At 40.7% G+C, this 144,179-nt stretch overlaps 1 protein-coding gene across 5 annotated transcripts; it reads right to left on the bottom strand.

Moving 5' to 3' along the window:
• Positions 1–58,483: 58,483 nt before the first annotated feature.
• LOC131255410 (CRM-domain containing factor CFM2, chloroplastic) lies at positions 58,484–127,010 on the bottom strand. Of its 5 annotated transcripts, none has more exons than XM_058256117.1 (12): positions 126,264–127,007; positions 109,978–110,512; positions 109,774–109,904; positions 71,205–71,519; positions 70,705–70,861; positions 69,393–69,685; positions 69,232–69,291; positions 68,994–69,116; positions 67,138–67,272; positions 59,994–60,225; positions 59,224–59,354; positions 58,484–58,955 (listed from the first exon to the last, which is right to left on the bottom strand). In XM_058256117.1, the coding sequence occupies exons 1-12, from the start codon at positions 126,963–126,965 to the stop codon at positions 58,740–58,742; spliced, it is 3,030 nt and encodes a 1,009-aa protein (XP_058112100.1). In that variant the 5' UTR covers positions 126,966–127,007; the 3' UTR covers positions 58,484–58,739. The 5 variants fall into 5 exon arrangements, with proteins under 5 accessions (XP_058112100.1, XP_058112101.1, XP_058112103.1 ...); XM_058256118.1 differs by having other exon boundaries at positions 59,994–60,231; positions 67,153–67,272; XM_058256120.1 differs by having other exon boundaries at positions 67,153–67,272.
• Between the last annotated feature and the right edge of the window lie 17,169 nt (positions 127,011–144,179).

Here is a 144,179-nt window from a genome sequence, read left to right as displayed (position 1 = left end):
AGTTTACAATGTCATTCAATCTAGTGTAAAAGTCCATAAATATTTCATTTTCCTCCATATGAATTTCTTCAAATCTGGTTGTGAGGAGTTGGACTTTAGATTTTTTGACAATTATAGTACCCTCGTGTGTCATTTCTAATATATCCCAAGCTTGCTTTGCAGTATCACAGGAAATGATTCTTTTGAACTCATCCGGTGATAGTGCGTAAGTAATTACATTTAGTGCTTTAGCATTTGCACTACTCTCACTTTTCTGAAGAGTGGTCCATTGGTAATATGGTGTGTCTTTCATAGATTTTGAACCATCAACCCCAGTAACTTCCATGATAGGAGGTTTCCATTCAGTCACTGTGGCTTGCCATACATTTTCATCCATTGATTTGAGAAAGATCCTCATTCTGGCTTTCCAATAGGCACAGTTGGAACCATCAAAGGGTGGAGGCCTTGTGACTGAAAGGCTATCAAAATTTGACATTTTAAATAGCTTAAATCGTTAGCTCAGGAATTAAATCCAAGAATTAAAAAGAGCTATTAGGCTCTGATACCACTTGAAAAGGCCTAGCTATATGTCCTAGAGGGGGGGTGAATAGAACAATGCCAAATAAAACTTATAACAGCGGAATTAAAAAGAATATGATAGCCAAAATAAATCACAATGCAAGAAAGTAAAATAACCTCAAAATTCAGATCTTGAGAGGTTGATACAAATGTTGTTCTAAGGACAACCTTACACTAAAAACCAGAGTTTATGGTAGGACAACCTTATTTCTAGAAAGATCTTTGTATCAAATCTCAAACCGAAGAGGAATACAGAAATAAATACAAACTGAATTGAAATAAATTGTAATCACAAATGTATTGTTCTAGGGACAGCCATACACCATAAAAATGGCAGGGCAACCTTGCTGGAACAACTTTTAAAGGAAATTGAATATCAAGCTGATAAAGGAATAGCAGAAAATAAATTCTAAACTATTACAAAATTCTCACAATACTTGAATTAAATGATTACAACATTCACCACCATACATACATCCCACAAAAGAATAATTAAAGATCAGAAGTATAAATCATTCAACCACAACACAAGGGATTATAGTGGTTCGCCTATGTGTTCACCAACTATTAAACAACAGCCACACAGAATACTACTCCACTCCTAATATCCTCACACAGGGGATATTAGCGTTCACTAATAAAATAGGTTTTCCCAGGTTCACCCAAAACCTTTACAATTGTGTCTTTGTCTGTGGGCTGACACAATTAAAAAACCCCACTTCTGAGTTTTCCTGGCTTTCCTCAGATAACCAATACAACAAGATTTTTTTGGCAAATCTTGAAAAAAACCAAAACAGAAAGGAATTTATAATTAAATGTAAAATACCTGATTATCTCCTTCGTTGTAGCAACCCGGTAGAACCAAATCAAAGTAGATGATTGAATGTCCAAGTTCAATGTCCAGTACTCAATTACAATGGTTCTAATTCTAATAGATTTTAAATTAAACCAAATAGGGCTTGCCTTAATTGATTTTGATTCCAAAGAAAGGGAATAACAATTCCTCTTATCAAATTAGATTGGAATAGCAGAAACAAAATCAATTAAATAAAGCTAAGGAAAGAGAATATTAAATAAGCACACTTAGCTTAGATGGAGCACAGAATTATCTCTCAGAAGTTCGACGAAGATTGGCTTGAATGGATTAATTAATTCGATGATTTCTTCTGAGATTCGTACACTATTTATAGGTGAGCAAATCGCGTCTTCGACTGGTCTAGGGAGCTCTTCGACTAGTCGAAGCAATAACAGATATTTGAAAGATCTGGCGGGATAAGCTTTGACCGTTCTACGACTGGTCGAAGGTCTCCTTCGACTGGTCGTAGGTCACCTACGACTGGTCAAAGGTTTCCTTCGACTGGTCGAAGAACCCAAAAAAACAATGCTGGATTTTGAGTCAAAGTTTTTCTACTGGTCGAAGATGCAGTCGACACTGTTCCTTCGACTGGTCGAACAGATTCCTGGACTAGTCGAAGCCTAACAGATTTTATCCGAAAATTGTAACAAACTCACGACTGATCGAGAAATTTCTTAGACTGGTCGAAGCAACTCTAGGACTAGTCGAAGAAGGCCTAGGACTAGTCGAAGAACAGACCAAACTTATGTAAAATAAATATTCGATTTATGTATCCAAAATGACCTACTTCTAAGGTCAACCTATGGTCAGTCAAACCTCAACCATGAAGTAAGGACATTGAAACATTAGGAACTAGTGACCTTGAAGTATGAGCCTTGAAGTCTTGATGTAGTTCAATCATGAAATCTTGATGTAGCTCAATCTTGAAAGTGTCTCTTTACAAACTGCCTTGTACTCTTCTTGAAGTCTTGCAGCTTGAGTCTTGTCTTGTGAGCAGTTCTTGCATTCAAGATTGATCCTTGTACTTGTGAGCTTTGCTTGTTGTGAGCTTCACTTGTTTATGAATGTTGATCCTTGAGAGAGCTTCACTTATGCAAGTTATATATAACAGTGATTTTGGCACCACAAATTTGACAACAGACAGGGATATAAACTATAGCACTTATATAGGCTGATTCTGATTGTCAATGCTGATTGTTAAGGCCGATTGTCGATACTGATTCCAATTATCGAGGCCAATTCTAATTGTCGAGGCTGATTGTTAAGGCCAATTCTGATTCTGATTGTCGTGACCAATTGTTGAGGCCGATTCCGATTCCGATTGTCGAGGCTGATTTCGATTGTCGATACCGATTTCGATTGTCAAGGCCGATTCTGATTGTTGAGGCTAGTTGTATAGGCCGATTGTCGAGGTCAATTATCGAGGCTGATTCCGATTATCAAGGTCGGATAACAAGGCCAATTGACGAGGCTGAATATGTTGTATATGCAGCCCGTATTTGAGGCCCATTGTGATGTGCATTCAGTCCGTGTTTGAGGCCCAATGTGATGTTTATGCGGCCCGTATTTGAGGCCCGTTGTGATGTGTATTTAGCTCGTGTTTAAGGCCCAATGTAATGTGTATGAGGCCTATGTGATGAGGCCCATTGTGATGCATTTGAGGTCCAGGTGATGAAGCCTATTGTAATGTATGTTAGGCCCATGTGAAAGGCCCATCGTGATGTGTTAAGCTCTTTAGTGAGGCCCATGGTGTTATATATTTGGCCCTTGTGTGAGGCCATGGGTCCACTATATATTAAGCTCTATGTGGGCCATTCCTTGGGGGTAATGTTAGTTAAATGCCCACGTTGTCAAGGTCGATTATCGGTACCAGTTATCGATACCGATTACGAGTATATCATCCGATACCAATTATGAGTATGTGACAACATAGCATCATGATACATGCCCATACGCATCATATGCGTGTTTGTTATGAGATGTGATTAGCCATTGCATATGTTATTGGGCAGGTTGATATGAGACTCCCTGATAGGCGGAGGTTATCTCACATGAGCGTACGGTATGCGCAGGATTGATGCATGACTTGATTATATGACTCATGCATCTTGCATTGTGTGTTGTGATTACTATACGCCCTAGCGACATCAGGGTTGTAACCTCCACAGGCATATCGTGGATGGCCAAATGGGACACTGAAAATTTGTTCTAGCATCGGGCCGCCATAGATGGCCCTGGGTGAAAATCTCTAAACCCTCTTGGTACTAGAGGACGCCCCAACGTCGACACCGAGTGGATACATGAGCACCCGAGCGCCGAATACCAGGAGGCCGCATCTCCCACTATGTCATGGTTGGTTGGGAGGAGGTGTCACCTTACCCGCCCGAGGGTAAGGGCATAGCTAGGCTAAGTTTAACCAGCTCATGAATAGGTCCGCTATCGACGTGCAGGGTAGATATTGGTTGACTACTAGTTAGGTGAATAGTGAGGTCTCTTCCACTTGCATGGTCGCATGTTTGTAGGCGACGATTTTCATGTAGAGTGTACTAGACCTCGGTGATGATCCCAGAGATGAACAATACTGATATGTGGACTTATTGGGCAGGAGTTGCATACTCATTCATTCATTCATTCACTATCCACTCGAGCTGGTGGTGCGCAACTATTTGTTACATGTGCCTTTGCAATAGCCAGAATTTTGGTTAGGGCACGCGACTAACCTGAGATCAGGAGTTTACTACATTGAGTCTAACTATCTAAATTAAGCATGGGACTAGTTTAGATAGAAGTCCCTTGTGGTGGACCCCGTAGCCTGCGATACTACGTACTATCATCCCGACTTCACAGTCTAGCTTGGTAATTTCATTCGCATCGCATATTGCATTACATCCGCAGGCATATGGCATTTTGGGATTATTATGTTTCTGCACTTATATGGCCTAGACGGACTCAGCAGGATTTACATATTGCGTTGTACCCTTGCCATCTGATATTTTTCTCTCTTAAACTCCTCATTTACATATCTGATTTGTATTGCGTACTCTGATATTGTATGACTCATGGACTTGTCAGTATTTCTACTTACTCTGATATTGTATGGTTCGTGAACTTATCAGTACCTCCGTCTACTCTGATATTACATTTCGAGCACGCATATACTGCTCACACACTTACACCATCCTCTAAGCTTTCTATAAGCTTATGCACAATAAAAACGTGCAGGTGACATTATGATGCAGCAGAGCTGAGTTAGGAGCATGCGGTTGAGCTTCTAGGTTTTCTTTGATATTTCTATATTGTATTTCCCTTTCAACATTATACTTAAATGATTATATTAGTGGATATGTGATGATGATGTTGTTCTTGTGATCTGAGTATACTTGGGATTATGCTTCTTATGAGATAAATTCATGTTGAAAATCCTCCTTGTAGGATCCCAGGATCGAGATCTAACATATGAACGCTAGGAGTCGAGAATGGGGTACTACGGAGGTTGTCGGCACCGGATTCGGCGATCGGGAATTTTGTGAACCCAGTTTTCAAATTTGGGGCATGACAACATGGGTTTGTCTCATACAACGTAGTGGGTCCTACTTCCAAGTGGTACTGTAAGCAGATGGGTCTACACATAAACATTACAGTGGGTCACAACAAGTAGATAGTATAAGTAACTCACACTCATTAAGGTAGTACAAGAAAGAATAGTTCAGATGCATAAGGCACATGTCAGCGGTTCCATGATTGAACTATTTGGTTGGCAAAACAATTAAACAGTGCGGATAAAATATGTACATTGAGTGGGTCCACAAGTGTTTGAAAGTTATACATTCAATTAACACTATTTCATATCGTCTGACTTATTTAGGAATTGAGTCTAGATCATTTTGGAATCATGTTCTAGAATTAGCTAGCCTAAATGGTGAAATATACAATACTTACATCAAGGTAGGGTCCGTAATCAATCTGACACACATCCTAAGTTCACATACCTAAGAGGTTACACCATCAGCATAGTCCATGAGTCTGAGTAGTCACACAATTCTCACATGCCTACATGGTCTTATGGCCACTCCATTATCAGAAGTCCATATGGTTGAGTGGCCACACAAATGTCACTCTACTTGCCATTAATAAATGTTTTAAGGTCACATGGTTACTTATCATAACTCATACATCTATGAGCAACCACTTTATTAAGCTCCCACATGGTCAGGTTGTCGATGTCATAATTTCACTTGGTTGAGTGGACATATAATTAGTATCCTAGTCTAGTGACCGCATTTCAAAGCATCCAAGGCATAATCACAACCATACCCACCATTCCCGGTGACACTAACTCTTAAACTGTAACCGCCCAATACTTCATATGGAGAATGACTCAGATTCGGTATCACATGATCAAGAGGCCAAGAACTAGCTTCCATCACATCAGATATAGTTTAGTAGTCCCCGCATCTGCCTCACCTATGAGCATAATGTAAGGGCTGTATTTATGTCGCATGACACTGAATTAAGGGCCACTCCATTATCAAGTTGTATAATCCAACCCATATCATAATTCTCATGACTAAGAAAATCTGCACGTACAACCCAACTGTTCATGGTTTAGGTGACTATGGCTATACCCATAAGCACGTGGTCATATCATTGGGTGGTCACCAATGCCGCCTGACTTCATGTAGTTGGTTGGCCTTGTGTGAATTTCACAATCATACGGTTAAACAACCACATATACTCCACAATTACATTTGATTAGGTGGCCATACATATGTCACATGCCCACATGATTAAGGGGCCAAAAACATATATCGCACCCTCACACATCTAGAGTCTACATAATTATTATAATTGAACATGTTTATGAGTTTAAACACATGTCATATGATCCTACTACTTGGGGCCGCACTCTAACCAAAGTGCCAAGTGGTGATGGTCTGTGCACTCATTATATAATTAGGTAATCTAGGGTAGCAACACAATACCACCTATATCGCATGCCAAGTGGTGAAGGATTACACATGGAACACAATTTCATATGATTCAAGATAGCATACATTCAACACATGGAGATCGCAAACTCTTGTCGAAGAAGGCCAATGGTTGGCCCAACAAAGGCTACCACTGATGGACCCACATGGCATTCACTCAAAATGCGCCTTAACATTCTTAGGCCCACACATCAATGGAATTCACATGGGTTCTATGCAGTGGAGCTCATGGGGTTATGCATTCATCATATTTGCATCAATTGTAGGTTGTCCAAGCACTACATGATCACATGATTGTACACCATCAATATATAGAAATTTTAACAAAGATCCGGACCATTCATATATCACATTTACAAACAATCCAATTTGCATAATTAATGGGCCACCAATCCATGGTGGGCCTGGGGCTTAAAATCAAGTCAATTTGTGGCGCATGTGAGCCACACCACACACAAAAGTTGAGAGGATTACCCTCCATTAAAACATTCATAATCACTTGTTAGGCCACCGAGGCGTGGATCACAAATCCAACCCATCCATTATGTGTGTCCCACTTGGTTAAGGGGTTAGGCCAAGTGTCAGATGCATTCAAATTTCAAGTGGACCCTAGCGCATGATTCTATATCCTCGAGCTCCGAGTTGTACCAACGGTTCAAGGAGATCAAAGTTACATGGGTCCCAAAGTAATATATTTATTATATATACACTGTTCATCTACATTTAGAGATCATTTTAGAGCATTATCCAAACAAAAATGAATCATATCCAGAGATTATTTGGACCAGAGTACAAATAGTAGTGAAGATAATGATTTCAACGTTAAACCATTCATAGGGCCTAGCATAACGTTTATTTTCCATCCAATCTGTTCATAAGGTCACAGAGACCTGAAGTAAGAGGAAAAACAAATTTCATATTGGTCCAAAACTTCTATGACCCAAAAAGGGTTTCAATGGCAGACGTTCAATCCCCCACTACTTTCTATAGTGTGGACCACCTGATAGTTAGATCTGTCTTATTTTTCTTCTCAAGCCTTAAGAAAAGCTCACGAAATGGATAAGGGTTTAAATAGAGCATATTCCTCATGATCATACCCACAGAATTTGCTAATATAATATAATCTTCTCATTTTATTTTATTTTTAGATGGTGTGGGCCACCTGAGTTCCGTATACAGCTAATTTTTGGGGTATCCCACTTTCTAAAGGGGACCCATCAAATGCACGGTGTAGATGCTCAACATGCATCATGGTGGGGCCTGTGGTGGGGCCCACTATCTCTCCAGTGTCTAACAGTAGGACACTGCTTGCTACAGCATCATCTGGACGCTGACAGCAACAGCGTCTAATCCTATTTGCATTTTTTGTGGTTTTCTTTAGGTTTTTCATAGGTGGGGCCCACATCAGGATGATCTAGTCCGTCTGTTGGGTTTTGTGGCTCGTGATGGGTCCGATGAGCCCAATATTTGATATATTTCGGTGTATAGAAACATCACAGCAGGCCCTAACAGTTTATCACTATAAAAAAATCTTTTCGATTGTGAGGCCTACCAAAGTCTTAGATTGGTGTTATTTTTTGGCTCAATGCCTAAAATGAGGTGGAAAATTGAATGGATGATGTGGATTAAATACATGCATCAGGGGAGTGGGCGTTGTGGACCCACGGCCCATCCCAAAAAAGCAGCTAGGACGCTGTCTACTATAACATCCTCTGGACACTGGAAGCAGCGTCCACTATATTTTATATATAAATATATTTTATTTTATTATTATTTTTTTAAGTGTGTGTGTGTGTGTGTGTGCACGTGTGTACATGGGTGTGTGGGGGGCCAACCCAATGAGCCACACTTAGGATGGTTTGGAGGGCCTACAAAATTTTGGTGGTGCCCACTATCAATGGGTCCCACATAAAATCTATAATAAATTATTTTTATTATTATTCTTTTTTATATGTATTCTCCCATGAATCCACACCATTATCACATCATTATCATCATATCATCACCAATATTAATCATCTTTCTATATGTATTCTCCTATGCATCCACACCATTAATCACATCATTATCATCAAATCATCATCACTATTAATCATCCAAATAATCAAAAGAAAACAAACCATAAGAGTTGAGGGGGTGTACTCACCTTGATGGATTAGATGGATGGCTAAGATGGATGGAATTGATGGAGTTGATGGCCCACCAAGATCACTCCTCTCTCTCTCTCTCTCTCTCTCTCTCTCTCTCTCTCTCTCTCTCTCTTTGTGTAGAAAAATAGTGAAATGCTAAGGGATGAAGGACTATTTGTAGAGAAATTGTTAAAATGTGGTTAGATTCAATTAATGTGATCTTGGTTAGCTTAAACTAGGATTATGAAAATTAATTCATGATTTGTAATTAATGGTGGATTAAAGGGACATGGGATGGCATGGTGTGATGATGTCATGCATAGGGTAGGTATGGAGAAGAGTTGACCCTGCATGCACTTGAGAGAGGGGAGGTATGGGTGTGTGACATCACACACATGGTAGAGATTCTCTCACCCATGTGTGGCATGTGCATGTGTGCATGACATGTATAGTGCACATGTGTGGAATGGAGTATATGGCACCATGTGCACATTATACACTAACGATTCTTCGCGGCGTATCTCACTAATGGAGTGTCGTACAGACGCACGGGTTGTACCTCCATGATCGCAGCGATGGGGGCAGTCAATATGAAATAGGTTTCGAGGTCTTGGGGTTCAAGTCAATTGGGTGTACACTATGAATGGCCAATCCAGGTATGCCTAAGGGCGTAGATCATCGTGCACATAAGTATAGAAAATGGTACAGAATGGACGGGGTATTACACCAGACATCATAGACTGATAGACGATGGATCATGTGATCCAGGTCCTGAAATTAATTTTGTATAGCTTAATCAATCTAACAAAGCTTTTATCTGATGTTTTATCCCAATTAGGTTCATAGAAATAAATCTTTTGTGGTTCAATGTGGATTCCTTGAGGATGTGATGGGTCATCTTGAAAAATCAACTATTGTATAGCTTAATCTATGGATGAAGATAGCTCTTAATGGTTAGATTAGTGTAGGGTTGAGTATACAATTGACCTTGAGGTCAATTGTACGAACAACCTAAATCCATGCTTAAGTTGAAAGATTGTTCATGTGAGTTTAGGACAAATTTGAGGAATTGGTTTATCTTTGCAGTTGTACTGATTGGAGTGTTTTAGGTGTAATATCATATGTCACATCGGCTAATTTAGATCGTGGGTTGAACCATTACTAGTAATCTAAACCTACGTCAAGAATTTAAGGGTCAATTACATTCGATTGGTCTCAAACTCTATGGATACACTGTGGGTTGTCCTAACTCAAGATCAGATGATTAAGATAGATAGATTTTGAATCTTTAGGCAATGATGTGTAATGTAGGTTATGTGTGTTCCCACACACATGTATACTAGTTCGATCTAGATGGCAACACCTGATGACTAAAAAGTACGAGGTGTTACAAGTGTAGAGGTTGATGTACTTCTTCTTAGAACATCCACCATAATATAATTTTCATACAGCATGTGTTAGAGACGATTGAAAACACCTATAGTGGATGGAGAATAGATTTGAATTTCTCGTCCGTGTCAGAAACATGTTCGTAGGTGACCCTTATGCCATTGTGATTGTGGACTATGCCTTGAAATAGAGGTTTAATGGTGCAGCTCTAGCTCATTTACAATTACCATAAAAAAGAGTATAATGGAGCATGTCTGAGAAAGCGGTTAAGCCAAGATGGATAGGTATGAGCATTGCGAGAAGATTGTCTGGTTTTACACCTTACATGATTATGTGAGCGAGCAAAATAAGCTCATGACCAACCAACATATCCATCAACACATTCGAACTCATGGTTGCGAACAAGTAAAAGACAACTACTCGAGTTTGAGTACCCATGAGACGTTAGTGAATATCATTTATCAATGTAACCACGATTTTGGGACAGGTTGGTGTTGCGGAAGGTGAGATATATTATGTCAATTGATGGAAACTTAGCATATTTGTTCTCTCCTAAGGTCATTTGCTTCACTGGTCACATGCTATATTTCCTAGTATGAGGACTTCTTACTAGGGGTGTGCACGAACCGAGCTAGCTTGGTTAGCTCGCTCGACTTGACTCGAAAAAGTTCAATTCGACTCGGTTCAAAGATGAGTTCGAGCAGAGTCGAGCTGATTTTTTGAGCTCAAAAATGAGTTCGAGCCGAGTTCAAGCAGGCCCCAGCTCGACTCGACTCGGATCGAATCCAGCTGGAATCGAACTGGATCGAACCAGTTCAGTGACTTGATTACTTTTCCATTGATGTTGCTCTCCAACTATTTAATAAAATGACTCAATGAAATGTGGCTGGTGGCAAGGAAGGTATATACAAGAAACAAATACCCTTTTTCTCTTTATTTTTCTTGGTTTTTATGTTGCTTAGAAGGTGTTTGATAAAATACCTATAAAACCATTGCTTCTATTTGTAAAACAGTGGGATTTTGAAGTTGTAGTTCCGGTGTCTGTGGAAATGCCTCAATGGAAAACTCAGCTCGATCTTGGCTCAAACTCGGCCTGAGATGCTGACGGAACCGAGCCGAGCTGGCCAGTCAAGCTTAAGGACCGAGCTGAGCCGAGTTTGAGCTGAGATCAGCCAGTGGCCGAGCTGAGTCGAGCTGAGGCCAGCTCGACTCGGTTCCACTCGATGTATGCCCCTACTTCTTACACAGTTTGAGTTTTAGTCATTAGTTGGATTGTTGCTCGACTTGTCTGAGAGTGAGATGTAATTACAAGGTGGGTCATTTAAGTGGGCCCCACCCACTAAGAGATAAAGAGATGGGATGTGGCGATTGCTTGGTAACCGACTACCCATTACTCTGGCAGTTTTTCAAATTGCATGAGTTGTTTTCACCTGTGGTGTGATAACCATGGTGGCTGCATTTTCATTAAAATGTGCGAAGAATTCATGATCAGAAATTAATGAAAAAAGAGATTTCGAGCACCAATTAGTGAAGTGCAAAGAGATCATCTGTGAAGAGGAAAAAGTCGGGTTCCATCACTTGCAACATGATTTATAGGGTGGATCTTGATTGAAAAAGAGTGTTCCATTAGACCTCTTCTAACATCAGTGAAAGTGGTATAACCTTCTTTTCGATAATGTGAGACGTATCCAAGAACATCCAACATTGGAACCTCCATCTTCCGCTACCGTTAGATCTAAGGAAAAGCTTTGAGGTAGGCAAAGACTAATAATATTACATATGATTCATGTTGTGTGAAGTGGTGATGATAAAGTCCTCATCCCGAGATATTACCATGCATTAAGGATTGGATTTTGATGTGTTGTCCCAGTTAGTTGAATCAACAAATCCATCATAAATATCCACATAAGGGTTCATGAAATTTGATAGAGACTCATGAAGAGATCTCACATGTGATGTTATAAAGATAATTCAATTAATGATCTGATGCTCACTTCATATGATAGGAGTGGTTTCACCATATATATCACGAAACTTAATAAAGGATGTTCACCCTAGCCATGTACTTGATGGTGGTCATTTAGAGTTATGAAATATGCAAAAGTCATATAAAAGAAAATTTTCTAGGATGGAAGTGCTCTTATGCTTCACATGGGTGTGTTAACCTAGTTAAGTGAGTATGTTCTCCTAGAATAATGTAATTCTCATAAACTCAATATGAATCACATAGGGTTGCTTCTTGAAACTCTTAATAGTTGTATTCTTAAGTATGTATATTATGTTTAGATTCCATGGTATCTCACACATGTTATTAGGGCCTATTTGGGAGCGTGGATTTTAAGCCCCTTAGATTCGGAACCCCTCATATTTGAAACTCCTTGGATTTGAAATCCTCTTATTGTGTTTGGCACCTTGAATTCAGAATCCCCTGTAATCCAAAAGTAGCTATGCATAGTATATTTATAGGGCCTTAAATTTAATTATTAAATCAACTTTAATATCTCTAATTAGTATACGTATGTATTGTTTGACATAATGGTTATAATAAGCCCGTTGAAATATATACTTTGCTCGAAAATGATGAAATTCCAAGTCTCAAATGGGCCACAAGCACAAGATCACATCCGAGTGACTAACTAATAATTTTTAACCATTAATTTACATGGACAATGATTGGACAACATAGATCATCATATTAAAGTAATTATAGTGATGCAATTGATAATTTGATTGTTTTGGGATATCATCAATGGGCCATATGACCAATAGATTAATAGCCTAGTGACGCACATGTTACACATGCAACTCTTGGAAGGATTTTAGAAGTAATCCAAGCTTTAAACTTGAATTTCAAACCCCCTCTTTAAGGGGATTTGAAACCCCCTGAATTTGAAACCCCCGGTTACTTTATGGTACCAAACATACTAGGGAATTTGAAATCCCATCAAATCCCCTCAAACCCCCTCAAATCCATGGTGTCAAATTACCCCTAATGATTGGTTTGAGATGTTGATCACAATGGATATGACAATGTGGGTTTCTGTCACGCCCCAAATCTGGGGACAGACAGCTTTCGTGATGCCCCGAATTTAGCACTTGACTTCCATACACCATGTCCTGAGTTCGGCGGACCATAAGGAAGATTTTTTGACTGAATTTTTTTGAATATATATAATAATACCTGAGCATGAAGATTCATGATCAAAATACCAAGTAACACTCCCCATTATAAATCCTGATGGTTACAAGTACAATGTTTTCCAAAAGGTACACAACGTCAACACTGCCAAATTGAAAAATAGATACAATGCATCGAGAAAGCTAAGTCTTCCAAGCTACTCCTGCCCTGAAAAAAATGAAAAATAGGAAGCTTAGGCAAAAAGCTTAGTGAGTACACACGTGTGTGTAGTGTGTCCTACACGCAAGTAAGATAAATATGCCACGAATAAATCATGTATGGTGAAAGGCGTATAGTACGTAAGGTATGATGCCAATGCCAATGCAATGCAATGCATATGCGTCATAGTAATACTCCGAGTCAATGCTACCAACATCATCAAGTCATATTTTCATTTCTCCTCTACCATAGCCATAACCGTATTGTGCGCATCCATAATCACTTCATCATCATCATATTGTCATGTCATATCATAACTGTATATCTCGAAAAACACCATGGTCGACACCCATGCACCAGACACTAGTAATTGACCTCGCATACCAATCCTGTGGTGGACTTCCACCAACTGTATATCATGGGAAACACCGTGGTCGACACCCATGCACCAGACACTAGTAATCGACCTCGCATACCCGCTCTGCGGTGGACTTCCACCTGGCATGCCAGTAGCGGACTTCATTCATACTTCTTCTTGCTGGTGAGTCAGACCGGTCCCTGTCTACACGTCAGCCCTTAAGCAGGTTGGACCCACCTCTTCTCAACCTAACCTCGTCAATGGGAGTCAAATCCATGACCCATGTATCCACTCGGCCTGACGGTGAGGCAACCCTAGCTAGCATCGGGGTTTGGGGACTTTCAACCCAAGGAGCACATCATCCCCTACTATTTCCACACTTCCGGTGTCCCATTTATTTTCAGGGATAACCCAAGTCATCATCATAGATGTACATTTCGTTGTCAAGATCCAACTCATGTAATACGGCACGACTGTGGTATTTCGATCATCATGTATGCCATGATTATGCATGAATTCAAGCAATTATGATAAGGCATACATTCAAGTGCATGTGGTATTCATATAATGACATAAGTTTAGGGTCTGCTTAACCTTTAAGCCCAAAAATGACATATAATCATCATGTGCCACCATCAACTATATTAATCCATGGTCATGTGACTAGACTGAAGAGGACATATCTTACACATAAACAATGTATTGAAGTACACTTGCACATACCATCATTTCATGGTGCATGAGTATGATCAATATCAACATGATTAAGTAGATGAATTTAGTATACTAGGAAGTGGAACAACATTAATCAAGATATTAAATCACATACTTCTATTAACCATAATCAGTAACATCACTAATATCATCCATAGCTATCATAATCACGAGCATTAATTATATTCAAAGTTACACCATATCCTTCACAAGATAGATATTCCATTAGCGGCTTTGGCCCGACATGATTTTCTTCTATTGGAACCACATGGTTATACCCTAACTAGGCCTTATGATTAATGAGTGGTGATGACGCAAAGTATATGCACCAAGTGGTTATGAGATAAAAGGCATAAATATAGCATATAGTAAATGAGACACAGGATGGATGGTACTGGTAAAACTCATATAATGTAAAGGGCTTCACCTTCAAGTGGGTTGTTAGTAGATTGGATTTACAAATAATTATCATAGTAGTTCTACATTGGTTTGGAAGGCATAGGTAAACCTTATAAGATATAGTGAGCCCTAAGTTGAATGACTTGGTATATAATATACACATAAGAGTTCGTCACGGTTGGATAATGCGGGTTTGTCTTATACAACGTAGTGGGTCCTACTTCCAAGTGGTACTGTAAGCAGATAGGTTTTCATACAAACATTACAGTGGGTACCAATAAGTAGATAGTATAGGTAATTCACATACATTAATGTAGTACAAGGAAGAACAGTTCAGATGCACAAGGCACAAATCAGCGGGCTCCATCATTAAACCGTTTGGTTAGTAAAACAATTGAATAGTGTGGATAAAATACGTACATTAAGTGGGTTCACAAGTATTTGAAAGCATGTTCAATTAACACTATTTCATGCCGTCTAACTTATTTAGGAATTGGATCTAGGTCATTTTGAAATCATATTCTAGAATTAGCTAGCCTAATGGATAAATGGTGAAATATGCAATACTCACATCAAGGTAGGGTCCATAATCAATCTGACACATGCCCTAAGTTCACATACAGAAGAGGTTACACCATCAGCATAATCCACGAGTCTGAGTAATCACACAATTCTCATATGCCCACATGGTCTTATGGACACTCCATTATTAGAAGTCCATATGGTTGAGTGGCCACACAAATGTCACTCTACTTGCCATTAATAAATGATTTAAGGTCACATGGTTACTTATCATAACTCATACATCTATGGGCAACCACTTTATTAAGCTCCCACATGGTCAAGTCGTCGATGCCATAATTTTACTTGGTTGAGTGGACATATAATTAGTATCCTGGTCTAGTGACCGCATCTCAAAGCATCCAGGGTACAATCACAAGCATACCCACCATTCCCGATTACATTAACTCTTAAACAATGACTGCCCTATACTTCACACAGAGAATGACTCAGATTCGGTGTCACATGATCAAGAGGCCAAGAACTAGCTTCTATCACATCAGATATAGTTTAGTAGTCCCTGCATCTACCTCAGTTATGAGAATAATGTAAGGGTTGTATTTATGTCGTATGACACCGAATTGAAGGCCACTCCCTTATCAAGTTGTATAATCCAGCCTATATCATAATTCTCATGACTAAGAGAACCTGCACGTACAACCCAATTATCCTTGATTTGGGTGACTATGGCTATGCCCATAAGCACGTGGTCATAACATTGGGTGGTCAACAATGCCACCTGACTCCATGTAGTTGGTTGGCCTTGTGTGAATTTTGAAATCATACGGTTAAACGCCCACATATACTCCACAATTGCATTTGATTAGGTGGTCATACATATGTCACATGCCCACATGATTAAGGGGCCAAACACATATCGCACCCTCACACATCTAGAGTCTACCTAATTGTTATAATTGAACATGTTTATGGGTTTAAACACATGTCATATGATCCTATTACTTAGGGCCGAACTCTAACCAAAGTGTCAAGTGGTGAAAGGCTGTGCACTTGTTATATAATTAGGTAATCTAAGGCAGCAACATAATACAATATATGTCACATACCAAGTGGTGAAGGGCTATACACACAACACAATTTCACATGTTTCAATATAGCATACATTTAATACATGTAGATCACAAACTCTTGCCGAAGAGGGCCAATGGTTAGCCCAAACAAGGCTACTACTGATAGGCCCACATGACATTCACTCAAAATGGGCCTTAACATTCTTAGGCCCACACATCTATGGAATTCAAATGGGTTTTATGCGGTGGAGCTCATGGGGTTATGCATTCATCATACTTACATCAATTGTAGGTTGTCCACGCGCTACATGGTCACATGATTGTACACCATCAATATATAGAAATTTTAACAGAGATCGGTACTATTCACATATCAATCCAAATTGCATAATTAATGGGCCACCAATCCATGGTGGGCCTGTGGCTAAAATTCAAGTCAATCTATGGCACATGTGGGCCACACCACACACAAAAATTGAGAGGATTACCCCCCATTAAATCATGATTACTTGTCGGGTCACTAAGGCCTGGATCACAAAACCAGCTCGTCCATTATGTGTGTACCACTTAGTTGAGGGATCAGTCCAAGTTTCAGATGCATCCAAATTTCAAATGGACCCCACAAGTGCTTTTATATACTTGAGCTCCGAGTTGTATGAACGGTTCAAGGAAATCAAGGTTACATGGGTCCCAAAGTGATGTATTTATTACATATACACAGTTCATCTATTTTTATTATTTTATTATTTTTTATTATTTTATAGATCATTTTATAGCATTATCGAAAAATGAATCATATCCAAAGGTTATCTGGACCTCACCACAAATAGTAGTGGAGATAATGATTTCACCGTTAAACAATTTACAAGGCCCACCTTAATGTTGCTTTTCCATCCAATCTGTTCATAAGGTCACAAAGACCTGAATTAAGGGGAAAAACAAATTTCATATTGGCCCAATACTTCTATGACCCAAAATTCAATGGTAGACATTCAATCTCCTACTGCTTTTGTAGTGTGGCCCACTTGATAGTTAGATCTATCTTATTTTTCTTCTCAAGTCTTAAGATAAGCTCGCTAAATGAATGGACGGTTTGGATATAACACATACCTCATGATCAGATTAATCCGGCTTCCTATTTTTGTATTATATTTTATTTATTTATTTATTTTTAATGGTGTGGGCCACCTGAGTTCTGTGTACGGCTGATTTTTAGGGCGACCCATTCTTTAAAGGGGACCCATCAAATGCACGGTGTAGATGTTCGAATTACATCAAGGTGGGACCTATGGTAAGTCCCAGCATCCCTGCCTATTGGGGCACTGGGACGTTGCTTGCTGCAGCGTCCAGAGACGTTGGCAGCAACAGCGTCACCCCCCCTTGATTTTATTTTTTTTAATTTTTTTGGTTTTCTCATGGTATTTCATAGGTGGGGCCCACATCATGATGATTCACTCCATCTGTTGGATTCTATGGCCCGGGACGGATCTAACAAGCCCAATATTTAGCATTTTTTGACATACAAAAACATCACAGCAGGCCCTAACAGTTTATCACTATTAAAATAGTCTTTTTGATGGTATGGCCTACCGGAGATTTAGATTGACTTCATTTTTCGACTCAACGCCTAAAATGAATTGGGAAATTGAATGAATGGCGTGGATCAAATACATAGAACATGATTGGGCCTGTGGTGGTCCCACATCCCTTCCCTTTTATTGAAAGCGGTTGGACGCTGCTTGCTGCAGCATCCTCTGGACGCTGGCCACAATTGGCGTCCCTTCCCCTTTATGTTTTTTTAATTAATTAAATTTATTTTATTTTATTTATAATGTGGTGTGTGCATGTGTGTGTATGTGTGAGTGTGTGGCCAGCCCAATGGGCCACACTTTAAACAGATTGGATGGCCTACAAAATTCTGGTGGGACCCACTATCAATGGGTCCCACATAAAGTCTATAATAAATTATTTTTATTATTAATCTTTTTATATGTATTTTCCCATGAATCCACACCATTGAACACATCATTATCATCATATCATCACCATTATTAATCATCTTTTTATACGTACTCTCCTATGTATCCACACCATTGAGCACATCAAATCGTCACCACTAATAATCATACAAATAATCAAAAAGAAAACAAACCAAGAGTGGAGTGGGTGTACTCACCTTAATGGACTAAATGGATGGTTGTGATGGATGGAAGGGATGGGATTGATGGAGTTGATGGCCCACAAAGATCACTCCTCTCTCTCTCTTTCTCTCTCTCTCTCTCTCTCTCTCTCTCTCTTGTGTAGAAAAATGGTGAAATGTTAAGGGATGAAGGATTATTTGTAGAGAAATTGTTAAGATGTGGTTAGATTCAATTAATGTGATCTTGGTTAGCTTAAACTAAGATTATGACAATTAATTCATGATTTGTAATTAATAGTGGATTAAAGGAGCATGGGATGGCATGGTGTGATGATGTCATACGTAGGATATGGAATGGAGAGAAGTTGATTTGGGGGAGTACATGAGAGAGGGGAGGTATGGGTGTGTGACATCACACACATGGGTAGAGATTCTCTCACCCATGTGTGGCATGTACATGTGTGCATGGCATGTATTGTGCACATGTGTGGAGTGGGATACATGGCGCCATGCGCACATGATACAACAACGATTCTTTGCAGTGTATCTCACTAACGGAGTATCGTATAGACGCAGGGATGGTACCTCCACAATCACGGCGACGGGGCGGTCGATAAGAGATAGGTTTCGAGGTCTTAGGGTTCCAGTTAGTTGGTTGTGTACTATGAACGGCCAATCCAGATCTAGCTAAGGGCATTGATCATCGTGTATATAAGCATAGAAAGTTGTACGGAATAGACGGGGTCTTACAGCTCCCAACCTTTACGACTAGAAGGAACATGATGATATCACTGGCCATAAGAAAGGATACCATGAGAAAGAGTGCTTCCCAACCTTTATGACTAGAAGGAACATGATGTACATTATACCATGAGAAAGTGTGATTCCCAACCTTTATGACTAGAAGGAACATGATGTACATTATACCATGAGAAAGTGTGGTTCCCAACCTTTTTGACTAGAAGGAACATGGTGTACATTGTACATTTTATATAGTGAGTGAGATGTGGAGATGTCTCATTCAGTGGGAGGAAGTAAAAACATACAATAATTATTCGTTTATCATTTCTAAGGGATCATTCATGTGGGATAACCTCAGTATAATATGGCTTTGTGATCCACTTTTGTAGATGTTGGCTTTTTGTCGAGTGTCAAATATTGCATATTTTTTCCTATTTATATCTTAGTTTTATGAACATGATAATGCTTAAAGGGATATTTTGTGCATGTGTATGTTGCAAGGTGAATCTAAGAGCTTATATTGAAAAGAATGTTAAAAGCATGGATTTGATGCTCAAGAAACACCAAGGCAAAGAATGGATCTTTCGAGACTAAGATTGAAGATTTCAAGACCCAAAGATTCAAGAAAACTAAGCAGAGAAGGAAGGAAGTCGAAAGAACAAAGTGCTTAAATTCACTTCACTATTTGTGTCATTGACCATAGTTCAATGACATCGAAGCCATTATTCGATGACATCGAACACAGGTCGATGACATTGAATTTTTACATGAAAATCAAGTTGGTCGCTGGACAAATTGAAGACATTTCTCGATGGCTTGCGGAACTGCTCTGTAACGACCTTGGAAATTTTTGTGCTAATCTTTCCTTAAGTAGTTGTTTTTGGGGTAATTAGCGCTATACTCGATTGCTTGTGAAATTCGCATCAATCACTTTAAATTATATCTGCATGGCTCAAAACTTGTAGATTAGTTAGCGCTACGTTACTCTGAAATTTGGGATCCATCGCTAAATCCAGTTGTTCTGGGGAATTTTTGGAAGTTCTGGATCGGATCTGGACCGCGCATCGAAAGTCCGATGGCGATGATCTTAGGCTGTTGCGGTCACCGAGTTGGGCTTGACCATCACCTCGAAAATCAAGTCCATGTGATGTTCTAGGTCAATTTGTTTGAGCTCGGAGTGAAGAGTGTGAGAACGGTTGGATATTTAATAAGTTTTTATGAAATCTGAGTCGTGTTGCTTGCGCGACGATTTTAAGCTATATGACCGTTGGATTCTGACCCAATTTCACCCTCTGATCAGGATAGGTGGCCCAGGCATATCCTAGTGCTTGTGGACCTGATCGAGATTCCGTGACCGTTGAATTGAGTGTGGTCCGCCACGGCTGATCTGAAGAGCCGGTCGGTATGAAAACTCAGCTTGACCTAGATCCATGGTCAAGGAGCTTAAGTCCGACCTTTCGTGGTTATAGGCCCACCAGAAGTGCTTCGTTGGATCGAGAGAGGCATGCTTTGGTTATAACCTAAGTATACCTTGTCCCTAGGGTTATTTTCATCATTCTGAGGCCTATTTATAGTCCTTAAACCCTAGCTCTCTTTTCCATACGAATTTTCTCTAACCCTAGATTGGAAAGTGAGTGGAAAAGAGAGAGAAAGTGAGAGAGATAAGTTGGTGAATCATCTTGGATTCTTCCTTGTTCTTCTTCATCTTTGAACCATCACTTTGAATCGTTATTCTGACGGTTCTGAGTTCATCTTGGGGTAAGTTAACCTCACCCTAATCTGTGTTAGAGCTTAGATTAGTCTTGGTGTTGTTGTATCTCATTTCTATCCTTGTTTTAGGGTATTCTATCGCCGTTGACGAAGACAACTCGTCTAAATCAGTTCGGTGTTTCTTTCCTTGCTTAAGGTGCGGACTTTAAGTGTATAGGTTATGGTTTTCAAGGCTTTCAATGCCAGTGAATGATTTATTCTTGTTATGGATGAGATTCTGCATACCAAATGTTGTGTTTACGTTGCTTTCCTGATATGCATGTGTTATAATAAGATTTGTGTATTCTATGTGTATGTATAAAGTACCGTATACGTATAAAATATGCACTTGTGTTTGCCATGATTATTTGTCATGTATGTATGCTAGATGTATGTATGACAACTCCTCGGAAAAAGGAATCGTCTAAATGCATGTATTTCGACATACGTCATGTATGTTGTTCCATGTATGCTAAGTGTTTGTAGAAATGCATGAATGATCTAAAGTGTAACTTATTACACTAATTGTGGGCGTTGAGAAGTGATTCTCAACACTCCTACTGATGTGCATGATTTCCTTTATGCAAGTTACATTCCATGTTATTTAAATTCAAGCATTACTTATGCTTACATTTATGTTAAGTTGAGATTCTTCAAATGTCTATGTACCATGATTTGAGTTATTGTTCCTTTACTGTTTTACATTTTATACGAACATCTATAGTAGTGTAATGTGCTTGGGACTATGCATTAGTCCAGGAAATCAGTAATTGACCCTAAGTTCGTGGCTGAGATTGCTTTCGCCACGTAGGACGTATTAGACGAACCCGAGCCGTATTAGAGTTGTCGGCAGTGGTTTGGACACGTGGAGTGTTTGCGCACTCTATGTCGCTCAATTCAATGTGCGCTCGTGCTAGTCGAGTTCGTCAAGTAACCCGATTGTCCGATGTATGTTCACCATGTATGGACGCTACTGCTTGAATCTAGGGTACCAAACTTACCAGTGAAATCCTAATAACCATGGTACCTTGATCCGCTAAGACTCATGAGCCGTACATGGTGGTATGGGACACCGTGGTCGAGCTGTCGGCCTACACTGGGGTGACAAGCCTCCCCGTAGTGACCAGTGAGCAACTAAACTCGTGAGCCGATTATGGTGGTATGGGACACTATATTCGTGCTGTCGGCCTACATTGATTGGTGACGAGCCCTTTGTAGTGACCTCGAGCATACCTGGATACCGCAATGAGGTGACGAGCCGAACTGCGGTAGTAAAGGTGTGAAAGGCGTGCATTGATTGGTGACGAGCCCTTTGCTACGACCTCAAATATATGATCGTATGAGATGTCTAGGATTGACGACCCTAGTATGGATCACTGTTTGGATGGTGATATGAGGAAGGTATCTTAGCTTCCCAATCCTGCTATATGAAATGGAGTAATAACAACTTGGTAATCATATCCATGCACCGCATTTGCATGTGCTTTGTAGATGTGGTGCACTTTGAGGCGATGTCATGCGTAACGTAAGATGAAGACGCTGAGGGTGTACGCGTGAGGGCACGCATCATATTGCATACATCCTTGCATTAACAAGAGTACTTAGGATTTATTTAATTGTTCTGCTTTATCATTACTGTTTGATTGAACTGATAACATGTTAACCAGTGCCTTATTGTTCCACTGAATTGATCACTCACTCCCACGTTTCTGGGGCGGTGTTAAACACCCACCAGACTCTGTCTTAGGTTCTGATGTTGCAGGTGTGGATGCGACTTCTGAGGCAGAGCGGGAGATGGATGATGATGAGGCTGCCTTCTCTTATATGCAGTTTTCAGACAGGTTCTAGCGAGCCTTGGTCTGATGCGCGGGACTCTGGGATTATTTTTGGGAACTTAAATGATGTAACTTGATACTTATAATTTTGTTAAATAACACTTTCATACGACCTGGCTTGTATATGTACTTCAGGGATTTACACTTGTACATATATTTTTCTATAAGTCTTCCGCTTGCTTTATTCACTTATCCCTGAATCGTATCTGTGTTTTGGCTTAATCTATTCCATGTCTTATGCACTAATACAGTCAACATACATCCATCATTAAATATGTTGCATAAGTGATGTTTTGGAACTCGGGAGAAGAGTTATGCTCGACCCCCGAATTTCAGGGCGTTAAATGTTCAATTACTCAAAGATCTGCTCGATGACATTGAATCCCGTTCGATGGCATTGAAATTTATGAAGAATTTTGAATCAACTCGATGGATTATTTTAGACACATATTCGAGGACTTGAAGGAAATTCGATGGCATCAAAGGTTGTTCGATGACATCGAAGGTTCGTTCGATGACAATAAGAGTTACGCAATGCAAAAGGTAAAAAGGCACGACTTTCAGATTCAAATCCCTTCGATGACATCAAAGGCGTTACGCAGAGTTACGTAGTTTGAGTAAAGTTGATGCGTTTTTCCAATTTTATATGGTCAAGGCTATAAATATGGGTTTCTTAAACACTTCTAGGGATATCTAGGATTTTGAGGAGCAGAGCAAAAGTATGGAGCCGTCTCCTAAGAGTTTCTTCTCTTACCTTCTTCCTAGTTTTTAATGCTTTCTTTAAGGATTTTAGATCCAATCATGTATATGATTGGCTAAATCTCTTAGCTAAGATTAAGAGGTGAAGCTTATAGTGTGTGGAGATGTTTTTCTTGTTTTGATTCTTATTCTTGTTGAACTTCTTTGATTCTAATTTGATATTTAAGGAATACTTTTAGTTTTTAATGGTTTGTTGTGACTCAAATTACAATAGATTTGTAATAGCTTTGAGTATCTTCTTTTCTTATTTTGAGATTGTGAGATTGGTAAATCCTGTTGTTAGCCATCATCTCCATGACATGGTTTGGTGATGGAATTCCTTCCGACTTTCACAATTCTCATTCATTGAGAATTAGGTCAATGAAAGTTTAGATTTGATTTTATTAATATATCTTCCAATTGGATAGGATAGGACTCCAATTCCAATTGTGTTCCTTGAATCAAATAAGGAAACATCCTGTTAGCTGCATGTGGATCCTTAAAACCCTAGTTCCCACCTTTAAATTCACAAGTTTTAATTAAATAATTCACAATTACTCTTCCAATTATTTAGATTTAGTTTTAGATCTTCTTCTAGTTACTTTCAGAAATGTATCAGATTAGTCCCTGTGGATTTGACCTCAGTCTCACCGAGATTATTACTACATCGTGACCTTACACTTAGAGTTGTGAAAAAGTTTTTGGCGCCGTATCCAGGGACTAACGGTTGCATTTTTCAGAATTTAATTAGTTTTAGAATTAGGTTAAAATTAGGGTTAACTTTCTATTTTATTTTTAGGGTTGGGAATTTTTCTGCTTTGTTTTTAGAAACTAACTTTGTTTTCTATTTTGTAGGATCCTGACCTAGCATTTCCTATCTGGTAACTTCATTTGTAAATCTCTCTTTCTTACTTTTTATTTGCTGTAGTTTCCAAGTCTTAGATTTAGGGTTAAATTCTGAACTTGAAAACTGAGAGTGTTTCATGCCCAAGTGGGTTCGTGATAACACTCTACGTCTCTTGAGTGAAGGAGGATTAATTAAGAGGTTATTTATCCATCATAGGATTAGACACCACTTAGGATCCTCAAAGTCAATTGAAGTGATGGCTGCTAACCAACCGACCAATCAACCTACAATTCAACCTCAACCTCCGGTTAAGGAAGTTCAGGATGAGAATGACGTACATCAAGCACCCCCACCTCGTACTTTACGGGATTATTTACAATCGGCAGGGGTGAGCACAGCTTCTTATATGGTTTTTTCAAAAAATATAGGAAACATTAATACCAAGCTAGGAGTGATCTAACTTTTCCAAAATTCCATGGACTTGAATACGAAAGTCCAAATTTACACATGAAAGAGTTTGACGAGATTATAGCACTTTATATTTTCCTAACGTGTATGAGGACACGGTTAGGCTGAAACTCTTTCCCTTCTCCTTGAAAGAGAAAGCTAAGACGTGGTTGCACTCACTACATCCATGATTTATTGGCAGATGGAACGACATGACAAGGGGGTTCATAAAGAAAATTTTCCCATATCATAAAACGAACACCCTTAGAAAGTCGATCATGCACCTCGCCTAAAAGGAAGATGAAACATTCTTCCAACATTGGGAGCGGTTCAAGGATCTCGTCAATTCATGCCCACAATACGATTTTGAAATGTGGCACATAACAAGTTTCTTCTACGATGGGCTGACATCTTCCATGCGCCAAATGGTCGAGACAATGTGCAATGGGGAATTCATGAACAAAGATGTCAATGATGTGTGGGATTATTTTGACAAGCTTGCTGAAAACACACAATCATGGGACATCTCCCGTAGACCCAACACCACTTCAAAGCCTACTCAATCAAAGGAGAGGGGCAGAATATACTTGTTAAAATAGGAAGATAACATTAATGTTAAAGTGGTCAGTCTCATAAGGAAACTTGAGGCCATGTAACTTAAGAAGGATAAGGCTAAGGAAACTATTTGCATCATTTGTGCTTGCAATATTCATACAACTGAAAATTGTGCAACAATACCTGCTTTTCAAGAAATATTGAATGAGCAGTCGAATGTCATGAACAACTACCAAAGGCCTTTCAAAGGCTCACTTCAAACACATACAACTTAAGTTGGAGAAATCATCTAAACTTCAACTGGAGGAATGGACAAACTACTACTCCTCAAGGAATCCCTAACCAATTTTTAAATCAAGGGAAACCTCAAGAGGAATTGGTTCAAAATCCCTCACAAACTCAAGAGTTTATCCAACAAAGTACTCTCCAAGCCTTACAAGAACTTACTAAGGCTATACAAAAGATAGACTCACGTGTTACGGTTATGGAGAAAGGGATCCTTCCGGCTTAACCTTTCCCCAATCATAAACAACAATATGGAGTTAGTGAACCAAGCTCTTCAAGCCAAATGGAGCAAGCTAAGTCTATCACCACTCTTAGGAGTGGGAAAGCAATTGACAAATCTATTCTGGTAAGGGTTTAAAAGTCTAAGGACCCAAAAGAAGATATGAATGATAAACCTAGTACTTCCCCATATAAGTTGGAACCGGAACCTCAAAATAAGTCGATTGCTCCATTCCCCCAACGATTAATTGCACTAAAACCTCTCTCTAACTCTCAGGACATTCTAAAGGTACTTAAACAAGTGAAGGTCAACATTCCTCTACTAAATCTCATTAAACAAATACCTTCATATGCTAAATTTCTGAAAGATTTATGTACGACCAAAAGATGGCAAAATATTCAAAAGAAAATCTTTTTAACAGAAAGAGTGAGTGTCATCCTAAAGCAAGATGTGACACAAAAAACAAAGATCCTGATAGCCCAACCATCACTTGTGTAATTGGGAACTACTGGATTGAGCACGCGCTTCTTGACTTAGGAGAGACTGTAAATCTGATTCCTTACTCGGTCTACGAACAATTGGGTCTGAGTGAATTAAAACTCACTCGGACCATATTACAACTTGTCGATCACTCAGTTCGTGTACCAAGAGGAATAATCAAGGATGTGTTGGTCCAGATTGACAAATTCTATTATCCGATAGATTTTATCATCCTAGATACTCAACCCATCGTAGATATGAGCACTCAAATTTCTATCATTCTTAGTTACCCATTCCTTGCTACATCAAATGTAATCATCAATTGTAGGAATGGAGTCATGAACTTATCTTTCAAAAATATGACATAGGAGCTCAATATATTTTTCAATATGAGCAAATAGGTAGAGGATGATGACGATGCCCATAACATTAATTTGATTGATTCTTTTATAAAAGATAGAGCAATCCTGACTCTATACTCTGACCCTCTAGAGCTGTGCTTGGCCCACTCCCGTGATTTAGATGATGCCATAATTAGGGAGATGGGTGACATGCTTGATATTATACCAGTACTTGAAGTTAAACGGTAGAGGTCATAATTTAAAAAATTGCCCCAAACTAATATAGTGCCTCTACCATCTAGCTTCAAAGTGTCAAAGCTTACCCTTTGATTTAAAATGTGTCTATTTAGGTCAAGATGAGACATACACGGTGGTAATTTCTTCCCACCTTGAGAAAAAATAAGATAGTATGCTTATCTCTACTCTCATTGAGCACAAAGAAGCCCTTGGATGATCGATCGTGGACCTCAAGGAAATTGACCATTTGATTTGTACTCACCGCATTCATCTTAAGGATAATGCAAAGACCTCCCGACAACCACAACGTATATTAAATCCAAACATGAAGGAAGTAGTTAAGGCTGAGGTTCTTAAGCTATTAGATGTGGGTATCATATACCCTATATCAGATAGTCAATGGGTGAGTTCAACTCAGGTGGTTCTTAGAAGTTCGGAATCACCATCGTAGCCAATGCCGAAAATGAACTCATGCCAGCTAGAGTCACTACTGGTTGGAGAATGTGCATCAACTACAGAAAGTTGAATACCGTCACGAGGAAGAACCAGTTTCCTTTACCCTTCATTAATCAAATTTTGGAAAGGCTAGCTAGTCACTCTTATTATTGCTTCCTTAACAGATATTCGGGCTACAATCAAATAGAGATAGCCCTTGATGATCAAGAAAAAACCACTTTCACATGTCCCTTTGGCACCTTTACTTACCGAAGGATGTCATTCGGACTGTGTAATGCCCCCGTCACTTTTCAGTGATGCATGTTGAGTATTTTCTCTGACATGGTGGGGCAATATTTAAAGGTCTTCATGGATGACTTCTCTGTCTTTGATCCATCCTTCAGCGAATGTTTGGATAATTTAAAAAATATGCTGATGCAATGTGAAGAAAAGAATTTGGTACTAAATTAGGAGAAGTGTCATTTCATGGTTCGTAAGGAAATTATTTTGGACATATCATCTCATCCAAGGGAATTGAGGTAGACAAGGCTAAAATTGATCTTATCTTTAACCTACCTCCACCCAGGAGCATACGAGACATGCGATCTGTCATGCCCTAAACCCAGAAATCGGATTCATGGGAATCCGATCGCCGAATCCGGTGCCGACAGCCTCCGTAGTACCCGTTCTCAGCTCCTAGCATTCGTATGTTAGATTCCGATCCTGAGATCCTACAAGGAGGATTTTTTTTATTTTTATTTTTTTAATATACATTTAACTCGTAATAGGCATAACTACAAGATTACCCAATTCACAAAGGCAACATCATCAGCACATATCCACTAATATAATCATTTGAGTACAATGCTGAAGGGAAATACATAAATTGAAAATTAAGCTCCGAAAGGCCGCTGTATGCTCCAAGCTCAACACTACTGCAACCTAAACATCACCTGCACGCGTCTATCGTGCATAAGCTTATAAAAAGCTTAGAGGGTGGTGTAAGTGTGTGCACAAGGTAAGTGCCAAGTATTCAATATAATGCCATCATCATACAATACCGAAAATACTGTTAATCCATAAATCGTATATTATCGGAATAAGCAGAAAGACTGACAAGATCATGAATCATAAGATAACAGAGTAAGCAATATAGGACAACTATGCAAATAAGGAGCCAAATATCAGATGTTGAGGATGCGATGCAATATACATTCCTAATGAGTAACACAAGTAGGGTTAGTCGTACCATACGCCGCGGATGTAATGCAACGTGCAGTACGAATGGAATGACCATGCTGGAATGTGAAGTTAGGATAGTAGTACGTAGTATCGCAGGCTATGGGGTCTATCACAATGGACTTCTATCCAAACTAGTCTCATACCTAATTTGGATAGTCAGTCTCAATGTGGTAAACTCCTGATCTCAGGTTAGTCACGTGCCCCAACCGAAATCCTGGCCATTGCGAAGGCACACGTAACAAATAGTTACGCACCACCAACCCAAGTGGATAGTGAATGAATGAATGCATGAATGAGTATGCAACTCCTGCTCACTAAATCCACATATCAGTACAGTTCATCTCTAGGATCATCACCGAGGTCTATTACACTCTACACCAGCTTGCCGCCCCTATCCGAGCGCACAACTGGGTAAGTGGAAGAGACCCCACTATCCGCCTGCCGATATCAGGCCCGGCTCGTCAATAGCAGACCCATTCCTCAAGCTGGTCAAACTCAACCTAGACATTGCCCCCTCACTCAGGCGGGTAAGGTCACAACCCTTCCTAACCAACCACGACATAGTGGGAGACGCGGCCTACTGGTATACGGCCCTCATGTGCTCATATATCCACTCGGTCTCGACGTTGGGGCATCTCCTTGCCATGGAGGTTTAGGGATTTTCACCCAGGGACATCTATGGTGCCCGTATGCTAGAACCAAACATTTTCGGTGTCCCATTTGGCCATCCACGATATGCCTGCGGAGGCTACGGCCCTGATGTTGCTAGGGCATACAGTAATCATAATGTGAGATGCATGAGTCATACAATCCAGTCATGCATCAATCCTGCGCATACCGCGTGCTTAAGTGAGATAACCTCCACCTATCAGGGAGTCTCATAACAACATGCTCGATGACATATGCAATGATCAATCACATCTCATAACCAACATGCAGATGATGAGTATGGGCATGTATCATGATGTTATGCTATCACATACTCATAATCGGTATCAATAACTGGCATCGACCATCAATAACAACAATGTGGGCATTTAACCAACATTGTCCCCCAAGGAATGGTGGACCCATGGCCTTACACTATGGCCAAACATACAACACCATGGGTCCCTCTCAATAGCGTAATACACACCACGATAGACCTTTCACATGGCCTAACATACATCACAATGGACTCCATCGCCTGACCCTCCAATACATCACAATAGGCCTTCACTATGAATCGCATATCATCATATACGTCTCGACAATCGGCCTCTACAATCGGCCTCGGCAATCAAAATCAGCCTCGACAATCGGAATCGGTAATCGGCCTCGATTGATAATCAGCCTCGATCGATATTCGGCAATTAGCCAAGATAGATCAGAATTGGTAATTGGCCTGTATTGATAATCACCCTCGATCGATATTCGGCAATCGACCACGACAGTTGGGATCGGTCAATAATCAAAATCGACAAATCGGTCACGACAATGGCACCGATAACCAACAGATAAATAAAGTGGGGTCCATAAATGATCAGCCGATCAACCATAGTATAAGGATCGGTACTCGGCCGTGGTTATATCAACTTCGAGAGCACGGAGCCATCTGTCTACGGCGAATGGGCCCCACTTATTTGGGTTAACCCACAAAGAGAATGGGCATAACAAGGCCTAAGGGAAGGTCACAATGTGGACATCTAACTGTCATTGCCCAACATTGTGGACATCTAACCAACATTGCTCCCAACGAGTGACCCACATAAGGCCAAACATATAATAGGCCCATGGCCTCACACAATGATCTCATAAATCAAGCGGGTCGCATCACATGGGCCTAATGCACATCGCTATGGGCCGCCTCACATGGGCCGGAAATACATCTCAATGGTCCTCATCATATGAGCAGGAATATATCACAATGGCCTCACTAAATGGGTCAAAAACACATCACAATGGCCCACAACGTATGGGCCGAGTATACATCTCAATGGGCCATGACTCATGGGCCCCATTACATCATAATGGGCCCAACCCGTTGGCCTCAAATACAATAAGTGGACCACATCAATGGGCCTCATACACATCAAGTGGGTTACATCATATGTGCTACACTAATGGGCCTCGCCCATTGGCCTCGGATATATCACAGTGGGCCACATCTCATGGACCTAACAAGACAAACAGATGGCCCGTACATGGGCCAAACACATCATAATGGGCTACATACGTCACAATGGGCCGCACTAATACATTAAGGTGGGCCTCATTTTATGGGCCGCACCAAAAATCATTTCAATAGTTGTAGGTATAACATGTGTATTATTACACCCATGGCCCACGTATGATGATCAGCACTTTCCAAACATATCCATGTAAATCAGCGCCAACCAAACATTGTCCAGCATTATCCCAACATTATGGACGGTGTGGATACAAAATACGTACATCTAGGCGGGCCACATAAGTGGACGGTATGGGTGAAGTACACACAGCATGGTGGGCCTGTACAGTGTAGGCAGCCCAGCACATGCAGCAAGCGGGCCCTGCGCCATGAAGACGGGTAGACAGTGCGGATATAAAATACATACATCGGGAGGAAAGTCCCACCATCCAGCGGGCTAAATGGTGCGGATATACAATACATTTATCATGGCGGAATCACACATTGAAATGGGCCTTATATACATCATATTGGGCCTCAACCCATGAGCCCCAAATACATCTAATGGGCCGCATCACAGGGACCTCATATATAACAAGGTGGGCCTTAATAATGGGCCATAAATATGGTAAGTGGGCCACACCACATGGGCCACATGTATATCAAATGAGCCACACTCAAATATAAGTGGTGATAATGATTTCCACTACTAAAATTTCCAAGGCCCGCCATAACATTTATTTCCCATCCAATCTAATCATAAGATCTCAAGGGTTTCAAAGGTAGCCGTTCAATCCTCACCGTGCACTATGGTCCACTTGAAAAATAAATTTGTCTTATTTCCGTCCCAAATCTTAAAATCATTTTCCAAAAATGGTTAGATGGTTGGATGAAACACATGCATCATGGTGGGATCACACTACAATGGGCCTTATGTACGTCCCATCGGGCCTTAACCCATGGGCCTCATAATACAGGCCCTATACAAATCAAAGTGGGCCTCAACAAGGACCACCAATACATCAAGGTGGGCCTCAACAATGGGCCTTAAATAATCTCCAAAATGGTTGGATGGTTTGGATGAAACACAAGCATCATGATGGAGCCCACACTAATGGAGGATGTGGATTACAATACATACATGAGTGGATCCCATGTGGGGCCTACCATAATGTTTATTTTCCATCCAACCCATTGATAAGGTCATTCAGACTGGGGGCCGACAGTAATGTTTATTTGCCACACAACCTGGGCCCACTTTAATATTTATTTTCCACCCAACTGTTCATAAGGCCACGTGGACCAAGGTAGGGCCCACTGTAATGTTTGTTTGCCATCCAGACTGTTCACGGGTCACGTGGACCATGGGCCCACGGTAATGTTTATTGCCATCCAACCTGTTGATAGGGTCTCACGGTCAGGGAGGGGGGGCCCACTGTAATGTTTATATTTTTATTATTATTATTTTTTTTCACCCAACCTGTTGATTGGGTGATGTGGACAGGGAGCCCACTGGAATGTGGTCCTCAAATCCAGTCCACCCATTATGTGTGTCCCACTGGACTAATGGTCCAAACCAAGTTTCGGCAACATCCAAAACTCAGGTAGGCCCCACCGAGTGATTTCTATATATTTTAGGCATGTCTTCATGATTTTAGATGGTATGGCCCACCTGAGTTCCGTATACGGCTGATTTTTGACAGGGGGCCACTACCCTAAGGGCCCACCCAATGCACGGCGTTGATGTTCGAAACGCATCACGGTGGGGCCCACAGCTGGGCCGTGAGGCCCAGTCCATTTGTCCGCCCGCCAGCACAGGATGCTGGTGCGTCCTTGGGCGGTGTCAGCGGCGGCAGCAGTAGCTGCTACCTAAAAAAATTTTGAAAACAGAAATTTTATAGTTTTTCTGGGGTTGGGCCCACTTCAGATCGATCCGACCCATCCATTAGATTCTACGGCCCATGATCGACCAAATGATACCAATATACAATGTGTTTTGGCGAATAGGAGGATCAAAGTGGGTTTCAATGGTAATACCGCTATTTCCTATGGTATGGCCCGCTTGATTGTCAGATCAGCCTCATCTTTTGGCTCAACGCCTAAAATGGGCTTAGAAGTGAAATGGACGGCATGGATTTTATACATACATCAAGGTGGGGCCTGCATGAGCGGCCCACCCCAAAACACTATTCTTCTTCCTCTTTTTTTTTTAGCTTGTTAGTACACCACCATGTCAGTACACGCACTCCACGTTAATTGCTCCCTGTCCAGCGCCCCTTGGACGTTGGACAACATGGATATAACATAATCATCATGGTGGGTCCCACGTGTAGGTGGCCCACGTGTCACCAGGGTGGGTCCCACGTGAACGTGGCCCACCGTACTTAAACCAATCTGATATTTGTGTGTTTCCACCACTATAAGGTAGGGTCCACATGACTTGGATGGTTTGGATAAAACATATCTCAAGGTGGGGTTCATCCAAGTGGGCCACACATCACACAAAAAAAATAAGAAGGAGAAAGAAAGGAGCACCCACCTTGATCTTGATCTCCCCCTTCTGCCAACATGATCTAGAGATCCAAGGGGACGATTTCAACGGTTGAGATGTTCTTAGGATGGTGGAGATAGGGGGTGGGAAGTGGGCCACACATGGCTTCTCATGGGGAGGCTTAGATGATTCTTGCTTAGAGAATGAGAAAGAGAGAGAGGGAATGAGAGAGAAGTAATGGGAGAGGGATGGGTGAAAGGTGATGGGTGTACTTGTGGTAAGGGAAAGTTGACTTTGGAGAGAGGTGGTTGTACTTGGGGATGGTTGCTTGTACTTGACTTGATTTGATTGATTGATGTGACGTTTCATAGAGATTCTCTCAAAACTACAACGCGCGGTATTTTTCTCGAACTGAATGCGGGCCCACATCTCCTGGCCCAGGATTCGCCTCGCCGCGTGAGACACGGCATCGAAATCTCGGTGACGGCGCGGTCACACTGTAAGACCCGTATCCTAACCGTACCGTTCTGTAAGCCTTCGCGGTCCTCCGGTCGAATTTCGGCGACCCACGATCTGTTATCGTCGTTAGCGCGTAACCCTGAGTCGTACCCTGTATTCTAGAGTCAGGATCAACCCAAGACTTGTACCCTTGTGACCGCACCGTCGCCGCGGTTCCGATGCCACGTATTACGCGCCGAGACGATACCCGGGCAGGAAGATGTGGGCCCGCGTTTAGTTCGAGAAAAACGCCGCGCGTTGCGAATTCCAAGAGAATTTCTACAATATGTCCCATCAATCACATCAATCATAAGTCAAGTACATCCCATCACAAGCCATCACTCACCCCTACCTCTCCTTACCCAAAGTCAAGGCAACCCATGCTTAGCCTTCCCTTTCTTACCAACAAGTCAAAAGAGCCCATACCTTCCATCCCATCTCCCTTACATCTCCTCCATCTTTCTCATTTTCTCATTTCAAGCAAATCCCATGAGAGAACCCATGTCCAAGCTCCATAGGAGAAAGCTAGTGTGGCCCACCTTCCTACCACCCGATCCCACCATCCTAAGCCCATCTCAACCGTTGAAGTCCATCCATTGGAGCTCTAGCGTGCTTTAGCGGAAGGAGGAGAAGATCATAGGTGGGTGCTTTCCTAGGATTAGATTTATATGTTTTTGCTTGGATTTGATGATTTGAGGGCCCACTTGTGATGGGACCTTTCTTGATGCATGCATTGTATCATGGAGGAGCTCATAGTGGCGGAGCTCCTCCCATCATCACCGTCTCTTTCTCTCTCTCTTTTGATGCGTGGCCCACCATGATCTTATCCACATTGTCCCATTTGTGGGGGCCACCTTACCAACATCCAGCGGTAGGCCATCTGCCGTCTGCTTGGACAGACCTGGACAGAGGAGAAAATACAAGTGTTAGCTTGACCCAAACGGTGGTGGGTCACCAGGTGGACCCACCATGACATATGTATTTTACCCTGGCTGTCCACCATCCAAACGATGTTGGACGTGGACCCCAGAGTGGTGTGAGTGGTATCCAGCGTCCGGATGTGGCCCACATGATGTACGTTTTGGACCCACACCGTCAGCCTATTCTGCTAGCGTGGGACAACAGTGTGTATGCGTTATACCCAGCCGTCCACATCACGGTGGGTCCCATGCAGCAAGCAGCCGCTGCTGCCCAATGGCGTCAACAAGCCAGGCGGGCCCTGACCATGATGTACGGTCTACATCCACACCGTCCACTGCTTGGACGGTGGGCCTCATCAACGAATGAAGTTTATCCAGCGTCCATCCACCTGGACGCTGGTGTTTCTTTCAAAAGAAAAAAATATATATATAAAATAATAATAATGATAGTGATAATAATAAAATAATAGTAAAGTATATTATATTATATGTCATATACCATATATATATATATATGTAAGTGGTGAGCCCCACGTGGGACCCACCTTACTTCATGCATTGAATCCGCACCATCCAGGTGCTGGATCACTACTTTGTGTCTGTCCCATCCCACCGTCCAGATGGGACGGTGGGGCCCTTCTTAGATGTATGAGTTGTATCCTCACTGTCCACGTCGACGATGAGGCCTACCATGATGTACGTGGCCCCCCTTTGTGATATGTATCTCAGTCGTCCGTCAACACGGGACATGCGAACCCCACCAACTTATGTGCTTCATTTATACCGTTCATCAGTGACCCCGTGATGCCATCAGGTTCCGTCGACTCCACCGTGATTCATCTGTTAATCCATGCCGTCAATCCAGGACGTCAGTAAGCTCGGTGGACCCACCTATGATGCACGTGCTCCATCTGTCCGTCCACCGTTTGGACGCTTGGCCAGAAGCCCAACTAAATAGCTGCTATGGTGACGTCAGCAAATTCTGTGGGGACCACAGTAATGTATTTGTGTATCTGCACCCTCGACGTGGCCCCCTGGATGATGTGTTGTACATCCACGCTGTTCATCTTTTTTCATATCAATCGTCCATCTGAGCCATGGACCATGCCATGATTTATGTTTTGCTCCACACCGTCCACCCTCCTGATGCGTGGACGGTGGGGATTACCCTGATAACGGGACCCACCTAATGCGAGCTGCCCAACTGATGGGCCACACGTGGGACCCCCATCATGAGGAATGTGTTATATCCCACTATCCATCCATTGGACGTGGATCCCACCATGGCAGCGTGTGGGGCCCACCTTAATTTTTGATGTGTTGCATCCACGTCGTCCAATCTATGGACAGTGGATGTGGGTTGTCTGGTATACCTCACACGTGGGATGTGGGCCGGCTGGTATACCTCCCACGAGTAGTATAGCTGCTGTGAATAATGTCAGTAGGTTATGTGGCTCCCACTTTGATTTCATGTATTTTATTTTCACACCATTCATGTGGCCCTCATTTGATGTACGTGTTTGATCCGAGCTGTCCATGAGTAAGGCCCATAGGGATATATTTATGGCCTATGGGCAAGGCCCATTGTAATATATATTAGGCCCATGATGCGTGACCCATTTGATGTATTTGAGACCCAAAAACGTGGCCCATTGGATACATACGAGACCCATGTGTAGGGCCCACATGTTATGTGTTTGAGGCCCATGAGCAGGGCCCACCTGTTGAATATATGAGGCCCACTGGTGCGGCCCATGTGATATGGCTAACTCGATATACATGAGGCCCATTGGTGTGGCCCGTGGATGCGATCCACTTGATGTATATTGAGGCTCATGGGTCGTAGCCCATTATAATGTATGTGAGGACCATGGGTTATGGCCCATGGTGATGTATACTAGGCCCATACGACGCGGCCCACTTGATATGTATATTAGGCCCTTGTGTGAGGCCATGGGCCCACCATACGTTTGGCTCTAAGTGGGCCACTCCTTGGGAGCAATGTTGGTTAAATGGCCACATTGTTGGGCAATGATGGTTTAATGTCCACGTTGTCATGACCGATTGCCGATTCCGATCGATGTGATCGATTTACCGATTTTGATTATCGATCGATCCGATTGTCGTGACCGATTTGGCGATTCTGATTATCGATCGATCCGATTGTCGTGACCGATTTGCCGACTCTGATTATCGATCGATTTCGATTGTCGTGACCGATTTGCCGATTTAATTATCGATCGATCCGATTGTCGTGACCGATTTGCCGACTCTGATTATCGATCGATCCCGATTGTCGTGACCGATTTGCCGATTTTGATTATCGATTGATCCGATTGTCATGACCGATTTGCCGACTCTGATTATCGATCGATTCCGATTGTCGTGACCGATTTACTGATTTGATTATCGATCGATCCGATTGTCGTGACCGATTTGCCGACTCTGATTATCGATCGATCCCGATTGTCGTTACCGATTTACCGATTTTGATTATCGATCGATACGATTATCGTGATCGATTTGCCGATTCTGATTATTGACCGATCCGATTGTCATGACCGATTTGCTGATTCCGATTATCTATCGATCCCGATTGTCCTAACCGATTTGCCGACTCTGATTATCGATCGATTCCGATTGTCGTGACCGATTTACCGATTTTGATTATCGATCGATCCGATTATCGTGACCGATTTGCCGATTCTGATTATTGACTGATCCGATTGTCATGACCGATTTGCTGATTCTGATTATCGATCGATCCCGATTATCGTGACCGATTTTGCCGATTCTGATTATCGATCAATTTCGATTATCGTGACTGATTGCCGATTGACATGATCGATTTCCCGATTCTGAGTATCGATCGACCTCAGTTGTTGTGACCGATTGCCGATTGACATGACCGATTTGCCGATTCTGATTATCGATCGATTCCGATTTGCCGAGGCCAATTGTATAGTTGATTCTGATTGCTGAGGCCGAGTATCAAGGCCGGTTTCGAGTGTCGAACTTGATTGTTGAAGCTGATTACGATTGTCAAGGCCTATTGTTGATGCCTACATGATGCATATGCGACCCGTAGTTGAGGCCCATTGTGATGTATTTGAGGCTCATGGGCAAGGCCCATTGTGATGTATTCATGGCATATGGGTAAGGCCCATTGTAATGTATTCAAGCTCCATGGGCGTGGCCCATTGTGATACATTCGAGGCCCTTGTATGGAGCTCGATGTGATGTATGTGAGGCCCATGAGCAAGGCCCGCCTGTTGTGTATTTGTGTCCCTTGAGTAAGGCCTACTGTGTTGTATATCGGGCCTTTGTGTGAGACCATGGACCCATTATATGTTTGGATCCATGAGGGCCATTCCTTGGGGGGGGCAATGTTGGTTAAATGTCCACATTGTCGAGGTCGGTTGTCAATGTCGGTTGCTGATACCGATTATGAGTATGTGACAGCATAGCATCATGATACATGCCCATACGCATCATCTGCATGTTTGTTATGAGATGTGGTTGATCATTGCATATATCATTGAGCATGTTGTTATGAAACTCCTTGATAGGCGGAGGTTATCTCACATGAGCACGCGGTGTGCGCAGGATTGATGCATGACTGGATTGTATGACTCATGCATCTCGCATTATGATTACTGTACGCCCTAGTGACATCAGGGTTGTAGCCTCCACAGGCATATTGTGGATGGCCAAATGAGACGCCGAAAATGTTTAGTTCTAGCATACGGGCGCCATAAATGTCCCTGGGTGAAAATTCCTAAACCTCCGTGGCCAGGAGACGCCCCAACGTCGAGACCGAGTGGATACATGAGCGCCCGAGTGCCGAATACCAGGAGGCCGCGTCTCCCACTGTGTCGTGGTTGGTTGGGAGGGGGTGTGGCCTTACTCGCCCGAGGGTAGGGGGCAATACTAGGCTGATTTTGACCAGCTCGTGAATGGGTCCGCTATCGACGTGCCGGATAGGTATTGGTAGACTATTGGTAAGGCGGATAGTGAGGTTTCTTACGCTCACTTGGACTGTGCGGCTGGGAGAGCGGCAGTGCCATTTGGAGTGTACTAAACCCCGGTAATGATCCCAGAGATGAACCGTACTGATATGTGGATTTAGTGAGCAGGAGTTGCATACTCATTCATACATTCATTCATTCACTATCTACTCAGGTTGGTGGTACGCAACTAGTTGTTACGTGTACCTTCACAATGGCCAGGATTTAGGTTAGGGTGCGCGACTAACCTGAGATCAGGAGTCTACCACATTGAGTCTGACTATCCAAATTTAGGTATGGGACTGGTTTGGATAGAAGTCTCTTGTGATGGACCCCATAGCCTGCGATACTACGTACTACCATCCCGACTTCACACTCCAGCATAGTCATTCCATCCACATCGCATATTGCATTACATCCGCGACATACGACATCTTGGGTTACTGTGCTTCTACATTTATATGGTCTAGATATGGCTGACGTATTTGTGAACACATAAGGAATTATATACCCCATTGCATTCTCGGCATTTGATATTTGGCTCTTTATGACTCCTCGTTTGCGTAGCTGTTATATATTGCGTATTCTGATATTGATTGGCTCATGGACTTGTTTGTATTTCCGCTTACTCTGTTATCGTATGATCTATGATCTTGTGAGTATTTCTGTTTACTCTGATAATTACTGCTCTTGTCAGTATTTCTGCTTACTTAGATAATTCATGATCTTGCTAGTATCTTTGCTTATTCCAATATTGTACGATTTATGGATTACCAGTACTTCCAGTTTGTATGATAATGGCATTGTATTAAATACTTGGCACTTACCTTGTGCACACACTACCCTCTAAGCTTTTTATAAGCTTATGCACGATAGATGCGTGCAGGTGTTTTTATGTTGCAGCAGCGTTGAGCTTGGAGCGTGCAGTTGTATTCTGGAGCTTTGATTTCAATATATGTATTTTCCCTTTCAGCATTGTATTCAAATGATTATATTAGTGGATATGCGATGATGATGTTGCCCTTGTGAATTGGGTAATCTTGTGGTTATGCTTATTATGAGTTAAATGTATAAAAAAATCCTCCTTGTAGGATCCCAGGATCGGAATTTGGCGTATGGACGCTAGGACCCGAGAATGGGGTACTACGGAGGCTGTCGGCACCGAATTCGGTGATCGGGATTCCTGCGAATCCGATTTCTGGGTTTGGGGCATGACACACACTGCTACAGGCCTTGGGTCGAGCCGACTCAGGAATAGAGGATACGACTCAGAGTCGCGCACAACTGCCGATTATAGGTCGCGAGCTGCTGGAATTCGACCGAGAGGACCGCGGAAGCCTACAGAACGGTACGAGCTAGGATACGGGTCTTACACGATCCTTCTTACAACGTGCCGAATTTTACAGAAGATTCATAAAGGATTTTAGTCACCTCTCTCGTCCTTTATACAATCTACTTCAAAAGAATGTACTATACGACTAGACTGAGTAATTCCAAGAAGCTTTCTCCAAGGTCAAAGACATGCTAATTATCACACCTATTATGCAGCCACCCGACTGGAACATTCCTTTTGAAATTATGTGTGATGTGTTTGACTATGTTCTTGGGACGATGTTAGGCCAAAGAAAAGAAAAGAAGCCCTACATTATTCATTATGCAAGTAGAACTTTAAATCCTGCCCTGGTGAATTATTCTACTATGGAAAAGGTACTCTTAACCATAGTATTCGATCTGGATAAATTTAGGTTCTACTTGATTGGATCTGAGATCATCATCTACACTGATCATGCAACACTCAAGTATCTTCTTTCAAAGAATGATGCTAAGCCCCGCTTGATAAGATGGATCCTTCTACTCCAAGATTTTAACTTAGAAATAAAAGATAAAAAGGGAGTAGAGAACGTAGTGGCTGACCATCTTTCACGACCTAATTTGCCCGATTCTCTTGAGACAACACCTATAAACAACATGTTCCCTAATGAACAATTGTTTAAACTCTCCCACTTACCTTGATTTGCCGATATTGCCAATTATCTTGGCATAGGTTTCATGCCAACACATTAGACTACACAAGAAAAGAAAAAATTCTTCACCAAGGTACGTAAATTTTTCTGGGATGATTCGTATTTGTTCAAAATTTTTCAAACCAAATTCTAAGGAGATGTGTACCAAACAATGAACACCAAAGTGTCATCTCCTTCTGTCATTCTCAGGCCTATGGTGGTCACTTTTCTACCAAAAAGACCACAGCCAAAATTCTGCAGTGTGGCTTTTATTGGCCCACTATGTTCAAGGACACTCATGAGTTTTACAAAGCTTGTGAGTGTTATAAAAAATTGGGAGCATTGTCCCGTCGAAGTATGATGCCTTTAAATCCAATTCGTATCATTAAAGCATTTGATTATTGGGGCATCGATTTCATGGGACCATTCCCCCAATTCTTTGAAAATTTGTATATTTTACTAGCTGTAGACTGTCACTAAATGGGTCAAAGCAATCCCGTGTTGAAATAATGATCATCAAAGGGTCATTAAATTCCTAAAAGAAAACATCCTTTCCCGGTTCGGAATACCTCGGACCATCATTAGTGATGGAGGCTCATATTTCTGTAATAGACCATTTGCAAATTTAATGAAGAAATATGGCATCTCTCATAAGGTGGGCACTCCATACCACCCACAAATAAGTGGGCAAGCTGAGATTTCCAATAGAAAAATTAAACACATTTTGGAAAAGACGGTTTACCCGATCGCAAAGATTGGTCAATCCTCTTGACCGATGCCTTATGGGCTTACCGTACATCCTTTAAGACCCCTATGGAATGTCTCCCTTTAGACTCGTCTATGGGAAGGCTTGACACTTATTTGTGGAATTGGAACATAGAGCCTACTGGGCTATCAAAAACCTAAATTTTAACCTGGACAATGCTGGCTTGCTGCACAAACTTAGTTAAATGAACTCGAGGAAATCCAGAATGATGCACACGAGAATTTGAGAATTTACAAGGACAGGATAAATTTATTCCATGACAAGAACATCCTTCGAAATTCATTCTTAACTAGTCAAAAAGTCTTTTTGTATAATTCTCAATTACGTCTTTTTTCGAGTAAACTCTAATCTTGTTGGACTAACCCCTTCACTGTTACTAATGTCTATACTCATAGGGCCGTTAAGATAAAGAATCCAACAAATGACAATGTTTTTAAAGTGATTGGACATCGTTTAAAGCCGTTTGTTGAGAAATTTGATTCAGAGGACATGTCCATACCTCTGATTGATCCAGTTTATCAAGATTGACCTCCTAGTCTGATGGAGGTATAGTTAGGTTTATTTCTTTCATAAAATTTAGGATTAGGATAGTTTTCTTTCAGTTATCTAGGTTTTTTGTTAACCCATCTTTATGTTAAGATCCTTGGAAATAATGGAAATTTTCTTCTCCAGGTACTATCTCTCCATCACTAACTCTATTTCCTTTTGTTACCTCATATGCATTGCATGCTTATTTCTTTTACATTAAGGACAATGTAGATTTTAGGTTGGGGTGAGAATTAGGCAAAATAATTAGTGTTTTCTTAGTCGTTGAGCAAAAAGTTCATCGTTGAGCAAAAAGTTCAAAATTTTTCAAGTTTCAAGTTGAAATCTATTTAGAAAACAATTTTTTTTGTACTTAAAATTGTTTTCAGTATGATGATAAGATCGAGACTGAATTTTGAATTGTTGGAGTTTGATCAACCAAGTAACCTATCACTTATAGTTCTTGCATTCAATTAATTATGAAGAAGTTTGAATATCATGTTAATCTAATTCACAAGCCACATCAAATCACTTTATATGAATTGTACTAGAATCTCTAATCGTTAGCATGGAATCATTGATAGATGTTGAGAATTGAGTCTGGAGAATTCTATCTAACTTAAAAGATGAAAAGAACTAGTTAAAAAATAGTGAGATTGACAAAAAGGTCATGAAAAATCTAAAAAGAATTAAAAGGAATGCAAAATCTAAAAAGAATGTATAAAAATGACAGTCGATATAAAATCAAAAAACTGGAAAAAGAAAGAAAAGGGAATAAGTTCAAAATCAGTACTTGATTATTCAATAAATCTTGATATGGTGAGCATGGCTGACATTATGAAATATTAGTACTCTTATGAGAAGTAAGTTGATTTTCACTGAGCACATTGAAAAAAAGTTGATATATGAACTTATGCTTTGATGTAATTGATACAGAATTTATTTGATTGATTGCTTATGGATTCAGCTCTAGGTTTTTAAAATCCCACTTTCTCATCTTAATTGTACTCAGTCATACTTGATTGCATGAAGGATTGATTTCTGAAAAAGGTTTGAACATTGAGAATTGACGTTCACTTCACGCATGTTTTGCCTGGGACTAGCAAAATGCTAGTTGGGGAGTGTGTTGAGTGTCAAATATTGCATGTTTTTCCCTATTTATATCTTGGTTTTATGAACATGATAATGTTTTATGCATGTTTATGTTGCAAGGTGAATCTAAGAGCTTGGATTGAAAAGAATGTTAAAAGCATGGATTTGATGCTCAAGAAACACTAAGGCAAGGAATGGATCTTTGAAGACCAAGATTGAAGATTTCAAGACCCCAAGATTCAAGAAAACCAAGTGGAGAAGGAAGTCAAAAGAACAAAGTACTGAAATTCACTTCACTATCTGTGTCATCGACCACAGTTCGATGACATCGAACACAGGTTGATGACATTGAATTTTTACATGAAAATCAAGTTGGTCGCTAGACAAATTAAAGACATTTCTCGATAGCTTGAGGAACTGTTCGATGACTCGAAGATCTGCTCAATGACATCAAATCCCTTTTGATGACATCAAAATTTATGAAGAATTTTGAAGCAACTCGCTGGACTATTTTGGACACATATTTGAGGACTTGAACGCAATTCTTTGGCATCAAAGGTTTATTCGATGATAAAAAGAGTTACGTAGTGCAAAAGGTAAAAATGCACGACTTCCGAATTCAAATCCCTTCGATGACATCGAAGGCATTACATAGAGTTATGCGAACTGCGTAAAATTGATTCGGTTTTTCAATTTTACACTGACAAGGCTAGAAATATGGGTTTCCTAAACACTTCTAGTGATATCTAGGATTTTGTGGAGCAGAGCAAAAGGGTGGAGCCGTCTCCCAAGAGTTTCTTCCCTTCTTCCTAGTTTTTAATGCTTTCTTTGAGGATTTTAGATCTAATCATGTCTATGGTTGGCTAAATCTCTTAGCTAGGGCTAAGAGGTGAAGCTTGTAGCGTGTTGGGATATTTTTCTTATTTTGATTCTTGTTCTTATTGAAATTTTTTCTATTTTAATTTGATATTTAAGGAATACTTTCAGTTTTTAATGGTTTGTTGTGACTCAAATTACAATAGATCTGTAATAGCTTTGAGTATCTTCTTTTCTTATTCTGATATTGTGGGATTGGTAAATCCTATTATTAGCCATCATCTCCAGGGCATGGTTCGATAATGGAATTCCTTCCAACTCTCACAATTCTCCTTCATTGAGAATTAGGTCAATGAAAGTTCAGATTTGATTTTATTGATATATTTTCCAATTTGATAGGATAAGACTCTATTTCTAATTGTGTTCCTTGAATCAAATAAGAAAACATTCTGATAGCTACAAGTGGATCCTTGGAACCCTAGTTCATGAAAAGGCCGAGCTCTAATTCCTAGAGGGGGGTGAATAGAACTATGCCAAATTAAAAAAATAAATGCAGAATACAAAGATAGATAGCACAATTAAATAATAAAATAGAACAAGTAAATAGCAACCTCAAAAGCACTAGTATTGAGAGGTTGATATAAACTGAGTTCTAAGGACAACCTAACACCAAAAACCAAAGGCTTATGGCAGGACAACCTTACTAGAACGTTTGTAAGTATCAAAAACTCAAACCAATAAAGAGACAAAGAGAATAAGCTAAGTTATTACAACATTCACCACAAGTGTATAAAGTAAATTATACCATTCACCACAAGTGCATAAAGTAAATTACAACATTCACACACATAAACAAATACAATCATCCACCACAATTCCAGGAATTATAGTAGATCATTTGTGAGTACAACAACTGTTAGCAAACAGCCACACAACTATTCCACTCCCAATATCCACACCCATGGGATATTGGCTTTCACTATGAAATAAGGTTTTCCAAGGTTCACCTTAAAACCTTCACAATTGTATCTTTGAAATGGGCTTACACAATTACAAAAATCCCATAATGAGTTTTTCCTGGCTAAATCTCACAAACCAAAAATACAGAAAATTGAAATACTTATCTAAAGATTCCGATGTAGCCTAGTAGAACCAATTCAATGTAGGCGTAGGTATTCAATGTCCAATCTCACAAATGAAAGGGTTCTAAGTGTAAATGATTTTTAAATTAAATCAACCTGGGGCTAGCTTGATTTGATTTTAATCGCAAAAGGGTAAATCACAATTCCCCTTTTTAATACAATAGAGTTGAATAGAGATCCCAAAATCAAATTCAAAAAGCTATATATAGAATCTAAAATGAATGAGTAACAGCTTCACAATTTGCAAGAACTTATCTCTCAAAGTGATGGCTTGATTAGGCTTGGAATGAATAAAAAAACTCTAAGATTCGTCCTCTATTTATAGGTAAAAATTATTTTCCCTCGACTGGTCTAAGGGTCAGTTTGACTGGTCGAAGCGCCAACCAATTTTCAAAATTTCTGGCACAATAAGATAAACCGGCCTGCTCGACTGGTCGAGTGGGACCAGAAAAGCTTGCTGGACTTTGAGTCAAGCACTTCACGACTGGTCAAGACTATTCACTCGACTGGTTGAGCAGTGTCCACGACTGGTCCAACCATAACCAAAAATTCCTGAAAATTCTCAACAAATCTTGGACTGGTCAAGAAACTTCTTAGACTGGTCGAGCCAGTGAACAAAGGCTAGGACTAGTCGAAGAAAATCCTATAACTTATACATTGACCCAAATTCAATATGCAATCAATATGACCTATCCTATGATCAATCTAGGGTCATTCATACCTTGATTGTGAGTTTGAAACATTGAAACATCAATTGCTTTCGATTAATTGAAGTACATGAAGCTTGTCTTTGAAGTCTTGAACTTGAGCTAGACTTAAGGTAGTGATCTTGAATTGTAGCTTGAGCTTCAAACTTTTATTCTTGTACTTGAGCTTGTAGTCTTAAACTTTGTCAACGTTCTTCAACTTGAATATGCAGAAAAGTTCAACGATGACTTGGACAACTTAAAATGCATGAAGATGATCTTTCTAACTTATCAACACACGATACAGATTCTAAATGGTTTGGCACAACAAAATTTAATAAATCCGGGTGCTGGATTTCCAATATAGCACTTATAGTTCCCACCTTTAAATTCACAAGTTTTAATTAAATAATTCACAATTACTCTTCCAATTATTCAGATTTAGTTTTAGATCTTCTTCTAATTCTGCTACTAGTTACTTTCAAAAATGTTCGAGATTAGTCCCTGTGGATTTGACCTCGGTCTCACCGAGATTATTACTACATCGCGACCCTACACTTGGGGTTGTGAACACTTTTTGCCTTATGGAATATCTTAAATATTGAGGAAATTTTGTCTAAGTGTTGTGAACATCAATTCTGTGATGATAAAAATGTGTGATTTGCATATGTTTCATTCTTGAGGATTGTTGATGCAGAAATCTGGTTAACCCCTTTCTGGACCTATTTACCTACACATGAAATAGACAAGGAAGACCCTGACTAGATAAGGGGACCCTCCAATGCCTAAGTTAGGGACAGGATCTGGGTCTTAGTTGAATATCGAGGGTTTTTGGGCTAAAGATAGTGTGTACCTCTCACCATTATAGATGCTCCTATTTATAGTTGAGGAGAGGCAGTGACGTAGATGAGATCTCCTTGTTAAGTAGGAGGATCCTCAAAAATCCCCAAAGAGGATCTCGGGATCACGATTATATCATGAATGAATGCCGTGATCTCCAGAGAGGATCTCAAGCCTATCTTTCCAAAATAAGGTCGGACCATCCGGAATTGGCGTATAGATATAATTGGATACCGTGCTTAATTAGACTGACCTCCCCTTGAGGTAGGACCAAGGAAATGGCTGCGCGTTGGAGACGTGTTGAGTATTGTCCAGGGACATGGGGGAGCTCATCCATGTATGCCAAACAAAGTGATGGCCTTCAATTTATAAACAAGGTCATTGTGATCCCAATTTCTGTAGTCTTTAACTTCTTCATGAGTCCTAATAGCTTCTTCCCATTGCTTTTACATGGGTTTGCACCGGTCTTCCAATCCAGAGAGAAGTAGGGGATCTGGGCCATGCCGACCTTGAGTGCCAACCTTGATGTGCCCACCTCAAGTACCGACCTAGGTTGTACCGACCTACCTGCTTAGTGGGGCGGTTGGGCTTCCTCAGGGTTTGTAGTACTTGTGTTATCGAACTCGATCTCATCCCTTAGATTTTGGAACTATTTGTTGAGTTGGATACTTGGGTTTCTGACTTGACATTTCTTTTGTGAGTGTCTATTTTCCCCATAACAATAAGCCCCCTGATCGGTAGAACAGGCTTGAGAAGTAGGTCGGACCTGGTCAGGTCGGATTATTATTGCTTTGGATGTCGGGTCGTCCCACTATTAATGTTAAATAGGGAAGTAGGTCTAAGTATTGAGGTGTATCAGTAATCATGGTACGATGCCATCGAGGTGGCGTGCCAAGGCTCAAGGTCACATGGGCTGTTAGGGCACCTTTTCGGCGCCAGGTGAATGAGGCATTGACGCGTGGCCTGACCTCAGTTGTGGAGTTGTGTGGTGAGTGGGAGCACGTCGTGTGTCAAAAATGGGAGAGTCGAGGAGCTGCTTTTCGACCATCATTGATTAGGAGCAATAAATGCTCATACACATGGTTCCCTTATAAAAGGGGATGCCCTAGTCATCGAGCGGGGTCATTTGCCTCCCTGCTTTGTCGAACTATTTCTTCTTCCTTGGTGTCAGGCGAATCCCGACGACTCCATCTCCAACGAGCATCACAGACGGCGCTACCCCTCAGTGAGCTCTGTTTCCATCTTCCCCTCCCTTCCCTTTTATTTTCTTTCTTTTCCTTCTCCATTTCCGACTTTCTTGGGCCCACAACCATGCTGAAAACTTCAGGCTCAGGGGAGGGGACCCTAGGTGGTGATGGCGGGGCAAAGAATCTACACCCTATGTCGAACCTGCCGTCGCCCCTAATGATGATGAGCGACGTCAATTTTTAGACGTCTCAGGCTTTTCGTGTGCTTGAACGGTACCTGGTGGAGCGACCCGGTGAGGCGGAAGAGGACTTCCCGAAAATGGAGGACTCGGAGGCCTTATCAAAGGAGGAAAAGAGGCATATGAGGTCCATTTTGAAGGAGGCTGATCTTGTGAGGATCAGGTCGAGGTACCATATCCTGGAGTCCGTGGTACTCCGAGCTCCTTCACAGGGCGAGCTTCCCAACAATCCCCCCGAAGGAGAGGTGGCCATTTACTAAGTCGCCCTCCAGTGCGGCCTCAGGCTCCCTCTCCAACGAATAGTGAGGCGAGTCCTTATGCATTTAGGGTTAGCTCTAGGATAGCTAATCCCTAATGCCTAGAGAGTGCTAGTAGGGTCATTCGTCCTTTGGTCCGAGCTTGACTAGCCCAAGCTAACCGTGGAGGAATTCCTTCACCTATACCAGGTGAAGTCTAACCCTCTCCACAAGGGCTGGTATTATTTTTCCTCCTGACGGGGGTCTAACAAGGCCATCTCACTGACATCCCGACCTCGAACAAAAAATGGAAGAATAACTGGTTTTGAGCGTCAGGAGAGTGGGAGACTCTAGGCATAGCCGGGTTGTGTTCGTGGGTCCTAACCTCCTTCACTAACCTAGGTCGGTACATCCGAACTTGGATTTTTATTATTTTCTTTCTTGTTTCACTTGGTCGCCATTCTTCTTCTAACTCGTGTTCCTTTTGGCAGTTCTCGCCAAGTACCCTACCGTGTTGGGTCCGGAAGCTCTCACTCGAATAGCTAGAGCGAGGTCGGTTGAAGCCGACTTGAGATCTTGGAGGGAGCTTCTTGCGCCCGAGCTCCTACTTAAATCATGTCTTGATTCAGCCTTGATAGGTATATTTTTCGACTTAGCATATTTTACGGATTCATCACTAACCTTTTCAGTTGTGCAGATATGCCAAAGGCAAGGTCATCGAAACGCAAGGCCGCACCCCCTCCTGTCGAGCTAGATCAGAAGAAGAAGAATCCAACATCTAAGAGTTAGGGGAAGGTTGGACCACCACCATCTGTAGCTCAAAGGGTGGTGGAGGATGTGCCGAGCTCGACTCCCAGCCCTACTGTTCTGGAGGTAGAGGAGACCACCTGGTGGGCTCCTCTTGCTGAGCCTTAGGATGCTGGGTGAACGGTCGTAAAGACGACTGAACTCCCGATGCCTCAGGTAGGGGGCTCATCCAGCAACCACGATGGGGAGGATTAGAGCCTCTCAGGTCATTCCGGCGAGCACTGGAGAGCCTCTTGCCCTGGGCAGATCGGTAAATTTTTTATGCCGACTTTGCCGGCACGATGGACACCTCGGTGGAAGGGATTCTACTCCAACTGTTGAGGCTCTTCCTCAAGGTGAGTTCCCTCTTACTTGAGTAGGTTATGTTTTTCCTGAGCTTGATCTAACTTTCACTGTCTTCTTTCTTTTTTTAGTACACCCTGCCCCGCTCAACATACATCGCGAGGTGTCGCGTCTCCATGAGGAGTTAAAGTGGCAGTGGCAGCACTACTGCACATGGGTGTCGAGGCCAAGCAGTCCATTGTTAAAGCTGGGTGACTCCGCGAGGAGGTCGAACAACTTTAGGCTGCCTAGAAAGCTCAGGCGAAGACTTTGGCGACCGAGTTAGAGGCGTCAAAGAAGCTGCTCTCCCAAGCCTTGGAGAGAGAGGCCCAGTAAAAGACGGACCTAATCGTGTTGAGGTGCACCTTCGACATTAAGGTCGAGGAGATCGAGGTAGCGGCCATATTGGGGTTCAAGTCCTCCAAGGAGTATATGGAGGATCGGGACCTGTATGGGGTCGTGTATGAGAAGTGTCTTGAGGGAGACCATCCTGAGTTCGACCTCTCGGCTTATGAGGATGTCAACTCAAATCTCGAGGTGCCTCCAGAAGAATCGCTTTCCGAGCAGCCCCCTGCGGCCTAATGGCCCTTTTCTTTTCTTTTTTTTTCTTTGCTGAAAAATTACTTTTTTATCCTAGATGTAATGTGCTCCTCGGAGCTTTATTAATATAAAGATAATTTTTTGCCATCCTGTTTGCTTGGGTGATTTTTCTAAGTAAGAAGGTCGATTTAACCTTTTTAAGGTCACGACGTCCAAGTAGTTTTCCATAGGTCAGATACGCGAATCGCGTAACTTGAGTAATGTCAACACTAAAGGGTCCGACCTCATCTTGAAGGGTTGGTTGATTAATTAGGGTCGTTCTTCCCATTTATTGTGGGAAGCCCTTAGTAGACTTAGTAAATGGTCCGTTCGTAGATATCGAAGTAAAGGGAAAAATTATCCCGACCTAGAGATTTTATTGATATCAAAGTAGGAAGCAAATTTTTCATGTAGGAGAGTAAATTTCACGCTCAGGGCCAGTCGGCCCCTATGCATAGTAGATTTTTAGATGCTCGACATTCCATGGGTGCGGTAAGAGTTGACCTTCTAAGTCCTCAAGTCAATACGATCCTGGTTGGATCGTACTTATCACCACGTAGGGTCCTTCCCAATTTGGTCTTAAAGTTCCCGAACCAGGTTCCTTGGTGTTGTAGAAGGTTCTCTAGAGGATTAGGTCCCCAGCTCAGAATGCTCTCGTTTTAACCCTAAAATTGTAGAAATGGGCGATCTGGTGTTGTCGAATCGCGACCTTGACCCGCGCTTGTTCCCTTCTTTCCTCGATGAGGTCAAGATCCAGTGACATTAGTTCAGCATTCTGCTCTTCGTCGTAGTAATGGGTTCGAGTAGTCTGGAGTCTGATCTCAACTGGGATAATAGCTTCTGCACTGAAAGCTAAGGAAAAAGGAGTTTTTCCTGTGGTTGTTCGGGCAGCAGTTCGGTATGCCCAAAGGATGTGAGGGTGCTCTTTGTTCCATGACCCTTTGGCTTTTTCAAGCTTTGTCCGGAGGTGATTCTTGATAATCTTGTTAACTACTTCGACCTATCCATTGGCTTGCGGGTGTTGAGGTGACAAGAAGACGTTTCAGATCATGAGGTTCTCGCACATGCTTCGGAACTGTTTATTGTTGAATTGTTTCTCGTTATCTGAAATGATCGTATGTGGGATCCCTTACCTGCATATGATGTTCTTCCAAATGAAATCCATAATCTTCTGCTCGGTGATCTTAGCAGGGGGCTCGGCCTTCGCCCATTTAGTGAAATAGTCGATCGCGACAACTGTGAACTGAGTTTTCCCTTTATCAGTTGGTAGGGGGTTGATGATGTCGATCCCCATTGGGCAAATGGCCATGGTCCGGTCATAGGAGTCTATTGCGCGGGGGCCTGCCAGGGTATTACTACAAACCATTGGCATTTGTCGCATTTCCCAACATGTTGTCGAGCGTCCGCCTGAATGGTCGGCCAAAAGTATCCCTGTCAGATGACCATGTGGGCAAGGGCTTGGCCACCAGAGTGATTTTCGCAAATGCCTTAGTGGATCTCTTTTAGAACATACTTGGCTTCCTTATATCGGAGGCACCTGAGATAGGGGAGGAAGAATCCATTTTTGTACAAGATGTCCCCAACCATGGTGTAACAAGTGGCTCTGGCTCGGAGCCTGTGTACCTCTTGTTAGTCCTCAGGCAACTTTCCCTCCTTGTGTAATCAATTATTAGATCCATCCAGGTCGACTTTGAGTTTATTAGGAGGACTGTGGTCAAGATCATCTTGTTGACGCTTGGTTCGGTGAGGAACTTGATTGGGATATATCTTGGCATATCGTCTTCAGCTGCGGTGGCCAATTTGGCCAACATGTCTACTTTAGAAATTTTCGCTCTAGGGATCAGGCTGATGCTGCACTTCGGGAACTTGTCGATCAGCTCTCGGGCTTTTTACAGGTAAGCCTTCATTTATTCCTTTTTGGCCTGTACTCGTTCGCTATTTGGTTAACGACGAGTTGTGAGTCGTTGTGAACTTTCAGAGGTAGGGCTCCCATGGCAGCTGCCAACCTAAGCCCGACTAGTAGCGCTTCATACTCTGCTGCATTGTTCGATGCCTGAAATCAAAATCTTAAGGCATATTGTACACATGTCTACTTTGGGGCTTTCAAGACTATACTAACCCTGTTGCCTTTAGAATTGGATGAGCCATTAACATACAACGTCCACATCGGTTGGTCTGGGGCAGCCGCTTGATGCTCAATCCGGTGAACCCCATGCTAAAACTGGACGCCAGCTTGGCATGACCCATCTCGGGAGGAGCCAGCTCGGCAATGAAATCAGCCATTGCTCGTCCTTTTATTGTTGTTCGGGGTTAATATTTAATGTCAAACTCCCTAAGGTCGATCACCCACTCATTAGTCTCCCTGAGACCTCGGGCTTCAGTAACACTTGGCAGAGAGGTTGATTGGTTGGAACAATGATGGTATAAGCTTGGAAGTACGACCGTAAGCACTATGATGAAACAACAAGGGCCAGTGCTATCTTTTCTATGTCCGGGTACCTGGTCTCGGTAGAGACCAGGGCCTTGCTGACGTAATACACTGGGATCTTTTTCCCTTCCTGTTCTCTGATCAAAGCTAAGCTGACTATTGCTATTGAAACAGCCAGGTATAGCAGCAATGGTTGTCCTTGTTCTGGTTTCGAGAGTAATGGTGGTGACCCCAGGTATTGCTTGAGTTACTAAAAGGCGAGCTCACACTCTTTCGTCCATTCCATCTTCTGCTTCCCTTTCAATTTCTTAAAGAAGGGAAGACATTTGTCTGTAGCTCGAGATACGAAATGGTTCAGCGTGGCTACTCTTCCTGTAAGGCATTGGACTTTTTTCATTTCCTAGGCGAGCTCATGTTGAGCAGGGCTCAAATTTTATTGGGGTTCACCTCGATTCCCCTCTAGTTAACCAAGAATTCGAGGAACTTACTAGAGTTGATATCGAAGGCACACTTGCTTAGATTCAATTTCATTTGGTATTCCTGAAGGATCAGGAACATCTTTTCAAGGTCAGATATGTGGTCTGTAGCTTTAACACTTTTGATGAGCCTTTGGTACGTGGCTCCAGCATTCTTCAGTCCAAAAGGCATGACCTTGTAGCAATAGAGCTCTTTGTCGGTAACAAAGGTCGTCTTCTGCTTATCATATGGGTGCATTGCAATTTGGTTGTAACCTGAATAGGTGTCCACGAAGCTCAGCAGCTCATGCCCATCCATACTATCAACGAGTTGGTCGATCCTGGGTAAAGGGAAGCTATCTTTAGGGCAGGCTTTGTTCAGGTCAATGTAATCAACACAAACCCACCACTTTCCACTGGACTTTTTGACCAAAACTATGTTGGCTATCTAGTCTAGATAGTAATCTCTTCGATGAAGTCAGCTTTGAGAAGTTTCTCGACTTCTTCTCCGATTATGGCATACTATTCAGGTTCTAGCACTCTTTGCTTCTATCGGATTGGCTGATGGTCGGGGTCAACATTCAACTGGTGGACCATGACCTTTGGGCTGATGCTGGGCATATCCTGGTAAGACCATGCAAAAACGTTGGTGTATCGATGGAGGAGGTCCATGATTTCGTCTCGTAATGGCGGCGTCAGAGACGACCCGATCTGCATTGTTCGAGTCGGATCTAAGTCATCGAGCAGGAGGGATACAAGGTCCTCCATAGGACATCCTCTCTTGGTTGATTCTTCTTGGGGATCGATGGAGGTGATCGCCATCGTTTGCTATTAGGTTCGTAATGCCATGGTATAGCATTATCGAGCTTCATATTGGTCTCCCCCGACCAGTCCAGCACCGTGCTCGGTGGGAAATTTCATTGCAAGATGGTATGTTGACACAATGGCCCACAGAGCGTTGAGCGATCGTCCAAGAATGACATTGTAGATGGACGGGCAGTCAACCACTTGGAAATAGATCATGGTGGTTATCTGGTTTTGTCCATCCCTAGCTGTGACTGGGGGCTGGATTGATCCTTCCGGTGTGACCTTGTCTCCTGCGAACCCAAGCAAAGGAGTTCTGACGGTCCAGAGTCGAGGTCGTCTTATCCCATTTTATCGAACTCTTTGGCGAAGAGGATATCATCTGAGTTCCCGGTATCCACCAAAATTCAAAACACTTTTCGGTTAGCTATAGTCATAGTGACCACAAGTGCATCGTCATGGGGATGATGGACTCCTCGAGCATCTTCTTCAGTGAAGGTTAGATCACATGATGTCACCTTCTACTCTTTCGGGGGTCTGCTGGTGATGAGGACTTGATGCTCTGAGTTGGAGTGGCCTATACTTCTAGCATTGGCTCTCTGAGCTCGGTTCAAGTCATCTCCTCCAACCGTCTCACCGAAGATGGTGCGGATTTCTCCAGTCAGCTCATTGTTGATGGGTTGCTCGGTCTTTGAATTAGCTTGTTCCTCTCTTGTTGACATATTCTCAAAGGTGCCCCTTGTGGATGAGTTCTTCGATCTCTTCCTTAAGTTCAAAACAGTCACTGGTCGAGTGGTCGTGGTGTCATTGGAAATGGTAGTATTTTCATTTGTCTTGCCTATCACTATTGGATTTCATCTTGTTCGGCCACTTGAGGATCCATTTATCTTAGACCTCCATGAGGACTTGCTCGGGCGTCCTGTTGAGAGGAGTGTATGAGCTGAATTTTCTATCGAGCCACCTGCTCGGGCGTTGATTCCTTTGCTGGCACATCTTCTTTCCTCCTTTTGTTTTCATTGGCCAGACTGGGTTCCTCCTTGGGTCGGTTTTCCTTGGTCGAGCTCCCTTTGCTCCAATTAGCCCTCTGTAAGGTGGCAACTTCCTTAGCGTTGGAGTACTTCTGAGCTTTGTTGAGGAGCTCAGCCATTGTCATCAGAGGGATTTTTTCAGAGAAAAGAGGAATCTTCCTTCCCTAAGTCCTCCCATTAGGGCAGTCAGGGCAAGTCCTCAGAATGCTTTTACGCCTGCATCGTTTCTAGGTTGAAATGCTTGATGTAATTTTCAGTAGCTCGCCTTCTTTCTGAACGACATCAAGGAGATGGAAGCAGGTTTAAGGCTTTCATTTCCCCCAATGAAGTTGGTGACGAAGGCTTTGCTGAGCTACACGAAAGAGTCGATTGAGTGTGACTTCAGTTGTTGAAACCACTTCTGGGCTGCTTCTGCTAGGGTTAATGAAAACGCACTACACATGGTAGCGATTGACGTGCCCTATAATTCCATCCAAGCCCTATAGGATTCCAAATGTTAGGTCGGGTTGGCAGTTCCGGTGTACGGGGTGATCTGAGGCATACGAAACCTCAGTCGAATCTGCGCGCGCATAATATCAACTGTAAACGGAGGCTCGAACTCTTCCAAAAATTGCCTCCATTGAGGTCGGAGTGTTCACATGATAGGCCTACTGTATGTTGCCGATCTGCCTTCACAAGTCATTCAGTTCGACTTACCAGGGGTCGCCGCTTTCGGCCATAGCCTCAACAACTACCTTGGGAGCCTTATCGCGCTTCTTCCTATCCAAATCATGACAGAGGTCGAAGACGGCAAGTGTTGCAGTGCTAGAGATGTGAGAAGGTGTCAGCCTTGACGTTCTGAGTTGCTGGCTTCTATGAGAGGCAGCGGGTGCGTCAAAAGGTTCAGGGGGCTCTTGGACCACTAGTCTCATTGCCTGCTCGACCCCTTGCGCGAATCGAGGATGAAGTTGTTCCAACAACTGCTTCATAGAATTCATGTTATTGTTCAACACTTCGACTTGTTGTTCAAGGGAGACCAACAATCCTCCCCGATTACGGGATCATTGCACCAGTCCTGCAGGCACGGAATTAGCCTACAGCTGGGAAGTGGAGTCCCGATGGCTAGTAGACTGATCTGGCGGTGCAAGGTCGGGCGCAACAGAGGAGGCCTGGGGGGCCTTCTTCTCTTTCGCCATTGTTGAACTGATAATGAGATGAGAGCGGCTTTCAATGCCGATTCCCATAGATGGTGCCAAACTGTTGATACATAAATCTGGTTAGCCCCTTTCTGGACCTGTTTACTTATACAAGGAATGGACAAGGAAGACCCTGGCTAGAGCAGGGGACCCTCCGATGCCTAAGTCAGGGACATGATCTGAGTCTTAGTTGAATATCGAGGGTTTTGGGGCTAAAGATAGTGCGTACCTCTCACCATTATAGATGCTCTTATTTATAGTTGAGGAGAGGCGGTGACTAGATGAGATCTCCTTATTAAGTAAGAAGATCCCCAGAAATCCTCGGAGAGGATCTCGGGATCACGATTATATCATAGATGAATCCTGTGATCTGCAGAGAGGATCTCGAACCTATCTTCCCTAGATAAGGTCAAACCATCCGGAATTGGCATATAGATGTAATTAGAGACCGAGCTTAATTGGATCGACCTCCCCTTGAGGTCGGACCAAGGAAATGGCTGTGTGCTGGAGATGTGTTGAGTATTGTCCGAGGACATGAGGGAACTCGTCCACGTATGCCGAACAAAGTGATGGCCTTCCATTTATAAAGAAGGTCTTTGTGATGTGCAATTTCTGTAGCATTTAACTTCTTTATGAGTCCTGATAGCCTCTTCCCATTGCTTATACATGGGTTTGCACCGGTCTTCCAATCCAGAGTCCAGAGAGAAGTAGGGGATCTGGGTCGTGCCGACCTTGAGTGTCAACCTAGGTCGTACCAACATACTTGCTTAGTCGGGCAGCTGGGCTTACTCAGGGTTTGTAGTACTTGCGCCATCGAACTTGATCTCCTCCCTTTGGTTTTGGAACCGTTTATTTGAGTTGGATACTTGAGTTTCTGACCTGACCTTTCTTTTGTGAGTCGGTCTATTTTCCCCATAATAAGGATCATGAGGTTATTGGTGATTCCCCATAATAAGGATCATGAGGTTATTGGTGATTGGTTTAGATCACATGATTAAGTGCATTTTGAATTGGACAAAAGTGGAATGTTTTGCCCAATTTATATGGCTCTGTGTTGTGGTGAATCTATGCATGTGACAATGTCAATTGCCATACGGCTACATTTGTTTATGGACTTCCATGAGAGGTTGTATATACTCCCATCCTTCTCACATGGTCTACAATATTAAAGAGATTAGATGGTCATACATAGCATGAGTATTCAAGTTCAAGTTTGATCGACTTTTTACACAAGCTTGTTGTTTTCCTTGCAAGGCCAATGTGTTGAATTGATGACCATTGGTTCCTATGTGGACATATGTTAATTCCATATAACTAACATGCTGCTATATCTCTTAAATCACTTTTTGACATCTCAAATATACTTTGCAGTTTGCTATAACTTATGACGGTATGTCTTAATCATTATTGACATTGAAAATCTGCAGTGCAGGCTACGCTAATCATCATAGGTTAGCCTGAGGTAATCCATGCTCATCTACAAGCCAGTGCGGATTCGTCATATGCGACTAACCAATGTCAGCGCAACACCCTTCTGTACATTCCGTGCCGACATGCCACTGCAAGTTCTCTATCATCCAACCCAAAGGTAGCATCCGCCTGTCCAAGGACAATACAACATCCATCTCCGCAACGGGATCTTATCCCATTCAAATGGCCAAGGTCAGTGCGGATCAGAGTCTCGCACTGACAGAAAAGCACTCCTGAGTCATTCAATGGTAGCAAGAAGTGTTTATATTGAATGATTTTTTAGGCAGAAAGTAACAGTGTAACCTCCTCAAGGGCATAGATAGCAGTCTCCCTCCACGTTTGGATCTTCATTTCTACACTTCATGGTATTCAGCTCTTGTGACTGCCCAAGAACTCCCTGGATCCTTCTCACGTAGAGGCATGGGACAAGGTGAGAATAAGAGTTTTTAAGGACTTCTTATGAATCATGGCTTCACACTAGCTTTGAACCCTAGCAATAACTTTCCATCATAATCTAGTATGTGCATTTGGTGCTTGAAATATTGATATCGCACTAAGTACCACACCATTGGGATACAGATACAAATCTATTATAAAATGGGATGTATCGGTTGTATCGCATAATGTATTGTTGTTGTTGGAAACATGGAAACACATTGGGAAATTGGTTAGATTTTTCAATGAAACTTCAATGATTGTTACAAAGGACATCAATAAACACTTAAAATAAAATAAAATAAAATAAAAAAACCAAGTGCACATTACATGTTTCCTTTATATGAGGTCTTGATTTATGCACTCTCTAATTGAATTGATGCATGTATATTCAAAGTCTATTCATATAATTTATAAAGGTAAAAAGACGTGAAAACACAAGCAATATATTCAAAAGCAAAAGAAGAATCACTAGATCAGGTTACATATTTGATTTTATGTTTGGAGACAGTTTGCAACCAATTTGTAAGAAATTGAAAAAAAAAAAAAAAAAAAAAAAAAAAAAATCCAAATTTTCACAACTCAGCCCATCTCCTCCAAATCTCGAAATCAAAGCTCCCAATCCATGATTTTTCGTGTTTTGAAAATCATAAATTTATAACAATTGGACACTAATTTAATATAATTTAGAAGAAAAAAGAAAAAAAAATGTTAAAAATCATGAATTTGTAACAATTTAATACTAATTTAACATGATTTACAGGAAAAAAGATAAAAAATTAAAAATGCTCATCAGATCGAACATGTCCCATTACTTGTGTGTTTCATATCACACACGTAGAATACAAGATATATTGCAAGAGATATATCGGCTATACTTAAAACACTGTGCATTGAACCTCAAATCATTTTGACATTAAAAAAAATAATAATAATAAAATACATGAACGGGGGTGCAAATTGTGAAGCTCAGGAACTGCTCATTGTCATAGCCAACAATATCATACCAATCTCTCTCTCTCTCTCACTTAAAAAGGTACTACGTCCCCTAGACTGGTCTGCAATCCGCACTCAATTCTAACAGCAGCTAGGAGTCGAGGTGAAACTGCAGTCTCTTGACTTTTCCTTGTTTCTCTTTCATCCTTCTTTTCCTTCTTAGAAGCAACACCATGTTCCTCTCCCCACCCTCTGTAGAGTATTACTTTGTTGGGCTCCTGCGATACTAGCACTGCACCAGTCGCTTGCTGGAAAGATAAAAAGTAAAATGGAAAATAAAGCAGAAAGATTGAGTATTATACAACTCTTGATCCGAGGAAATATGTGGTATGTTAAGATTTCAATTTGTACAAATGGGGACATGATCCAGTGATCCAAACCATTGATATGGTTGGGCCTCAGTGTGATAGGCCATACAACAAAAATCTCCCGTGTTGGCCAAAGTTAGAAGTTTTAAGGAATAAAATAGTAACAGTCAACATACAGCTGAAGAAAGGCCATATCTCTAGTACCCACCTCTAGCTCAAAAACCACCTCCTGGACAGAAGTACCCTTGGCTCTGCCCTTGACATTCACAATCGCCAGAGGATTCCTCTGAAAGTGCATCTTAATTGCTTTGGCAACACCAGTAATTGCATTACTCTTCCCTGATCACAACAGTAACAGGTAAAAAAAAAAACAATTATATCTCACGGGTCATAGAACTGGAAAATTAGGGGTTTTTTTTTTTTTTTTTTTTTCCATCTTCCATGTAATTGCACATACTTATGTAAATCTTCAATAGATAAAGACAGTAACTACAGTGAAATTCTCGACAGTTCCCAAAAATAAAACTTGGCCATGTTACCAAATGCTTCAGAACCTGACAACTGAGAGAATCAGGTGCATAAACCTTTGAGAAACAATCCCACCCAAATGTTTGTACCATAAAACTTAACCTAAAAGAGTACAAATACATGTACAACCCCTCCATATGTATTCCAGGCCACACTCAGACTTGACTATTTTGGCCCGTCACAGGCCTGGGCCAGTTTTGGGCATACGTTGAAGAATATAGGACGGGCTTAAATAAAGCTTGGCCCAGCCCTAACCCGGCCCGTTGACACTCCTAATTCCTGTAATGACATAAGCAACATCCATGCTCAAAATGCATCAGACACAGAAATCTTTGAAATGAAGAAGTTTTAAAGTCAGAAATTTCCAGTAACCATTAAAACAGTGTGATAATCATGTTTTGAAAAAAAACTAACACCTGCATGACAATGGGTTATAAAGATCGGGGTTACCAATGGCAAGCACAGGGCGCTTTTTCATCTTGAGGGCCTGCTTTCGTAAGACAAGCCTATCTCGATTGGAAAGAGGTGCAGTCATGAAAGGGATTTCAACATCAGATCCCTCCATCTTATCTTTGTGAACAGATGACGGAGGTTTGTATACAGATGATTCAAGTGACAACTCCCTTGACCCATCCCTAGAGACGTAAGTTTCAACTTCAGCTGCAGAATGTTCAATCATATCCTGTGGCTGCAAAATCAGTATCAAATACCATGTAACAAACTATAACAAAAACAATGAATTGTAAGAAACTATTTTTAGGAAAAATGATAGTAAAGGCATTTCAAAAGGCAATTTTCTAGCACAAAAAATAAATAAATTCAGAGTGCAGTGAGTCTAGGTCAGATCATCCAGAACAGGTTTGGATGACGATGACTCAAGCTCAGGATGTTCAGCCTCAGCAAACTCATATTGATGCCTGGAAAAGGAAGAGATTGACTTAACCTGTAAAAACAAGAATAGGATGACAATTCAATATAGAAAACTCAAGATCATGTGGAAAAGGAACTCACTACTAATCCTGTTACAACAAAAAGCATGAACAATGTTATCTGAATCATACGATTCATGATTCAGATCGTATCAATAGGGTGTATGATATGAATCGTACACCCAAATCACATTCCAATCTGAATCGTAAGAATTGACTGTGAATGGTATGATTATAGTAGTGAATGATACAGTTCGTATGAATCATACAATTGCGATTAGTGTTCCACCTTAAGGCGCTGGAAAGGGGAAAAAAAAAGTGAAAAGCCTTTAAACCCTCCCCCCCCCCCCCCCAAAGTGCCCCATTAAAAAGGGTTTTGGAGTTTTTGGGGCCTAAAAAACCTAGAAGTTATTCAATATATCTTTCTCGTAGGTCAATGGAATCAAATGCCGCTTTCTCCATTAAGATTCTACATCAAAATAGGTTAAAAAATACTTATATAATCTGTTCTCTTTCCATTTTTCCCTTTTTAGGCTGAATAAGTTGAAAATATTCAATATTTATGCCCTTTTCATATTATTTTTTGTTCTCTTTTTTATGTTTTCTGTTTACTTTAAGATTCTTTTCAATCTTAAATATTTATATGCTTATTTTTAGGCTAAATAATTGCTTTTTTACTAATTGGTGGGGTTGTGTTGATTGTTGTTGAAGTTGGTGAAGAAGTCCACGTGATGGGGACATCATGCGCACATGCGCACTCACACCACTACCCCTACGCACGTACATATGCAGAAGGAGGACCCCACCATCGATCCGGCTCGATGACGATGTCCAGAGAGGGTCTCCTAGGTAGAAGACAAGTTTTGGTTCAAAAAAAGTGGGCCCGATAGTCAAGAAAAGCCCATCATGGGATCTCATGATCGTGGCCTACTCGTCGGATTGATTTTATATTTTAGGTTTTGCTTATTGTTATTATTTAGAACATCGTGAACGCTTTAGATTTCTCTGTTTGATTTTTATTTTAGTTCACTTCATCGCCAAGTAATAGGTTGCGCACATAGTGCGAGTTTTTGGGGTATAGGGTTTTCTTATAAATAGGCACCCCTCGTAGTTTTTTTCATTGATTGAAGATTAATAAAATTCTACGTTTTCCTACTTTCTGAGTTGTGAAGCCTAATTGGGTGCGAAGCCCTCCCTTCATCGAAGGTTTAACTAGCGTGATGCGAAGCCACATCTATCCCGATTCGCCCCCATCCATCGCCATCTCTAATACCCATCTTCTACCATCCATTCTTCTCATCTCACTCCATCATCTACACTTCGAATCAATCATCTATTGCAGCAATTCTCCTCCCCACAGCAGAATTTCAGAATCTAGCCTAACAGGAGGGCTGAAACTTCGGCGGAGCACCACGCACAAACCGTATATCGGATCAAGCTGAGATTTAAGGGTTTTGGAGTCCATCATTGGCCGATCAAGGCCAAGGTGGCCTTTTTCTGAACAGTAGGCCCCACACACGTGCGGTCGAGATCACACGCATGTGCGTCTGGGCCATTGTTGTCCACGCGTGCGGTACTTTTCTGGTTCGTGTCTCTCCTCTCTTTCACTCCAAATATCCAATTTTATGCCCCTTTTCTTACCCTAGGGTTCCTTGATTTGAAATTGGTGAATCCCTTGGATTAGGAACTGATTACTATGCATGTGTGGATGATTATTTCTTATCTTTGAGTATCGTTTGGTTCATAATTTTTATTGATCCAACCCTATCATGTGTATGCCTAGGCCCGCATAGATTCCCCTTAATTGAATGTTTGGACTTTCATGTGGGATATGGAATTTGTGTAATTGTTTCTGAACTAATGTGATCTTAAGCCTGAAATCTCGCATATCATATTTAATTTTCATGTCCTGCATCAAATTTGGTATCAGAGCCTAGGGTTCTTGTAGGGGAATTCATTACATGTTTACGGTTTGGTTGTTTATGTCCATTACGCATCAATTCTCATCATATAAGGTTGTTTAGAGGTCCATAAACCCTAACATAAGCTGCTGAAATTTTCTGTTATCCCCTTATTTGAATTATTTTAGAAATTAACTTAGTTTTCTATTTCTAGGTTTAGAAACTTTCCTTTTCTGTTTTTTAGAAACTTTCTTAATCTGTTTTTAGAAACTAATTTCCTTTCCTTTTTCTTTTTTAGAAACTAGTTTACTTTCCTTTTTCTTTTTTAGAAACTAACTTACTTTCTATTTTTAGAAACTTTTCTTTTTCTTTTTCTTTAGAAACTAGGTTGTTTTTTTTGGAAACTTTCCTAATTTGTTTTTCTTAGAAACTTTCCTTTTTTGTTTTTAGAAACTAGGTTATTTCTTTTAAAAATTTAATTAAAAAAAAAAAATCTTATATTTTGACAACTATATTGTTGAATTTTGGTTGGCACCCTACACTAAACATGGAACAATTGCAAGAGTCACTAAACAAGCTGTCCTAAAAGTTAGAGTTTATGATTAAGTGCTTGGAAATGGACCAATACTTAGAACAACTTGATGTGCGCATTACCCGACTAAAGACCATCGCCAGGACAAACCCCACCATTGGGGTAAATGTCCCATCTCAGGCAGGTCGCTCGGTGGATAGACCAATGAATGCAGTTGGTGAAGGAATCATTTATGGGTGTGCACCCGTGCACCCACCCCATGAGAGACATTAAGACCACTATTTTAAGGGGTACGACGTGTGCGGCCTTGTGGCTGGAGAGAGTGCACCAGACGCTAGTGTAGAGTTACCCACTGAGGCCATTCCAATAATGGATGAGTTATGTAATGTCTTTCCTGATGATCTACCGAATGAGTCTCCCCCTAGGAGGGATATAGAGCACACCAGAACATGGGAGACCCTAATACCTACAGCCGAGTTTGCGTTTAATAGTTCTGTCGATAGGTCCACAGGCCTCAGTCCTTATAAAGTCGTTACTGTTTATAAACCTGAGAAACTTATTGATCTTGTCCCTATGTCACTGTCCCATAGGGTGTCAGAGCCTGCGGAGTCTTTTGCGCATCACATTCATTCATGGCATCAAGAAATCAGGCAGAAGATCACTACTAGTAATGAACATTACAAATTTTCTGCAAACCAACATAAACGTTTCAAAGAATTCAATATTGGGGACTCTTTGATAGTTCGCATCTGGTCCGAACAGTACCCTCCGGGGGCCGTTTGTAAGTTACACGCGCGTAGCGCTGGACCCTTCAAAATTATAAAACGAAACGGTCTCAATGTGTATGAGGTAGATCTTCTACCTTTCATGGGAATTAGTTTCACATCCGATGTGGAGGATTTAGTTACTTTTCAGGGGACCACTGATACTTTGTCAGGCCCTTCGTCCACCCATCCTAATTCCCCATATTTATCCCTTGAACCATGGCCTCTTCCCGACCCATTTTTCAAGCCTCTACCTCCCATACCTATTCTTCCTGACCTTTCTTCCCAGCCTCTACCTCCCATACCTACCCCTCCCGACCTATTTTTCTAACTTATACCTCCCATATCTATCCGTCCTGACCCATCTTCCCAGCTACTATGTCCCATACCTACCCCTTCCGACCCATTTTTCCAACCTCTACTTCCCATACGTACCCGTCCCGACCCATTTTCTCAACCTCTACCTGCCATACCTACCTGTCCTGACCTATCTTCCCAGCTACTACATCACATACATATCCTTCCCGACCTATTTTCTCAGCCTTTAACTCATATACCTACCCTTCCCACACCTAAAGAGGAAATAGAGGATATTCTGGACCATCAGATAATATCCACGTCGGCCGGCGAGTTTCAGAAGTACCTAGTTAAATGGAAGTCACGCCCAGCTTCAGACAGCACGTGGCTCACTGAGGAGGAGCTTCAGAGACTTGATCCTGACATCCTGGATCGGTTCAGGAATTTTATTTCGCTAGTGGCGAAATCTTCGCAGCCGGGGAGAATTGATGGAGACATCATGCGCACACGCGCACTCACACCACCACCCCTACACACGTACATACGCAGAAGGAGGACCCCACCATCGATCTGGCTCGATGACGACGTCCAGGGAGGGTCTCCTAGCTAGAAGACAAGTTTTGGTTCAAAAAAGTGGGCCCGATAGTCAAGAAAAGCCCATCATGGGATCTCATGATTGTGGCCCACTCGTCGGATTGATTTCATATTTTAGGTTTTGCTTATTGTTATTATTTAGAACATCGTGAATGCTTTAGATTTCTCTGTTTGGTTTTTATTTTAGTTTACTTCATCGCCAAGTAATAGGTTGCGCACATGGTGTGAGTTTTGGGGGTATAGGGTTTTCTTATAAATAGGCACCCCTTGTAGTTTTTTTCATTGATTGAAGATTAATAAAATTCTACGTTTTCCTACTCTCTGAGTTGTGAAGCATAATTGGGTGCGAAGCCCTCCCTTCATCGAAGGGTTAACTAGCGTGGTGCGAAGCCACATTTATCCCAATTCGCCCTCATCCATCACCATCTCTACTACCCATCCCTTCTTCTCATCTCACCCCATCATCTACACTTCGAATCAATCATCTATTGCAACAATTCTCCTCCCCACAACAGAATTTTAGAATCTGGCCCTACAGGAGGGCTAAAACTTCGGCGGAGCACCACACACAAACCGTACATCGGATCAGCTGAGATTTGAGAGTTTTGGAGTCCATCACTGGCCGATCAAGGCCAAGGTGGCTTTTTTCTGAATAGTGGGCCCACACACGTGCGGCCGAGATCACACGCATGTGTGTCTGGGCCATTGTTGTTGTCCACGCGTGCGGTACTTTTCTGGTTCGTCTCTCTTCTCTTTCACTCCGCTTTCACCCAAAATCCCTAAACCTAACCCTAAATTACTCAAATATCCAATTTTATGCCCCTTTTCTTACCCTAGGGTTCCTTAATTTGAAATTGGTGAATCCCTTGGATTAGGAACTGATTACTATGCATGTATGGATGATTATTTCTTATCTTTGAGTATCGTTTGGTTCATAATTTTTATTGATCCAGCCCTTTTATGTGTAGGCCTGGACCGGCATAGATTCCCCTTAATTGAATGTTTGGACTTTCAAGTGGGATATGGAATTTGTGTAATTGTTTCTGAACTAATGTGATCTTAAGCCTGAAATCTCGCATATCATATTTAATTTTCATGTCCTGTATCACCACGGCTAAGGATAATGATCCTGTGTGGGATTATTGCTTAAAGGTGGATGAAAACAATAACATTCACTTGAAATGCAATTTTTGTGGGTAAACTTAGTGGGGAGGTGTATTGAATGAAACATTACCTCACCCGAATAATGAAAAACATTGCAGCATACGTTCACAATTAGGTGACGATGTATTGAAGTAGAAGTTGGACAATAATTTTAGTGAAAAGAAACATCAACGAGAAGACATGTATAATGTTGGATAAGTTCCAACCATACAAGATGTGGACAAATTGGGTGACAGTGATAAAGGAAAAGGAAGCACATCTATGGATGACTTTGTTGGAACAAAGAATTGGGGAAAAGAAAAGCAATAAGCCACTCTAAATAGAATTTAGAAGAAAGGAGATAGAGATAATGTGTCTTGCTATTACTCGCTTCCTCTACGTGAATTCTATATCTTTCAATCTTATGAAGAGCCCCCTCTTTGCACCAATGATGGAAGCAGTTGCCGCATTCAGATTGGGGTTGAAGCTTCCAACTTATCATGAAGTAAGAAATAAGTTTTTGAAGTTGGGAGGTTGAGAATATAGAGAAGTCAATTACGATATAAAAGAAAGAATGGGCGAAAACAGGATGCACGATCATGTCAAACGGGTGGAAAGATGGAGTAAATTGGTCCATTAACATTTTTTTTTTTATTAATAGTCCGAGTGTTCGATTTTTGAAAAATTTGTTGATATATCCAGTATTTCCAACAATGTGAACAACTATTACCATTACTTAAGTCCATTATTAATGAGGTAAGCGACAAGAATGTTGTACAAGTTGTTACGAATAGCACATCTGTATATATAAAAGTGGGTCAAATGTCTCCACGTCCACCCATTGCATAAATCTTAATGCTTGCAGACATTGAAAAATTACAAGTTCATGTGGAGACCATGGCGAATGTAAGGGCTATAACGATCTACATTACAAGCATTGATGGGTCATGGATTTGATGAGAAAGCATACAAAAGGCAAGTTGACTACACCGATCATGACACGATTTGCTGTGTTACTTAATACTGAAGAGCATACATGAGAATCAGTTAACATACTAAGGTTAGTTGATTCGGATAAGAGGCCGGCCATGGGATCCATGGGATACATTATGAAGCAATGAATTGTGGGAAAGAGACTGTACCAAAGACTTGGGAGATACATTTATTTCTTTATGAAAAAAAATAAATAAATAAAAATAAAAAATTATGATAGTTTAAAGAAAATCATAAAGAAAATTACAATATGATTCATGATACAATACGATTTATCCCTGATTACAGTTCACAATACGATAACGATTATGACAACACTAGGCATGAGGATTAAAGACAACCATGTGTCCAAGAAAAGAATGGAAAGACCAAAAAACAAAAAAAAAAAACAAAAAACAAAAAAAAAATTCCATAGGCACTCAATTGTGGATAACACTTTACCTGCATATTGTGCACTTGAAATGTAGATTCGATTACATTTATTGAAGTTTTGGCATTCCCTTCACTGTCTCTAGAAGAGTCCACACGTTCAATGGAGTGCAAGGAACTTGCATCAACTTCAGGGTCTTCGTTGGCCTGAAGTGATCATGCCAAAAAGTAAATACACGATTCAAACATCCATAAACTTGCAACAAGTTATGGGAAGAATAAAAGAAAATATAATGATAGAAGGTATGACTGACGAAGTCAGGCCTCAAAATGACTTGTTTGACATGTTGATGAGGAGCAGGAGAACAATGGACTTGGCATCTCAGGGTGAAGCATTTTGAGTCACATGGGCCATCGTGTGACGTGAGCTAAAGCAATTTAGAGAACGATAATCAGAATTTATCCCCATCTTAGCCCATTCACCATGGAGAGGCAGTTTGACCATGCCACCCAAGACCCAAACCATTGTACTCATCCCCGAGGCAACATTCTCGCATTGCAAGAAACAGCTGGAACACAATGACGAGGCTATTTCATGGTGTATTTGGTCCATAAACGTTAGCGATGGGTAGAGAAACTCCATTTTCATGTTGTGTTATGGATATAGCTCCACTTCATATGGCTATAGGATGCATGACTCCTATGGCTACAAATGCTTTTTCAATATCATCTAACTCAGTTCTGGTTACGAGTATGCCTACAGACACAGACAGGGATATGTGTATGGACAGGTGTATCCAGGATACATATATAGGTTTTGAAGTCCATCCATAGCCATGCAGCCAATGCCATTAAGAGAGCCATGGTCATAGTTATGATGACTGATGACTGCTCAGTATTCACTGATGGAACATATTGGTGGACATTGCTGAGGATGAGTACCATAGATATGTTCGAGTCAATGACCTAGTATCATCAGCTCATGAGCTGGTCACAGTATTACAATTAAATGCAACAACAGTATTATAGTCACCCAGAATGGATAGGGACGACAACTTCGAGCTGCCTCGTACTCCATGTGATCTAAGACCAAGGTATATTCTTGGCTCTTTGTAGCATTTGGTTGTACGTTTGTGTTTTATTACTTGTACATTATGACATTGAATGATCTAAATGCATCACTTTATGGTCAATAGTCAGAATAATACACATTCTTAGTGCATAGTCAGTGGTTCATTCTCTCACTTTTATTCCTTTGTTATTCATTTTATCTTAAGATCATTGGGGTTGGTCCATGATTAGTTTCTATTAATTCAACTATGCAAATGTGTGAAGAAAATCATCCAATCAGCATAGGAAAAATGAATTCCTTGACAAGGAAGAAATATTATTTCCAAATGTCCCATCCTCAAGTCTCAACAGAAAAAGACACCACAATTGCAGGATCAAAGAAGTTTATTAGACAATCCACTCTTTTTTTATTCTTCTTGTTGCTTTTTTTTTTTTTTTTTTGGACAGGGCATGTGCATGGTGGGCCACATGTCTAATGAATACCCCGCAACTCACACACATACTATGTCGGTACATGTGCTGCGAAGCCGTCCACTCATCTAAGGCAAGTGTAAACCTAGCTTAACTGCATAAGGACAGAAACAATTTTCTAATAAAGGAAAAGCTTTGACCTTTAATAGGGGTATTTCTATAATGCAGAAGTGGACTGCTTGCATAAGGGTCAAAAATCATAAAATCCTTAAATTCAGGATTTCAAGTGAGAATACTTAAGAAGTTGGGCAGGCATTCACCCTGAACACAACTGGCATCGATGTTACCCATAGATTATTAAACATGACACAGCAATCCATCAGCTAAATATATCTCTCACATTCAAATTTATTTATTTTTTAATTTCCCCAAGGTATGTGCCTCACCTCGGTATTCTCTTGATGGTAACCAGATTCTAGTGAACGAGTATGGCTGCCAGTGTCAGATTCTGTATTTGCTCTAATACCTTCAGTTGACTGAACAAAGTTCACCACTTGGTCATTTTTGGCCTGCATCATTTAATAATATACATGAAATCCCTCAAGATGAAAATTTTATGGAGTTAAGATGGTGGAAATTAATCATATTCGGAGACAAATAATCTCTAAAAATGAAAAAACTCACCAATTCAAGTTTCATTTTGTTTATATCACTATCGAGTTTCAAGACATGAAGCTTTAAAGACTGCATCAATTAAAAGGAAAACTATGAGTAGTCAAACTCTCTCTAAGTGAAAACAAGTTTGATGGACCCCAACAACCATCAGGGAAAAGCATCAAGTTCACCTCACAACGTTGTGCCTCCAAGGAGCGCTTCATTGCTAGTCTTTTATTTAAGAGTGTTCGAGGTCTCAAGTCAGCTGGGCGTTGGTAATTCTTCCCCCGATATACAATGATAGCATGACCTTTATTCACTCTTTCTACTGCCACCAATATCCCCCCGCTTTCAGCCTCTAATGTCTGAGCCACTATGTGAACATCTTCAATGCACCTATCCTTGCAAATTATCTTTACAAGTTCCCTGTACTTCCAGTGAAGGTGCATGTTTTCAATCGTGCCATCAAAAACTCCCCGTCTGCCTGAAGATAGACGTGAAACAACTAATTAGGCAACATGGTGCTGTTGACACTTGAGATGGAACACTTCAGCATTTCAGCAATGCTACAAGCCTACAACACAGGAACCTTGACATTAGCATGACAGCCTGGTATGGCCAAACCAATCAAGTCAATAGATCCAATATGATTTGGTGAGCTAGGTTGGGCATAAAGCCAAGGTGCCTTGCTAGATCACTTCAAAGCCAAGTTACAAAAAATAAACAGAAAAGTGTGAATAAGAATCAGCTAATTAGGCAACATGGTACTGTTGACACTTGAGATGGAATACTTCAGCATTTCAACAATGCTACAACACAGGAACCTTGCCATTAACATGACAGCTTGGTATGGCCGAGCCAATCAAGTCAATAGATCCAATTCAGGAGAATATCCAATATGATTTGGTGAGCTAGGTTGGGCATGATAAGGCCAAGGTGCCTTGCTAGATCACTTCAAAGACAAGTTACAAACAATAAACAGAAAAGTGTGAATAAGAACCAGCTAATTAGGCAACATGGTACTGTTGACACTTGAGATGGAATACTTCAGCATCTCAGCAATGCTACAACACAGGAACCTTGATATAAACATGACAGCTTAGAATGCCTGAGCCAATCAAGACAATACATCCAGTTCAGGAGAACATCAAATATGATATGGTGAGCTAGGTTGGACATGCCAGGGCCAACATGGCTTGCTAGATCACTTCAAAGCCAAATTACAAACAATAAACAAAAAGGCATGGACAAGAACCAAACTCTGAAACTGTTGCAGCGTGAGACCCATGGTTTGAAGGTTCATTATGCCACTGGTTGGCAAACTACAAGATAAAACTCACCCAAATGATTTGGATGGGTCTTCTCATGAATCCAAATCACAACCATAAGTAAACTCGGAAGTGTCCTTCAATAAGCCCATGCAGGAACACCATTCACAAACCAACTGCTTTGAGTTCAACATCTGTGGGATGAACATAGCTGCACTAGATTTGGATAACTCACCCAACAGTAAGAAAGCCTTCATTCTAAGGCCAACCTTCCTTAGCATGTATCTTTCTTCTTCACTAATTCCCTCCCTATCAACTTCTGGTTTTTGAGGCTCAGCCACTTTCTCTAGCTCTGCCAGAAGCTTCTTTGCCTTTTCCTTCTTTTCTAGTGCCTGTTTTGAGGAACTTGCAAGGAGAATAAAGGTCAAGAGTTTGAAGTTTAAACTTAGAAGGAATGAATTTCGAGTTTTGGAATGAAAAAGGCCTCCTTGTGCATGCATATGACATTTTATTTCCATGAAAATTCAGCTCATCACACCCAGATGCATAGCTTAAGTGGTAGACAGAGTGAAAGATAACTCGTTTCAACACCAAGGTCTTGGCATCGATTCCCTAGTGGGTGTGGCTAACAGTGAAGTGTGATCTGACAGTGGGTGTACTAACAAGCTAACAAAAAAAAAAAAAAAAAAATACAAGGAGAGAGCTCATACAAGAAACCATCTCACAAACACTTACCATAGACAGCTTGACATCCATGCTTTTAACAGCTAAGCTTGTGGACCTCAATTTCCTTATCTCCATGGCAAGATCCCTTTTCGGGTCCTTCATTTCTTCAAGCTCATCTATACAAACAGATTCTGCTGGCCCCAATTCATGCTCAACTCCAGTGTCAGTAGATATGTCTTTAACTATTTTTTGTTCCTCTTTGTGAATTCTGTACTTCCTACGCTCTTCTATTGCAGCAGAGACTGCAGGTGGTAGAAAATCTTTACCCCTGTAAAAGACAATGAATTCCCTATCTCTTGATAGAAGAGTTCCTCCAGTTAGCCCCTGCAATGGTGGACTAGAAAATAAATTGATGCCCGTGAAGAAATGAGATTAAATACATGACCTCTGGCATAAGTATTTTGTTAACAATAAATGCACATAAAAACTAATCATTGATAAAGATTCTAGTTTGTCCTTACAATTCAAAAATAGCATAAACACTCAAGCAAATTGGCATAAAATTAGCAACAACATTGTGTATATTTAAGTGACTGCTGAGAAAAGAGATTCTGGTTAACTTGTCTTCAAGGGCAACAAAATTTCAGCATAAATGGGAATTAAGGTCAAGGGGAAGTATTATCTTTTGTGGAGTGGCTTCTATGCAACACATAACCAGTTACAGAATACTGCCGCATGTGAAGTTCTTATATTTGTCCAAGAGAAGTTTCTTAGGCATGCTAAATCCAGTTTCGTAGTGCATGTAACTTGCCAAAATTGAAGATCACAATGTAAAATTGAAAGATAACAATGGCCTTATTGAAATATAAACCTTTCAAATACAAACAGTTATCATGAATGCATAAAATGGTTAGCAACCATTGTGGTTGTGAAATGAAAATTGTATAATAGGTGAGAGAATGCGACCAAACTTACAGGGTGAAGATTTTTAACAATGGCAAATAAACACCTCCAGTATAATCATGCACAGTTGAATTAACTACTCATAAGCACCAAGTAGAGCTAATTCTAATAAATTGATTAACTAACCCCTGACGTTTGCATTGGTTTCAGCATAAGCATCTGAATGCCGATGATCCTTTCACAATAAAAATGATGAGATAAAGTTTCATTCCATCTATTGCTCTTTTATCACATCCCCTTGATATAAAATATAAATACTATGGAATCAGTCTTCTGAAAAAGAACAAATTTTCAATTGATTCAGAACATACTAGGAAAGATTTGTAGCAACAAAGTACTGTCATGCAATTTAAACACAAATGACAGCAGGTATGATTCTTAGTTTTCTTTTTTCTTTTTTAAAATTCCTTTTTAAGTGATTTCTTAATGCAAAGGGAAGAAGCTTGCGCCATGCAATGAATATGTGGGTTCCCAATTCGTGGATCCTCTTGTCCATCTAGTGGGCCCCACTACTAAACATGTTTATGTCCGCTGAAAGGAACTGGTCTTCAGTTCTCTAGGTTCATTGTACTTTAATAGCCTTTCTACAAAAACAGATGTGCTACAGTGTACAGATGTTCAACTCTCAACTTAGCAGCAACTTGGTTTGACATTGTCAGTTGGGATTCAGCCTCACATGAGTCATGAAGATTTGGGTTGGCAAAAACATGGGATCTCAGTGGAGAGAAAAATGAGCCGGAAAAGGCAAAGATCCAGTGATCAGGGAAGATGGAGATGAGCAAGGAGGCTGGCAAACCATAGCAAGGAGGAAACAGGTGGCTCGAGAACCTGGGAGAAGACGGAATACCCCGTTGGTGGAATATCCAACCCTTTTCGTTGAATAATTCCTGGAAGGATTGCTGTCTATCAACTTTGAAAGGGTTTTCAGAAGTGCGGGGATGGTGATGGAGGTGCCCTAATGATAGGAACTCTAATAGCTCTAGAGGCTTTGCATTTGTGCGAATGAGCACAATGGGGGAGATAGAAAATGTCAACAATGGGATAAGAAGAATACAAAGTTCAGAAAGCTAAAGATGGTCCAGAGAAAGAATAAAGAACAGAAGGATGAACCCCATATCGGGATATAGCTGTTGAAAGAAAAGGGCAAAACGGGGAGTGAAGAAGCTCAGTTAGGAGGGCCTAAGGGGGGGTGTTAAGATCAAAGTTCAGAAAGCTAGACATGGTCCAGAGAAAGAATAAAGAACAGAAGGATGAACCCCATATCGGGATATAGCTGTTGAAAGAAAAGGGCAAAACGGGGAGTGAAGAAGCTCAGTTAGGAGGGCCTAAATCAGTAGCTTTGAAACCGGTTGTGTAAGGCAAATCCTATAAGGACACAATTTCAAACAATGAGGAAAAAGAGAGTATGTTTACAGACGAAATGCAAAAAACAAAGGGAACTTTGGGTATGGAGAGAATCATCGGAGGAAGGACCAGTCATGAGGATTCACAACCAGGTTGGAGGATTCTCTTAAGACATTTGAGTTCAACTTCGTCATCAGTGTGAAAGCAAGGGTATAGGAAGAAATGGTGGTAGAATGGCTTACTGGGAATTGCAAATATATAGGTGAAGAAGATATTGTTGCCAAACGTTTACAGGCTGGAAGGATGTTAATTTTGCTGGGAAATGATAAACAAGCAGAAGTGGTATTTACAGCTTGCAAAGGATTGCATAACGATCTGATTGCTGATATTCAAAAATGGGAGATCTGGTCAATATTTGGGTGGGAAGAACATTGGTATCAGGTATGGAATATACCGCTCAAGTTCTGGATCGACGATGTCTTTAAGGAAATTGGAGCTTGCAATGGATAAGTAATAGAGACAGATAAAAGAACGGAAATTAGTGAGGAATTGCATTTCGCACGTCTGAAGATCAGAAAGAAAAAGTAGATTCCATGGCAGAATCAGGTTATTCTGAAGGTCAATGAGGTTAAAATAATAACCAAGATCCTTCAAGAGGTGGAGCTCCAACAACTTGGTATGGGAGAAGCAAGGAGTAATCCGGTAATGGCGACCGGAATTTGCTACAAAGAAGGTGTACTGCTTCAGTACTCTCGCAAGACACCGAACTATGTTGAGGAGTGTTTTCGCAATGCCATTGGTCTCGATAAAGCGATTTCAGGAGAACATGCAGAGAATTCAACGCGTGGCGATACAACCATCTCTACAGGGACGCATCTCAAAGGCCCAGCAGATTTTGTGCTTCAAGTGGCACGTCGGCAAGAGTATGGTTCATTGCATGGACTGACAGAGGGGGCGGCATTTAATGAGGAGATGTTAAAATCTCTTGTTGACAACAGGATGGATATCGGTGGAAATACTCAGGTGCATGAGCAGATTGTCTCATGTGAGACTTCAACTCCTGAAAAGGCAGATGTGGCAGATCACTGATGTGATCGCATGTGCGAACAACTCTTTGTTTCAAATGCAGCACCCGAAGCATCTGCGGCTTTTCGAGCAGTCAGGGAAGGGCTCTGCGACAGGTCTCAATGATGGAAGGACTAGATGCGATTCAAGGGAGCTCAAGGATTCCCATCTTGATGGCACCCCCTAGATCGGAAATCTATCAAAATACCCCATCTGGGGAGGGTTTGCAGTTCTTCGAAGAAGTCCTTGATACTGTTGATGGAATGGGGGAAGAAATACAGCAAACTGAAGACAATCAATTGGAGAAGACGCACATGGCGGATAGAACGGCCGGTACAAAAATAAAAAATAAAATTCCCAGGTACCCTCTGATGCAGATTTAACAAATGATCACACCTGTGACCAAATTGTCATATTCGAAGATCAGGGTTTCAAAGATGTGCGACCTCCAACGAAGGTGTCTTCATGGTCCAAGCTTCTAGAAGGTGCGATGGTGAGTCCAGAGATACCAAGTGTAGGGACTCCTATTGTTTTGACCCCTCTGGCAATCAATCAGCAAATGTGTAATGTTGTTACATCCAGGAATAGGCGGATGGATTGGGAAGGGGTCTCTTTGATGGTAGAGTTAGGTCAGCTGCAAAACAGAGGGGTCTCTATGACACAAGGTATGAGAAGAATCAAACTGGTAACATTGGAGGTGGCTCAACTGGTGGGGTTAAGTAGAGGTGTACAAGAGTCGAACCGAGTCGAGCTTGGCACAGCTCGACTCGGCTTGGCCACTTGCCAACCCCAGCTCGAACTCGGCTCGGCCTAGTCCTCGAGCCTAGCTGGCCAGCTCGGCTTAGTTCGGTCAGTAGCTCGAGCCAGTTCGAGCCAAGATCGAGCCGAGTTCGCCTCTGCGGCATTTTCACAAACACATGGACTACATCTCAAATTCACACTGTTTGTAAAACAACAGCAGCAATTTTTACAGGTATTTCATCAAACACCTTGTAGGCAACATCAAAATCAAGAAAAAGGGGCATTTGTTTCACATACATACCTTCCTTGCCACCAGCCGACACTTGGTTGAGTCATTTCATCAAACAGTTGGTGAGTAACATCAATATCAAACTAACCGAGTCACCAAACTGGTTCGATCCAAATCCGATTCGAGCTAGGTTCGATCCGAGTCGAGTCGAGTCGAGCTCGGCCAAGCTCGAACTCGGTCCGAAATTTTTTCGAGCTCAAAAAATCAGCTCGACTCGGCTCAAACTCAGTTTCGAATCGAGCTTTTTCGAGTCAACTCGAGCGAGCTAACCGAGCTAACTCTGCTCGTGTACAGCCCTAGGGGTAAGTTTTGGGGACAGGCCAGAGGACTACTTAGCATACTTTGAATTTGTAGAGGAAAGGAGGAGGCAGATAATTCCCAAACAAGTTTGTCCTATCCTGCCAAAAATAATGTGAATGGAAGTTAATGAGTGGAGTAGTATGGAGAACAGAAATGGTGGCCAACAATGGGGTTCAGTTAATTTTAAATGAAGATTATGTCATGGAACACCAAGGCTTGGGCTGTGAACAGAAACATGGCTAGATCAAAGATATGTGTAAGAGATACAAAATTCAATTGGCAGCATTTTAGGAAACTAAAGTGAAAGGAATAGAACAGAGGATGGTTAATTCAATATGATGGGGTCAGCGAAAAGATTGGGTAGCTACGGATTCGACAGGATCGGTGGGAGGTATTCTGGTGATATGAAACTCAATGATTTGGCAAAAAGAGGACAGCTGGGTAGAGACTATTCAATTTCAGTAGTGCTAAAAGAGGTTGGGTTGGGTTTCACATGGTTGTTCACATCAGTTTATGGGTTGTGCAAACCTAAACTCCAAGGGAAATTATGGGACGAACTGGACAGGTGTCGGGATAGATGATGTTTACCATAGTGTTTGGGAGGAGATTTCGATGTGGTCAAGTTCCTTCATGAGAAATCAAATGGAGGTCGGACCTCTACAAATATGAAAAAAAAAAAAAATCTAAGTGGATAATGCAGAATGAATTGGTAGACCTTCCAATGGGAGGTGTCAAATTTAAATGGTCGAATGGGCAAGTTGAACCAACTAAGTCCAGGTTAGATAGATTCCTCATTTCATTGGAATGGGCAGAGAAGTTCCCTATGATTCACTAGACTAGCTTGCCTATACCATTTTCTAATCATTGCTCGGTGTTGCTTGAGGTAGATGAGGAAACTTGGGCCTGTGCCTATTCAAATTTGAGTTAGCATGGCTAGAGGTGGAAGGGTTCACAAAAAAGGTAGTGGAGTGGTGGTCATTCTTCTCAGATTCTCAAGGAGTAGGGTTCTCCCTATTTCTAAAACTTAAATTGTTGAAGAGGAAGATATGTGAGATGAAAAAGGTTTATTTGCAAGGTCGGGAGGAGTAAACATCCAAACTGCTTCAGGATATGCAAAGGCTAGATTTAAAAGAAGAGGCTAGAGATTTGTCAGAGGAGAGAGCATGGCAGGAAATCTATTGTGCAAAATATAATGTTAGATTACGGGAAGAAGAGATCATAGGGAGATAGATCAAGGGAAACATGGTTAAAAGAAAGTGATAAAAACACTAAGTTCTTTCATGCTATTGCATGTGCTAGAGCGCGGACAAACAAAATCAAGTACCTATCAGAAGAGGGCGTGAGGTTAGAGGGGAAGGCTAATATCTGTGGTGCAAAAGTGGATTTTTACAAATAATAATAATAATAATAATAATGATGATGATGATGATGATGATGAAAAATTGTTATCAAAAGATGCTTGGCATCGCCCTTCTCTGGATACTTACTTTTTTATCCTATATCAGCAAAAGCGGCGGAATCATTAGAACAATCATTTTCAGAGGAAGAAATAAAGAAAGTAGTGGCAAAGTTAGGGGGTGATAAAGCTTGAAGTCCAAATGGTTTTCCATTGCCATCTTTCATAAATTTTGGGAGGCAATAGGGGTAGACGTAGTGCGATTTATGAATGAATTTGTTTTGAAAAAGGCGTTATAGCAGCAAAATTAGGGCCCACTTTTATAACATTGATCCCTCAAAAGGAAGGAGCTGAAAGCCTTAAGGACTATCGTCCTATCAGTCTACTAGGTGGCCCATACAAGATTTTGGCTAAGGTGTTGGCTTATAGGTTCCGAATGGTGTTGGAGGAGGTCATCTCAGTTGCCAAAGGGGCTTTTGTGGATGGTAGACAAATTGTCGATGGTTCATTGCTAGCCAATGAATTGATTGACTCATGCAAAAGAAGAGGGGATCGACGGGTAGTCTGTAAGTTAGATATTGAAAAAGCATATGACCATTTAGATTGAGCATTCCTTGACTATATGTTGGAAAGGTTGGGATGTGGGGTCAAATTGTGCTTGGGGTCAAATGTGTGTAAAGTCGGCCAACTTCTCAATTTTAGTTAATGGTTCCCCGAACGGTTTGTTCTCAGCTTCTAGAGGCCTGCATTAAGGTGATCCTTTATCTCCATATTTATTTGTATCGGTTAGAGGCCCTTAGCAATTGTTATAAAAAAGAGAAGAGATAGGTTTGGTGGAAGGCTTTAGGGTAGATAGATCGAACTTCCAGATTTCGCACCTTCAATATGCGAACGATACGTTGCTCTTCTATAAGGTAGATGATTTCAATGTCAAAAATCTTTATTCGATTATTGTTAGCTTCGAAGCGGTTTCCAGTTTAAAGGTGAATATCTCAAAAAGTGAGATTTTTGGAGTTGGTCTTATTTGGTTGTAAAGAGGGGCCCTTTTGACCACTTATCTTGGGCTTCCACTTTGTTTTGGTAAACTGGCAAGACAGTGGGACAGCATCATCAAACGTTATCAAAGGAAGATGTCTAAATGGAAATCAAGATATCTATCTATGGGCAGGAAAATGATCGCGATTAAAGTGTCAATGTCGAATCTTCCCGTTTGTTTTATGTCTTTATTGAAATGGTTGAAGTCAGTCATAAATGTTTTGGAAAAGCAGAGGGATTTCTTGTGGAAATGAACAGAAGAAAAACATAAATTTCATCTTGTGAACGAGGTGTGTAAACCATGGGATCAAGGTGGAGCAAGACTGAGGAAGTTAGAAGAGATGAATTTAGCTTTGCTTGGGAAATGGGTGTGGAGGTTTATGGTAGAGGGGGGAGCTAGATGGAGGGGAGTGATTGTAAGAAAATACAGGGTAGATGAAAGTGGGAGGTGAACAAAAGCTTCCTTGTTGTATCGAGCATCTCACGTATGAAAGTCGGTGTCATCTCTGAAAGTAAGGGATAGGTTTTGAATTGGGGGATGGAGAAAATATCCGATTCTAGGAGGATAGGTGGATTGGAGATAGTAATCCGAGTGTCAAGTTCCCTAGGCTAGTAGGGTTTGCTAGGGAAGCAAACATGAAGGTCTGTAGTTGCTTCTCACGGAGAAGCGATGAAGTTATATGGGCCGCCCCATGTAGAAGTTATCTCGTCGATGAAGAAATTCAAGAATTTGGAATTTGCAAGGCTTCTTCAAGTGTTGGCGAATGTAATGCCCTGAATTTTTTTCCGTAATAGCTTAAGTTCACCGTATTGCTTGTTATGTGTATTTCCCTTAATTAACATGAATTTTAACTTAATTTGTGAATAACTTTTTTTCTATGATGATTTAGATAAGGGTGCTTTTGTAAGAATTTCTTAGAATCATGCCTAGAAACTCATCGAAGTGTTAGATTTTGCAAAACGCTTCAATCAGATATATTTACTAAAATGCCATTACCCTAGACCCTTGATATCTAAATCACATGGTTCCCATGATCCATTTGACTTTAGATTTTTTCTCATGCCTATCTAACATTAATAAACTGTACACGTCAAATTTCAGCCCTTGGATCGTAGTAAAAGAGGCCCAATTACCAAATCAGCCCCTTAACCCTTCATTTTAGTGTCCATCAAGTGAAGAATGTCCGTGGGTAGTTGTAGTCAAATATTTCCCTTCTAATGAATGACTTGGATCACCCATCATGTGGACCGAATGTGAGATATGAGTGCTTCTCCTTGATAAGCCTTTTTTCTTAAGCATCAAGTTATCTTGTTTTAAACTTACCAAATCTTTCCAAATCTGGACCTTCCAATTGACCAACTTCCCACCGTCAATCGCAACTCAAACTTGGACCACACCTTGGCCTCATATGACTGCGAGATTATACAAAATTTAGACATTGATCTATAATCTACACCATCGAATGACGATCGCATTAAAGCCAATTCCTGCCTTTTGATGCGACAAGTGGAATTTCAGATTCAAACATTTCTGACCATCGATCAACTACCAAAATTTGCCCAATTGTTTGTTTATCATGACTACGCATCTCCTCCAATTTTAGGCCCTGATCATCGTGCGTAGACCCTTAAATTGAGATCAAGCTCATTTTGACATCCACCAAGCCATTTTCAAGATTGGCCAATCTAGGTTTCGGATCACCAAGAAACGTATCCCGACTTTATTCTTCGAATTAAACATGATGAATGGACTAGAATTTGAGAAAGATTGCCTGATGTAGATGTTTTAGAGAAACCTAATTTGAGTAGGAAGAGGTGGACACCCACCCCTCTACATAAGAGGTTGCGTACGCCCACTCTCTCCCAAATCCCTTCTACTTCACACGCCCCATCCTTTAACCCTACACGTTAGAGAGAGAGAGAGAGAGAGAGAGAGAGAGAGAGAGAGAGAGAGAGAGAGAGGATGCCCACCATTCTTCTCCTTCTTCCTTCCCCACACGTGTGACACACCTCCCTTGTTCATACGAGACCATGGTTCGTGTGGAAGCCTCCTATGTCGAGTTCTATCTAGGGATTACATCTAAGGCTAAGGTGAGGAATGTCTTTAGGCTTATACACAATTCTAGCTAGGTTTTCTTACAATTCTACACCTTATTTTTCCTAATTGATTGATTGTTGTTTTAATTCATTAATCCCATGTTAGTTCTTTGTTTAATCATGTTTAATTGCTGTAAATTTGATTTGGATGATTGATTTCATGTTTGGATGAGATTTTATGGAGGTTTGAAACATGATTGGGCTTAAACCCAAACTATGTGATGTAGGGTTCATAAATTGTGTAATTTATGATGGAAACCTTACCTAGTTTGGGTCTGTGAACCTATAGAGCCTAGATAATGTTCCATGATGATGAAACACATAGGAACATGTAAATCAGCAAGTTAACCCGTTGAGACGAGCTAACTCGCCGAGTCTACAAGGTATGCCCACTAGGTTAGCCTATATGGACCCTATGTGTTGTAGTATGTTTTGGCCTATTGGTTGTGTTGCTTGTGGATGATTTAACGATGTTTATCATGAGAATTATGTGGTGATATGTTGTTGGACTTTTTGTTTAATATGAGTATGTTACACATTTGGACGTTTGAACATGGATTTGTAGATGAAATCATGTATATGATGGAACAATGTGGAAACTATGTATGTTTCATGATGAATATACTATGATGATGGGCATGGCATGCCCATGTGATGTTGTGATGATGGACATGGCCCACCCATGTAATGTTGTGATGATGGACATATGTATTTTGAATGCCACATCAAAAGGAAACCCCTCATCCCATGTGTTTGGAAATGTGATATGGAATTGTGGAAACCCATGTGATTTATGTTGATGAATTGATATAAACATCCATGTGTATGGATTATGATGAATTTTGGAGGATCCTGTGGTTGCATTGTTTTCTTATGGTGAATCCATGAGTGGATGATGCGGAATTAGAGCCATGTGTAGCATCACGGCTAGGGTATGTACGTCCTTTTCCACAAATGGCCATAATGCGAGGGGAAACGACTATCTTAGGGTGTAGTGGACCGTGGAATGGGGTGAGGCGGTGACTTGTTGAGTGTGGGCATTATTAAACCGATAAGATGCTAAATCGAATTAATTAAGATGGAATTAATCATGCATTCACTGGAATCCGACTGGGTGGATCAGCCCCTTGGGTGTTACAATGGAAGTCATAATTGGGGATTCACGCTTCCAGTTGTACATTATCTAATGGAAGTCATAATTGAGGACTCTCTCTCTCTCTTCACATAACTCTGGTGACTAGTGGCTAATGTGTGAAGTTGTAATTAGGGATTCTCGTTTCACAATCTTATTTAGTCAAGGTGCCTTCATCAGAGCATGCATATTATGCATTGCATTAATCAAGATTTTCTTATGGATGTTTTGCGTTATTATGAATTGAATGTGCTATTATTGAGATAATCTTGGGGGATGCCCTCATTGAGTTAAACCTAGGCAACTCATACCTCTTATTGGAAAAACAACCGTAGGTTATGCAGGTGATGATCCATTGAAAGAAACCGAACCTCAAGGAAAGGATTATGAAGGCTCATGGCAACAGATGGTAGATGATGAAGCTGAAGCGGCTTGAGAGAGACTTTACATGGTTTTCCTTGTTTTCTAGTTTTAGTTTGAATTCCTTTTTGAAAGATGTAATAATGCCCTCAATGGGAGGAAAAATACTTGAACTTTATTTGGTTTTTTTAAGGACTGTGTGATGGAACTTAAGAGTAGAATTCATAATGGAATAAGAATTTACTTTCCATCGATTATGCTAAGAATGCCATGAGAATGTAAATTGATGCGAATGAAATGAATATGCGGGATAATATCCTTCACATATTCAAGTTAACAACAGGAAACTCGGCCCATCATGTTATCCACAAGAGACGAAATCTCGGCATGTTACAGTGAAGGTCACTCCAGTTGCTACATGTTCGAACTCGCTTAGATGGGCTAAAAGATAAATCCGAAAAAATTTCAATCAAATCATTATATCGGGTCCTAAGCAAAGAAGGGGTAAATGAAGGGAGATGTCCAACATCCCATGTATGACGATATGTGGCCCCATTGAAGGTAGTGGTTTTCGGATGGCTAGCTAGGAGGAACAAGGTGCTCACAATCGATAATCTATGTAAAAGGAATATGGTTCTCCCGAATGTTTGCCTTCTTTGTTATCAAGATGCGGAATTGGTCAATCATTTGTTCCTTCATTGTCATTTCGCAAGGGAGGTGTGGGGCTTTTTCTTTCAGTTGTTTGGAGTGCTTTGGGTGCTTCCGGATTCAATAGATTGCTTCCTTCAATCTTGGCACGGAGGGGGCATTGGGCATATAGGGAAAAGGTTATGGAGGTTAAGTATGCTAGCAAGTTTATGGGTTATATGGTTAGAAAGAATTGATCGATGTTTTAGAAACAGGAAAGTTAAAGCGATACATGTTGGTAGGAGAGCTAAATCTCTTGTAATAGAGTGGGTGTTGGCCTGTTGGGATCGATCAACTTGTCTCAGCTCCCAACGGGGTGGCAGTAGCATTGTTTTTTGTTCTTTTAATTCTTTTGTACATATTGGCTTTGGCCTTTTAATGAAATTACCACCTTTCAAAAACAAAAACAAAAACAAAAACAAAAAAGAAAAAAGAAAAAGAAAGACAGTATACTCTGTAATGTTTGCCTTAGTGATATTGCACATAACACTATTATTTACTTCTTTAAGGATATAACCAACGGCTAAGATTTACAATAGTTTAGTGGTTGAGATTAAGTCTAGGTTAAGATTTCTTATGTGTTTGTGGCTTTGTGCAGGTCACATAGTTTTGACACTATCATAGAATCGGTCCCACATGTGTTTGCCATCCAACCCTAGGTTGAGACAAATGCCCATTGATCTTTTATCAGCCTAGTGGGAAATAGTCAACCCTGGTCTATTGCAAGCAGTGTTCGAAATATCGGTATCGCACAATGTATCGCACCCTTGGGATACAGATACGTATCGGTTATCGCACGGGATATATCGTTTGTATCGCATAGTTTATCGCACTTTTTGGGAAACATGGGGAAACATTGGGAAAATGGTTGAATTTTTTAATGAAACTTTGGGGATTATTAAAAAAGCCCTTAATACACACTTTTAAATCATAAAGTTTCAAAAAAGAAGTGTACATAATAAATTTCCTTTGTATAAGGTCCCAAGCTGTGCGCTGTCCGATTGAACTAAAACAACTATATTCAGTATCAACCCCGTTCATCCGTTTTTCCATATCATTTCAAGACATTATCTAAAAAATAAAACAGATCCAATAATTAGGTAGACCATACCATAGGAAACAATGGTGATTGACCATTAGTGGGCCACAAAAGTTTTGGTTCAGGCTAATAATAGTTTTTTCTCTTCATTCAAACCATAAATTTATCTGGTAAAATGGATGGACGGAGTGAATAAAATACATGAATTATAGTTGGCCCACAAAGTTTACAAAGTACACTACTCATTAGGGGATCCACTTCCCACCACACTGGGGGTGGGGTGCTGCTACCAAGTTCCTTCGCTCAAAACCTATGTGGGGTCCACTATGATGTTTGTAAGAAATCCACCTCGTCCATTCATTTTTTGAGATCATTTTAGCACTTGAGAGCAAAAGTGAGTAGAATCCAAGACTAAAGTGGGCCGCACTAAAGGAAAAGGTGGTAGGAAAATTCCTATTGTTGAAACCTCCTTGGGTCGTAGGGCCCACGATAATGTTTATTTTCTATCCAATCTGTTAATTAGGTCACACAGACCTGACCTGAATGAAGAGGAAAAATAAATATCATATTGATCCAAAACTTCCGTGACCCTCAAAAGGGTTTCAATGGTAAACGTTCAATCTACCACTGTTGTTTGCAGTGTGGTCCAGTTGATCTTTGGATCTGTCTTATTTTTCGGCTCAAGCCTTACAAAGAGCTCACCAAATGGACGAACGGCCTGGATATAACAAATACCTCATGCTGGGACCCACAGAACTTGGTGACGTTAACACAGTTCGGTCGTGCGCCGTGCGAGCAGGACGCGGATTTCCTGCGAAAGCCTTTCGCAGGAAGTTCCTGCGCTCGGAACCCAGGTGGGCCTCACTGTGATGATTTTGAGAAATCCTCTCCGTCCATGCGTTTTTTGAGTTTATTTTAGTACATGAGGCCAAAAATGAACCGTACCCGATTCTCAAGTGGGTCGAAAATGTGAGAATTAAATTTCGACAGTTGAAATATTCGTGGGCCACAGAAGTTTTAAATCATTTAATATTTATTTTTTTGAGTTCATCCCAGTAGGAATGACGCTATTAACGGTATGGATGGCGTGTAAAAATCACTGTAGAACCCAGGGAGGTTTCAACGGTAAGAATTTCCCTAATCACCTTTTCCTTTAGTACGGCCCACTTGAGTCGTGGATCCTTCTCAATTTTGGTCTCACAGCCTAAAATGAGCTCAAAAAACGGATGGACAGGGTGGATTCTATACAAACATCATGGTGGGCCCCATATGAGTTCCCAGCGCAGGAGCTTCCTGCGAATGGCTTTCGCAGGAAATCCGCGTCCGTGCGCGCATGGGCGGGATTAGCTGAGTAGCGAGACTCGCTACTGAATTGACGTCACCAAGTTCCGTGGACCCCACCATGATGTATGTTTTGTATCCACACCGTCCATTAATTTGGAGAGAACATTTTATGCCATTAGCCTAAGAATGACTAAGATTCAAAGCTCCAATGGACCCCACCACAGAAAGCAGTAGAGAGAGTGACGCCCACCATTAAAAACTTCTGAGGGCCACAAAAGTTTTCGATTAAGCTGATATATTTTTTCCCCTTTTATAATGCCTTTTTTAACTTATTAACGGGTCGGATCTCAAATAAACATCACGGTGGACCTTAGGAAGGTTTCAACGGTGTATGTCACTTTCTCCACTGTTTTCTGTAGTGGGGTCCATTACAGAATTTTATCTCCCTCGTTATTTGACTTATGTCCTAAAATGATATCTCCAAATGGATGGACCGTGTGGATATAACACATTCATCATGGTGGGACCCACGTAACTTGGTGACGTCACTTCAATAGCGATCTCGCTACTCAACCTTTCAGTAGCTAATCCGCGTCCGAGAAAAAAGGCTCGAACGGCCTTTGGTTTTCAAACAGAGAGGGTTCCGGAAACCAGAACCCTAAAATCTCCCCCAAATCTCATCGGATGTCGCCGGATTTCTCTCCAAAATCGGAGATGTTATTTGCTGTAACCCAGGAATGGCGCTTCAATTCGAATGGCCCACCAAATGGAAGCTTCCGATCATGGCGATCTCTTCTACAGGTACCGAAATCCACCCTCTATTTTTTTTTCCCGATTTTTTCGGATGATGACGTCGATGTCCGACAATAATGGAGAGGAAATCGCGTGATATCGTCAAAATATCGTGCGATATCGACGATATATCGGCCGATATCTGGATTTTGAGTTTTTTGGTATCTTCCGGGGGTTATCGTGACTGTATCGTCTCGCAGGGGTGCGATAACGATAATATCGGCCGATATATCGGCCGATAGTATCGATATTTCGAACATTGATTGCAAGTTCTCAAGGAGTTCTTTTCAGGCTACATTCCTAGAGATTTGGGAGCCTAGTTTACTGCAATGATTACTAAACAGATGCAGCTGAATTCGTTTAGGATTTTTGTCCTAGCAGTCTCATTGGAAGTGTTTATAAAATCCTAGCAAGGGTCTTGGCTGTGAGGATGAGAAATGTGCTGTTTGCTGTGACTTCAAATGCCCAAGGTGATTTGATCCTAGAAAGATCCGCTTTTGATGGCCCATTCATAGCCAGTGTTCGCAATATTTATCGGTATCGATGCATGTATATTTGTAGCCTTGGGAAATGGAAACATATTGGCATCACAACGAAAATACCACATGTATTGGGGACTGTATCACTGTCTTAAGGGAAACATTGGAAAACAATGGAATTTTCCAATGAAACTATAGGTGGTGTTAAAAGAAACATGATTATACACTATAACTCAAAACATAACAAAAAAAAAAAAACGTATGCATAATAAGTTTCCATTCTGTATGGTTCATAAACTATGAGTTGTCTGACAGAAGTGTTGCACCTAATATCCAAAAGGAGTACATATAATTCATAAATCATAAAATACAAGTACCAAAACACAAACAATACGTTAAAAAAAAAAAAACAAAAAAAAAAAACTTCAACAAATTTTATTTTAGCTGATATTTTAATTATTTTTGCTATTTTTATTTTTTTTTTCAATCTCCACTTGGTGGAAGTTCTTTGTTTAGGGTAATCCAAGTTTTGTCATAAGAAACAAATTTAAGTTACTCAAACAGCATCTCACCATTTGGAGAAAGGACTCCCAGGTTGATCCTAGTGTTTCAGTCAATCACTTCATTTTATTCACCATCTAGACTTACAATAAGAATCCAGACCTCTATCTGAGGAGGAACAACCCTAGAGGTCTTCTCTCAAAGAGGAGTACAATAGAATTACCAAACAACAGGAAATCAAGTGGAGACAAGGGTTAAAAGCCCTTTGGCTCAAGGAAGGGGACAAGAACACTCGATTCTTCCATGCTATTGCTAGTGCAAGGGCAAGGTCCAATAAGATACATTTTGTTTCCAATAACAATTCTAAGATAGAAGCCCCTTCTCAGGTATCGAATCCCATCGTCTCCTTTTACTCTTCTCTGTAAACTGTTGAAACTTGGTCAAGACCTTCTCTGGACAAATTGGAATTCCCTCAAATCTCAGATGGTGAGATTGCAGCCCTTGAGGCCCCTTTCTCTGAAGAAGAAATTAAATCAGCAGTCTTTTCTCCAGGCAGGGACAAGGCCCCAGCTTGGATGGCTATCCCATAGCCTTCTTTCAAGTTTGTTGGCACACCCTCAAGAATGACTCAATCAACTTTATCCTTGAATTCCAAAACATGGGCAATTTGTCTCAGGCCATGGGGGCCTTGTTCATTGCCTTAATTCCCAAGATTGAGGAAGCAGCAAAGCTCAAAGACTTCAGGCCTATTAATCTTCTTGAAGGTCCTTACAAAATATCGTCATCCGGATTTGGTCCCGTGCTTTCTAACATTATCTCTAAGGCCTGGGGAGCTTTTCTGGCTAATAGGCAGATCTTAGATTGTGCTCTGCTTGCCCATGAGTGTATTGACACCAATAACAAAGATGGTTTGGGTGGTTTGGTCTGTAAATTGGATACTGAAAAAGCTTTGATAATGTTGATTGGGGATACATTGACTATCTGCTTGCTAGATTTGGTTTCGGGATTTTTTTTTTTTTTTTAAGGAGAGGTTAGATTCGATCCTACCTCTCTTCCGCCTTCTTTGTTTTAGTGAATGGTTCTCCTAAAGGTTTTTTGGATCTTCGAGGGGGCTTCACCAGGGGGACCCCTTTCTCCGTGTTGGCCTCTAATGGTTTGAGCAGAATGCTTTCCAAAGGAGAAGCTCTTGGCTTCTTCCAAGGTTTCAAAGTCTCGCCTCGCAGTCCTCCTATTTCTCACATTCAATTTGCGAATGATACCCTCCTTTTTTGCAAAGCTTCGTTTCAGGATGTAGTTAATCTCAGAAAGGTTATTTGTTGTTTTGAAGCTATATCGGGTGTAACACCCCAGATTTTTGCCAACTTGGAGTTAGACGTACTTAGGCAATGAGTCGCTCCTACCACCTTATTAACTTTCCAAAACTCAATCCCAAAGCGTAAAGTCCCTTTTTAACCATTTTCTTTCGAGATCTCACCTTTCATCATCCTATCCTTCAAAGTTTTCTAAGCACATTCATAATACACACCAATCCTAGGGTATAAATGATGAAGAACAATACCGAAACTAAAACTTACCATAAATAGTAACTAAATGGATAAAATGGGTTTTTGACCCTTAACCTTTTGGAATCTAACAAAATAAATAGGTTAGTTGGATAGATTAGCATCTTCTACCCCAAAATCATATATTGCATGTCAAATAAACTCATTTCGGTTTGCAAATGGGACCCGAAAACGTCACACACGGACACGGGGGCCAAACGACACAATTCGGGGGGACCCGAGGTGGGTCCCGCATGTATCCGGCACCCCCGGGGAGGGGGGGAGGACATCACCCCTGGGGCGAGCCATCGCCCCAGAGTCTAGCGACGGGCGAGGGGCTCGCCAGTTTAGCAAGGCCTCGCCGCCAAGCGGGCCTGGCAGGGCTGCTGCGGGCCGACGGCCGGTTTTCGGCAGAAAAATTCTGCAATATACGTCCGACCTTGAAAAATTATATCTCCTTCGTTATAACTCCGATTTAGGTGATTCAAAAGCTATATTGAAGCTTGATAAGTCTAGTTTCATATAAAAATAAGTGAAAAATATAATAAAATACTTAATATAGTTAAATATAGGTCGTTGTGACAACTATCCGAAAATCATTAGTTTGGACAGCTGCTGCTTCTGGAATTTTTAGAATTTTTCTACAACACGAAATCTAATGAAATTTGGTAGGGATAAAGTGGACTTGATGAAAAACTATTAGAAAAATAATTAAAATAATATACCAACTAAAAGTGCCAGAAAGGGGCATAGAACTGCCCTAGGACCTTATTCTATCATATTTAGGGAATGATTTAGTTAAGTGCTAAACTGAACAATCAATAGAATTAGCTCGAACTACTTTAAATACGAACTACAAGGCTCAAAATGTGTAGAATCATTAAAGCTACATTATCTTGAAACTTAGGATCCATCTCAAAACCCGGTTGCTCTCGGGAGCACCTTGAAACTCCGTATCGGACCTGGACCGCACGTCGAAAGTCCAATTACCCCGAAACTATACGGATATGACCGCAATACAGGACTTGACAACCCCCTCGGAAATCAAGTCTTAATTATGTCTAGAAATGCACAACTTGAGCCCGGAGTGAAGAGTGTGAGAAACGTGAAAATATTTAGAAATAAAATCCGAATTTAAGTAATCTGAGTCGTGTCGCTTGCGAGTCAAATATAAGGATTCAGACCGTCAGAATCTGACCCAAATACACCCTCGGATCAGGAGAAATGTCCCACACATGTCGATGTACTTGTGGCCCTGATCGAGTGACCGTGACCGTTGAACTGAAACTGGTCCGCCACGGCTGATCTGTAAATCTGAACGAGACGAAAACTCAGCCTAACCTAGATCCATGGTCAGGGAGCTTAAGTCCGACCGCACGTGGAAAAGGGGCCACCAGAAGTGCTCCGTTGGACCAGAACAGTCCGTATTTGGATATAACCTAAGTATACCTTAGCCCTGGGGCCATTCCCATCAAACCTAGGCCTATATAAGGACCTTAAACCCTCTCCCTCTCACCCCATACGAATTTGATAAAACCCTAGGAGAGAGAGAAGAGAAAAGAGAAGGGAAAAGAGAGAAAGTGAGAGTGAGAGTTGGAGATTCTTCCTGGGATTTGATCCCGCTATTCCACGCACTCAACCGCCATTCCTGTGTCGCTATACAGGCGATACCAATCCTGTTCTTAGGTAAGAAAACCTAACCCTAATCTGTTTTAGGGTTTCAGATAGTGTAAGTTATGAAATATCTAACCTAATTTATGATATATGTTGTCAATCTGCCGTATACAAAGACTTAGCTTTAAAACTGAGTTCGTTACGAGTCTACCGGCGAAAGGTGCGGACTATAAACGTATAGGTTATGGTTTTCAAGGCTTTCAATGTCGGTTAATGGTTTATTACTGATGTGGGTGCAATTTCACATGCCAAATGCGATGTTTGTATCGCGTTTCTGATATATATGAACTATATTGAGTTTAGTGTATTCCATGTATATGTAGAAAGTATCGTATGCGTATGAAATTTGAACGTGTGCTTGCCATGATTAATTGTCGTGTATTTGTGCTAGTTGTATGTGTAACAACTCCTTGGCGAAAGGATTTGCCCTAAGACGTGCTATCACCAACATACGTCATGTATGTTGGAATGTGTAGTCTAAGTGGTTATAGAAATGTCTGAATGAACAAGTGTGTAATAAATTATACATTATATGGGCATTGAGAAGAGATTCTCAACTACCTTAACGATGTGTATGATTTCCTCCATGTAACTTTTATTCTTTGTCTGTTTTACTTAGACACTGCTTATGTGTGAATTCATGTTTAAGTTGAAATCCATCAAATGCTCACATGCTTGTATGATTGGAATTGTTGATCCATTACTGTTCTGATTAGCTTGTATGATTACCTGTTATAATTGAATGTGTTTGGGACTATGAAATAGTCCAGGCAATCGGTAACAGGTTCTGGTTTGGTGGCTAAGGTTGTCTCGCCACATAGGACGTGATCGATGAATCCGAGCTGTACTTGGGATATTGGCAGTGGTTAGGCCACGCGGAGTGCTTACGCACTTCATGTCGATTAACTCAACATGCGCTCGTACTAATCGAGCTCATCAAGTAACCCGATTGGCCCGATGTATGTTCACCATATATGGACGCTACTGCTTGAATCTAAGGTACCAAACTCACCAGTGAAAACCCTTTTAAACCTTGGTACCTCGATCCGCTAAGACTTATAAGCCGGGCATAGTGGTATGGGACACCGTAATCGAGCTGTCGGCCTACGCTGGGGTGACGAGCCTCCCCGTAGCGACCAGTGAGCAACCCAGACTTGTGAGCCGAATACGGTGGTATGGCACACTGTATTCGAGCTGTCGGCCTACACTAATAAGGTGACAAGCCCTTTGTAGTGACCTCGAGCGTACACTAAGACTGCGTAGAGGCGACGAGCCCTTACGTAGCAACAAGAGTACACTAGGCCTGCACTAATAAGGTGACGAGCCCTTTGCAGCGACCTAGAACCGTATCATCGTATGAGATTTACTAGGACTGACGACCCTAGAATGGATTATTGTTTGGGAATTGATATAAGGGAGGTACCTTAGATTCTCAATCCTGCTGTATGAAAGGAAGTAATAATAACTCGGTAATCACGCTCATTACATCGCACTGCATGTGCCCCGGGTTGAAGAGCACAGAGGGAAGAAAGCATGCCGCGACCGTAAGATGGTGTCGCACGAGGGAGTGTAGGCGAGGGCATGCATCATGCTTACATTTCATCCTTGCATTAATAAGAGTATCTAGGAATGTCTGATATGTCTGCTTTATCATTACTGCTTGACTGAATTGATAACATGTTAACCTTTGCTTTATTGTTCCACTGAGTTGATCACTCACTCCCACGTTACGGGACGGTGTTGTACACACCAACCAGACCCTGTTGTAGGTTCAGATGATGGCGTAGCCTGCGAGGCGGAGCCGGACTTTGAGGCTGATGAGGAGGGTTTCTCGTATATGCAGCTATCAGGCGGGTTTATGTAGACCATGTTCTGATCGACGGGGTTACAGGGATGCTGATTAGATGTCATTACACTTGTTATTTTGCACTTTTTGAACACCATGTATATTCATTTTGTCCATTTTTGGAGTATACATGTATATATTTAACCTGGTAACATGTTCACTCTCTGGAGACTTGCGACAGCTTATATATTTTATATATCTATCACAGTCTTCCGCTTACGAAATTTAACTGTCTCTGGAGTATGATATGTTGTTTTGGTATAATCTCACTCATGTTTAATGCACTAATATGAATAACATTTAATCATCATTATCTATGTTGCATAAGTGATGCGTTGGAACTCGGGAGCTGAGCTTCTGCTCGACCCCCGATTTTTAGGGCGTTACATCGGGTCTTAAGGTTAATCTATTCAAAAACGAATTGCTAGGCGTTAATATCCAATCTTCTTTTCTTACTAGATTGGCGGAAGCTTTTGGTTACAAGACTAGTACCTTCCCATCATCATACCTGCATCTCCCTCTATGCATTGGCAAATCTGCCAACCATCTTTGGGACATTGTCATAGAAAGAATGGAAAGGAGACTTTCTACCCGGCAAAGTCATTACCTCTCCTTAGGGAGTCGCCTAACTCTTATTAAATCAGCCCTTCTAACCTTCCCTCCTACTTTCTTTCCTTGTTCAAATATTTGAAATCTATCCTAGGCTCCCAGCCAAAATTGAGAATCTCAAAAGAGATTTTCTCTAGAATGGGAGCCCGAACAGCGTAAGTTCCACTTCCTTGTTGGTCTGAAGTTTGTGGGCCTTATACAGGAGGGGCGGGAATTAGGGTCCTCTCAAACATTAATCAAGCCCTCCTAGGGAAATGGCTTTGGTGTTTTGCCTCTAAAGCTAGCAATAGGTGGAGAGAGGTTGTGGCTCTCAAATATGGCACTGAAAAAGGGGGTTGGTTTACTAGAGCCTCCTCCTATACAAAGTTTCATCTGGTTGGAAGGCCATTCGCTCCACTCAGTCCCTCTTCTAAGAAGGCTTACCCTTCAGTCTTGGAAATGGTTCTCGAATTAGATTCTGGAAAGATTGTTGGATATCTAATGAGCCTTTTGTTGTCTCCTTCCCGGCTCTAGCAAGAATCTCCTTTGACATCTCTATCCCAATCGCCAATTGCTTTTCCTTTGATGGTTCAGGGGCTTGATGTCCTCCCCGCAGAAGAAACCTTTCTAACTCAGAGGCCTTTGACCTTCTAGAATTTCTTCAACTCCTGCAAGGCATTCAGCCCACATCAAATTTAGAAGACTCCCTCCATTGGACTTCTTCCTCTTAGGGAAAATTTTCCACCAAATCTTTCTAGCATCTCATCAAGAGTCGATCCCTTCTTTTTGCACTATGAAGCTCCTCCAAAGGTCGCAACCTTCACCTGGACACTTCTCAGAGGAAGGACACTTACGATCGATAATCTCCAGAGAAGAGGAATGATTCTAAACAACATTTGCTCGCTATGTTGGCATCAGGCAAAGTCTATAGAGCACCTCTTCTTGCATTGTGTCCTTTTTCTACCAACATCTGGGTTTCCATTCAGCGAAAATTGAACCTTTGCTAGGTCATGCCTAGGAACATTCTCTGTCTAATGCACACTAGGCATGGAGTAAGCTTTGTTAAAGATCTAAGAACTAAGCTTTGTTAAAAATCTAAGAACTATATGGAGACTTCTATTAATGGCTTACTTGTGGAATATTGGTTTAGAAGGTAATGGCCACTGCTTCAACAACTCCTTTGTCCCTGCTTCTCAAATCGTGTATCGCATATTTAGTCAATTGAAAGCTTGGTCTGGAAACATCTTCCCAGCAGACAATCCTATGATTGCCTCTCTCCAGGATCACAGCTGAGTTGACACTCCTCGTTGTTCCAGAGTTAGTTTGGGGCAGACTTCCCGTCTATCGATTTTCGAGTTGTATAGCTTCTCTTTTTTAGGTTTTCCTTTATTTGTTTGTTCGCATTCTTTCTTGTTGTGGCTTCTTAGCTTCACTTAGCTTTGTTTTTCTTCCTTTATATATATAATATTAGCACTCTTCAAAAAATAAATAAATAAATAAAATCAAGAAACCATTTCCAATCCGTAGATTAGCCTACAAATAGTCTCCATCAGGTTTTTGAGACCCTACTTGTAATTTAAACAAGCAAAAAAGAGAACATTATCGGATTTTCTCCAAAATCTTCCATTTTCCCGAAATTACAAAATCGAAGCTTCAAATCCATGATTTGCAAGCAAAATATGCAAAATCATGATTCGGTAACTTATTTCTACTTGATATGAGTAAAAATAAATAAATAAAAACAAACAAGATCATAAAAACCTTATGGAATAGGTTCCAGCCCTTTTCTTCTCTTCAAACGCAGTTTCTCCACTCAAACTTTGATTTCTCTCCAAACAACTTAAAAGTAGTTGTCTAAATCCTATCACAAAGCGATTCCACAAAAAGGGCATAAAATGGAGTTTTGGGGGATTTTTTTTCATGTTTTTTTAGTTTTACAGAAGAGGGTGCATTGCCCTAATTCGCCGATACATATCACATGTACCAATGATATTGGGAATATTTGTAAAGCAGATATTTTATGATATATCCATGTATTGATCATATTAAAAACGATACATAAGATATTTTCATCGATATGGGAAATTTTACAATTCCCCGTTATGTTTCATATCGAGCCCCACACGATATTGAAAACTAATTCGCAAGTTTTAGATTAAAGATCATCGTCCATGAATCATGCCATGTTACAGTCACAAAAACATGCATCCCATAATGCATACTTGAGCACGAAAAGGTCTGCTCGTTTTTGCAGCTAACAATCTCTCAACATAAAGAGTCTTTCCCTAATCTATAGTAGGATTAGGAGGCTAAGAAACCATGTCAGATCCTTTGGTAGGGGCAGGCTGACTAGCTCAGAGAATAGGGCCCCACATGTGGGCGTGTGGAGAATGGAGGGTGGGAACGCCTACTCTCTCTCTCTCTCTCTCTCTCTCTCTCTCTCTCTCTCTCTCTCTCTCTCTCGGGATGTTCAAAGGGGCTTGGACATCTGGGGCTTCTCTAGGCTCTCCCTCCTACAATAGGATCTTATAAGGAGGTTAGGGTTTCAAGTATCATACAATGGTATTCATCCGCCCTACAGGATTTCTGTGTACCCTACTGTAAAAGAAGTCTAATTACCTTCCTAATCCATGAACCTCAACCATCAATTTCCTTCCACTATCAGTGATCACCAACCTTTTGTCACCCTAAGGTCTGGATCAATAGATCTTAGACATTAAATGCCCATCAAGTTTGATTTAAAACAAATCGGTAGTTAAAACTCAAAGTTAATGATTGAAAACCCCATGATTTTTTTAAATGACGGCAGGGTGTCCCCGCCTCTTTAAGGCGAGACTATTCCTTGTGGATGCACGCAATTACACACCAACCACGTGCATTGGGTAATCCATGGGGAGAGGAATCGAACTCGTGTCTGTGGGGAGCAAAACCACGACCGACAAGGTTTTTTTTCTTTTTTTGAAAACCCCAAGATTAACCAATCAAAAATCATAAAAGTGTTGGCCAACCTTTAAAACCCCTTATGGGCAGTTCAAATCTGAAGATCAACTCATTAATCAAGTGTCCCATGCAAACTAAGTGGATCCTATGTTGGATCATGCGTTCCTTGACGGACTTGGTAAAGATCCTCAGCATCACCCACTTTTAATGACCATGCAATGGCCTCATAAAGTAAGCTGAAGGACCATCAACCAAGCCATCTTAGATCACACACCCTTGGGTCTAAAGACATGACAGAGCTAGTGCAAACCGCAAGCATAAATCTAGTTTGGACATGATGGGACTTCCAGTCTAGATAACTTGAACCCAATCCGATCCTGCCAATGTAAGTGACAAAAGGTCCCAAGCTAAGGAGCCATCCATGATGCACAAACACAATCATGTGGGGTAGTGAAGGCACACCAACACCAAGTCACACCAAGTTGAGCCCAATGGAGGAGACCGTCCATCCTGACGCCACTATGTCAATCCCCTCACACAAGATGATCATATAAGTGAAGGTATGCCTAGTACCTTCATGATCATGAACAAAACACCAAGATCCATGGACCATAACTCTCCCTTGGTGCAAGTGTTATGATGTATAAAGCACCCTTATTTGTCAAATTTCAATGGGACAAAACAGCTTATAATGTGACTCACTCATGTGATGGAAAGTTCACCTTCAAGATCAACACATGAAGTTGGAAAGTGCAAGACATGAAGATGGTTACTTCAAGTTTGAGTTCTAGTTCACTTCGAGTTCAAGATCAAGCTACATCTACAAGTTTACTTCAAGTAGAAGATCCACTGAACACTACTGAAGATTCAAGTAGAAATTTTAAGGTATACACTTCAATGTCAATAATTTGAGGTATAATTGACCCTAGAAAGACCCTAGAATTAGGTCCTTTTATATGCTAAACATATACAAGTTTTTATACTTTGGCTAGGCTTTGGTTCGACTAGTTTAAGCCTAAGTTCGACTAGTCCAAGCTCTGGTTCGACCAGTCCAAGAAATACTTCGACCAGTTCAAGATTCAAACTCAAAAAACGAACTTTTCTGGTAGTTCCTTGACCAGTCGAGCATGGTGCTCGACCAATCGTGGGCACACCCTTGACTAGTCGAAAGGAGCTCGACCAGTCGTGAGCACACCCTTAACCAGTCGAAGGGAGCTCGACTCGAAGTCCAGCAACTGATTTTGTGCTCCCTCGACCAGTCGAGCATGCCCTTCAACCAATCGAAGGACGGTTTTATTCGATCGCGCCCAAAATTTGAAATTTGGTTGATTTTTAGACGAGTCGAAGGAGACCTTAAACTAGTTGAAGCAACCGATTTTCAGCCTATAAATAGAGGTCTTTTCTCATTCTAATTCATTCATTAAAGCCACAAAAAGCCTTCACTTTGAGAGAGAAAAGTCCCCGTCATTTTCAAGCTATAGCACGGTAATTTTAAATCTTTTAATAGCTTTTTGTTTTTGTAATTCCTTAATCTCTCTTTTATGAATCTTATGTTTTAAAGGGAGTTCATACTCTTCTTTGTGAGATCTAAGGAATTCAAACAAGTAGCCCAATGTTTGAATTAATTTAAAATCAATTTAGAACCTAGAACCCTTGATTGTGTTATTGGGCATTGAACATTTGTGCATCAAGCGAAGCGGTTCTACGGGCTACATTAAAGAGCGTCTTCAGAAGAAGATAAGTATTCTTTATTCATTTTTGGTTTCTTGAAATATCCAGAAAATCTTTGTATTGATTTTGACTGAGATAGCCAGAAAATCTCAGTGTGGGGTTTTGATTATGATAGCCCATTTGAAAACACAACTATATAGGTTTTAAGGTGAACCTGAGAAAACCTTGATTATTAACGAACGCCAATATCACGTGGGTTGTGATTATTGGGAGTGGAGTAGGTGTGGTTGTTTGAGAACAGTTGGTGTACACACTGAACCACTATAACTCCTGCTGTTTTGTGGTGAATGATGTATGTGATGTATATATGTTGAATAGTTGTAATCTTTTCATGTACATGCGGTGAATGCTTGTAATAGATAGCTTTCTTTCTTTTTCCCCTTGTTTTAGTTTGCGATCTTGATCCTTACTGCGTTCAAGAAATCAGGTTGTCCTACCTAAAACAAGTGTTTTTGGTGTAAGGTTGTCCTTTGAACAAGGTTTGAATCAATTTCTCAATACTATTACAGTTGAGATCTCTGATTAATTCAATCTTTCAGTTCTTTAATTTTTAAATTGGCATAGTCCTATTCACTGAACCACTATTACTCCTAAATGATGTATGTGATGTATATATGTTGAATGGTTGTAATCTTTTCATATACATGTGGTGAATGCTTGTAATAGATAGCTTTCTTTCTTTTTCCTCTTATTTTAGTTTGCAATCTTAATCCTTACTACATTCAAGAAATCAGGTTTTCCTACCTAAAACATCTGTTTTTGGTGTAAGGTTGTCCTTTGAACAAAGTTTGAATCAATTTCTCAATAATATTACAGTTGAGATCTCTGATTAATTTAATCTTTCAGTTCTTTAATTTTTAAATTGGTAGTCCTGATTGATTCAAACAGATGTTACGACTGAGAGTTCACCCTTTTCAAGTGGTATCAGAGCTAAGTTGCTCATTTACTTGGATTAAGTTCCTTGAGTTTAAAGATCTAGAGCTTTCATTATGTCAAATTTCGATAGCTTGTCTATTACCAAGCCACCACCCTTTCATAGCTCAAATTATGCTTATTGGAAAGCCAGAATGAGGATTTTCTTAAAATCCATAGATGAAAGTACATGGCAAGCCACGGTAACCAAATGGAAACCACCTGCGTATGAGGTTCTAGGCAGTGATGGAACCAAGTCCATTAAAGAAACTCCTTTTTATTTATGGACTACACCTCAGAAAAATGAAAGCAGTGCAAATGCCAAGGCTTTAAATGCAATTACATGTGCTCTATCACCTAATGAATTCAAAAGAATTATTTCATGTGATACAACTAAACAAGCCTGGGATATTCTTGAAATGACACAGGAGGGAACTACTATTGTCAAGAAATCTAAGTTCAAATCCTCACTACAAGGTTTGAAGAAATTCGTATGGAAGAAAATGAGACTTTCATGGACTTCTATACGAAATTAAATGACATAGTTAATTCTATGTGGGGTCTAGGAGATGGAATCCCAGAAAGCAAAGTTTGTACTAAAATACTGTGATCTCTTCCTGAGAGGTTCAATTCTAAAGTAACTGTCATTCAGGAACTAAGAGACACTGATCAAATGAAGGTTGAAGAGTTAGTTGGTTCTCTTCAAACATACGAGTTAAATTTTAAAGCTCCCAAAGGTAAGTCCATTGCCCTTGAGTCATCTAAATCTATTTCAAAAGATAACAATGTTAATTATAATATTGAAGATTTAGAGGATGATATGGCTTTATTTGCTAAAAAATTTTACAAGATTTTCGAAAGTAAGAAAAGAGTTGATTTTCAAAAACCTTCTGATAAGAGGAGGGGAAAATTTAAATCTTGGAAATCTGTGAAAGACGGTCAATGTTTCAACTGCCATGAATATAGGCATTTGGCAAATAAATGTCCCAAAAGGGATAAGTCAAAGAGAAAGGGCATGATAGCTACTTGGGATCAATCATCCGGCTTTGAAAGTTTTTTTGAGTCAGATGAATCAGAACAAGAAACTTCAAATGAAGTGAAAGCCCTAATGACTATAGCCCGAGTCACTTCCTCAGATAGTTGTAACTTATCTAATTATGAGAATCTCAGGAGTGACCCTGAAAATGAAAATAAAGATGATCTTCAGGATGCCTATAATGCCCTATACAGGGAAAGTTGCAAAATAATTGTCAAGTTAAAAATTCAAAAAGAAAATTTTCTTAAATTAAAAGAAATTTTGGAAAAATCTCATTTTTCCGATTGTTATGAAAAAGCAAAACTTGATTTAAGTTTCAAAACTTCTGAATTTGAAAAACTCAGAACAAAAAATGAGAATTTAAAACTTAAAGTTTCTTCTCTATTAAGTTCTTAGGATACTTGGAGATACGCCCATGGAGACCCTAAGCTAGAAAAATTATTAACCGCATCCAGAAAGTGTGGCGATAAATCGGGTCTGGGCTATATCAAAGATACTCCACTAAAAAATAAGAATGCATCTCCTATATTTGTAAAAGGAGAATCCTCAAACTCAAAAGGTAAGAACTTGAAAAATAATAACCAAAACAATTTTAAAAACTCAAAACCTTTTCAAGCTTCTAAAGTTAATTCTGATAACTTCAGCTTTAGAAATCAAAGATATAACCCCTTAGCTAAAAAAAATAGTGGACTTACTTAAAAGAGCTTCTCAAATCTAACTCTAATGTTATCAGAGTTGATAGATAGAGAAATTTCAACTCTCACAAGCCAAGAAAAACCAATGGTACTCTTAAACCCAGAACAATAATGAAATGGGTTCCAAAAGTTACTTGTCTCACACTGCCTTTAAAGCTTCTAGCCATTCAAAGTGATACCTAGACAGTGGATGTTCAAGACATATGACAGGTGACAAGGATATATTCACCAACTACAAAGAAATGAATGATGGCTTAGTTACTTTTGGTGATGGAAGCAACTGCAGGATTATTGGCCAAGGTACTGTACAAATCTCTAACCTTCCTCCTTTTGAAAACGTTTTATATGTTGAAGGTCTTAAACACAATCTTCTAAATATATCTCAAATCTGCGATAATAAACAGTGTAAAATTTACTAATCAAGGATGTGAGATTTCAAATGAGAAAAGTTGTGTGATATTAAATGGTCGTAAGACTTCTGAAAATTACTATATTATCAATGGTCGTAAGACTTCTGAAAATTACTATGTTACATGGTCCAAACAGACAAAACGGAATTATGGCATAAACGTCTTGGACATGTTAACTACCGAAACCTCTATAGACTGAGCAAAATTGATCTTATTCGAGCTCTACCCAAACTAAAAAGAGTTGATAAAATATGTAGCGCATGCCAAATTGGCAAACAAACTAGGAACAGTCACAAGAAAGTGAACTCCTTTGCCACAACCAAACCTCTTGAACTTCTCCATATGGATCTAGTAAGACCGATTAGAACGAAGAGTAGAGGTGGAAAGTACTTTCTGGTTAGTGTTGATGACTTTACCAGATTTACTTGGGTAGCATTCATGAGAGAAATCGGAAACTCTCGATGAAGTCAAAAGAATACTAAAATGAATTCATACTGAAAAAGAAATGAATGTTATCAAGATCAGAAGTGATCATGGTACTGAATTCGAAAATAGCAATTTTGAGAAATACTATACTGATCATGGCATATCGCATGAGTTTTCTGCTCCTAAAACACCTCAACAAAATGGAGTTGTTGAAAGAAAGAATAGAGCACTACAAGAGATGGCCAATGTTATGCTAAATAGCATGAATTTACCAAAAAACTTGTGGGTTGAAGCTATAAATATTGCATGCTATATTATAAACCGTGTATGTAAGAAAATCAAAAGATAAAACAGCCTATGAGTTATGGTTTAACAAGAAACCAACTGTCAAGTACTTTCGAATTTTTGGAAGTGCTTCATATTACGTGACCGTGAAAACTTAGGGAAGTTTAAAGCTAAGAGTGATGAAAGGATATTCTTGGGTTATGCTCTGAATAGTCGAGCATATCGTGTTCTTAATAAGAGAACAGGAGTGATCCAGGAATCCATTAAAGTTGTAATTGATGATCACCTGATCACACCCACACCTAGTAAAGAAGATGATGAAGTCAATTTAATTGAGAAACCTGGCTCTTCATCTAGTCCAGTTAATACTGAACTAAGATCAGTCAAAGACCATCCTACTGATCTGATATTAGGTAATCCCCTCACTGGTGTGCGAACTAGAAAACAATTAGGGAATATTTGCAATTATATTTGCTTTACTTCTCAAATTGAACCAGCCAACGTAAAAGAAGCACTTATCGATGAAAATTGGATTGTAGCCATGCAAGAAGAGTTAAATCAGTTTGTTAGGAATGATGTCTGGTATTTGGTTCCAAGACCATCTGATAAACATATAATTGGAACCAAATGGATTTTCAAAAACAAATCTCATGAAATGGAAAATATAATTAAAAACAAGGCTAGACTGGTTGTACAAGGGTACACTCAAATAGAACGAATCGATTATGATGAAACATTTGAGCCAGTAGCTTGCCTTGAATCCATCAGATTATTTATATCCATTGCTTGCTTTAAAAAATTCAAGATATATCAAATGGATGTTAAAGTGCATTCTTAAACGGTGATCTACATGAAGAGGTCTATGTTAAACAACTTAAGGGTTTTAAGGACCCTAAACACTCAAATCACGTATATCGCCTTAAAAAGACACTTTACGGTCTAAAACAAGCTCCTAGGGCATGGTATGAGAAGCTGACTAAGTTTTTAATCAGTCACAATTTTATTATGGGAAGTGTTGATAAAACTTTATTTGTTAAAAAGTATAATGAACATATACTAATTGTACAGATATATGTTGATGACATTATCTATGGTTCTACAAGCACTAACCTGTCCGTTGAGTTTGCAGAGCTTATGAAATCCAAGTTCGAGATGAGTATGGTTGGAGAATTGAATTACTTTCTAGGCTTATAAGTTAAACAGCTAGAAGATGGTATCTTCATTTCTCAAACCAAATATACCTTAAATTTGGTTAAGAAGTTTGGATTCGAGAACGGTAAGAAATTCGATACTCCTATGAGTACGACTCTCAAACTTTCAAAGGATGAAATAGGTAAAAGTATAGACTCTCGCTTATATCGCAGCATGATTGGTAGTCTCTTACACTTAACTGCTAGTAGACCAGATATTGCCTTCAGTGTAGGTATCTATGCTAGATATCAATCTGATCCAAAAGAATCACATCTTATTGTTGTCAAGCGCATAATTAAATATGTCGCAAGTACTACTAATTTAGGCCTCTGGTATCCGCATGACACAAATGTTCAACTAGCTGGATATACAGATGCTAACTGGGTAGGGAACATTGATGATAGAAAGTCTCCCAGTGGTGGATGTTTCTATGTTGGAAATTGTTTAGTTTCCTGGCACAGTAAGAAACAGAGTTTGGTATCTTTATCTACAGCTGAGGCTAAATACATCGCAGCTAGTAATGCATGTACCCAGCTGGTTTGGATGAAAAGAATGCTAATCGATTACGGAATTGCGCAAGATACAATGATCTTGTATTGCGATAACTCTAGCACAATTAATATTTCAAAAAATTCCATCCAACATTCTCGTACGAAACATATAGACATTCGTTATCATTATATTCAAGAATTGATTGAAGATAAAAGCATTTCTTTAGAATCTATCCAGACCAAAAATCGGCTTGCCGACATTACGACTAAACCGCTTGACAAGAATAGATTTTCCAAATTAAAACATGATATTGGTATGTATATTTCAAATTAATTAAATCATGTTATTTTTTTTTGCATTTTATTTTATGTAAAAAATTTTGAAAATTTTTAAATAAATTTTTAAAATTTTAGTGCGACAAGACGGGTCGAGCAGCACGGGTGGTCTTCTCTAAAAGGGGGAAAAAATCACTTTTTCCTCATTTTTCTTTATCTTCCTCAACAAGCTCTCACTCGACTCGTCAAACCCATCTCCATAGAGTCATTGTAAGTGCCTCGTTTTCAATTTCCTTTTAGATTTGGGTTCTTGTATATATCTTAAGCTTCATTTTGTTGTCAATTTGAGATTTCCACTCCTTTCTTAAAGGGTTTTTGACTAAAAAAAATCTGATTCTTGTCAAACCCATCTTCTATTTTTGATTTACTCTATTGCAATCATTATATAGAACATCGAACTAAGAGGAGAGTATCTCGTGGCTCATCCTCTAGGACAACTCCACTTAGGGTTAGAACCCTAAGGGCCCCCGAGGAAGACCCGGAGCATCTTCGGGATCTTCGCAATAGAGAAGTCATAATAGAAAGGTCGGTTAATGTCAATCATTTAGCTCCATTTCAACTTCTTCCTATCCTTACCTTTGTTGGTTGGGAAAACATTTTAAATTGGGGCGGCCTGGCATACCACTCGATTGCACAAGGAATGTACATGTCTATAAGTGAAGCGTCCCTAGATGATCTGACATTCTCTATCAATTTCAGAGAAGGGACATTCCCTATAGATAGACATCTTATCTTAGGTCTATTGGACATAAATGTCAATGATGAAGGTATTCCAATACCTACATTAGCTGAGAGAATGACTGTATCTGAACAGCGAGCAATTACCCGCAAATTGTGTCGGTTTAATGCCGAATGGAGTTCGGGTAATGCCCTCCATGCCAATCAAATGTTGCCCAAGTACAGAATTCTTCACCGCATTTTTATCTCTAATGTCTATCCTAGGTTTGGGAATAAGGTTGAGCTTACTCCCTTTATGTGCCGTGCTCTTCATTCTGTTGTGTCTGGCATTCCTATATGTCTTCCTTCTCTGATTTGTTATAGTATGATACAATTTCGTCTCCATCCTGGCCATGGCTCTATTCCTTTTGCCTATCTTATGACTACTCTATCAATTCATTGTAATGTGGTCATTCCTCCTACTGAGGCACCGATAGCAGTTCTTCCATTTAATAACTCCAACATCATCAAGATGAACTTGGAGTATCTGCCTGGTCAGCGAGATGAGGAAGATGTTGAAGAAGAAGAAGATACCTTGCCTACAAACACTACTATGGATGACATCTTTGATGAGTTAGAAACCGATGATGAGGCTGATCCTGATTTTCAACCGTCTCAATTTGATGATCGCCTTTGTTCTTTAAAGGAGAAGGTGGTTGAATTAAAAGTTTCACAGGACAATTTGACGGAAAGTCACAAGTCATCAATGAAGTATATGCAAAAATATTTTCATCGTATTACTAAAGGACTTTATCAAATTGACACGTCTATCCCACCTCCTTCTTCCTCCGGTTCTGACTAGCTTGACTTTGATTTTATTTGTGTTGGATCGTATAACTTTAACTTATAGTTGGGTTGTATGACTTCGTACTCTTGGATGATACTTTCTTTATGCTTTCTAAATCTTATTCCTACTCTCATGATTTACTCTTAATCATATTTCTTCTTTTGTCTTTCATTCATCTATTTATGATTGTCATTCTGTCTTCCTTTGTCAAGTTGTGACAAAAAGGGGGAGAGATTTATGGTTATGAGAGAGATTTATGTTATGGTTATGATTAAATTTAAATCAAATGTGTTAGTGGAATGGATTGTGTGGATTGTATGTTTGGAAATATATATATATTTGTCAATACAGGTATTCTACACAAGTCCAAGCTCAGACTGAGGGGGAGTAGATGTTGTGCTCATATTGAGAGAAAGTGTGAAGTTTTGTATTTGTATTTTGTTGTAAGTATGTTTTGTCACGAATTTGACAACGGAGAGATTGCAAGTGTTGTGATGTATAAAGCACCCTTATTTGTCAATTTTCGATGGGACAAAACAGCTTATAGTGTAACTCACTCATGTGATGGAAAGCTCACCTTCAAGATCAACACATGAAGTTGGAAAGTGCAAGACATGAAGATGGTTACTTCAAGTTTGAGTTCTACTTCAAGTTCAAGATCAAGCTACAACTACAAGTTTACTTCAAGTAGAAGATCCACTGAACGTTACTAAAGATTCAAGTAGAAATTTCAAGGTATATACTTCAATGTCCAATAATTTTAGGTATAATTGACCCTAGAAAGACCCTAGAATTAGGTCCTTTCATATGCTAAACATACACAGGTTTTTATACTTTGGCTAGGCTTTGGTTCGACTAGTGCAAGCCTAAGTTCGACTAGTCCAAGCTCTGGTTCGACCAGTCCAAGAAATACTTCGACCAGTCCAAGATTCAAACTCAAAAAACGGATTTTTCTGGTAGTTCCTCGACCAGTCGAGCATGGTGCTCAACCAGTCATGGCCACACCCTCGACTAGTCGAAGGCAGCTCGACTCGAAGTCCAACAACTGATTTTGTGCTCCCTCAACTAGTCGAAGGCAATGCTCAACCAGTCGAGCAGGCCCTCAACCAGTCAAGCAGGCCCTTCGACCAGTCAAAGGACAGTTTTAGCCTATAAATTTGGTTGATTCTTAAACGAGTCGAAGAAGACCTTAGACCAGTCGAAGCAACCGATTTTCAGCCTATAAATAGAGGTCTTTTCTCGTTCTAATTCATTCATTAAAGCCACAAAAAGCCTTTACTTTGAGAGAGAAAAGTCCCCGTCATTTTCAAGCTATAGCACGGTAATTTTAAATCTTTTAATAGCTTTTTGTTTTTGAAATTCCTTGATCTCTCTTTTATGAATCTTATCATTTAAAAGGAGTTCATACTCTTCTTTGTGAGATCTAAGGAATTCAAACAAGTAGCCCAAGGTTTGAATTAATTTAAAATCAATTTAGAACCTATAACCTTTGATTGTGTTATTGGACATTGAACATTTCTACATCAAGTGAAGCGGTTCTACGGGCTACATCAAAGAGCGTCTTCAAGTATTCTTTATTCATTTTTGGTTTCTTGAAATATCCAGAAAATCTCTGTATTGGTTTTGACTGAGATAGCCAGAAAATCTCAGCGTGTGGTTTTGATTGTGATAGCCCATTTGAAAACACAACTGTATAGGTTTTAAGGTGAACCTGAGAAAACCATGATTATTAGCGAACGCCAGTATCACGTGGGTTGTGATTATTGGGAGTAGAGTAGGTGTGGCTGTTTGAGAACAGTTGGTGTACACACCGAACCACTATAACTCCTGGTGTTTTACAGTGAATGATGTATGTGATGTATATGTGTTGAATGGTTGTAATCTTTTCATGTATATGTGGTGAATGCTTGTAATAGATAGCTTTCTTTCTTTTCCTCTTATTTTAGTTTGCGATCTGGATCCTTACTACGTTCAAGAAATCAGGTTGTCCTACCTAAAACATCTATTTTTGATGTAAGGTTGTCCTTTGAACAAGGTTTGAATCAATTTCTCAATACTATTACAGTTGAGATCTCTGATTAGTTATGATTTATTTAATCTTTCAGTTCTTTAATTTTTAAATTGGCATAGTCCTATTCACCCCTCCCCACCCCCCAGGACTGAGAGCTCACCCTTTTCACTTGGCCAATGGCCATTATGTCCAATCTCAAGAGTGTCCAACTCTAAGGTAAAACCTCACAAACCCATAAAGATGTTGAACATGTTCTATGCATATACTAAGCCATGTAAATAAATAAAAGATCAAAACATATCCAAGTCAATGTATAACTAAATCTAAAGGCAACCAATATTAGTTTTCCAAGGCACATCCCCAACAATCTCCCACTTGCTCTAAAACCAATCGACCTCTCCCATATAAAAAACAAGGGCATTAAAAGGACAAACCGGCAAAGCCTTAGTGGGAGGATCCGCTACGGTATCCATCAAAGTTACTCATAGCATCTCGATCACCTTGTCTTAGATGTCACAGAAAATATAGAAGAGAGGAGACGAGAAAATAGAAAAGAGGAAAAGAGATGGAAAGAGAGTGGTGCACACGTCCCCACTCTTAGATGCATGAGAGCTTTAGTAAAAAGGTGTGAAATTGCAAGTATGCCACCCTTGCTTAAGTAATGTACACAATATTCCTATGGGCCTAAACACTACCCAATAGAAACATAAAGCCCAATAGCTCAAATATGCTATAAATCCCTTTACAATAAACCTCTTTAACAGATAGTATCAGCCAATTGATACTACAAACACTGATTATAGTGAATGAGCTGGTGGATGAGTATGCCAAGTCGGGAGGGAGGGGCTTTGCGCTGAAGATGGACCTTGCAAAGGCTTATGATTGCGACAATTGGAGACTCTTATTATATATGCTCTAACGCATAGGCTTTGGATCGAGATGGTGCTGCTGGATTAGAGGATGTATTTCCTCCCACTGGTATTCTATTTTGCTCAATGCCCTTTTTTGCTTTTTTCATAATGAAAGGGGCTCTATCGGAAAGAGCCCCCTCTCTGCTGCATTTTGCAATCATTAATAAAGCTTTATCGGGCCTGATGCACAATGGAGAGCAAGTGGGCCTTATCTCAGGTATGGGGATAGGGAATTCTTCGCTGAGAATTACGCACTCACTATACCCGGATGAAAACTCTCAAAGACAGTAGCCTACAGAGATATTCTAACAATCTTCGAAGCTATTTCTGATTTAAAGGTCAAAACTTTCGAAAAGCAGCATTTCAAGAATCAACCTCCTGAAAGAAGACCTCGCAACTATGGCTCAAGAGCTGGGATGAAGAATGTGGAATTCCCTATTCAACGTTTGGGAGAAGGAATCATTGCCAAATGCAGCAGACTATCATGGAAGAGCAAGCCGTTATCCTTGGGAGGGAGGATTGCAGTGCTCAAATTGGTTTTAACTTCCAAGCCTCTAGGTCCATCTTGAGATGCACTGTCAAGGTGATCGATCAGCTGGAATCTATCCAAAAACGATTCCTGTGGAACTATAAAGAAGATGCTAACAAGTATCACCTGGTTTCTTGGGATGAAGTACACAGACCTTTGGAATGTGGCAGGTTGGGGATCCTCGCATCAGAGCTAATGGACCTGGAGGCTTGGTGGTGGGGAAGACTCCATGTCGATAGAAGTCGTTGCTGCATAGTATGGATTCAAGGAGAACAGATGGGATATTTAGGAAGCTTCTTGGTACAAGGGTTCCCATCTACAGCATGGTATTACATGGGTGTGTAATTCTGCAATCTAGCATTTGGCCAGAGTGGGAAAAGGTGATGAGGTGAGGTCTTGGGAGGATGTATGGAGCGGATATATCCCTCTGGGTGTCAGAATCAAAAGATTGTATAACCTGGTTGCACCAGAGGACAGCTTTTAGCCAATGTTTCTCTCTCTAGAGTAGAGACAGTGTGGGTCCTATCTTCCGTAGGAACATGCAGGAGGAAGAAATCAAAGACGTCACCAAGATGTTGAGGTTATTACAGGATATCTACGATCCAAATCAGGATGCTGATGGAAGAATCAGGAGGCTCAACAGTAAAGGCATGTTTTCTACCGAGTCGCTGGCCATTGCTTTGGCTCTGTTCAATTCCTCCCGCAATCCTATCTTTCTGATGATTTGGAAGCAGCCAATGCCTCATAAAATCAGGGCCTTTGTTTTGTTGGCATTCCTCTATAAAATTCTTATGGACAACCACCTCATGAGTAGAGGGTGATCCTTCCCTAGCAGCTGCTCACTTTGTGTTCTATTTATCTGTTGTACACTCTCTTGGGCATTTGGGGCTGCATCTTATCTGCCTTCAGTGTAATGTGGGTGCTCTCATGTAACATGGTGGAGCTGGAACTCTCCAAAATGGGGCCCTTGTTGGAAGATCATGTGGAATCTGTCTATTTATGTTGGGATGTGTGAGACATGGAAGGGGTAGAAGGACAGGATCTTTAGAGTTGCTAATCCAGTGGATCAGGTGGCTGCCAAACTTATCACTATAGTTGCTGGTTGGGAGATCTTTTCTGATTTTAAAGACCATTTGATCTCCTCTATTATAAGAAACTGGTCTCTGATTACTTTTTGTTGCTCTCATCTTAGCATTCCAGTGATTCAGTCGAAGCCTCCTCCAATTGGGGTTCATATCAACTTCAATGGATCCTCCCTAGAGAATCCAGGTCCTGCGGGGTATGGAGGGCTGGTAAGTGATAACACTGGAAGATCTCTGTGTAAACTCTATGGCCCAGTTGGGATTGAGGACTCAAGTATGGCAGAGGTAACAAACTTATTGCAAATGACACAACCAGAGTTGTAGTAGAGTGTAATTTCATCAGTCATTATTGAAGGAGACTGACCCAAAAAATACAGTTTCTCGGATTGATGGAGATGCATATCTTTGGAAGTTGGCAGATCTGATTGAAGAAGCAAAAGACTTGAGAGACAATGCTATTATCTCCTAGACATATACTCCAAGAGAAGCAAATGTCAAGGCAAATTCACCAGCAAAACTGGGACTGGGAAAATGAGGGGCTGGGATTGCATGGGGTATCAATTTGTTTGTGGATTTTGAGCTAGGCTTTCTGTATTGTATCCCTTTAAGGGCGGTAACGGCTTCTATTTCCTCTCCCCTGTAACTCTGGCTGGGCACTTCTGTATATTTCTTCTCCAATAAATGTATCTCCATTCATCTTTTAAAAAAAAAAACATAAAAAATAAAAAAATAAAAAAAAGAAAAGAAAAGAAAAAAAAAAAAAAAGAAGAAGAAAACATAGTTAACTTGGATGCTACCATCAATACATCATAGATTGAGAAAGTTGACGTAACATGAAAAGATGCCCAAAGCGAAAGCAGTCTATTTCACTTCATTAAAGAAAAAATCTTCAAGAGATATATAGGATCAAGATAAAGCTTACGTCATCTCACTGCTGGTGTTAGATTAAGATAAATCTTCTAAATAAAAGATTAGAGCGCTTCATTATTACATACCTTCAATTCTTCGGCCATCATCTCACTGTTGGTGTTTTGGACACCTCTCTTAACTGCAATTTTTGCAACCTCGCATTTTTCCCAGAGCTTAACCATAGAAGCTGCCAACCCTTGAAGATTCCTGTTTCTCCCTACAAATAGAGAAAATGTTAAGATGGAAGAATAACAATTTCAAATGTAAGGCACAGACAAATCCACACTCACCTAATGCAAAATGGCATGGTAAGGGACGGCCAAGTCTCCTTAAAATGGTCATCTCCCGGTCTGTTAACTTAGGATTTACCCCATACGGAAGAAGACGGAAAGGCCTCCGGTATCCAGGAACAAAACATGGTAAAAGATCTGCATCAATGGGTAGAGGACCGTATCCCCACCAATCAGTAAATCGTGGACCTAGTCCATCTAACAGGCAGTCGGCTTCTTCTTCAAGTTGTTTTTCACTTGGGAGTTGAAACCTCACTTTTTTTGGGGAGCCAACGCCAAGTACCAACGGTGAGCGAGCCAACCTGCTGGGTGAGATTGTTTCCACGGATGAACTGACACCAACTGTGTGTGATGAGCTGTCCTCTTGCTCACCATAAACTTCACAATCGTCACTTGATCTTGAGGACTCTTTATCGCTAAGAATATCATCTGTTGTATTATAGGCGGACAAGAAGTAAGGATACTTATAGCTGGCGCCTCTGTACAAGATGATGATACTTCCAGACCTCCAAACAACCAAACCCCCAGTTTTTCTCTGAGAATATCAGCACAAATAACTTAGAACCGACATGCACAAGAGACATGGGTGAAGAGCATAACAGGATTCAAAGAACATTATATTGGGGAGCTTAGGTTTGAGTTTTGAACAAGAAAAAGACCATCTATATTAAAGCAGATTGTTATCTTCAAATTAGTAAATCCAACCACCCAGTTCCACAATGCATCATGAAATTGAAAAACAGGCATTTTCCTTAGCCAGTCCCAGAAACCCCTGAGAACATGAATAATACATGAACCATGCAATTTTATGAGGTAGAAAGGCAAATGTTAAGTTCCATTTCAGTTCGGATGGCCCATTATGACATGGTTTCAAGATCATCCTCTCACGGCCCGACAAGGAAAGAAGGGGAGATTCCTAACCCTGCCCTTCCGTCTATAGATAAGAAGCCCCTGGTGCCAGCTTTGGGTGGAGGTCCGAGGGTCATCGGATGATCTTTCAAAGTTGCAATCATGGAAGCTCCCTCCGGCAACTGTATAGCAATGGAAGCTTCCTCTCTCAGGATATCTCTAGGTTAGTCCGGTCCTCTGGTCCAAACTATCTCCAACACCTTGCGCCCTGAGGTCTTGGTTGATCGTTCCATCGTCGAAGAAGTGACGGTGACTTATCAATGGAACCTAGCAGTGAGCTGTCGAAAGGGCACTATCTTGATCCACATCAAAGTCTGGTTGGAAGCCTGTTGCAATCTCAAGGGGACCTTTGGTCTTAAGCCACTAGGAGAGGACGAGATTCTCCTCAACCTCTTTTCAGAAACAAATCTCGACAACATTATCATGGCAGGTAACTTGCTCAATGATCGCAAAGTGACCGAACATGGATTGGGTACTACCCCTTGTTGGAGCACAAAATATTCGAACTTACCTAAGATAGCTTTGTTGCGCGGTCCCGCAACACTAAGGAGACTGTCAGGAAGTTGTATCTAGGAGGGGCCGCAGAGGCCCTATTGCGGGACTACCCACAAGAGTATGTTGCACGCTGCACAACTAAGCTATATCGTGTGAATTTCTAGTCCGCGCATGTGGTAGCCTATAAATACCCCCTTCCCCTCTCATTTGATTCATTCACAAGTGCAGAGTCCTAGAGGAGCCAAAGCAAATCTCGGAATTCTTCGAGAGCTTTCGCAAGTAGCCCGCAGTGCACTACAAAAAGGAGAAGGTGGAGAAGTTTCCAAAGTTGAGCAGAGACCTCTTGCACGGCCACGCAACAGGGACCCATTGCGCGACAGCGCAACCAGCATATTTATGTGAATATTGGAGGTTTAGCGGAATTCCTTTGTGAGATCCAGAATTCTCCGCGAGTTGATCTTTTGTACTTGTATTCCAAGCATATTAGTGCGAAACAAGGGGTCTCGAACCCGCGCAACTCTTCTGTCATTGCGACGGATGCTTCGCAAGCCGAAATGTTGCCGAAATCGCTATTGAACTGCTTTCCTTTCTTTCATTGTACGGATTAAAATGTACGTTGTTTTGGAATCAAGGGAAATTTAAGGGATGTAACACGAATTCAGAACTAATAAAATGATTAATAAAGAGAACTCAAAAGTTTGCAAAAAAAAACTGGCTTATATTCAGCGCTTTATCTCGAATTGGCCGGAAGATGCCAACCGTCTGCTCACCTCATGAAGAAGGGAGTAGAGTTCGTATGGGATCAAGCATGTCAGAACGCATTCGATTCCATCAAAGATTTGTTGAAGCAGCCCCCCAGTGCTAACAACACCAGAGAAGGGCAAACACTTGATTTTGTACATCGCCACATGTGAAAACTCCTCGAGAGCCCTACTAGCCCAATGCAATGAACAGGGGAAGGAGAGTGGCCTCTATTATTTGAGCAGGACTCTGATAGGAGTAGAGTGTAATTACTTGCCCATCGAAAAAATATGCCTGGCTCTTTTATTTGCAGTGCAGAAGTTGCAACATTACTCTCTCACGAGATAACACTAATCTCATAAGCAGATCCGATAAAATATCTAATGATAAGGCTGATGCTGTTAGGAAGACTAGCCAAGTGGATGTTACTCCTCTCTGAACTCACAATCGCCTATGAACCGTCAAAAGCAGTAAAAGGATAGGCAATCGCGGACTTTTTAACAGCTCATCTGGTTCCAAATAATGAAGAGATTTCCAACGAGTTGCCAAATGAACAGATGTTGCTAGTCGAGCCGCTCAATCCTTGGCAGATGTACTTTGACGGTGCCTCCCGAGTTTCAGGAGCAGGTGCCGGAGTAATATTTATTAGTCCTCAAGGCGATATGTTGTCGTACTCCTTCACGTTGGGCACGACATGTACCAATAACAAAGCCTAGTATAACGCCCTCATTATAGGGTTAGAAATAACACATGAGATGAAAATCCAAACCCTACAAATTTTTGGGGACTCCAAGCTAGCGATAAATCAGCTAACGACAGAATTTGAAGGAAGCCAAAATTGCTACCCTATTGCCGATGAGCGCAGCAACTGTTGGAGGGGTTTCTGATGCAGGGACATGTGATGACCTAATCTTAGATGCATGTATGATCAAGTTAAAGAGTGTTCAAATAAATACACCAATTAACTAACCGTTTCCAATCAAAGGGATTAGGTAAACTTCAAAACAAAGATGAGGTCATTCCGTCAGAATCATGCCCCTTAGCATAAAATCGCGTAAACAGTAAAAAGGGAGGACCTAAGGATATGAGAATATCCCAAATCTATCATAAGTCAGTCCACAGTAAAGTTTGGATCTGATTTTACTGACTAACCATCCCTCTTTTCCATTCAAACTAGAAAGGGGATATCTAAAGAGGAACGAAAGGGGTGAAGAATGAAAGGTTTGAGATGAAGAAAGTACAGGTCATTTTGTCGTCAAAAGAAAAGGAGGATGATTCTTACCTTTTCCTGCACCTCGAAGATCTAGAAAAAAGGAAACTTGAAATCGGGGTGGAATCCTCAACACCCAAGGGCCAATCCTGAAACCCTAATCTCTTGAATAAATAGGAAGAAAATGGACGAATTTCTATTCATTCAATAATGATGAAAATAGGGTTTCTCACAACGTATATATAAGCTATGGAAAAAAGTAAAAGTGCACTAAAGCCCCTGAAAACAAGAAAAATAATGGAAAAAAAAAAAAAGATGAAAATTAAAGAAAGTGCAATAAAGCCCCTGAAATAAGGAAAAGAACAAAAACGCCTAAAACTAAAACACCCATGTGGTAGGGTGTAAAATCCGACCCATAGATCTATGGTCAAGGTGCAGTCATGCTGCTCCTGCACTCGTAGTGTATCAGAAAATGGATCCGATGGACCCAACGTCCATCCACATCAACTCCTCCACTTTGGTACTCTGTCGGCAATGCCTCCTCCTCTGGTACACTCTAAATGGTGCACCATCGATGTCCGCATTAGTTTCATAATGTCGAAATCAAACATATACCATGATATGATAATGTGAGAGCAGATGCATTAGCCAGTCTGGCAGCGGCCCTTTCCTGTCATGACAGGAGACCTCTCCAAATAACAATTGAAGAACAAAGATTTCTGCCATCACCAGAACTTCTGAGCAAGATCACCGAAGTTCAACCGGTATCTTGTTTTGAAGTCAATATTGACGATTGGCAACAGCCCTTCGTAGATTATCTTAAATATGGAATTTTGCTAGAGGAACAATCATTGAAACTACAAATTAAGCAAAGATCGAAAAGATTTGTCATACACAACGAGGTATTGTATAGAAAGTCTTATAATGAAATGCTACTGCGATGTCTGGACTCAGAAGAAGCCGATTATGTGTTGCGAGAAGCCCACTCAGGAGAATGCAGGGCCCATCAAGCTGGTTGAAATTTATTCCACCGCATACATCGCATGGGGTATTACTGGCCCTCCCTGTTTAAAGATGCGCTAACCTACGCAAGACAATGTCGCGAATGTTAGGTGCATGGTGATATTATACATATGCCACCTGAAGATCTACATCAGTCAGTGACTTCATGGCCCTTCGCTGCCTAGGGATTGGATGTCATTGGCCCTATTAATCCACCATCCTCAAAGGGACATCAGTATATTCTAGCAGCAATGGATTATTTCTCTAAGTGGACAAAAGCAATTGCCCTGCGCAGTGTCAAGGAAAAGGACGTTGCCAATTTTATTCACCATGCGATTATGTACCAACACAGCATTCCGATGAAAATTATTACTGATAATGGCACCCCCTTTAAAAATAGAAACATGGATAAGTTGTGCCAAAAGTTAGGCATCCAGCACTCTTTTTCTACGCCTTATTATCCACCAGCCAATGGATTGGCAGAAGCTTTCAATAAGATGATAGTCAAAATTTTAAAGAAAATCATCACAGGGAATAAGCGCGATTGGGACAAGAAGTTGCAAGAAGCCTTATGGGCCTCTAGGATGACTCATCGAACGGCAATGAAAGCCACACCCTATGCATTGGTTTACAGAGTCGAGACCATCGTCCCAATGGAAATGCAGGTCATGTCTCTTAGGGTGGCGATACATGAGTAGATAACGGATGATGAAAATGCTAAGATAAGGCTTATGGAATTAGATACTTTGGACGAAAAACGGCTAGCAACACAGCAACGTCTAGAAATGTATCAAGCACAAATATTCGTTGCTTTCGATAAGAAGGTCAAGCATCAGTCCTTCAAGAAAGGTGATACAGTGTTAACGTTGAAAAGGCCCATTGTGGTTACTCATAGAACCAGGGGCAAGTTTGATCCTAAATAGGATGGCCTGTATATTATAACTGAAGTTTATTCCAATGGGGCCTATCAGGTCGTAAACCAAAATGGGCAAGGGATTGGAATACCCATCAACGCCCGTTTCATCAAAATATACTATCCTTGAAAAGCAAAGGATTTTGATTGCAAAGATTGTCCAGGAAAATCCCACCCAATCAAAAGGGGGCAAAACAGGCACAGTTATATGATGACCGCAACAAGCATAGTATCGTGAAAAATCATGTAATATGGCAAGCCATATATCTTCCATGTATTGTCTTAAATCTCCCTTCCTTGACAAAGCAGGGATGAGAAACGATTATAAAGGAACAAGTTTACAAGCATGTCTCTGCTAGAGCTTATTATAATTGACGGTCTTCTGGGACAATATTCGACAATCAGCATGTATCCGCTAGAGCTTATTATAATCGACGATCTTCTAGGACAATAATCAACGGTCTTTTAGGACAATAATTAGCAACAGGACGATAATCGGCAATAATAGTAATACTGAGAAATGGAGCGAAATGGTGATCATTATGACACCTAGTAAAATTACTCTTTCCATCCACTAAGAAAAGTTATCATCATGATATTATTGCCGATTATCTCCAAATTGATATTATTGTTGATTATCTCCGAATTGATATTATCGTCGATCATCTCTGAATTGATATTATCGCCGATTATCTCCAAATTAGTATTACCGTCGATTATCTCCAAATTGATATTATTGTTGATTATCTCCAAGTTGATATTATCTCTGAATTGATATTATTGCCGAATTGATATAATCGCCGATTATCGCTGATTCACCGTATTTTATGCTTATATCGATGATTCATTTTATGATATGTAAGGCAGCGGTGAGAGCCAGCGGCTAAAAAGCCCACGAAGGCCAACCACGCATAAGACCTGTATCCTGTCAGCGGTGATTTATCATACAAGGCAACAGTGTGAGCCAGCCACTAAAAGCCCACAAAGGCCAACTACGCAAAAGACCTATAGTTATGTCGGTGATTCATCATGCAGGCAGCGGTGAGAGCCAATGGCCTTAAAAAGCCCATGAAGGCCAACCACACACTTAGACCCATGTGGGCAGCAGAGAGAGCCGGTGGCTTAAAAGCCCGTGAAGGCCAACCACGCGTGAGACCTATACCACCTATATCGTTCTTTGATAGCACCATGGGGATGGGTGAGAGAAAATGTCCTCCTATGAATGGATCCAGGTTATGCAAGCGAAGAAAATTGATAGTCGCAATGTAAGCTCTTTGGTTTATCAATAGATAGGCCAACCATGCGTAAAAGCCCCAAGTCCCATTTCGTCTTTAAATGAGCTGTTGAATTTGATCATATCCTGATGGATTTTTACACAGTCCCAAGTGTTCCAAAGTCTTTTCTTATTAAATTCTTTAATTTTTTTCCTAAAGTTGTTGGCTCTTGCTTTTCGACTACTTTTTCTTCGAGAAGGATGGAGGTAGGGTTGTTTCTCTGTCAAAAGGACGAGCGATGTTTGTTCGAATGTTGGAGGTGGCCTTTAGCTAGTCTGCTTCTCGACCACTTCGGGGTGGTCTCTCGAAGTCGCCCATGATGATGGCTTTGAGAATTGGGCTACCCATAAGGGTTATGCGGTCGGTGAAGTCTATGTCGGAAGGTTAGGCTCTTTGAAAAGAGCAGGATTTCGAGTTGTGATTCTCAGTCTTTTGGCATGGCGATTGTCGGCTTGGGAAGATTGGGGATTTGCATGAGCAGACTGCCGAGGAGTTAGATGCTCTTAAGAAGTGCTGGATGCTCTCTTGCTCTTAGTCATTTGCTTACAAGAGTAGAAAAATGAAAATCGAAGGAAAATCCAACAAAGTTCCAGTACTAGGAAGATTTTTCTACCAAGGCAGATTATTGCGCAACACCCAATGGATGTTTGTTGCGCGGTCGCACAATATAGGTTTGTTGCGCGATGGCGCAACGAAGAAGCAGGGTCTGGGAGAGCTAATGCGAAGTGATTTGTCAGAAGCAAAGTGCGACTTTTATAAGCATCAGGATCCGATTAGTTGTTGCGCGGACCCAATAACGCAATGAAGTTTGCGCGATCGTGTTATAAGGACTAGATGATTATTTGAAAGAAGGATTGATCCGCCATTTTGATTCCTCATGTAAATCAAAGGATCGAGGAGGCATATGTTGGAGCACAAAATATTTGAATTTACATGAGATAGCTTTGTTGCGTGGTCGCGCAACACTAAGGAGACTGCCAGGAAGCTATATCTAGAAGGGGCTACAAAGGCCCTGTTGCGCGACTGCGCAACAAGAGTATGTTGCGTGCCGCGCAACTAAGATGTATTGTGCGAATTTCTAGTCCGCACGTGTGGAAGCCTATAAATACCCCCTTCCCCTCTCATTTGATTCATTCACAAGTGAAGAATCCCAGAGGAGCAAGAGAAAATCCCGGAATTCTTCGAGAGCTTTCGCAGGTAGCCCGCAGTGCAATACAAGGAGGTGGAGAAGTTTCCAGAGTTGAGCACAGAGCTATTGTGCGGCCGCGCAATAGGGACCCATTGCGCGACCGGGCAACAGGCATATTTATGTGAATATTAAAGGTTTAGCGGAGTTCCTCTGCAAGATCCAGAGCTCCTCACGAGTTGATCTTTTGTACTTGTATTCCAAGCATATCAGTGTGAAATAAGGGGTCTCGAAATCGCTATTGAACTGCATTCCTTTCTTTCATTGCACTGATTAAAATGTACTTTGTTGTGGAATCAAGGGAAATATAAGGGATGTAATATGAATTCAGAATTAATAATATGACTGATAATGATTGTTCTTCCATTTTCCTTTACTATTATTGAACGTAAATATTCCAATCCGCGATACTTTGTTTCTTGTCGAAACACCCCTACCTGTCCCAAGCTTAGCACAAGCAGGGGCTCTGAGTGGCCACCGTGAATGATGTATGGGTTTTATCCACACCATCCATCCATTTTGCCATATCGTTTTAGGGTATATGCCCAAAAATGGGGCAAATCCAACCCTCAACTGGACCACACCAAAGGAAGCAGCGGTCATGGTGACGCCCACCGTTAAAACCTTCCTAGGGCCCACTGTGATGTTTATTTACCATCCAACATGTTCATAGGGTCACATAGACCTAGATGAAGGGGAAAAAAAAATATCAGCTTGATCTAAAACTTTTATGGCACCTAAGAAGTTTCAACAGTTGGCGTTTAATCCCCACTACTTGAGCCTTGGATCTGCATCATTTTTGGGCTTCTACCCTAAAATGATACGGCAAAATGGATGGGTAGAGTGGATAAAACCCATACATCATGGTGGCCACTTAGAGCCCCTATCAATGCCGAGCTCAGAATTGCTAGGGGTAGTGCCCAATTAATGTTTTAAATATCGACAATATCGGTCGATATATCCCACGATACATCTTGTATCCCACCTGTGCGATACGAAACGCATAGGTAGTGCCGATATATCCTGCCTATTCAATCTGGTGAACATTTTCGATTTCCAACCCATTTTTTTGTTGTAAATCACGTTAAATCAATGTCAAATGGTTACAAATCTATGATTCTTCATGTTTTCTATGGAAAATAATGAATTTGGAGCTTTGATTTCGAGATTTAGAGAGATGGGCCAAGTTGCAGAAAATTGGAAAAAAATCAAAATTTCTCAATTTCTCGCAAAATAGTTGCAATCTTTGTATCCAAACACAAAATCAAACATATATGTAACTTGATCTAGTGATTTTTCTTTTGCTTTTGAATGCATTGCTTCTGTTTCCATACATGTCTTCTTACATTTATAAATTATATGAATATACTTGCATCAGTTCAATTAGACAAGGCATATATTAGAACTTCATACAAAGGAAACCCCTATTATGTGCACTTTTTTTGTAATGCCTTGATTTCTAAGTGTGTATTGATGTCTTTTTCAACAATACCAGAAGTTTCATGGAAAAATTCCACCAATTTCCCAATGTTCTCATGTTTCCCAACAACAACGATACAACCGATATATCCTATGCGATAACTGATATGTATCTGTATCCCAAGGGTGTGATACATTACAAGATAATGATATTTAAAACATTGTGCCCAATCCACATCCCCAACGATCTGCCTCTGCCGATGGGAGAATTATTCCATCTTTAGCTTGGCCGACGTCTGGTTCCAAATTTATGGCATTCCCATTGAGTTGTGGAATCAAGAATTCTTGTGCATTATTGGCTCCTGCATTGGGGAAGTTCTAGCTTTCAATCCAAAAACAGAATTTGGTCAGGAGCTCCTCTCAGCTTATCTCCTAATAAGAAGGAGACGACTTGTTTTGATCCCTTCCAATGTTCTGGTAATGATGGAGGTTGATCGAATTGTAGTTCAAGTGTGGTCGGAGGCCTCTGGAGCTAGATATTCTTGCGGTACTCTCGATACTATTGGGTGGAGAGGCACCGGATGGCCTGTACATGGAGGTGTGGCGACACTCGACGAAGATGGAGCACAGATGCTCGCACAAAGCTCCACTCCTCTCGCACAGGTGAGGGACGCATGGCCTCTCATACCATGTATCCCCTCTTCTACTGTCTTAGCCCCAATCCCAACCATTAATCCCCAACCACCTAGCGTCCCCGTCGATCCAGCTTTGATCAGTGCAAATCACAGCTCCTCCACTCCGGCGGACCAGATGTGATGGTGGTTGGGGGATTGTCTCTTGATGGCAAGATAGACCCAGTCTTTGATCAGTTGACACGTGGCCAAGGCAATCCCTCTTTGGATCCATTACCAACAACCGTTGGCAAGGTTTCCCAAACTGATGAAATCATTGGCCCTAGCTTAAGCATGGAAAGCAGGTCTACCTAGCTAGGTGACAAGGTGAGAGAGCCTCTCGATGTTTATGAAGGTGTCTCAAGGCCAATGCATGTTGGGATGAAGTCGCCCGAGTGGGCAAATATTGATTTCTCTCCTAATGGCATTGTTATGGTTGCCAAGCAACCCCTTTCCAAGAGATGCATGGACACTCTCAGCCACCGCTAGATCCTTCCATCACATCCTCTATTTATGTCTCAGACTCGGACATCAATAGTGACTCGATGGGCTCAATGTGTTGCCTATCGTTGCCTCCTTCTGTGACAGATGTCATTGATGGCCATTAGATGGCCTCAATCTGTATCCCTTCGAGCCTCTCAACGCTAACAATGCCTTTGAAGACATTTATTTCCTTGGGATGCATGACCTGCTGCAACCGCCTTCTCAATCAGTGGCTAATGAGAGTATTAATTACCCTTCCTCCCCTAATCCCCTCCTTTTGACACATAGGCGACTATCTTATGACTTGTCAACATAGGTTAGGGACAGCCACTCTTTCCTCCCACGTGTCTCCCCTCTGTCCTTACTCTTTCCCTTTCACCCTTTTTCTACCCCTCCTCAATCCAAATGCCTTCAACACTTATGTCGCCCCTCACCTAACCTTTCCCCCCCTTCAGCAAGAATCGTCTCCCTCTCTTGACCTATGTCTCTCTCCTTTCAACCAACAACCTTCATCTCCAAAGCCTCTTCCACCCATTCCCGAAGGAGCCTCCCCAATGGATAAAAGAGGCATTCATTGAGTTTGAGAAATTTGTGGGAGTCTACTTCAAAGAGCATGACAAAGATTATATCTCTCTCTTTTAGTTTGTTGAGGAGAAGGTGCAAGAGCCACTCTCCAATTTTATATAAAATAAAATAATAATAATAACTTAAAATCTCCCAGAGTTTGGTGGGAGCTAGTTGGTTTGGAGTCCTAAGTCAAATTATGACGTTGGCTCGAAATCCATATCCCGGAAGAAAGGCAATAAAATCTTACAGGTTTCCCAATGAAAATTCTCCCTTGGAATGTTCATGGCCTGAGAAACTGGCGCAAAAAAAAAAAAAGCTCTTGTCAAGGACATCAGTCATAAGTTAAAGGTGCAGACCATTCCCCTCCAAGAAACTAAGCTTCAGTGTGTTAACCAATCAATCGTCGACTCCCTTTGGGGTGTTCCCCGCAAGGTTTGGGTGTCCCCTAATGCAAGAGGCTCTATAGGAGGCATTCTTGTGGCCTACAACACCAGATTTTGATCGAAAGAAGATTCGTTGGTCAGTGCTTTCTCGATTTTTGAAAAGCCCTTCTTCAAGGGTTCAAGTGATTTTTCTTTGTCCTTACAGCCATATAGTAAATCTTCCTTAAGGCACCTTCTCTCGGACGATCTTAACACAATTAATTAGTCTCAAGTGGTCCCTCCCTTGGTGCCTCGAACGAGATTTCAATGTCATTTGCTTCTCTTTCAAGAAGTCTTATAGCAGTCATATCTCTAAACACACGAAGATGTTCTCTAGATGAATCGGCGGTCATGACCTTATCAACCTCCCTCTCCTTGATGTTAAATAGACCTAGTCGAACGGTCAATCCTCCCAATCCTATCCCGTCTCAACAAATTTTTCATCTCTCCTGATTGGTTGGAAGCCTTTTCTTCAGTCTCCCAACGTGATCTTCTCCAACCTACCTTTGACCACTATCGATCCTCTTGGATTCTGTCGAGGAGAGTTGGGGTCTCAAGTTTTTTAGATCGAGCTCCTATGGAGTCCTCAGACAACATCGAAGCTGACATGAACTGCTCCCTCTCGACCATTCAACTCCTGGATGTGAAAGAAGAATCCGACATGCTTTCTCACAAGCAGAAAGCCTCAAGGAGGGCTCTCCTAGCTAAGTACTCCAACAAAGTCACGCGAGAAGAAATCAAGTGGAGACATCAATCGTATGCTCTGTGCATGGTGTCTCGTAAAGGCGTTACGTAAAGGTAACGGTGGCAACCGTTACATGTTACGGGGTCATAACGGCCGTAACAACCGTTATGGAAAAAAATGACCTATAATTACCGTTAACGGCACGTTACATATACTATAAAGGCCATAATAGCCTTGTAATGGTCTATTACAGGACATACAGGTTTTTCATACTTTTTAATCAACATTACGAGGTAAATACACATTTTTCGAGGGTTTTTTAAATTAAAAAATAAAAAAGAGAGACCATAACGGCCGTTATAGGGCTGTAACAGCCATTATGCCCCGTATCGTAAAGGTAATGGTGGTGTCCATTACGGCCACCGTTACTGTTACGAAACACCTTGGCTCTGTGGCTCAAAGCAAGAGACAAGAAAACCCATTTCTTCCACAATATAGCTAGTGCTAGGGCCCGATCCAACAAGAGAATAAGCGTCACTATTAAATATTAATGGCGGTAAGGTGGATGACAAGCAGTAAGTTTGCGATCATAAAGCTTTTTTCTATAGTAAGTTGCTTTCTACCGAAGACTAATCTTGGCCTAAGTTGGACAATTTAGACTTTCCTCATATCTCTGTTGAGGAATCCTCTGCTCTTGAATTTCCTTTCCCCAAAGAGGAAATAAAAATTTTAGTGTGCTCCTTTAGTAGAGACAAATCTCCAAGTCTAGATGGGTTTCCTTCAGCTTTCTTTCAAGTATTCTAAGATTTGCTTAAAAAGGATTTAATGGATTTCCTCGCTGAATTCTACTCTTCTGGCTAGATCTCTCGGACCATGGGTGCTCCCTTCATTGCTCTTATCCCAAAAATTGAAGGAGCAGCACATCCTAAGGATTTCCGACCTATTAGCCTTCTGAGAGGTCCCTACAAGATTCTAGCCAAAGTCCTTACCTTCCATCTCTGTCTGGTTCTCTCTAAGGTGATCTTTGATGCTCAAGGAGCCTTTGTGGCCAACCAGCAAATCCTTTGTTGTGTCCTTACTCCTTATAGCTCGTGAATGCATTGACTCCCATCATCGGGAAGGGAGGAGTGGTATTGTCTACAAGCTTGATGTTGAAAAGGCATTTGATCATATCAACTGGGACTACTTGGATAATAAGCTAGGTCGTCTTGGCTTCAGCTTGAGATGGTGCAACCGGATTAAATTTGTATCTCCTAGTGCTTTATTTCTTTGTCCTTGTCAATGGCTCTCCCAAAGGCTTCTTCAAGTCTTCCAGAGGCTTTAAGCAGGGGACCCACTATCTCCCTTTTTCTATTTGTCATCATTGTTGAAGGCCTTAGTAAGATGCTAGGAAAAGGAGAGGTGGCCAGTCTCGTTAGTGGGTTTAAGGTGGCCTATTCCGCCCCCTCTATCCCCCACATTCAATTTGCCGATGACGCGCACCTCTTTTGTGATGCCTTGGAGGCTACAGTTATAAACCTCAAAAAGATTGTGAGTTATTTTGAGGCCATATCTGGTCTCAATATCAATCTTTCAATAAGTGAGATGTTGGGAATTAACCTTTCGCCCTCTAGTCTTTTCCGTTTAGCCGAGGTCTTTGGGTGTAAGTCAACCTTTTTTCCATCCTCATACCTAGGGCTTTTGCTCTGTATCGGCAAGCCGGCTAAGCACTAGTGGGAATTGATTATTGGTAGAGTCGAGCGGAAGTTGTACCATTGGAAAAGTTTGTACTTGCCCCTAGGTGATCGCCTAACCCTCATTAAAGCAGCCCTCTCTAATCTCCCCTCCTATTTTGTCTCCCTTTATCAATGGCCGAGGTCCATTCTCCTTAGGCTCGAAATGCTCAAATGGGACTTTCTTTGGAAAGGGAATTTCAATGGGCACAAATTCCACCTTCTCAGCTAGCTTGAGGTTTGCAAGCCCTACTTGGAAGCGGGTGCGGGTATTCAAGACTCAGTTGTCTCCACCGCCCTTTTAGGTAAATGGATTTGGAGTTTTGGGTTGGAAGCTGGTAACTGGTGGGGAGAGATTATTGCTTACAAGAATGGCCTTGAGGCTAAAGTTTGGTTTTCTAAACCTTCATCTCTCTAAAGAGCCTCACGTGTGGAAGGGCATTGCCACCTTTAAGCCTCTCATGTCGGATGGTTTCTCCTTTGCCCTTGGAGACGAAACGCATATCCGTTTCTGGTTGGATCGTTGGATAACTGATAGGACTCTCCTATCTCTTTTCCCCAGCTTGGCCAGAGTGGCTTCCAATCAATCCATTTCTATTGCTAACTAGTTCTCTAATGAAGGGTTTGGGGTCTGGGGTCCTCCTTGCAAGCGATCTTTGTCTAGTCAAGAGTTGGATGATTTTCTGAATCTTTTGAAGTTGTTGTGGCATTCAGCCATCTCTAGGGGTCAAAGATTCTTTAGTTTGATCTTTTAATTGTTCCGGTAGGTTCTCCTCGGGCTCACTGTTCAGGCTGCTTGGGAGCCATCTCTCCATGGAGAAGCAAGACTTTCCCTCCATCTGGTTGTACAAAGCTCCCCCTAAAGTGGTTGCATTTGTCTGGCTTCTTACTAGAGGAAAAAGGTTCACAGTTGACAATATACAACACAGAGGATTGATGCTTCCCAATGTTTGTTTGCTTTGCCTTGAAGACGCGGAGTCCATCAATCATCTTTTCCTTCACTGCTCCTTCGTTGGTTTTCGATCTCCCTGAGTCATGCCACAAGCTCCTTCAAATCTGCTCTTAGCTTCCCACAGTGGTGGTGTCAGCAAATATCTCAAATCCATGTGGTGCATGGCTATCATGGCTGTCCTCTTTGGGTTATCTAGAAGGAAAGGCATAGCCACTTCTTTAAAAATCATTCCTCCTCAATCTCCAAGGTGGTGGAGTTGATCTCTCGTGATGTGGTGGAGTATTTGCTTTGCCTCCAGATTTCTGTCTGTGATTCTTTCTTCCCTAGGCTTGTAAAGTTCCAAGCTTCTCCAGAAGCTTGGCCTTGAGTTGTTTTGTCTATCTTGTGTTATATAGTTTTGCTCAGTTATTCTTTTCTTTTCTTTTCTTTCTTGTTTCCCCCTTTTTTGCATCTGTTGTAAGTTTTCTTTTTGTTTTGTTTTGTTTATGTTTGCTTCCTGTTTGCCTTTGGCTTTTGAATAAATTTTGCAATCTTCGAAAAAAAAGATGAGTTCCATCAAGTATCACATAAACACATTTCAGGCAGTAATTGATTTGAATGGGAGTCTTTAAGTTACTCCAACTGTCAAGTTATGATTCAATAAAATACATACATCTTTTGAGGAAGGGATGCAATGGGCATTTTTGCAACTTGAAAGCATGAGATATCAAATTGATCAAAATCAAAATGATAAATACATAGTAAATGTTCCATATAAATATGTAAAGGCAATTTCGGAAAGACGTGACTGGAATACTAGGGTGTCAAGTAAGATGACCACCATACACCAAAAAGATGAAAACATGGCACGCATGCATTCACCTATCATGGCATCAACATTACAACCAGAGAACCAAGAAATCTCCAGTTCATTTTTATGCAACAAGTAGCAATAGTAACAGTAGCAAAGACAGTATAAACAGGATAATATCTAAATCCCAAATGAGTTCATTAGGCTTCTTCTTATGGAGTATTTGAGAAAAGATTACATTTTCTTCTTTGAGTACATAACAGCGCTCAGTCCAAATTAGCAGAAGCTTTGTTCAAATCAGGGCTCCACACACCTTGAGGATTAGAAAGTTGGTGCCATCATCAACAAAAATAAGGAAGAAGAAGAAGAAGAAACAATGCTCGGCAGATTTAGCAGAGCTTTCGGTCAGGTTAGGATTCCATGCAGGTGGGTACTGCCTTCCCACAGAGGATTGATTTGTTGGCCCCATCATTGATAGGCCATGCTCCAGAAAGGTGTCCCAACAGAAAATCCTAGGGACATGATCATCATGCAGCAAGCAGATTGTTAAAATGAAAAAGTCCACCGATCATATGGCTGGAATTGTTCTACGGGGTATAAACTTTTTTGCTCACTGTCCATCCATGGTAGGGCCAACCAGATGAATGGTCTGGATCAAGGTAAAATGGCCTAAATTGTACAGGATGCTTTCTGAAAATGAACAACCACTAATTCAGTCATGGCATGGTACACTTCATACCGTGCAGCTTTCCCTATCTTATTCTTCTTCTTCTTCTTCCTCTTCTTCTTCTTCTTTCAATTCATTGTGAAGATGAAAATGAAGGGGAAAAAAAAAAACAAGAAGAAGAAGCAAACCTCCAAAATTTCATGAGTCCTCTTCATGTTCATCCTGCACAGGTCATCACACTTGATCTTAACGAGCTCGGACCTTCGCCAGCGCTCATGAATCCCATTCAAAATCCCTTCAGTGATTCCTGCCTTGCCAACCTTCAGCTTCTTATCCAGACGGATCCCCACGCTTCTAAGCCTCTTCAGCTCTTCTTCTGCTATCGTCAGCTCTGCAACCGATGGTGGGACCGACGCCCTACCCTTCTTCTTCTGCCTCTGCTTCTGCTTCTCCTTCTCCTTCTCCAACTCCTTCCTCCTCATCATCTCGTGGAATCTGGTAATGGTGGGGCCGGACCCGGGTTCTGGTACCGGGCTTTCGGGGGTGCTCCAGCTGGTGTCAATGGTATGGCCCACCCGGTGTTTAGGCAGCTGATGGGAAGGTGGGAGGAAGATGACACCGGCTGAGCCGTTGCGCATTTCTCTATGTTCCGTATCATCATCTAAATACCCGAGGCTGCGGAGCTTTTCGGCTATCCTTTGGATGGCAGTTTTTGGCACAGTTTCAGTGTCGCCAGCAGCTGCAGATGAGTGGCAGGGAATGATGGATTTACAAGGATTGGAGGAGTTTTTATAGCAGCAGAGAGATGGTGCTGAGGATGGGAGTGATTGTAAGGTTTTCGAACAAAACAAGGTAGAGATAGGTTGGTGGTGATAGAATGCTAGCAACATTTTTAGAGGAAAAAAAAAAAACCAAAGACAGTTGGATATTTTTGACCTATAGAGCAGGATATAAGACTCAGTCATCTCATACTCAATCACTCCTCTGGCTGCGTATGACGACGCCACGCTATATGTTGACTCGACTAGAGCCTCTACAGAGTCCCAACTCCCAACATCATATCGTTGACCAATCCTCGCCTCTGGTTGGTGGACACTTGATTGTGCAAACAGACCGTTTGATATTTTTCATTCTCAACCTCCCATTAAATGTCCACCAATCCTGTGGTTAAATAATCAAGTGAATTTATTTTTTTTTACCTTTTTGTTCATGATATGCATTTAGGCTAGGAACTATAATTTAGGCAGTTTAATTTGAATTACATGGTAAGTAATATATTTGTGCGTACGTTTTATGGGACAGAATAATGGGTAGTTAATTAAGGAGTCGTTTGGCACCAAGGATCTGGGTGGATTGGGGGGGGTATTCGAAAGGATGGATTAGTGGGCGTTCCAAATTGAGGGCATGTCAAATGTGTTTTGCAATCCCTCCCCTTTGTTTGGATTTTCGATCTTTTAATTCTTTTTTTAACTCATCTTTATAGGCAGGAGACTCACATGTGTAACATATATGTCATTAGGCTATTAATATATTGAGCATGTGGCCATTGATGATATCTCTAAAAAATTTATATTGTCAACTGAATCACTAAAATTATTTCAACAGCATGATACGAGTAATTCAAACATTATCCATATAAATCAACGTTTAAAAATCATTGCTTAGCCACTCAGTTGTGGTTCTATACTTAAGGCCCTACTCGAGGCTTGGAATTTCATCATTTTCATTCAAAGTATATGTTTCAATATACTTATTACAATCATTGTATCAAACATTACATAAATATACTAATTAAGGACCCTTAAGTTGATTTAATAATTAAATTTAAATTGCTATAAAAATACTATATAATTTAAGTGCATGGCTACTTTTGGATAACAGTAGACTCTGAATAAATGGTACCAAACACAATCAGAGAAATCCAAATCCATGGTATTCCGAATCAAGGGAATTTCTAATTTGATCATTCCAAATCCACGATGTCAAACGAGGACAGGGCTAACATGCACATAGGACAAGTGTACCTAAAAGTAGACGTGAAGTTAAATGAGTGACAAGATACGGAAGAATAAAGGGCGTTTTCCTTAGGGAATGTTTGGATGAGAGTAAATGGAGGTAAATGGAAGGAATTAAGAGTAAATTAAGGTAAACAACATTTGAGGTGTGTTTGGACGGGAATAAATGAGTGAAAATGAAATGAAATGAAATGAGAGCAAATGGCCTAGAAATACAATCCTCTTTATGTGAGAGGATTTGGAGAAATAGGATTTGGAAATAAATGGGGCTGAAATATCCTTTTTAGCTCCCTTGAATCGCACAAGTAAACAAAGTATCGCTACACACATGTTTGTCATACATAGGAAATGCCGATGATACTCCATGACACTTCAATTATCAGCTACATCACTAAAATCACACCAACGTATGATCCAAATTGTTTAAAGGTTGGCCATGTATATAGATGGTTAAAATATGTTAGGAAGTCGCTTGTTTGTGATCCTTATATTTGTAGCCTACTCGGAGGCTCAAATTTTCCTATTTTTGTTAAAGTATATAGGGATTTTTACCCTAAAAATCCTTAAAGATGCTGATTTTTTGAAAAAAGTTATTCTAGCTTTAGTATTTTGAACCAACAAATGAAGGTAAAAATACAGATTTTCCAAGAAAAGTAATTTACAGAAGTATGTTTTCAAACCAACTAATGAAGGTAAAAAGACTCCGTTATCCTTTTTCACAAAAATGGGAAGATACATCGAGAAGTAAAGAAATTAAAAGGTATGCACACGCATGTGCAATAAAGCTCTTGTATGCACCACACATGTATCGGCACAAAATCTAATCCATCAATCAGGTTATTCCGATCTTCTACATATTTTCCTATAAGGAAAAGCTAGTTCAATCAATACCTATGCCACAGAATTGGAAACAGGTGGATGGATTGGAAATTTTTCATCCATAAATTGTTATAGCAAATTGTAGCTCACCTGATTAGTTGATCAATCTAATTCTTGGCTAGGGAATTATTATAGTGGTTCCATTTCTAATAAATGGATTGGATCAAAAACCTATCAAGCCATGTGGTCAGGGTCCCACCCAAATCACTGGTTCCCAATATAGCAGTTGGCTCGATTTTGCTAAGTTTAACAAGGACATGGATTCCCTACAAAAGGCCCTCACATGAACTTCCTATGGCGAGAAGCTAGGTGGGACTCACCATGATATTTGTCGGAAATCCACCCCGTCCATCCATTTTTCCAGATCATATTGGGACATGGGCTTAAAAAGATGCAAATCCAAAACTCAAGTAGGCAACATAGCAGGAAATGTGGGTAGGTAAATGCCTACAGTTAAAACCTCTCCGGGGTCCACTATGATGTTTATATGCCATCCATACCATTCATAAGGTTATTCCTAGTGGGATGAACTAAAAACACAATTTATCATGATCCAAAACTTCTATAGCCCTACAAATGTTTCAATGATGGATGTTCAATCCTCAGTCGTGTGGCCCCCTTGAGTTTGATTTGCGACATTTTTAGGCCCACGTCCTAACATGATCTCGTGGACGCTGGATCCCAGGAGGGGGGATTGGCTCACTTTCCATGGGTTGCCTCGCTCAAGGGTTTTCTTGGGGTTTAAGATGGTGTTACGTTTAACCAGAGTCGCCACTAACCAATTACTTTGATTCTACAATTGGTTAGTCCCTATAGAAAGGCTTAGGATTGAGAATCTGAAGATCTTTAACCCTAAGGTGACTCTTGAGTTTGCGTTTCAAAGATTATGAGTAAGGGACTCGATTACAAAGAGAGAAGGTGTTAGGCACCCACTCTACTTATACAGATGTACAATCTCTACTTCACAAGATCTGACTAATTTCTAAGGAGTAAGATTAATTCTTACACAAAAGATGTAAATGTAATGCAATGATAATGATGGGTAGTCAACACGATTTGTGATTGACAAGATCCAATTATATCAGCAAGCCATGAAGCATATGTTCGAATTGACTGAGTGTAGGGTACAAAGTCCGTAGAAATGTGATGTGTAGGATGCTCAATGCTATGTTGACGCTTATGTAAAAATGACAGTTAACTAGCTAGGTTTTTAAGGGGTAGCCTCTAATTATATCGGCAAGCCACAGAGCATACGTCTGCCAATTAAATATAAGAAAACGATGAAATGCAATGTAGTAATGATATAATTGAGGAGTAAGGGGTTGAGAAGGAAATGCGTGTTGCACAATGTTAATACTCAGACTTATATGAAATTGATTGAAGCTTGAATGGTTGGATGGATGGTAGTATCACAAAGGCTATATCGAGTAGCTCAGATTTGAACTTAGGTGGCTCAGGAGACTCGGATTTTGGCTAAGCTAGGTTGGACCAGAGCTAGACTCTCACTCTCCTTGGTGGAGGGATGGTTGGATGGCTAAGGCCCTATGTAACGACCTTGGAATTTTTGTGCTTATCTTTCCTTAAGTAGTTGTTTTGGGGTAATTAGCGCTTTACTCGATTGCTTGTGAAATCCGCATCAATCACTTTAAATTGTATCTGCATGGCTCTAAACGTGTAGATTAGTGAGCGCTACGTTACTCTGAAATCTGGGATCCATCGCTAAATCCAGTTGTTCTGGGAAATTTTTGGAAGATCTGGATCGGATCTGGACCGCGCGTCGAAAGTCCGATAGCGATGATCTTAGGCTGTTGCGGTCACCGAGTTGGGCTTGATCTTCACCTCGAAAATCAAGTCGATCTGATGTTCTGGGTCGATTTGATTGAGCTCGGAGTGAAGAGTGTGAGAACGGTTGGAATTTATTAAGCTTTTATTGAAATCTGAGTCGTGTCGCTTGCGCGACGATTTTAAGCATTCTGACCGTTGGATTCTGACCCAATTTCACCCTCTGATCAGGATAGTTGGCCCAGGCATATCCTAGTGCTTGTGGACCTGATCGAGTTTCCGTGACCGTTGAATTGAGTGTGGTCCGCCACGGCTGATCTGAAGAGCCGGTCGGTATGAAATCTCAGCTTGACCTAGATCCATGGTCAATGAGCTTAAGTCCGACCTTTCGTGGTTATAGGCCCACCAGAAGTGCTTCGTTGGATCGAGAAAGGCTTACTTTGGTTATAACCTAAGTATACCTTGACCCTGGGGTTATTTCCATCATTTTAAGGCCTATATATAGTCCTTAAACCCTAGCTCTCATTTCCATACGAATTTTCTCTAATCCTAGCTTGGAAAGAGAGTGGAAAAGAGAGAGTTAGTGAGAGAGATTAGTTGGTGAATCATTTTAATTCTTCCTTGTTCTTCTTCATCTTCGAACCTTCACTTTGAATCGTTCTTCTGACGATTCTGAGTTCCTTTGGGGTAAGTTAACCTAACCCTAACCTGTGTTAGAGCTTAGACTAGACTTGGTGTTGTTGTATCTCATTTCTATCCTTATTTTAGGGTATTCTAGCGCCGTTGACGAAGACAACTCGTCTAAATCAGCTCGGCGGTTCTTTCTTCGCTTAAGGTGCGGACTTTAAGTGTATAGGTTATGGTTTTCAAGGCTTTCAATCCCAGTCAGTGATTTATTCTTGTTATGGATGAGATTTCACATGCCAAATGTCGTGTTTACATTGCTTTTCTGATATGCTTGTGCTATATTGAGATTTGTGTATTCTATGTGTATTTATAAAGTACCGTATACGTATAAAATATGCACTTATGTTTGCCATGATTAATTGTCGTGTATGTATGCTAGATGCATGTATGACAACTCCTTGATAAAAGGAATTGTCTAAGTGTATGTATTTCAACATGCGTCATGTATGTTGCTCCACGTATGCTAAGTGTTTGTAGAAATGCATGAATGATCTAAAGTGTAACTGATTACACTAAATGCGGGCGTTGAGAAGTGATTCTCAATACTCCTTTGGATGCGCATGTTTTCCTTTATGCAGTTACATTCCAAGTTATTTAAATTCAAGCATCTCCTATGCTTACATTTATCTTAAGTTGATATTCTTCAGATGCGTTTGTGCCATGATTTGAGTTATTGTTCCATTACTATTTTACATTCCATATGAATATCTGTAGTAGTGTAGGATATTTGGGACTATGCCTTAGTCCAGGAAATCGGTAATTGACCCTTTGAATCGTGGTTGAGATTGCTTTCGCCACGTAAGACGTATTAGACGAACCCGAGCCGTATTAGAGTTGGCGGCAGTGGTTTGGCCACGCGGAGTGTTTGCGCACTCTATGTCGTTCAATTCAACGTGCGCTCGTGCTAGTCGAGTTCGTCAAGTAACCCAATTGTCCGATGTATGTTAACCATGTATGGACGCTACTGCTTGAATCTAGGGTACCGAACTTACCAGTGAAATCCTAATAACCATGGTACCTGATCCGCTAAAACTCATGAGCCGGACATGGTGGTATGGGACACCGTGGTCGAGCTGTCGGCCTACGCTGCGGTGACGAGCCTCCCCGTAGTGACCAGTGAGCAACTTAACTCGTGAGCCGATTATGGTGATATGGGACACTATATTCGTGCTGTCGGCCTACATTGATTGGTGACGAGCCCTTTGTAGTGACCTCGAGCATACCTGGATACCGCAAGGAGGTGACGAGCCGATCTGTGGTAGTAAGGGCATGAAAGGCGTGCATTGATTGGTGACGAGCCCTTTGCTACGACCTCAACTATATGATCGTATGAGATATCTAGGATTGACGACCCTAGTATGGATCACTGTTTGGATGGTGATATGAGGAAGGTATCTTAGCTTCCCAATCCTGTTGTGTGAAATGGACTAATAACAACTTGGTAATCATATCCATGCACCGCATTTGCATGTGCTTTGTAGATGTGGTGCACTTTGAGGCGATGTCATGCGTAATGTAAGATGAAGACGCTGAGGGTGTACGCGTGAGGGCACGCATCATATTGCATTCATCCTTGCATTAACAAGAGTACTTAGGATTTAATTACTTATCCTGCTTTATCATTACTGTTTGATTGAACTGATAACATGTTAACCAGTGCCTTATTGTTCTACTGAGTTGATCACTCACTTCCACGTTTCTGGGGCGGTGTTACACACCCACCAGACTCTGTCTTAGGCCCTGATGTTGCAGATGTGGATGCGACGTCTGAGGCAGAGCGGGAGTATGAGGCTGCCTTCTCCTTTATGCAGTTTTCAGACGGGTTCTAGCGAGCCTCGGTCTGATGCGTGGGATTTCTGGGATATTTCTGGGGACTGAAATGATGTAATTTGATACTTATAATTTTGTTAAATAACACTTTTACACGATCTGGTTGTATATGTAATTCAGGGATTTACACTTGTACACATATTTTACTATAAGTCTTCCGCTTGCTTTATTCACTTATCCCTGAATCATATCTGTGTTTTGGCTTAATCTATTCCATGTTTTATGCACTAATACAGTCAATATACATTCATCATTAAATATGTTGCATAAGTGATGTTTTGGAACTCGGGAGCTGAGTTATGTTCGACCCCCGAATTTCAGGGCGTTACACCCTAAGGGATAAGGAGGCTTCTGAATGCCCTTTGAATCTACTGGATGCTTGAGGATCCTTGAGGATGCTTGAAATGAGAAGGGGAGGGACTATTTATATCCTTTAAACTCAGTTTTCTTATAATTCCTGCAAAATCTAAGGGAAGATGGTGGTTGGAGGGTTGGGATTGGAAATTGCCACATGGCATCATTTCATGGGTTGGATGAGGTGGTGAAAGGGTAATTTTGGATAAGGAGATGGACATTAGAGTAAATACACATTAGTCATACACTTAAAATTGATTAAACCCAAGAGTTGACAACCTCAAGTGTAGGGTTGTGATGTAGTAATAACTCGACGAGACCAAGGTTGACTCCTTAGGGAATGGGGAACATGACCTAGAACTAGTCTAATAGTAAATATTTGTTTGGGTTTTCAATCGAGCGAAGTAAAAAATTATTATTTTTTAACAATAAAAATAAAAGACCAAGGATCCGTGAATCCACTTATAGCAATCACAATATCTTGTTCATTGATTCAATATATAACTCAATTGGAATCTGAAATGGCCAAGCTATATGTCCTACAGGGGGGGTGAATAGGACTATGCCAAATTAAATTTAAATACTGCGGAATATGAAACAAAGAATAGATAGCACTATACACTAATCATAGTATAGGAATGGAAGGCAACATAAAATAGAGAAATAGAAACAAAAATTGTTCTAAAGACAACCTTACACTAAAAACCAAAGTTTATGGTAGGACAACCTTATTTCTAGAACAAATAGACAAACTGAAGCTTAACGTAATAAAGAGAGGAAAAATATAATGCTGAAATATAAATCTAAATTATTACAACATTCCCCAGTGAGCTTGAAATGTAAAATTTACAACATTCTCATCCACACATACATTCCACAATTCTGAATGATAAAAGATAGGAAATATAAATCACGCATCCACAACATAAAGAATTATAGTGGTTCGCCTGTGTGTTCACCAATTGTTGAACAACAGCCATATAGAATGCTAATCCACTCCTAATATCCTCACACAGGGGATATTAGCATTCACCATCAAATAGGTTTTCACAGGTTCACCCAAAACCTTCAAAATTGTGTCTTTTTCAAAGGGCTTACACAATTCAAAAACCCTCACTTCTGAGTTTTCTGGCTCTCCTCAGATAACCAACAACTTTGAGATTTTTCAGGCTTAACCTCAAATAAAACTAAACAATGTGAATTACACAAATTGTAAAATACCTGATTTTCTCCTTCGTTGTAGCAGCCCAGAAGAACCAAGTCGGAGTAGAGATTTGAATGTCAAAGTTTAATGTCCAATACTCACTTTATAATGGTTCTAGGTTCTAATAGATTTTAAATTAAAACAAAAGAGCTAGCTCTAATTGATTTTGATTCTAAAAAAAGGAAAACAACAATTCCTCTTTTCAGATTAGATTGGAATGCAAGAAGCAAAATCAATTAACAAAGTTAAAGAAAAAGAATATTAAATATGCACACTTAGCTTAAATGGAGCACCGACTTATCTCTCAGAAGACCGAATTAAATTAACTTGAATTGCTTATTTTATTATGAGATTCATGATCTATTTATAGGTGAGCAAATCACGCCTTCGACTGGTCTTGTAACGACCTTGGAATTTTTGTGCTAATCTTTCCTTAAGTAGTTATTTTTGGGGTAATTAGCGTTATACTCGATTGCTTGTGAAATTCGCATCAATCACTTTAAATTGTATCTGCATGGCTCTAAACTTGTAGATTAGTTAGCACTACGTTACTCTGAAATCTGGGATCCATCGCTAAATCCAGTTGTTCTGGGGAATTTTTGGAAGATTTGGATCGGACCTGGACCGCGCGTCGAAAGTCCGATGGCGATGATCTTAGGCTGTTGCGGTCACCGAGTTGGGCTTGATCTTCACCTCAAAAATCAAGTCGATCTGATGTTCTGGGTCGATTTGATTGAGCTCGGAGTGAAGAGTGTGAGAACGGTTGGAATTTATTAAGCTTTTATTGAAATCTGAGTCGTGTCGCTTGCGCGACGATTTTAAGCATTCTGACCGTTGGATTCTGACCCAATTTCACCATCTGATCAGGATGGTTGGCCCAGGCATATCCTAGTGCTTGTGGACCTGATCGAGTTTCCGTGACCGTTGAATTGAGTGTGGTCCGCCACGGCTGATCTGAAGAGCCGGTCGGTATGAAATCTCAGCTTGACCTAGATCCATGGTCAATGAGCTTAAGTCCGACCTTTCGTGGTTATAGGCCCACCAGAAGTGCTTCGTTGGATCGAGTAAGGCATGCTTTGGTTATAACTTAAGTATACCTTGTCCCTAGGGTTATTTTCATCAAGAATAGGCCTATTTATAGTCCTTAAACCCTAGCCCTCTTTTCCATACGATTTTTCTCTAACCCTAGCTTGGAAAGAGAGTGGAAAAGAGAGAGGAAGTGAGAGAGATAAGTTGGTGAATCATCTTGGATTCTTCTTTGTTCTTCTTCATCTTTAAACCTTCACTTTGAATCGTTCTTCTGACAGTTCTGAGTTCTTTTAGGGTAAGTTAACCTAACCCTAACCTGTGTTAGAGCTTAGATTAGTCTTGGTGTTGTTGTATCTCATTTCTATCCTTATTTTAGGGTATTCTATCGCCGTTGACGAAGACAACTCGTCTAAATCAGTTCGGTGTTCTTTCCTTGCTTAAGGTGCGGACTTTAAGTGTATAGGTTATGGTTCAATCCCAGTTAGTGATTTATTCTTGTTATGGATGAGATTTCACATGCCAAATGTTGCGTTTACATTGCTTTCCTGATATGCATGTGCTATATTGAGATTTGTGTATTCTATGTGTATTTATAAAGTAACGTATACGTATAAAATATGCACTTGTGTTTGCCATGATTATTTGTCATGTATGTATGCTAGATGCATGTATGATGACTCCTTGGTAAAAGGAATTGTCTAAATGCATGTATTTCAACATACGTCATGTATGTTGTTCCATGTATGCTAAGTGTTTGTAGAAATGCATGAATGATCTAAAGTGTAACTTATTACACTTATTGTGGGCGTTGAGAAGTGATTCTCAATACTCCTATTGATGCGCATGATTTCCTTTATGCAGTTACATTCCAAGTTATTTAAATTCAAGCATTATCTATGCTTACATTTATGTTAAGTTGATATTCTTCAGATGCGTATGTACCATGATTGGAGTTGTTGTTCCATTATTGTTTTACATTCCATATGAATATCTGTAGTAGTGTAAGATGTTTGGGACTATGCTTTAGTCCAGGAAATCGGTAATTGACCCTATGTTCGTGGTTGAGACTGCTTTCGCCACGTAGGACGTATTAGACGAACCCGAGCCGTATTAGAGTTGTCGGCAGTGGTTTGGCCACGCGGAGTGTTTGCGCACTCTATGTCATTCAATTCAACGTGCGCTCGTGCAAGTCGAGTTCGTCAAGTAACCCGATTGTCTGATCTATGTTCACCATGTATTTGACGCTACTGTTTGAATCTAGGGTACCGAACTCACCAGTGAAATCCTATTAACTATGGTACTTGATCTGCTAAGACTCATGAGCCGGACATAGTGGTATGGGACACCGTGGTCGAGCTGTCGGCCTACGCTGGGGTGACGAGCCTCTCCGTAGTGACCAGTGAGCAATCAAACTTGTGAGCCGATTATGGTGGTATGAGACACTATATTCGTGCTGTCGGCCTATATTGATTGGTGACGAGCCCTTTGTAGTGACCTCGAGCATACCTGGATACCGCAAGGGGGTGACGAGCCGAATTGTGGTAGTAAAGACATGAAAGGTGTGCATTGATTGGTGACGAGCCCTTTGCTACGACCTCAAACATATGATCGTATGAGATGTCTAGGATTGATGACTCTAGTATGGATTACTGTTTGGATGGTGATATGAGGAAGGTATCATAGCTTCCCAATCCTGCTCTGTGAAATGGACTAATAACAACTTGGTAATCATACCCATGCACTGCATTTGCATGTGCTTTGTAGATGTGGCGCACTTTGAGGCGATGTCATGCGTAACGTAAGATGAAGACGCTGAGGGTGTACGCGTAAGGGCACACATCATATTGCATTCATCCTTGCATTAACAAGAGTACTTAGGATTTATTTAATTATCCTGCTTTATCATTACTGTTTGATTGAACTGATAACATGTTAACCAGTGCCTTATTGTTCCACTGAGTTGATCACTCACTCCCACGTTTCTGGGGCGGTGTTAAACACCCACCAGACTCTTTCTTAGGCTCTGATGTTGCAGATGTGGATGCGACTTCTGAGGCAGAGCGGGAGCTGGATGATGACGAGGCTGCCTTCTCCTATATGCAGTTTTCAGATGGGTTCTAGCGAGCCTTGGTCTGATGCGCGGGATCTCTGGGATTAATTTTGGGAACTTAAATGATGTAACTTGATACTTATAATTTTGTTAAAGAACACTTTCATACGATCTGGCTTGTATATGTATTTTAGGGATTTACACTTGTACACATACTTTTTTATAAGTCTTCCGCTTGCTTTATTCACTTATCCCTGAATCATATCTGTATTTTGGCTTAATCTATTCCATGTTTTATGCACTAATACAATCAACATACATCCATCATTAAATATGTTGCATAAGTGATGTTTTGGAACTCGGGAGCTGAGTTATGCTCGACCCCCAAATTTCAGGGCGTTACACAAATAAATGTCATGGAGCACAGACAACAAAGATTTGGAGGAAGGATCTTTGAAACCATAGATGACATCCCCGAAAGCGCGGTATAAGGAACACAGGACCAGGGGAGCCGATGAATATTTTTGGCCGAATTTCAACGTTGTTCTTTGAGTCGTAGGTCTACGACTGGTCGAAGATGTAGTCGACACTGTTCCTACGACTGGTCGAACAGTCCCCAGGACTAGTCGAAGCCTAACAGAAAATTTTCAATTTTTGTAACAAACTTACGACTAATCCAGAAAATGTTTAGACAGGTCGAAGCAGTGCTAGGACTAGTCGAACAAAGTCTAGGACTAGTCTTAGAATAGACCAAACTCATTTATATAAAACATATGAATTATGTATCCAAAATGGCATACTCTAAAGGTCAACCTAAGGTCAGTCATACCTCAATAGTGAAGTAAGGACATTGAAACTTTATAGACGAGTTACCTTTGAAAGTAATGGAGCTTGAAGTCTTGCTGTCGTTTAAACTTGAGAGCTTTTTGAGATCTTGAGATTGAACTTGAAAGCTTCTTGAGATCTTGAGTAGAGCATTGTTCTTCACAGATACAAGCTTCATAACAGTGTCTTTGGCACCACAAATTTGACAACTATAAAGGGCTATAAACTATGGCACTTACAATCTCCCCCTTTGTCAAATTAGTGACAAAACACACTTTCAAGATATGTTACATAACACAGAATATCTAGTTAAAGAATCATGCACCAGTTGTTATCAACCGGCATCCTAAAGACGTGTAATAGTCAGTCCACCTCTGCACATACGGCATCCTACAGACTTGTAAATCAATATTCAGTCCACCTCTGCACACCTCTGCACATACTCCCCCTGAGTAACATACTCATAAAACACCATACAATACAATCTCCCTCCTCATGACAACATCCATATCCATATACATATCCATAACATATCCATACTCCCCCTTTTTGTCATAATAGGACAAAGGAAGCATAAAATAGATAGCTGAGGAGAAATAATCAATGAGGAATATGAGAGGTAACTAGTCAAGATATGAGAACATAGCATAAGCAACACACATAATTCATAGACTGAGCTAAGTTAAAGAGAGTGACAAACTCAAAAACTAGTTAGGAGTAATAAAGTTAATACAGACCAGTAAACTTAAAAATACTAATCTGACCCAGATGAAGGAGCAGGAATGGAAGGATCAAGTTGATGCATGCCTTCGTTCAAGCACCTAAGATATTTACGCATATATTTGAACTGTAAATCATGGGTAATAGACATGTTTTCCATCTTAACATTTAGATTCTCAACTTTATCTTCCAATGCACTCAGACATGCATCAAATGAAGAAGGCTCATAATCTGGATCATTTGTAGAATCAGACTTAAGTTCTTCAAAAATATGATCCATGTTAATATCATCGGGAAGAAGATCACCAGCTTCTTCCTCATGTTCAGCTTCAGCACTACCAACACCATCACCTTAGCCAGGAAGGAAATCCAACTTCATCTTATTGATATTGGAATTGTTAAATATCAGATGATGGATAGGGGCCTCTCCAACCGGCATGTTGATTGACATATGTGTAGCCAACATAGTCATCAAATATCCAAACGGAATGTCACTATGACCAGGATGGAGTTGAAACTGAATGATGAAGTGACAAATCAAGGATGGTAAATAAATGTTAACACCACTGACAACAGAATGAAGAATACGAACCATGAAGGACGTCAATTCAGATTTATTACCCGACCGAGGATACAAATTAGACACAAAGATTTTCTGAAGAATTCTGTATTTGGGTAACAAATATTTTGAAGGAAGCGCATTCCCTTTATGTGTCCATTGTACATCCAAATTGCATAAGTCCTTAGTCAGCATACGTTTTTCAGCGACTGAGGGTTTATCAGATAAAGTATGGATGAGAATACCCTTATCATTCACTGGAATATCCATAAGGGCTGAAATCAAATGACGATCAACTTCAAATGACCCTTCTCTTGTGGAGATAGAAAAATTAAATTTTTTAATGAGAAAGCACATATGAATGCAAACATGGATTGGGCAATAGACCAGTATGCTAGCCCACTCCAAAGCAATAAGTTATTCCAACCTACAGATTGGAGCATAGGAAAAATATCAAAAGGAGCAACATGATTAATATCAACTGGATGCTCAATAATAACATTACGCAATCTGATGTCTCGAACATAAGATGGATTGTCCTCAGGAGCCCTAAGATGACGCTTAGTGATAGGGGCCGATCTGAAAGAAGAAGGCGGACCACGAGACATTGATTTTCTTCCTCTAAAAGCCATATGCAACAAAGATTTTAAGAATATAAAGAGTTGCAAAGGATTGAGAAAAGCGTTTTCTCAAATCTGATTTTTTAAAAGAAAAACCCAAAATCTCAACTAAAATCGAAATAGGCAACTCTAAGAGAGAAATAGAAGCAATCTAGACACAAATCTACAAGCAAAATGCAAATGGAGCACTAACTTTGAAGATTTTTGAAGATGAGTTCGACTAGTCGTGTGTCGACTCGTTGGAAAGTGAAGTTGAAATGAAGAAGAAGATGATTTCTCCCAAATTTTAAGTGAATCCACGCGATTCACGACTGGTCATGGATATACACGACCGGCCGTAGCCCGACTGGTCGTGGATACTCCCGACTAGTCGAGTACAAGCTAAAAAATCTGATTTTTGCATATTTTTTAAGATTTGAAAACTAAACTAGCAAATATATACACTATAATACAAATAGGCATAAATACTCATTTTAAAATGCACATGCCAAGATCAAATTTCATTTTATTAAACCTGCTTTTGTCGAGCAGTTTAGTGAAAATATCAGCACGTTGATTCTTGGTAGGGATATATTCCAAAGATGTAACCTTTTCTTCAACTAATTCTCGAATATAATGAAATCTAATACCAATGTGCTTAGTACGAGAATGCTGAATTGGATTTTTCAAAATATTTATGGCATTGGAATTATCACAATATAATAACATAGAATCCTGTTTAATTCCATAATCACTTAGCATACGTTTCATCCAAACAAGCTGTGTACACGCATTACCAGCTGCGATATATTCAACTTTTGCTGTTGAAAGTGATATAGAACTTTGTTTCTTGCTAAACCAAGAAACTAAATAGTTTTCGATATAAAAACAACCACCACTGGTTGATTTTCAATCATCAAGATTACCAGCCCAGTCAGCATCCGAGTACCCAGCTAATTGAACACTAGTCTCATGTGGATACCAGAGACCGAGATTAACAGTACTTGTGACATATCTTATAATCCGCTTGACAGTAGTCAAGTGCGACTCTTTTGGTTCAGACTGATATCTTGCGCAAATACCAACACTTAGAGTGATATCGGGTCTACTAGCAATTAAATACAATAGGCTACCAATCATACTCCGATATAATTTCGGATCTACATTTTTACCTGCAGAATCTTTTGAGAGTTTCAAGATTGTACTCATAGGAGTATCAAAGTTCTTACCATTCTCAAATTCAAATCTTTTAATCAAGTTCATAGCATATTTAGATTGAGAAATGAACATTCCATCAGGTTTTTGTTTTACTTGTAACCCGAGGAAATAATTTAATTTCCCAACCAAGCTCATTTCAAACTGAGATTTCATCAAATCTACAAACTCAATAGTCATGTCAGTACAGATAGATCCATAAATGATATCATCAATATAGATTTGTACTAATAAGATGCGATCCTTATGTTTTTTAATAAACAGAGTTTTATTAACACATCCCATTTGAAAATTATGGCTTAATAGAAACTTTGTTAGTTCTCGTACCATACCCTAGGAGCTTGTTTTAAACCGTTAAGTGTCTTTTTAAGACGATACACATGATCAGCATTTTTTGGGGTCTTCAAAACTCATTGGTTGTTCAACATAAACTTCCTTATGCAGATCGCCATTTAAGAATGCACTTTTCACATCCATTTGGTAAATCTTAAACTTTCTAAAACACGCAATGGATATAAAGAGTCTGATTGATACAAGACGTGCTACTGGTACAAAGAGTCTGATTGATACAAGACGTGCTACTGGTGTAAAGGTTTCATCATAGTCAATACCTTCAATTTGAGTGTAACCTTGTACCACTAGTCTAGCCTTGTTTCTAATTATGTTACCAAGTTCATCAGACTTATTTTTGAAAATCCATTTGATTCCAATGATGTGTTTATCTTTAGGTCTAGGTACGAGATACTAAGCATCATTTCTCACAAATTAGTTAAGTTCTTCTTGCATCGCAACAATCCAGTTTTCATCAGCAAGAGCTTCTTTTACATTAGATGGTTCTATCTGGGATGTAAAACATACGTAATTGCATATATCCTCAAGTTGTCTATGGGTACGAACACCAGTGAGAGGGTTTCTAAGAATCTGTGTGGTTGGATGATCTTTAACAGTCCTTAGTTTAGAATCAGTACGATTAGATGAAATATCAGATTTATCAATTACTAGTACTTCATCATTATCTGAATTTGAGACTGGTGTGTTTAAGTGATCATCAATGACCACATTAATGGATTCTTGAATTACACTGGTCCTTTTGTTCAGAACCCTATAAGCTCGACTGTTTAAAGAGTATCCTAAAAAGATCCCTTCATCACTCTTCGTATCAAACTTTCCCAGATGTTCACGATCTCGTAAAATATAGCACTTGCTGCCAAAAACTCAAAAGTATTTGACAGTAGGCTTTTTATCGAACCACATTTCATAAGCCATTTTATTATTACCTTTACTAGTGTAAACCCGGTTAATAATATAGTAAGCTGTATTGATTGCTTCTGCCCAAAGATTCTTAGAAAGCTTCATACTATTCAACATGACATTAGCCATTTCTTGAAGCACTCTATTTTTCCTTTCAACTATACCATTTTGTTGTGGAGTTTTGGGCACTAAGAATTCATGTAATATTCCCTGGTCGCTACATAACTTCTCAAAACCGCTATTCTTAAATTCAGATCCATGATCACTACGAATCTTACTGACTTGAGAACCTTTTTCAGTTTGAATCCTTTTGAGAACCTTTTTTACTTCTTCAAGGGTTTCTTATTTGTCCCTTAAGAAGACAACCCATGTATATCTGGTAAAGTCATCTACTATTACCAAAATATATCTTTTGCCACCTCGACTTTCAATCCTGGTAGGTCCTACTAGATCCATATGGAGAAGCTTGAGTGGTCTTGATATGGTATTGGAATTCACTTTTTTGTGTGAGTTCCTAGTTTGTTTGCCAATCTGGCATTCACCACATATTTTATCTAATTTTTGTAGTTTGGGTAGACCTCTTATAAGTTTCCATTTGCTCAATCTATGTAAATTTTGGTAATGTACATGTCCAAGACGTTTGTGCCAAAAATCAGTCTCGTCTGTTTAGACCATGTAACATGATTGATTAAATGAGCTAGATTCGCTAACAATATGGCATTTTTCAAATGTTCTACGTCCAGTTAGTATTACTGAACCATTGTTGTTTAGAATCTCACAACTTTAATTAGAAAACCGTACACTATGGTTATTATCACAAATCTGAGATATGCTTAGAAGATTATGTTTCAGTCCTTCAACATACAACACATTTTTAATCAAAGGAAGGTTATAGAGTTGAACCGTACCTTGGCCCATAATCTTGCAGTTGCTGCCATCTCCATATGTGACTGAACAGTCAGTCATGTCTTTGAGATCGGTGAATAAAGCCTTATCGCCTATCATATGCCTGGAGCATCCACTATCAAGGTACCACTTAGAATGACTTGTTGCTTTGAAAGCGATGTGGGCAACCAAGCAAGTAACCTTTGGAACCCATTTCATA

Source organism: Magnolia sinica, chromosome 9 (genome assembly GCF_029962835.1).
Source record: "Magnolia sinica isolate HGM2019 chromosome 9, MsV1, whole genome shotgun sequence".
NCBI classification, from domain to species: domain Eukaryota; kingdom Viridiplantae; phylum Streptophyta; class Magnoliopsida; order Magnoliales; family Magnoliaceae; genus Magnolia; species Magnolia sinica.
The sequence above is the reverse complement of the archived record's forward strand: the minus strand, read 5'-3'. Positions and strand labels throughout refer to the sequence as shown.

What these genes read in the sequence shown, in the direction of transcription:
- LOC131255410 (XM_058256116.1), bottom strand. Translation starts at nt 126,965, where the DNA reads ATGTTGCTAGCATTCTATCACCACCAACCTATCTCTACCTTGTTTTGT. An exon ending in ACCATCAAGAGAATACCGAG is followed by an intron (nt 67,273 to 68,993) that starts GTGAGGCACATA and finishes TGATCACTTCAG; the next exon opens with GCCAACGAAGACCCTGAAGT. An exon ending in TTCAAGTGCACAATATGCAG is followed by an intron (nt 60,232 to 67,137) that starts GTAAAGTGTTAT and finishes CTGATTTTGCAG; the next exon opens with CCACAGGATATGATTGAACA.